The sequence below is a fragment of the Cucurbita maxima genome, unplaced genomic scaffold (genome assembly GCF_002738345.1).
Source record: "Cucurbita maxima cultivar Rimu unplaced genomic scaffold, Cmax_1.0 Cma_Scf00044, whole genome shotgun sequence".
Taxonomy (NCBI): domain Eukaryota; kingdom Viridiplantae; phylum Streptophyta; class Magnoliopsida; order Cucurbitales; family Cucurbitaceae; genus Cucurbita; species Cucurbita maxima.
Window position 1 is genome coordinate 1,104,861 of NW_019272060.1, and position 143,054 is coordinate 1,247,914.

At 38.8% G+C, this 143,054-nt stretch overlaps 13 protein-coding genes across 25 annotated transcripts in view; 6 read left to right on the plus strand and 7 right to left on the minus strand.

The window, feature by feature from the left end:
• Nucleotides 1-197: 197 nt before the first annotated feature.
• LOC111470382 (protein HGV2) lies at nt 198-5,262 on the plus strand. The gene is made up of 6 exons (XM_023115948.1): nt 198-598; nt 1,153-1,391; nt 3,510-3,713; nt 3,868-3,958; nt 4,349-4,628; nt 4,708-5,262. The coding sequence occupies exons 1-6, from the start codon at nt 300-302 to the stop codon at nt 5,047-5,049; spliced, it is 1,455 nt and encodes a 484-aa protein (XP_022971716.1). The 5' UTR covers nt 198-299; the 3' UTR covers nt 5,050-5,262.
• Nucleotides 5,263-5,925: 663 nt separating this feature from the next.
• LOC111470385 lies at nt 5,926-7,316 on the plus strand. Its single transcript, XM_023115950.1, has 4 exons — nt 5,926-6,305; nt 6,392-6,538; nt 6,623-6,693; nt 7,049-7,316. Exons 1-4 carry the CDS (start codon nt 5,981-5,983, stop codon nt 7,262-7,264), a joined length of 759 nt encoding a protein of 252 aa, XP_022971718.1. The 5' UTR covers nt 5,926-5,980; the 3' UTR covers nt 7,265-7,316.
• A 31,871-nt stretch (nt 7,317-39,187) lies between these two features.
• LOC111470356 (BEL1-like homeodomain protein 4) lies at nt 39,188-43,275 on the plus strand. The gene is made up of 5 exons (XM_023115915.1): nt 39,188-40,487; nt 40,600-40,985; nt 41,513-41,573; nt 42,597-42,784; nt 42,821-43,275. The coding sequence occupies exons 1-5, from the start codon at nt 39,435-39,437 to the stop codon at nt 43,221-43,223; spliced, it is 2,091 nt and encodes a 696-aa protein (XP_022971683.1). The 5' UTR covers nt 39,188-39,434; the 3' UTR covers nt 43,224-43,275.
• Nucleotides 43,276-47,077: 3,802 nt separating this feature from the next.
• On the minus strand, nt 47,078-47,794 carry LOC111470357 (STS14 protein-like). Its single transcript, XM_023115916.1, has one exon. The coding sequence runs from the start codon at nt 47,706-47,708 to the stop codon at nt 47,190-47,192; it is 519 nt and encodes a 172-aa protein (XP_022971684.1). The 5' UTR covers nt 47,709-47,794; the 3' UTR covers nt 47,078-47,189.
• Nucleotides 47,795-61,889: 14,095 nt separating this feature from the next.
• Nucleotides 61,890-65,870, plus strand: LOC111470351 (thioredoxin-like protein YLS8). 5 transcript variants are annotated; one of them, XM_023115912.1, is made up of 4 exons: nt 61,890-62,394; nt 63,544-63,688; nt 63,766-64,094; nt 65,842-65,870. In XM_023115912.1, the coding sequence occupies exons 2-3, from the start codon at nt 63,569-63,571 to the stop codon at nt 64,072-64,074; spliced, it is 429 nt and encodes a 142-aa protein (XP_022971680.1). In that variant the 5' UTR covers nt 61,890-62,394; nt 63,544-63,568; the 3' UTR covers nt 64,075-64,094; nt 65,842-65,870. The 5 variants fall into 5 exon arrangements, 2 of the variants coding, with proteins under 2 accessions (XP_022971680.1, XP_022971679.1); XR_002715028.1 differs by lacking the exon at nt 65,842-65,870 and adding an exon at nt 64,218-64,306 and having other exon boundaries at nt 61,892-62,380; nt 63,766-64,127; XR_002715027.1 differs by lacking the exon at nt 65,842-65,870 and adding an exon at nt 64,236-64,339 and having other exon boundaries at nt 61,893-62,394; nt 63,766-64,127.
• Nucleotides 65,871-66,041: 171 nt separating this feature from the next.
• LOC111470350 lies at nt 66,042-66,890 on the minus strand. Its single transcript, XM_023115910.1, has one exon. It carries the CDS (start codon nt 66,664-66,666, stop codon nt 66,199-66,201), a length of 468 nt encoding a protein of 155 aa, XP_022971678.1. The 5' UTR covers nt 66,667-66,890; the 3' UTR covers nt 66,042-66,198.
• Nucleotides 66,891-69,659: 2,769 nt separating this feature from the next.
• LOC111470348 (pentatricopeptide repeat-containing protein At2g22410, mitochondrial-like) lies at nt 69,660-72,393 on the minus strand. Its single transcript, XM_023115904.1, has one exon. The coding sequence runs from the start codon at nt 72,296-72,298 to the stop codon at nt 70,298-70,300; it is 2,001 nt and encodes a 666-aa protein (XP_022971672.1). The 5' UTR covers nt 72,299-72,393; the 3' UTR covers nt 69,660-70,297.
• A 1,636-nt stretch (nt 72,394-74,029) lies between these two features.
• LOC111470349 (protein DA1-related 1) lies at nt 74,030-78,769 on the minus strand. 5 transcript variants are annotated; one of them, XM_023115909.1, is made up of 14 exons: nt 78,407-78,769; nt 78,142-78,311; nt 77,202-77,341; nt 76,975-77,065; nt 76,582-76,737; nt 76,335-76,548; nt 76,043-76,163; nt 75,883-75,966; nt 75,566-75,685; nt 75,230-75,442; nt 75,072-75,134; nt 74,869-74,987; nt 74,709-74,767; nt 74,030-74,641 (listed from the first exon to the last, which is right to left on the minus strand). In XM_023115909.1, the coding sequence occupies exons 3-14, from the start codon at nt 77,295-77,297 to the stop codon at nt 74,286-74,288; spliced, it is 1,692 nt and encodes a 563-aa protein (XP_022971677.1). In that variant the 5' UTR covers nt 77,298-77,341; nt 78,142-78,311; nt 78,407-78,769; the 3' UTR covers nt 74,030-74,285. The 5 variants fall into 5 exon arrangements, with proteins under 5 accessions (XP_022971677.1, XP_022971676.1, XP_022971675.1 ...); XM_023115908.1 differs by having other exon boundaries at nt 76,335-76,737; nt 78,216-78,311; nt 78,531-78,767; XM_023115907.1 differs by having other exon boundaries at nt 76,335-76,737; nt 78,531-78,767.
• An 8,744-nt stretch (nt 78,770-87,513) lies between these two features.
• Nucleotides 87,514-87,903, minus strand: LOC111470335 (uncharacterized mitochondrial protein AtMg00860-like). The gene has a single exon (XM_023115884.1). It carries the CDS (start codon nt 87,901-87,903, stop codon nt 87,514-87,516), a length of 390 nt encoding a protein of 129 aa, XP_022971652.1.
• A 28,232-nt stretch (nt 87,904-116,135) lies between these two features.
• On the plus strand, nt 116,136-122,670 carry LOC111470368 (serine/threonine-protein kinase SRK2I-like). Its single transcript, XM_023115933.1, has 9 exons — nt 116,136-116,729; nt 117,755-117,829; nt 117,938-118,039; nt 118,123-118,176; nt 118,296-118,388; nt 118,802-118,894; nt 120,751-120,855; nt 120,934-121,032; nt 121,963-122,670. Exons 1-9 carry the CDS (start codon nt 116,553-116,555, stop codon nt 122,254-122,256), a joined length of 1,092 nt encoding a protein of 363 aa, XP_022971701.1. The 5' UTR covers nt 116,136-116,552; the 3' UTR covers nt 122,257-122,670.
• A 3,676-nt stretch (nt 122,671-126,346) lies between these two features.
• On the minus strand, nt 126,347-139,396 carry LOC111470346. 5 transcript variants are annotated; one of them, XM_023115898.1, is made up of 12 exons: nt 139,257-139,396; nt 139,077-139,139; nt 138,910-138,957; nt 138,688-138,786; nt 137,803-137,889; nt 137,107-137,715; nt 132,805-133,290; nt 128,869-128,930; nt 128,685-128,784; nt 128,472-128,551; nt 127,824-128,156; nt 126,347-126,830 (listed from the first exon to the last, which is right to left on the minus strand). In XM_023115898.1, the coding sequence occupies exons 1-12, from the start codon at nt 139,323-139,325 to the stop codon at nt 126,797-126,799; spliced, it is 2,070 nt and encodes a 689-aa protein (XP_022971666.1). In that variant the 5' UTR covers nt 139,326-139,396; the 3' UTR covers nt 126,347-126,796. The 5 variants fall into 5 exon arrangements, with proteins under 5 accessions (XP_022971666.1, XP_022971665.1, XP_022971668.1 ...); XM_023115897.1 differs by having other exon boundaries at nt 138,904-138,957; XM_023115900.1 differs by lacking the exon at nt 137,803-137,889 and having other exon boundaries at nt 138,904-138,957.
• Nucleotides 139,397-139,483: 87 nt separating this feature from the next.
• LOC111470345 (pentatricopeptide repeat-containing protein At3g50420) lies at nt 139,484-141,729 on the plus strand. Its single transcript, XM_023115896.1, has one exon. It carries the CDS (start codon nt 139,506-139,508, stop codon nt 141,600-141,602), a length of 2,097 nt encoding a protein of 698 aa, XP_022971664.1. The 5' UTR covers nt 139,484-139,505; the 3' UTR covers nt 141,603-141,729.
• Nucleotides 141,730-141,929: 200 nt separating this feature from the next.
• LOC111470347 (probable calcium-binding protein CML20) overlaps nt 141,930-143,054 on the minus strand; it is a 7,475-nt gene continuing 6,350 nt past the window's right edge. Inside the window, exon 7 of the mRNA XM_023115903.1 lies at nt 141,930-142,237. Within this exon, the coding sequence (XP_022971671.1) occupies nt 142,173-142,237 (65 nt within the window). The 3' untranslated portion in view covers nt 141,930-142,172. The remainder of the gene's footprint in view (nt 142,238-143,054) is intronic.

Here is a 143,054-nt window from a genome sequence, read left to right on the forward strand (position 1 = left end):
TAATACAGTCACACACCCAAATAAAATATATATCTAATATAAAATCTTAACAGATTACGTCTATATAAAATATATTGAAATAATAAAAATCTTAGCATTTAAATGGATTAGAATTTTATAGAAGGGATTAACCATTTTAAAATGGATTTGAATTTAAATGAATGTATAAATTGGATATTGTGCAATTTTTTTTAATACAATTTTTGTTGTCGCGTTTCCGCCCAAAAAGGATTTTAAAGCTTGAAGTGCGGACTCCTCTGCTTAAACCTCCATTTTCTCCAAGCTTCGAAACTATAGCCATGGCCGACGAAGATCCACCATCGGAGCTCTCAGTGACGTTGCAGAAACCGAAACTCGACGAAATCCTGAACGTCAGTAAGGCCACCACTGAGTCCGATGTTCTGGGAGGCCTCGAGTCGTCTTGCAATTGTTCCAATGAAACGAAGCCCGGTGCTGAATCCACTGCTCAAACCTCGGATGGAAGTGGTGAAAAATCGTTGGAGCTGGCGGAAGAGTTGCTGGAGAAGGGTTCCAAGGCTATTAAGGACAACGATTTCGTTGAGGCTGTCGATTGCTTCAGCCGTGCCCTTGAGATTAGGTTAGGGTTTGGTTATTTTTCACTTTCTCTTCAGTTTCTTTTTGATTATGAATTGAATTCTGGAACGAAGATGAAAGTCGAGCTTCTATTACCCTTGAAGTCTTAAAGTTGATTTGTTACAATTGCTTCACTCTGTTAGATCACATGTTTCCACTTATCATTTTGTCGGTTTTAAGATTTTCATCTTGGGTAAATTTTAATTCCATTTTCTTTAGCGGTGGGGGAGCTTTTCGTTGCTCCAGATTCATTTTCGGAACTTTATCTTTCTTTTATTGAAGATCAACCGCTCGTCAGGATCACCGAACAGTCTTGGTAGATATGAATTGAGTTTTAACGAGGTTTTGTAATGTTGTTAGGTTCCAACTTTATTTAACTTTTGCATATAAGAACTTGTTGCTCATTTTTTTTTCTTGTCTATATCATTGGATACCTGTTGCGAACATGTCTCTTTTACGATGTGAAAAGTGTATTCTTAAATCAAGCATTTGCATGCGTTTAGTTTCATCCTTTGATTTGTTTTTTCTAGCAATAATCTTGAAAATATTTCACTGCAGAGCTGCGCGATATGGTGAACTGGCTCCGGAATGTGTTAAATTGTACTACAAATATGGATGTGCTTTATTGTACAAAGCCCAGGAGGAGGCAGATCCACTGGGAGCTGTCCCAAAGAAAGAAGGTGAACCCCATCAACAATCTTACAAAGATGAATCTGTTAAGAGTGCTGAAAATGGCGAGTCATCAAAAGCTTCTGTTTCCAGCAATGCTGAACTGGTGGATGGAGTTGCAGATGATGGTTGGTATCTTCCTCATGATGTCTAACTTATCTAGTTCCTAACATACATTTCCTTTCTCTTTTCCTTGGATATTTTCTATTTTACATTATTTAAAATCTACATGAAACATGGCATGTTGCAGCGTAATGAATTCCCCTTTAATATTTGACTAACTTGAAGAGGATTCAACCTTGATTTACTTATTCTCTCGCCTTTCCCTTCCTTAAAGATAGAGAGGATCTTATATTATATACTTGAGCATTGAGAGCAACATGCTTCTGGTTTTATTTTATCTTTGTTTCATTGATGTATTTCTTGGTAACCTAAGCAATGAATTTGGTGCTACAGAAGCATACTGAGCATGAATAAATTGCTGCTGGTTTTATGGTGTCTAAGTTTCATTGAAGTAGTTCAACTGAATACGAAGAGATCAATTACTTTTTTTCAATGTATTGTTTTATTTCGGTATTGAGATGTTACAAGCTCTATAGCTTTTTTTTTTTAATTTAATTTTATTTTTTTATGGACATCAGAATGTGATGATTTTCATTGTTTCGTGAAAAGCAGGATTTTTTATATATTGCTAAGTTAGAATGCATACACGTTAATCATTGATGACTATCATCATTTCCTGTTTAGAACACACCTACATGTTCGCTAGGCTTCCAGCTCTAATTGGATAGGTATCTTGCCTTCTGTGGAAGTCATTTGACTTGAGTCTAGGTGACTGACATACCTTGGCGTGATGACTTATCGCAGTGGACATTCAAGTACCCTTCCTTATGTCTTGCATATAAGTGCCTTTACGGAAGCTTTGTCTTCCACTTTAGTTTCTTGTTTCCTCCTTTCACTTTGTCTCTATCGTTTCCTTTTATTCTCTCTTTTCAAAGTGCTTGCAGCAACATTTTATGAATTTTTATGTCCTGTAATATTTCAATATTTAGAATGAATTACTTTTCCATGTGATATCATGCACCTCACCTCATCTTGGCTTGCATCTTCTTTTTTTGCATCTCCAGTGTGGCTCTGTGCATCTTTTTTCATTTTTCAATCCACTTAGTGCTTTAGAAAATGCCGATCACTTTATACATTATTTTAGAATTTGATGAATTATAAATTTCTGAAGTTTTATTGTTTGAGTTGCAAATGGGAATATTAACTACAGGTCTTTAGGGATCTTTACAACTTGTGTTCAACAAATTATTGATGCCTTATTGCTTTACTTCTGGATGTGTCCCCACTGTCACACTCGTCAATATTTACCTTCTCATGTTGTACATATTATCTTAAGAAAAAAAAAAAAAAAAAAAAATTAGCTGCAGTGATACAGCCACCGTCCAGTTTTATTACAAAAAAAAGTTAATGCTATCATCATCCTATGTAGTCGTTTCAGAGCTTTGGGGCCCTAAATCCTAAGAAATAACTTGAATAAATTTTTGGTGATTAAGACGAGACATCTGCCTTGGAATTCTTTGCTAACTTGCTGATGTCTATCTGGCCATTTAATCTTAACTTCCCTTATGTGGTCAAAATACTTTTTTAAGAAAAGTTTTTGCATTGAATCATCGTGTTTGCAACAACAGATTTTTATTGTATTCAATTTCAATAATTTTATAAATTTCTATCTATGTAATCAAGCACTTTGAATAGAACAATTTTCTTGGGGCTTGTAGTTTACTGCTTTACTCATCATTTGAATGAATTTGCTGTTTCTTGTTTTTAAAAGTACAATTATGTAGATTTGATGGTACCTACTGATGCATCAAAAAGAAGTTGTATCTTATCTTCCTTTATAGGAGTTTTGTTTGATGTATAACGTACATGGAATCTCAACTTCTATCATGTATCATTTTTACATGCATTAACTGTGAATCACTTAAATTATGAACAGTTACTAGGATGACAGTCGTTTTCAACTGTGAAGAGGCATGTATAAATGCTCTTCAATTTTGAATGATGGACTATCATGCTTAACATTTTGTTCCGCTTGATTTTGACTGTGTTATTTTATTGCTGGTCTTCGTTTTAAGATTATCCCCATCTTTTATCTATAAAAAATGTACATTTTTAAAAAAGTTATCTCATTAGGAGATTTTTGACCTTCCATTTTCCCTTTTTTTTTTTTTTCTTTGAGACAGTTTCCAGTAAGAAAGATCAGGATGAAGAAGAGGGTGATGATAGTGGTACTGAGGACTTAGCAGATGCAGATGAAGACGAATCTGACCTTGATTTAGCATGGAAAATGCTAGACGTTGCCAGAGCAATAGTTGAAAAAGACTCGGGTGATACGATGGAGAAAGTAGACATATTGTCAGCCTTGGCAGAAGTTGCTCTGGAAAGAGGTATACATGCATTTTATTTGCTCTGTTGTGATACACATTCAGTTGGTTTGTGTTTCTTTGATATTATTCCCCTTTCTTTCTCGGGTTAGAGGGTTATAGGTTATCCTTTAATTTTAATTTTAAAGTTCATTTTTTTTCTCTCTCCTTCATGTAGAGGACATTGAAACTTCCCTCAGTGACTACCAGAAAGCATTATCAATTTTAGAAAGACTTGTCGAACCTGACAATCGACAGCTTGCTGAACTGTATCCTTCTTTCAGATTCTAAATCTCATATAAGTACGTAAATAGAATATAATATATACGTAAAAATCTGTTTTCAAAATATTCTAACCGAGAATTCAAGATAAAAAGAAGAAAAAACATCCTGTTTTCAAGGTAGCCGACTTCAATTCTGTTTATAATAGTAGCTTATAAATTCTGGGAGCTTGTTAGTCTATGTTTCTACCTCGTTTATAATAGTATCTTATAAATTCTAGGAGCTTGATGATAAAAGTTTAGTTTTTATTTTAATTATATATTGCTTTTTCTTAAGAAAAAGAAAACCGTATGAATTGCTATTATTGACATTTGAACCACATCACTTCCTTTCAAGTGAGGAAAGTGTCTTTTGCAACCTTAAACTGAAACTTCCAGAAACTTCCGTGTATGCTTGTGCCTGGAGTTTGGTTCTCAGCCGCAGGAAGCCATTTCATTTTGCCAGAAGGCAATATCAATTTGCAAGTCACGTGTGATGCGGCTTACTGATGAAGTAAAGGGTATCATTGTACCGACCACAGCTTCTTCTACTTCTGGGTCAGAACCAGAGGTCCCACTATCGTCCAATGACTCCCAGTCTGACCATGCCAATGCTGCAACAGAGAAACAATCTGAGATTGAAATTCTATCTGGGCTTTTGGTCGAGCTAGAAAAGAAGGCGAGTTTAGATTATAACTTCTGCAAGTAACTGTGACAGAGAAATGGAAAAATCTAACCACTGTTTTGTGTTTGTGCAGCTTGAAGATCTGCAACAGCTGGCCTCAAACCCAAAGTCAATCCTCTCGGAGATCCTCGGGATAGGAGCGGCGAAGGCAAAAGTCGAAAAGATCGCTCCTCCACTTCCAGCAGTGTTGAACTCCTCACAGATGGGTTCAGCTAACAGCAATGGAGGATTTGACTCTCCAACGGTCTCAACTGCACACACGAACGGCGCGGCTGGAGTGACGCACCTTGGCGTCGTTGGAAGGGGAGTCAAACGAGTATCAACAAATTCAGAGTCTGCTGACTCCTCCCACCCAACGAAGAAACGGGCAACAGATTCATCAACACAAGATAAAGGTGATGGCAGTTCCGCCTGAAGAGGTTGTGTTCTCGAACTCATTTTGAAATTAGATATATCACATAAGTGCATAGCAGTAAAAGTAGATTCAGAATCATCCTGCCTGTGGCTGTTATCATTTCATGTATGTTTGTACTATGTTCGACTAATATCTTACTCTGAATGATGTTTTTCCAGACCTCCTAAATCCAAGTTCTAGTAATCATCCAGCAGTTTTATGTTTGTCACTTCACTCTTTGGGGCAATTCATGATTATACTGATTTATTTTTGTAATTTGTAGAAGTCAACCTAATAATTTGTAATTTGTGTCATATTGTTACAATATTATATTGATACCCGTGGATATCTATTTAGACATGACTCAACCAAGAAATCAGAGGTCGAGATGAATTTAAAAATAAATTTTTGATGGGTCAGGCATATTGTTAAGATAGACCTAGTTTTATCATGTTGAAAAAATTCAATCCACCGTCGAAATGTGTTCCAACCTGTTTACCTGTCTTGACTCTTCAAAATTTTCTTTAGTTCATGTTATATTAGCATAAACCTTATAAACCTAAGTTTATGATTTTTTCTATCGGAGCTTACACTCCCTTTGTTTTGGGTGTATCAATGGAATCAAACACGATTTATTTGGGACCTATATATCGATCAAACCATCGATAGTTTTAATATAAAACATGGACTAGATCAAATTTGGGATTTAATGCGAACAAATTAAGAATAAAAAAGAACCAAATAATTATGAACAAAGAAGTAACAAAGAGTAGGAAATGAAATAGGGGTTTGGAAATAACTATATCTCTTATTTTGAATGAACAAAAAAAAAATGGCAAGTGGGGTATGATTGAAGTATAAAAAGAGTGAAATGCATGAAGTTGTATGCACTTGGAGAAGGAAAATAATCTGAAAGCATTGTTGTCCTTGCATATTGTGGCATAACACAGCGATGGTGATCTTGGAGCACGCCCTGTTCGGCACTTTCCCCCACGCAATTTCCATCATGCATAGAGCTGAACACACGGCCTTCTTCAAATGCTCTCCAACCCTCTTCTCCATAATGGTCCTCCAAATTCGCCCTTACGCCGTTTTTGTCTTGAAAATGACGCCTGAATTCTTCCCCCAATACGCCTGCGACCAACACCACTACGTTCAATTCAGCATCGACGATTTCTACATGACAATCGTGGAACAGCGAAGCAATCGCTTTTCTTCCCTCACCCTCTCTATTGCGGAGAACCAACGCCATTTTGCCATGGAATTTTCCCCTCCTAGTAATTCATTCATTCATTATATTCTTCCTTTCCATCAATCTTTGCTTTCTTGTTTCTTCTTGTTTCTTTACATGTCTTTCTTGCAGGCCTCGTACATCCGAGGACCAAACTGATACCCACGTCGCCTCCTGAACGGGATATCAACGAGGGTGCAATTGACTATGCATCCTTTGTGTCCTTTGATTTGTTTCACTTTCGACGCCTTGTGACGGGTTTAGAAAATAATGAACATGGTAATTTTATCATCATTTTCATATTTCTTGAAACCAAAATGTTTCAACTTCTCTAAAGCAATCATTATTTGTGATTTGTGATAGCTTATCTCACTATTACCAATTCACAAATCAAGTTGTGGGTGGAAGATTTGGAGGTGGTTCTTACAACTCAGGTATTTTCTTGTAACCATGTCATGTCCAACGTTTCTTTTAGTTAGGAGTGTATGATATTGTCCACTTTGAGTATAAGCTCTTGTAATTTTCCTTTTTGTTTCCCAAAAAGCCTCATACCAATGGAGATATCCTCCTCTCGATCAAAATATACCATAGAGCCTCTCCTTAGTCCTATAAAGCCCTCGAACAGCCTCGCCTTAAATGAGACTCGACCCCTTTCTCTAGAGCCCTTAAACAAAGTACACTCTTTATTCAACACTTTTTTACTACACTTTCAAGAGTCTCAACTTCTTTCATTGACATTAGAGTTTTTTATTAACATAATCATATGATATTATTGCGAATGTTTTGCAGAGAAATGAATGCATAATTGGAGGTTTTGCAGCGGGAGATGAGTTTGAATCCGCAATGTGTTTGTGTCCATGGGAATTCTTCTACAATTTCACGTCGGAAAGATTATGGTTGTTCAAGTCATATGATCCAAAGGGTATGACACTCATTGCTCCTATGGGATTGTACGTTCACATTTCATCATATTTCCCCGAAGATTTCTATATGCCAAATTTTTAATGTCAACTTACATTCTTTTTCTATGAATAATATGAAACGTGGATGAACAAAACTTTATGCTCGTGGATATCTTTTCATTTGATCAAACTTTTCAAATTTTAAAATATTTCATAAATTTTGAAATTTGTTCTTCACAAATTAAATCAATCTCTTAGAAAAATTATATATTAAATCTTCTAAAAACTAAATCCGGAGTAAATCAAGAAATAATTATGAATAACTTCAAAAGATATAGTTTTTTGTTCTTATTTCATTTAGATTCTCAAAAGATATTAACGTTAAGAGTGAATTTGATAAGATAAAAATGGGTACCTCAATTACTTGCAAAATCTGATGTTCATGCACGAAACATGTCTTCCAAAATTTTGTTTAAGCGTTTAGTTTGACCATCTATTTATTAGTAAAATATCGTATAAAATTCAAGTTATGTATTCAACATCCTTCGAAGATTCTATCTCATACTAATGACATGGGTATTTTGTTATCTATTAAATATGAATACTTTATTGCTTAAGAAGATAAAAATTAAATTACCAATGAACTAAAAAACTTTAAGTGAAGCAGCCGAAGAACTTCCAAATGCCCTTGTTGTTTGTCTTCTCCTTCTCATCGCTTAACGGGTAGCTTCTCAAATACCTTTGCCTCGAATGGTTAATTGTATCGTTACTCCTCTGTGTTTCAATCCCAGATGAAGAAGAAGAAGATGAAGATGCCATCTCTGTCATGTTCTTCTTTGTGCTTAGTGCTAGCAAAAATGTTGCATCTGCTTCTGCCCATTTCTGTTCCTTCGCAAGCTTTGCACTTTTCGACGCATTCGAATCCGTCATCGTGAAACGTTAATATCTTTGAAGATCAAATCTAAAAAGGGGAACAAAAACACTTTCGGAGATCGAGATTAGATTCAAAAATATTTTTCAACCACACCACTCAAAGACTCTAAAGTTAGGAATCACTTCACATATTGTCTACTTTGAGTTTCGTAGTTCCTTACTTACAAATTCGTGAATGTGGGACTATATTAAATTCACGACTTACAAAATTTTTGTTCAATACTTGATGATTCTATTAACACGATTAAACTAAGATAAGGATGTGACTTTGATACCGTCTGTCAAAAAAATAACAAAATTCTTTGCTTACCTTTTCTTTGTATAGCTTGGAGTTCTTGCGTCAGTAAGACTTTCCAGATTCTCTACTAATTTGGTTTGGGAAGCCTCCTTTTTATAAACCAAACAAGAAGATCAAATGCTTTTCCTAGTCGACCATGGATTTATTTCGTTAATAATAAAGTAATATCAGATAGATTCTTTATTGGATTCTATCTCATATTACGTGGGTTAGATATTATAATAATTTAATAATATTTGAAATTTTTAAAAACTTTTTGCTGAATCTATCTAAGATTTGTAAAGATTAAAGAGTAATTTGAAAACAATATACAATATTAAATAATTAACACTAATCTATTTATTAAACCGAATAAGACATCTCATTTATATATCCATTAAATAATAACCCATCATTTTTGTTGCAAAACAACAACCTTGACTTTACCCTTTTTGGGTTTGATAGAGAAAAGTTCATGTACGCTGTCGATTTGGTTCGGTTTAACCCTAGAAGGTGTCATTCATGCTTGGTTTTGTGACCGACCGACCAACGTTTAGTTCGTGAACCCTCCCTTTAGTCTTTTCAATGGTACTTGTCAGGTTAGTATGTGTGAAATCCCAATCGGTACGAAACATTTCTTGTAACGGTGTGAAAATCTCTCCTAAGATCTCATGTCGGTTGGAGAGGGGAACGAAACATTCTTGCTGATAACAGTGTGTAAACCTCTCCTAAGATCTTACTATCGGTTGGAGAGGGGAACGAAACATTGCTTATAAGAGCCTTATAAGAGGTTGGAGAGGGAAACAAAACATTGCTTATAACAGTGTGGAAACCTCTCCCAAGATCCCATATCCTAGTTTAACAGATTGAATAGGGGAACGAAAATTTTCTTATAACAGTGTGGAAACCTCTCCCAAGATGCCACATCAGTTGGAGAGAGCGAAACATTCTTTGTAACAGTGTGGAAATCTCTCTCAAGATCTCATATCGGTTGGAGTGGGGAACGAAACATTCCTTATAAGAGTGTGGAAGTCTCTCCTGAGATTTCACATCGGTTGGTTCCACCCTTTCCCAAGATGCCACATCAGTTGGAGAGAGCGAAACATTCTTTGTAACAGTGTGGAAATCTCTCTCAAGATCCCATATCGGTTGGAGTGGGAAACGAAACATTCCTTACAAGAGTATAATACGTAACGAAGTAATACAGACAATGATGATAACAAACACAAATAAATAATAACTACTAACAATGGGCTTGGGCTTGGACAGGTAGGGCTGGAGGAGGGAGAAAATGGGTGAGTGGGAAGGAGATAGGTGTGAAAGGATAATCCTATAAATTGGGCGAAGGAAAAGGTCAAAGAATAGTGTTAGGGGAGAAGGTTTGTTATTTAAGGTTGTTTTGTTTTAGGTTGGGGGTGGTGTTGGAGAATGGATGACAAGTCGGTTCCTTATAATCTCCGACTGCGGAAGGATCACAAGGCGTCGGCTGCAACGGAGGGTTCGAAAGGTCAAAAGCAAGCAGAAGAAGTGTTGTTATTATATGGATGTCAAAAATGTGGATGCTCTTTTGATGTTCAACCCTCTCTTCGTTCACACCATTGCAAAGTAATTATTGTTCTTTTCCTCTTTATATTTCTTTTATTCATTTACTTATTTTACGGAAACAATTCCTTTGTGCAGAACAATGATAAAAGCGAGAAAGAGGCAATGCAAAATGAGGTGGAGGAAGGGTTGGGGAAGGACAAGTCCCTCAGAAAACGAACCAGGAAGGGAATACCCACACGGGCTCCTTTCTTCTAGATTCTTTTTTTTTCTTTTCATAACATTGCAGTATACGTGTGTGTACTAATCATAATGAGAAAGTATCCCACATGAACATACACATCTATGACAGGAGCACATTTGTCCATATTTCCATCGAGCCCGGCTAGTATACAACCACGTTCTTATTAAACATATGCATGCATATATATGTTTAGATATTTGTATAAAAGGGCCGAAGCCCAAGTGAGTTGGGCTCTGAAAGTTGGTTGATCCAAGAAAAAAGGGCCGAAGCCCAGATGAAGTAGCAAACACAGGGGGCCCAATGAAGTTGATGATTTTAAGCTTTGATAAAATATATGTGGATTTAATTAATTAATTAATTAAATATAGGAAGGTTAGAATGGTAGCCCAAGTAGGCCCATACAAAAAGGCTTCTTCTCTAATCTGGGCCCACCCGCCACAACAACAACAACAACAACAACAAGGCTGCAAAACAAAAGAAAGCAATTCCCTCTCATCTCTGGTTGGTTGGTTTGTTTGTTTGTTTTGTTTTGTGAACAGGCTGTCATCCCTGTTCTCTCCTGAAAGCTAAATAATGTTTGGACCACAATTCCCATGTGGCTATCACCACCCCTTGCCCACTCTGCCACGTGGACCACCAAACACATAAAACATTATCCTTTTTCTTTTATGTCTCATATCCTTGCTTTTTAATTATTTCTATCTCCTCGTTTTCTTCTTGCTTTTCTTCCTCCTTTTATGTATCCCTCTCTATTCTCGACGTTTTCAATTCTCGTAGTTCTATGCCCATAACGTCTTCCACGACTCTCCTCGAGTTTCAACGCTCCATTTATAGAGACCTAGAGCTACCGCTAACCAAAAGCGTAAACGAGAGCATAAGAATGTTGGTCCCTAACAAATAGAGACAGGTGAGCCTTTGATTCCCATGTCCCAAGAAGAAACAATTAACAAGATCAGCTCTCAATTAGCCCTATATAATTAACCAACTCCTTCTTAACATGTCATATTAGTGGGGTTTTGGCATGTTCCATTAGGATATCTAAAGGAATGTGGTCCAAAAAGACACCAAATTTTGGACTTATTGTGGCTTCAAAGTGCCCTCTCTTGGTTCATTTCTGGTTTCAAAAAAAAAAAAAAAAAAAAGGGACAAGTGCATATGTATGGTTTGTGAGATCCAAGTTTCTCTTTTAATGCAATTCGTTCCTTTGCCTTTTGCTCGATTGTGGTCCATCCTAATACAAACATCATTCTAGGTTTCAAAGTTCGAAGACGTGTTTGATTGGTTGAAATTTTTCGATCAATGTGAAGCAAACTGTACCGATCCTAGATTTCTACTAATCTAAAGTCGTTACCGTCATTATAACCTATGTTTTTATGCGAACTTAAATCTTTAAAACTTCATCATAACGCATAGGGTATGATGACAGTAATGACTTTAGGTTGGTAGAAATTTAGGGTCGTTATAATTGGTATAAGAGACAAACACCAGGAGATGTGCCAAACGAGGAAGTTGAGCTCCAAAGGGTGTGGACAGGAAGCAGTGTGCCAGTAATGCGTTGGGCCTTAAAAGGGGTGTGAATTAGGGTTCCCACATTGATTGGAGAAGGGAACGAGAGAACTCTAGGCCACGAAGGGGATGGATTATGAGACCCCATATCGGTTTGGGAGGAGAACGAAACATATTTTGTAAGGTTGTGGAAACTTATCCCTAACAGAAAAAGACAATATCTTGTAGGGATGGACTTGAACGGTTGCATAAAAACTAGAATTTAGTGTTAGATAGGTTAATGATGAAAGGTTGAAGATTTTTGGTTGCTTTAAACATGGAGTAGTGTCGGTCATTGAAACAAAATGATTGGTAAAGCTTTAACATCTCATTAGGTAAAGAGAGAGTAATTGATTTCTTTGGATGAGTTCTTAAGCAATCATGAGGAGTTGAACTAAATTGTTTCTTTACTTATGATGTGTGTAAATTAGGTATCAAATTTCTCAAAATTCGATATTACTTTTCAAATGTTACCCATCAAAATTATTCGTTTTCCAAGCTTTGGATTCAATTGTTTAAGCCTCCAAATTAATCTTATACTTTCTAAAAAGTATTTTCAATATTAAGTTAAATTGTATTTTATTATAAAATAATGTTTGTTCATCAACAATTCCTCATTCATCCATTCATATAGGACTTAGGAGTGTTCATATGACTAGATAGTCGTTCAAAGAGAAAAATTTTAAATTGAAATAATGGTATATAAAGGGAATGAGAAGTAAAGAGAAGCTATCAAGTAGTTAGTGTTAACTTTGTGTACGAACCACGTGGCAAGCTTACCATGTGATAGTGAACCTTCAACAGACAGCCAACTACCAACTGTATTTGTGTCTTCAAAAATAAAAAGAATAAAAAATTAAAAAATTTTAAAAACTTTTTAGACTGTTTTATCGATCATAACATTAAAATTTCAATAAGAAAGAATTTGACATGGAGAGGGGTATTTAGTAATTTTACATGTTTAAATTAAAAAAAAAAAAAGTATTATTGCCATTTATATGTCATTTATCATATTATGATCCTAGATTTCTACTTCCCAAGAGTTATTACAGTCATCATAGTATAATCATTTCTATGCAACATAAATTTCATTTTAAAACATAGGACTTATATGTTCGAAAATATCTTTAAAACGACACAACAATACACTTAATGAAATAAATAAATATTCAAATTAAAAACATCTTAGTCTAACCGAAGTGTAAGAAAATAAATGCGACTATCCTATGCATGTACCATAGTCTCGAGTTGCGTTGTCGTCATTAGCCATACATGGTTATATCTTGCTTTACCTGAAATAGAAGTATCATGTGGTTGAGTATTTTTACCCAATTATTAGGGTTAGATGCAAACACACGAATGGAATCTATCATATCAGTTTATATTCTTTAGGCGGCTATCTTAAACGGGCTAATTGGATGTGTATTTACAGTTCTACACACAGCTCATATATGCGAGTATGGACTCACCAGCTGGTTCGCACACCTCTTTGACCTCTTTCTTGCTGTTGATGTCGGACACCCATTTAGGAATAGCGACCATCGCAGCATTATGATAAACATAATGATCACAACAACTCTACTCACATCTCTAAGATGTAACTCCCTGATTGCCTAAAAGTTCAAAGAGTATATTATTATATAATGAGAGAAACATAGTAAATAGAGTTAATCATAACATCTCTAAGATTCCCGTACACGAAGAGTCAAGCTTCATAGAATTGACAATGTGTGATGGTAAACGAAGAAGAACTTAGTTATAAGGGTTAAATAAAAAAGTATGTACCAAGATCAAGATAGGAGTAAACTAGAACCACGAATGATAATGTAGAGAAGTAAAATGTTATGACTCACTTACCGGCCAAGAGATGTTATGATGATAATCCAATGAAAGGTATGAGTAACAGCTAATGAGATAACACTACACTGTGACCGGTGGATGAGTGCTCATAGTTATTCTATGTGACATGACTGATAAGTTACGAGGAGAGGTGTGAAATGAGCTCCAAAATGGTTGTAAGAGGTTAGTAAGAGTTAACTATGATAACGGAAACTAAGGATATGAGCTACCTAAGAGCCTAATCAAAGGTGATTATAGAATGAAATTCATGTTATAAGTTTGTAGCGAGTTACTTATCAAGTATATTAAATTTTTAAACGAATAATGTTGTAATATTAAATTTTTAAACGAATTTTGAACTTGATTTAATAAAGTAATTAATCAAATTAAAGATGGGTAAATTTTGATATTCTAGAAGTTAATAATACAAATATTTTAGCCATTCTTTTTAATTAAAAATAATAAAGTAAATTATAAAAATTGCAATTTTTAGCGTGTGGTTGAAAGGAGGATAAAAAAAAGAAAATGATAATTTGATTTTTTTTCTTATAAAAAGGCGGTGGGGCCGTTCCAGTTGCCTTACACGTGCCGCATTTGGTAACACTGAAATGGGCAAAACAAAGAGGCAAATTTGGCGTTGACACTTCCTCGTACATCACTCACTTAATATGTATAAACATATTTATACACAAAACTGTCTTTCCTTTTCTCACCTTTTATTCTTTTTATTTATTTATTTATTTAGGGATTAGGGTTTAGAGAATATATATATATTATATTAATTCTAAAATAATCATTTTGACAACATGTATGTCGAATGTACTTTCTATATTCTCAAAACATATCACCTTCTTCCAATGACCTACGAGGTAAATGATATTGTCTTCTATTGTGTTTTGTCTTTGAATGATAGACTAGGTTTTTTAGTAACTGTATAACGTTTGTCTTGTCTCGGTCCTCACTTGGTATGTTGGACGCCATTTCTTATCATTGTCTTAGTATGGTTGCGTATATCTTGTCTCATACCCTAATTGCATGTAACGATCACAAACTTATTGTTTTCATAGATTGTGATATTTTCTCACTTAATCTCTGTATCATCTCGATGATGATCCAAACGTCAGATTGACTACTATTTGACTCGTTAGAAATAAACGTGTCTCTAAATGAATACGAAAATTGCGTACTACTACCCAATGACTATGGGTTATCCCACAAATGGACCTGCTTTGACTCACAACGTAAGTATGACAAACTACCCAATGGCTATGGGTTATCCCACTTGGGACCTACTTCGCCCTTCTCTTGGACCCGACTCAAGACTCACCAGATAAACCATGACACAACTAGCATAAACATATCCTTGCCTGAGTTAGGGGATGCACCCCAAGCGTGACCATTTTGGCCTCAACACAAGTATTCTTTGAGTCGAACAAATTAACTACAATATTTCATTGTCATGGTCACGTCCCTTACTAAAACAAAGTTCAGAAGCTTTTAACACATTTCCTTCCGCCAACTTTTTACTTAACCGCCTTCATCTGACGATTGTTGCTCTGACGCTCCTCTTGGTCTTGTGCATGTTCATTTTTTATATCTTTTACATCTAATCTAGTTCTCCTTCTTGAATGAATGTTGGTTTTTGACATTCCTTGAGAAATCACTCACCTTAAGCATGAGACGATGACTCAAAGAATACACGTGTGCTCACTTCTTGGAGCGCTTCTATGAGCTTGATTGCCTCTCTTGTGCTAACTCTACTTGAAGAACTTCCACATGCATCACACCTCTCTCTTGTTTACTCATTTTAGAGCAATTCCAACTTCTTGCTTCATTGATGGATAAGACTACTCCTAACTCAAGGAGTCTGACTTCAACTCCTAAAGCTATTTTGATTCTGACGCATTACTGTCCTGTCCAATTTAGCACTCGTGATGCACTTGTGAAGTCTTCAATTAACCTTCTAGTCTGTCTAGTTTACTGTTTTTCATACATATTCAATAGCGTCCATAACATATCCAAAATTGTCTTTTTTTTGAAGATCTTGAACGTCACGTTTCTAGATAGCAGCAATTGGATCAACCTTAGAGCCTACTGATCCTTGAGCTTCACTATGTTTCTAAACGACATCAACTAGATCAACTTTGAAGACTATTGATCCTTGAGTTCCACTAAATTTTTGGAAAGTGTCGACTAGATTAATCCTAGAGACAATCGATCCTTAAGCTTCCAGAACGTTTCCTTGCACGAGGATCCATCTTTTGGGAGGGCATTGATCATGCGGGTAACAAGTAGGAGCTGACATGTACCAAGGGTAGCCCCACCGAACCTTAGGTTACTTCATGACCTATGGGATGGGTGCACTTGCTATCCTCACATAGATAACGAGTAGACTAGCACTTACCATTTTGTCTCCCACCTGGTATATAGTTATTTGGGGTAATGCCTCATCTTTGGATAGCGGTTTGTGCTATATTGGCTAAGCTAGCCACCCAAAACCGTGCACAACAAGAATAATAAACCTAGAACCTAGAGTAAAATTCGTGGTCTCCTACTAGGTCAATGATGCGATGAGACTATAAGTAGTTTGCTTACTAGTTATATTTATATATTCACCATTTCCCCCCCTTTTTTTTTCTAGGTGTTCGCAAGGGGCCTGTCAAGATAAGAAATGTTTGAGAGCTACACAGTCACAGAGGGAGTGTTCTGGATTGTTAGTCCATTTTTGTATTTGAGTCTTTTCTTTTTCATTTTGTAATTGTATCTCAAACCCTTTTCCTAGTCGGTAATAAATTTGACCAACACGGTCTTATAATTGAATTTTATTTTATATTTAATGTTTGTGTTGTTGGTTGTCTTTATTTTCATTTAAATTTTATTGGATTTTCATATTTTATTATTATTATTATTATTATTATTTTGCTTTAGTATTTTTATTCACGGTACTAGATTCAAAGCCTAAAAAATTGAGTCGGGTATCATTCCAATTAAAATTGCACGCGCGAAACTGTTCTTTTTTTTATTATTATTTTTTTGTTGGATACAATTATTTTTTATATTCTACATCTATCTTATCTTATTGGTTACTTTTATTTTTATTTATTTTTTATTGTTTGTAAGAAGTTCCATAATTAAGTAAATTGAAAAAATTGATAAACTTTATTGCATGAGATATTGCGAAATTAGTAGTAAATAGTGTTATTGAAGTACAATATTATGCTTATTGTAAGGCTAAAATCAAAACTTATTTTTAATCATGGACTATTATTATTATTATTATTATTTTATTTTATTTATTATTATTATTATTTTGTGAAATGTGGTTAAAGATCCTTATATTCTCATTAAAAAGGTTAATGATAATGATGTGTCTAAATATGATGACCACAATGATGTGAAAAAGTGTGTTTTTAATGGTAAGAGCTGTTGTTTATCTCGATAATCCCCCTGACTGATTCAAGTATCGAGTAGCTAGGTCTGTGATGACTTTATTATTTTGACAATTATTAATAATTGGGAATATTTTTTATGCAATATACTCTTGTTATAAATATAATACGCAACAATATGTATCATAGAAAAATATCATGTTCAAGAAATATTTTATAGAATCTATAATGTATGGATAAAATTGGGTGATTCATTCTGATACCACTTTTAGGGTCTGGTGTGTACTTTCGCAGCATGGATACGTGAAACACGTTATGCCTATACTACTTTGTATACTCTGCTTAATTTTCTATATCACTGCGTTGGTGACCTGAACCAACTTTGGTCCTAGTAATTGCTATGTGAAATCCATGACACAGACTTGCAATATATTGCTTGGGATCTCATTCAATCTCTTAGTATGCCCATTAGTCAGTGGGTAGAAGGCCGTGCTAAATCTTAGCTACGTTTCCAGCAACTCCAGAAGACTATTCCCAAAACTATAAGGTGAACCTGGTGTCTCATATTGACAATAGAGACTGGCACCTTGTGCAGGTGTACTATCTCTCTGACCTATAAATAAGTCCACCGATCCACTCGATATGTGGTCTTGCTTTGAATGAAGTGAGCTATTTTAGTTATTCGGTTCACAACTATCCAGATTATGTGAAAACTCTGCTTGGTCTTGGACAAACTCGAGATAAAACCCATACACACTATTTTCCATTTAAGAGTTGTAGCAATCCTATTGGGCGTTGTCTTAGGTCCTTCACTTGTTGGCAGTTCAAGCATTGACTTATGAAATCTGCTTAGTTCTTTTTCATTCCTGGCCACCAATAACATCCTTTCAGATTCTGACATATCTTCGACTTCTTGGTTGGAACGGAACGTATAAGATGTATCATGAGCTTCAGTCGTAATCTCTTTTAGGATTTTATCATCCCAGGAAACACTCAGGCATTTTTGCCATAGCAGGCCTCTGTCTAAGAAGATCGAAAACCTTGCTGGTGTCTCTGTTTCTATCTAATTTCATACTTTGCTGGTGGTGCTAGTCAGACTTCTAGATGTCAATAACTCGTTTTCGTAGGGTGGGTTGCACGTCATCTATGTTATCTGAGCGATACCACTTTTGACTACAACCTCGATTCTAGCCCTCTTCATCTCATCTTGTAACTTCTCTTGCTTGGTGATCATTGTAGAAGTATGAGCGGTCTTTCTGCTCAAAGCATCAACTATAACGTTGTCTTTGCCTTGATGATACAGAATCTCAATGTCATATTCTTTTACCAATTCTAACCATTCTCATTGTCTCATATTTGGTTCCTTCTGGGTGATTAGGTACGTGAGGCTCTTATGGTCAGTGTATAATTGTATTTTTTTCTCCATGCAAGTAATGTCGCCACATCTTCAGGGAAAACACTACCGTTGCTAATTCAAGGTCATGAGTAGGGTTATTTCATTGGTGATTCTTTAGTTTCCTTGAAGCCTAAGCTATTACCTAACCCTTTTGCATAAGCACGCACCCTAAAGCCTTACCTGAGGCATCTCTCTACGCTACAATGTTGTCTGGCCCATTTGGTACTATGAGAACTGATGCAATCACCCACCTTTCCTTAAGTTTTTGGAAACTGTTTGTATGTTGGTGTCCAAACAAAGAGCTTGCCCTTCTTGGTTCCCTATGTAAGCGCTGCAGAGATATTGGAAAAATCCTGTATGAACCTTCTATAATACCCCCAGAAATTTTGAAACTCAGTGACTGTGGTCGGTCTTGGCCACCTCATAACTGCATCAATCTTAGCGGGGTCCACTGTGATCCCTCTGCTTGACACCACATGACCTAAAATGTCACCTCAAATAGCCAAAACTCGCATTTGGAGAACTTATCGTACGATTGATATGTTCATAACACCATCAAAACTCCCTTCGGGTGTTCCCTGTAAGCTAACTCCATCTTGGTGTATACTGATATATCATCCTAGATGACTATAAAAATGATATTGAGAAAGTCTAATGAACATTCGATTTGTCTAAAGCTAAGCCTCCACAGGGCATTGATCAAGCTGATGGACTTTACAATAAACTCTTCTTCCATATGATAGCTTCTAAAAGCAGTCCTCGACATGTCCTTCTCTTTGATCCTAATGGGAGATATCCTAACCTTGTCGAGACCCTTATGGTCCTTACATCTTCTCCAAAAATAGCCTCGTAGTTTCATCTTATATGGTCAACACAGGCCCTTCGAGAAAGACGCTCAGACACATAGCCTGCTTGACTACTAATACTCATTTGGGCTAAGTACAAGCTCTTTTAAAATTAAAGGATCCTTGCATAAGTCCTCAGCATTATGAATATTATAGTCACTCAGCGTTATGACTATTCTAGTCACGTCTCCTCTTGTAGTGATATCTCATCACTAGCTGTTTTGAGCACGTAAACCTCTCATGTTCTTATACATAATCCTAGGGAACTCTTCGAAAACTCTTGTTTGGTGGCTAGCCTTCCTCAAAATCTGAGGATGCTTCCTCTACAGGTAGATATAATATCCTATGTCAAGGGTTTTTTCTAAGACATATCATGCCTTCTGCTGGCGTTACCTATTTACAAGCCACCATCTCACTACTCGTCAAGTAGTTTCTAGAATCATGTCGTCTAGAAGCTTGAACTCTATTTGAGCATGCTTCACAAGTATAGAGTCTCATTTATGTGTTAAACTGGAGTTCTACTCTGTGTAATCCAAATAACCTATATGAGGGTGAAGGTGTGCCATAGCTTGACCATCTTGTCCTGCTATTCTCGACCCAAAGGTTCACTGGACTACCTTGACAGTTCCACGTTCTTCACTTTGTGAGCATGCTTGTACTAACCTAAGGATAGTTTAGAACGGGGTATATATGATCTTGATAACCACATATTGCTACTGGACTTGGTTCTCTCCACTAAAGTCCAAAACTACTTGTCATCTATTGGGTGATTCTTCAATAGGAATACCCTACACCTCAAAAATCATTAGTAGCGTAAAGCGCACATCACGCTTTTGGAAATTCATAATCTTGAACTTTAGCTCATGAAGACTCCATCCAAACTTTGAAGCTATGACCTCTATGGCTTCAATATCAAGATTGGTGAATCTTATTTCTTGAATTTTCAACTTAACCAAAACTTACTTGAAGTAATGGTTTGCTTGAGAGGTGCTTAATTCCTATAGTGGTTGCCTTTTCCTTAATGAATAGTATTGTCTGGTTCTACTATGTGATCTACACCAAGGCGTTTTCTATATTGTCTAGGCCTACTACGGGGTCTCCACTGAGGCATGCTTGACATCTAGAATTATTCTCACGGGTGACTGAGTCATAGGTGTATAATCTTGTACTGGGCCTTAAGAAGTCTCATGTCCATCTCTAAAGGTTGGACGTCACTCACTTTGCGACGTTACCTCTCTATCTTTCTAAGGCAAGTAAGCTATCACATGACCCCAAGCAGCCTCATCACCATATAAAAATACAATGAATCGAATCCAACATCAATATATAGAGTAAACGTTTACCATTTAATGTCTTAAGGCGTAATCATGGCTACAACCCAAAACAAACATCAACTATGGGCCTTACAACATATCATAGACTACTAAACAAAGTTAGATTGCATAACTGGCCTCGACGAGGCGTGTCGTCAAGTTGAGTCACAAAGGTGTACAACTCTTTATCCTAGAAAAAAAGTCTATAGAATCTAAGACCCAACTGCTCTGATACCAATATGCTACGACCTAATTTTTTAGGCTTCAAAACTAAGACCGTACTAAAAAGACGAAAGCTAAAATAAATAAAAAGAAAAGTAGAATTAAAAAAATCTAATAAAATTAAAATAAAAGGAAAAGAGGTATGTTGTTTCAAGTACTAAAAGTAAATACAAAGATAAAAGAAAGTTCGAGGGACTCCAAAATCTAAAAAATTGATTGGCACTCTAGAACGAATCCATCTGTGACCGCATAACTCTCCAACGCTCTTTCACCTCCACCAACGGTCTGCGAACACTTAAAAAAGAAAAGAAAACAGGAAAATTATAAAATTTATACTCAGGAAGCCACTTACTTGTAGACTTTCATCGTGTTCTAGGCTTAACAAATTCTCACGGGCTTCTTATTTGCTCTGGAATGTCTGGTTCTTGTCTTAACCCCTTGGGGCTATTCTAGCTCTCCGCCCTTTCATTTAATTACTATGAGTTCCTAATACCTCATGCATGGCTCTATGAGACAGTATTGTATCATACCTAGGAGGTGAGCTGAAACTTCCCAAGTTCATAGAGTTACCCTCATTAAGGGGCGTGACCCCTCCCTTATCTAATGCACCTAATAGGTTGTACAACGTGGTTCTCTCGTTTTCCATGCGAAACAGCTTGAGTAGTGGGTTTCGATCAGAATCCCCAGGTCCCCCATGAAGCTATTGACACCGTTCACATAACTTGCAACACAAGGGCAACTCAGTGGTTCTTAAGCTATGGTGGCTTGTTAGGCTCCAAGAGGAAAGATTAAGTATAAATTTAGTGACTAGTCACCATAACCACATATCCCTAGTCTTAACATAATACTTAATCGGGAAAATTAACTAAGTGTGCACACAACCATTAACTAGCATAATCATACATAATTCATGCAAAATAAACATAGACGCTCAACAGGACGATAATATCCATCAAGTTTCCGAAGTGAAAAATTCACAAATTCCTGTCCTCCTTTCAGCATGAATTAAACATATACATATATAGCAGAAGTTTAAAGCATAATTTCAATACTTAGAAAATTCTCACAATGCTTCACATATTACATCCATACTCTTGATAATCATATTACCTAAATTCATTCATGGAAAAGCTACCATATGAGGTAAGTATACTAGAATGCATGCATTCTAAGCGAATCATACAAGTATTTCTTCATAATTACCGTGTGGTTACTTACATGGTGGACGCGTGCAATTTCGCTTAGCGTTTCTACAATAATAGGGTGTCCAAATATATAAATTTTCCAGAATTAGGCCCTAATTCACATAAAAATATGCTTATAATTAAAATCGGGACGAAAATCAAGCAAACAGAAGTCAAACAGATCGAAAATTGATCATCACGCACCATCCACGCACTAGAGTGACTTTCAACACGCATTGCTACGTGCGAGTACATACGCGCCTTAGCAGATGATGAGTGCCTGGGTTCAAACCAGGAGGCGCACACACTCAAATTGGGACGAAAATCAAGCAAACAGAGGTCTCGCGTTCTATTGTTGCCACATGGCATGCTCGAGTTGGTCAGCCGATGACGAGTGCGTGGGTTCAAATCAGGAGGCGCACACTTGGAACTCAAATTTTCTTGCGTTGATGCATGGCACACGTGGATCGAGTCAGAGCGTCTTTTAGGTCGGATTGGGTCTGACGTGTGTGCAAGTCGGACCAAGTGCAGAAGCCACCGCTTGTCAGCCTCATAGGTTGGTATCGCCAAGATAAAGTACGAACCCAATTGTACTCTTCCAATCTTCATGTCTTCTAGCCCAATCACTATCGCTAAAACCAACTAACTCAAGTTTCAATTTGATGTGTCATACAATCCATGATCTAGTGTTCCCTTTATGTAATCGAGTATGTTCTTTGTTGCCTTCAAATGTGAGGTTTTCGGTGTCTCCATAAACCTACTTGTAAGTCCTACTCCATATAAAATGTTAGGGGAGTGTAAGTCATGTACCTCAAATAACTCATTAGACTTTTGAAATTATCTAGTTTACCAACTTCCCTTCACCTTTCTTTGTTAATCTAAGATCACAGTTAATTGTGTCTATTGGCAGGTAAACCAGAATTATCTCAAATATTTCTTTATCTTTTTGAATCTAAATCCCTCGAAAGTACTTCACCATTCATCATCATCTTGGACTTCTTCTCCATTGAGCGCTTGAATTCTTGGACATTAAGTTGTTGTTTCCCGTAAACATCAGGTCATTGATAGACAAAAAAAAATCATTATTTTCGGCCCGTTCGACTATTGTTTGCCTAATTTTTCAACCCGATTCCAATTCTAACCCAATTTTTATGTGATTTAGGACCTAGTTGGGCATGTATGCTAGAATATTTTTCTTAGATGTAGTTTTCTTTGAAAGTATTTGGATGAGTTCATTAATATGAGAATGGATGTAATATGCGAAACTTTGAACTGTCTGAGTGTGCGAATATGCTTTAAGCTTCCGCTATATATATGTATATATTAATTCATGCTGAGAGGAGGATGAGAATTTATGAACTCTATGCTCTGGGAGCTTGATGGATGTTATGGCCCTGTTGAGCATGTTTGTTTATTTTTTGCATAAATTATGTATGAAGATGTTAGATATAGTTGCATGCACACTCAATCAGCTTTCATGAACTAGTGTATCGATAAGTCTAAGGTCTTGTGGTTAGAGTGACAAGTCACTAAGTAAAGACCTAACCCATACCCTAGGAGCCTAACAAATCACCAGGACATACGAACCACCTCTAGACTACCCTTAGGCTACATGTGTGTGATTGGTGTCAAAGCTTTGTGGGGGACTGGGGTAGTTCCTGATCAGGACTCGACTACTCCTAGCCGTTTTAGCATGAGAAACGTGAAACCCATGTCGTATAGACTATTTAACTGGATGGGTTAAGGGGGCTAGCCCTACTCGATCAGGGGGGCAACTATGGACCTAGGGTGTTGCAGCTCACTTCATAGATAAGATATCAGGTAGCCTTAGAGCCATGCCGAGGTAGCTACTCGTAGGGCACTAGTCAAACATAGGTTGGCATAAGGGAACTCTTAAGGTTTAAATGGAAGGACAAAGAACCAATGAAGCCCCAAGGGGAAAGTTCCAACGGGCAAGCCCCAAGGTACTAAGAGAAGTCCGTTAGGACCTATTAAGTCTAGGATGTGATAAGAGCCTACAAGTAGGTGGCTTATTGAGTATAAATTTTATATTCATCCTTGCTATATCTTCCTTTTTCAGATGCATGAGGCGTCAGGTCAAGAGAGGGCACGCTGAGGGATGTTGATTGTCACAGAGGAAAACATGTCCTGGAGCGTCAGTTCGGTCTTACCTTTTTGTACACTTTGTCCTTCATGTTTTCTTCCATTGTCAAAATCTAGTCACAATGAGTTCTTTTTATTAAAATACTCTTATGATGAAATACATGATTTTCTTTGAAATGATGTTTTCTTTTGAATTTCATGCATACATACTACACGTCATTGCCATTTAGAGTCACGACTCGTTAAATATTGGGTCGTGACAAATTTGGTATCAAAGCACTAGGACATAGGTCCTATAGACACCTAGGCTAGAGAGTCGTATCCTCTGTGACCACGCCCATCAATCTCGTGCCGCTCGCGACCAGATAATTTCTGGGATTTGAATTGCGAAGTCAAAAGTTAATTTGTTGTTTAAAAGAATATACCATAACTTTTTTTTGTTTTATAATTTCACATTTATTGGAGGATGTGCTTTGAATGAATTATAACCGCTATTTTTTTGTTGTGGTAGCTAATGGCACCAAAGAGACGTGAACCCTATCTCAGGCCTGGACCCAAAAGGGGAAGAAGAAGAGTTGATCAGGACACTGCTATTCCATCACCTGAGGTGGAACAAGAGGCACCAAGAACTGGAAGGTTGGTGAGATGCCCCAAGTGAACCACAAGAGGAGGTTGGTGAGATGCCCCAAGTGAATGAGAATACTATGCCACAAGAACCAACAACTAGAAGGGTTGAAGAAAAGCAGTGACCCAAGACTTACCTAACACAGACTCTACTGCTCCTCTACTCGAGGCGGACCCACTGGCGCCAGCCACTAATATATAGGTCCCACCTAATCAGCAAACAACTAATCTCCCTCTATATGTACTACAAGCATTTATGCTCACCTTTATGGAAAATCAGAACCAGATGACCCAAATGATGTAGGCATTTGTGGCTAACTAGACAACAATGCAAGGGATCAGAGACTTAGGGACTTAGACTCTAGAGTCCCGTTATCTGAAAGATATGCAGAGGCATAACCCGCCTTCCTTTGAGAGCGGTAAAATAGATCCCATCGACGTGGAGACCTGGCTTGAGGCTATTGAAATTACCTAACTTTACATGAACTATCCGCTGGAATATTAAACCCATTACAAAACTTACATGTTGAAAGGAGAGGTGCATTTTTAATGGAAGGGCGCTCAAAGAACTATTACACCACATGGAGAGTCCATCACATGGTGCCAGTCAAAGAAGCCTACATCTACAAATACTATCGTGTCACTGCTAGAATGAAATTGCAGGCAGGGTTCCTTAAGTTTAAACAGGGTGACAAATCAATGGAGCAGTATGATTTGGAATTCAACAGGCTGGCATGGTTCTCTCTAGCTTATGTCAGCACTAAAGAGTTGAATGTCGAACTTTTTATCGCTGGTCTAAGGGAGGACCTTAAGGGGCACGTGGTAGCCCAGACATCCTCAGATTATGCAGAAGCCCTCAGAGTGGTGATCCACATTGATATGCCTCGTATTGACAAATTATAGTCAGAATCAGCTCCAACATCCTACACCGCAATTCAAGGAAAAAAGATAAACCAAAACCATCCCCAAACTGGCAGACTGCCCTACGGTGACATTGCTAATCAAGGAAGAGCCCCAGGCCAGAACAAGAATTATTGTCCTAAATGTTAGCACCCTCACCAGGGGAAGTGTCGAGTAGGAATTGATGCATGCTATAGTTGTGGTCGAATAGGGCACTTTGCAATAAACTGTCCTCAAATGAAAGATCAAACACTAACCAACCTGCAACATAGAATCAAAGGGGCTGGGTTGCCCAACAGTAGTAAAGACTAGCTATATCACAGGCAGCAACAACCAGGCAAGCCGACGCACCTGATGTAGTTGTTACAAGTACACTACCCGTATTTGGTCATTTTGTTTTAGTTTCATTTGATTCGGGTTCTACACAGTCGTTTGTGTTTGAGGAATTCATTGAGTTAGCACACCTAGAAATAGAACCCTTAGAGACTACCCTATCAGTGTCCACCCCTACTCATGAGCTGTTGATGGCTACTTATAAAGTTAATGGAGGTAGTGTAATAGTGTCAGAACGTGTCATAGAAGCCTAATAATAGTTATGGAAGTTTTCCATAGGATTTCTAGGTTTGCCCCAAGTTATGGAAGTTTACTATGGGATTGATCTAGAACTAGAGACTGTGCCGAACTCTAAGGCACCCTACATAATGGCACTTGCAGAACTCAGGGAATTGAAGGAACAGTTACTTGATTTGTTTGATAAGGATTCCATTCGACCCATAGTATTGCCCTAAAAGTCCCTACATCTGTGTATAGACTGTAGAGAGCTGAATAAGGTCACCATAAAGAATAAGTAGCACCTCCTGATAATTGACGTATTGTTTGATCAACTACAGGGAGCAACAATTTTCTCCAACATTGACTTGAGGTCAAGGTATCATCAGTTGAGGATAAGAGATGAGGATATACCCAAGATGGCCGTCAAAAGTCGTTATGGACATTACGAGTTTCTTGTCATGTCCTTTGGACTTACTAATGGGTCAACAGTCTTCATGGAGCTAATAAATAGGATGTTTCAGGAAATCGTAGACACTTTTGTTATAGTGTCTATTGATAACATTCTAGTGTACTCTAAGTTAGAGACAGAGCACGAAAAGAACTTAAGAAAAGTTCTGACATTATTGAGAGCTTAGCGACTGTACGCCAAGTTTTCCAAGTGCGATTTTCAGCTGTTTGAGGTAGCGTTCTTAGGTCATGTAGTGTCAAGCAGAGGGATCACAGTGGGCCCAGCTAAGATAGGGTAGTGATGAGGTGGCCAAGGTCGACAACAGCCACTAAAGTGCGGAGTTTTCTAGAACTAGCTGAATATTACAAAAAGTTTATCCAGGATTTCTTTAAAATATCTTCGATGTTAACACTGTTAACCAAGAAGGGAATGCCCTTTGTTTGGGCAACAACTTGTGAACAAAGTTTCCAGGAACTCAAGGAGACGGTGGTGACAACACTAGTTCCCATAGTTCCGATGAGTCAGAGAATCTATTGGTGTACAACGACTCATTAGGAAAAGGTCTAGGGTACGTGATCTCATGCAGAAAGGTAAGGTGATAGCATATGCTTCTAGACAACTGAAGGAATATGAATAAAACTGCCCAACTCATGACCTCAAGTTAGCAGCAGTGGTGTTCGCATTGAAAATATGGCGACACTATCTGTATAGGGAAAAAGTCCAAGTATTCACTAACCATAAGAGTCTCAAGTACCTATTTATCTCAAAGAAGCTCAATGTGAGACAAAAGAGATGATTGGAACCAGTAAAGGATTGTGAAATCGAGATCCTATACCATCTAGACAAAGCCAATATTGTAGTTGGCGCATTAAGCAGAAAGACTATTCATACTTTCACGATGATCACCAAGCAGGAAAGATTATAGGATGAGATGAAGAGGGATGATATCAATGTTACAATTATAGGTGGTACTACTCAGATAACACAGATGACCATGCAATCCACCCTATGAAAATGAGTTATTGACGCACAAAAGTCTAATGAACACCTCAATAAAGTGTGGAGTCAGACAATGACAGAGAGACCAACGAGGTATTTTATCTCCTCAGATAGGGGCCTACTCTGGCAAAACCACTTGTGTGTTCCCCGAGATGAGAAAGTTCTGAAAGATATCATGACTGAAGTCCATGATACTTCTTACACGTTCCACCCTAAAAGTACAAAGATGTATCAGAATCTGAAAGGATATTGTAGATGGCCAGGGATGAAGGACATAACAAATTTTGTAAGTCGATGCTTGACCTGCAGCAGGTGAAAGCCCCGAGACAGGTACCAGCAGGATTGCTACAACCCTTGAATATCCCTCCGTGGAAATGGAAAGCATTTTGTAGACAGACTTACCAAGAAGGCCCACTTCATCCTAGGAAAATCCACGTATCGAATGGATTAGTGAGCTCAATTGTATATCAGAGAGATAGTACGCCTACATGGGGTGCTGGTGTCAAAAAGCATTGAAAATAAACTAAGGTTTAGTACAACTTTTCATCCTAACACAACGGACGGATCGAAAGACTGAATTAAATCTTAGAAAATATGTTGCGAGCCTGTGTCATGGATTTCGGTGGGTGTTGGGATGAACATCTACCTCTGATGGAATTTGCCTACAATAACAGTTATCAAGCGACTATCCAGATGGCCCCCTTTGAGGCACTGTATGGGCGTAGGTGTCGAACACCAGTATTTTGGGAAGAAGTAGGCACGCGCAACTACTAGGACCAGAGTAGGTTTAGGTCACCAATGCAACGGTGCAGAAAATTAAGCAAAGAATTCACACTGCACAGAGCGAAGAAAGCCCCTATGAGGGGGTGATGAGGTTTGGAAAGAAGAAAAGTTAAGCCCAAGGTTTACAGGCCCTTTCAAGATTTAGAGAAAGTTGGGATCGTGACTTATAGAATTGCTCTACCACCAAATCTCGTCGTCGTACACAATGTGTTCCATGTTAGATAAATCCCAATTTTTTTCAGCTTAAAAGTCATTCCGAATTTTTAGTTAACTTTTAATGCGAATCACAGGGCTCGCCAACAGCATCACCACTCTCAGTGGGAGCATCAGCGAGATAAAAATCATGAAGAAGATGCTGCAGGTCACTCCCGATCACCTCGAGCAAGTCGCAATTTCGATCAAGACATTACTTGACCTGAATAACCTAACGGTGGAAGAGGAGACTTGAAGACTACGAGTCGACATGATGGCGGCACGAGTCGCAATTTTGATCAAGACATTACTTGATGTGAACGACCTAATGGTGGAAGAGGTGACCAGAAGACTGCAACAAGCGGTGGAAATCACGCGTGGGAAAAAGGAGATCAAAAGGAGTCAACATGATGGCGGCGTGGGCCAATCCAAATTTTAAACTGCGGGAAGAAGAACCACCTTGCTGGAGCAAGCTTAGGAACAAGGAGAAGACCCGTGTGACCCACACGCCATCGAGTCGGAGGAAGGAGAAACGATCAAGTATTTGGAGGATCCGTTGACGTCCGCTTCAAGGACGACGAATCTATCGATGATTTTTCACTGTGGATAACGGGGCTCGCCAACAGCATCACCACTCTTAGAGGGAGCATCAACGAGATAAAAATCATGAAGAAGAAGCTGCAGGTCACTCCCAATCACCTCGAGCAAGTCGGGATTTTGATCATGACATTACATGACATGAACGACCTAATAGTGGAAGAGGAGACCGGAAGACTACGCAACATTGAGTAGAGGAACAAGAATATTGCTTCAGCTGACAACAAGCAGGGTCGTTTTCTCCTCACTAAGGAGGAATGACTTGCACGCTTGAAGCTCCGCGACAACTTCGACGAGAGCAACGGGACCATTAGCAGCCATCCAAAGTAAAGGCGGCAAGAAGCAAAGGAAATCTCATGGAAGCACGCGTGGGAAAGAAGAGGATCAAAAGAAGGAGTTGACTGGATCGAGCCAATCCAATGCTCAAACTGTGGGAAGAATCGCCACCTGAGCAAGAATTGCTAGAGCAAGCTCAAGAACAAGGAGAAGACCCATGTGGCCCGATACGAGGAGGAAGACCCGTTTTTTTCAAGGTGAGCGCATCGGTCTTATCCGATGTCCCTAATTTTGATTCAAAATCCAGGAGGTAATCGATGACGGTGTAACTGCTCTGTTGGGCATCGAACCTGAGGAAGAGCTCCAGCTGGGCGTGACAAAGGCACTAGCTGGGGAGCCAATTCAGCTAAAGAAGGAGCGAGTGTTCACTCAATCGGTGACATAACCGAGCAGCAAGAGCACCAGTGATGGGTCCTCAACATAAAAGAAACAAACCATATGACCGGGGCCAGGTCTGCATTCTCCGAGCTCGACTCAAGGATTCGCAGGACGGTGAAGTTCGGCAACGGCAAGGGAGGTGAACACCGCAAGCTGACCGACATCTACTTCATCCTAACACTCATGGCTAACCTTGTGAGCCTGGGTCAACTCGATGAGGACAGATGTTTCATCTTCATCGAGCGTAGGCTACTCAAGATCTGCGATGATCAATGACGGTTGCTCAGGCAAGTTCGATGCACGGAACACCCCTTTACATCATGGAGTTGGAGATAGAGAAATCAATTAGCCTCTCGGCCAAGACCGAAGAAGTAACTTGCAGGTGGCGCACAAGGTACGGGCACCTAAGCTTTCCTGCTCTACAAAAACTACACAATTAGCTTGCAATTAAAGGCGTGAACAGGCTGTGCAACGGGTGTCTCATCTACAAGTAGAGGCACTCCCCCTTTCTATCTAAGGCATCCTACCGCGTCGGTTAGCCATTGGAACTCGTGCATAGTGATTTTTGCGGGCCCATCAAGCCAACAACCCTAGGCAGCAAGACCCTTTTCCTCTTGCTGGTTGATGCAAGAGTCGTTTCATGTGGCTGGTTCTGCTACAAGCGAAGAGTGAGTTGGTAGAGGCGATTAAAGCGCATTCAAGCGCAAACGAAGGCCGAATGCGGGAAGAAGATACGAGTGTTATGCACGGACCGAGGCAGAGAATTCCCCTCAACGAGTTTCAATAAGTACTACGACGAGTTCAAAATTTGACTATCGTCGGGACGGCAAGATCACTGCTAATGATGGCAGGGATGCTCGGGAGGTTCTGGGGGGAGGTAGTCTGAACGCCGTCTACCTCCTCAACCAGTCACCGCATACATGAAGGTCACGCGTCCCCACCTCGCCAAGCTCGATCCCAAGGGCTTGAAGGTTGTCTTCATTGGCTACAAACTCGAGAGCAAGGCGTAAAGCTCTATGATCCTGCGAGGGGCGAGCTCACGTGTAGCGCGACCTCGTCTTCGACGAGAACACCTTCTAGAGGTGGAACGACGTGATCGAAGCGAATCAAAACCCAAATCAGTTCATGGTGGAGTACCTCATCACCGAACTTGGAGAAGAAGGAGTACAGCATCATGCATTATCACCGCAGCTAGCAGCTGCACCGGGCACACCTACACAAACACCGACCGCAACTCCTACTAAGTTCCCTAAACTAGTGGAGTTCGCAACACCACGTACTACAGACTCGACGCTGGATGCTGATCACGATGATGATCTAGTGGCTAGGTTAGAGGATTGAAGACCTATTAGGAGGAGGTGAACCACCAGGACTGGCAGCGCGCAAGCTCAAACTACATGCCATCATTGCGGATGAACCAAACTCCTTCGCCGAAGCATAAAGGAACCCGTGCTGGCTGAAGACAATGCAAAAAAAAATGGCGCCCATCATTGAGAACAAGACGTGGAGTCTAGAGGACATGCCATCAGGACACCGAGCCATAGGGCTCAAATGAGTGTTCAAACTAAAGCGTAACAAAGAGAGAGAAGTGGTGAAGCACAAGGCCCATCTGGTGGCGTAGTGCTACGTCCAGATGCAAGAAGTGGACTTCAAAGAGATATTCACACCGGTGGCAAGGTTGGAATCTATTTGCCTGTTGCAGCGATTATGACACATTACTCTTGAGAGGTTCACCACATGGACATGAAGCCCGCTTTTCTCAATGGAGAACTGAAGGAGACTGTGTACGTCCGACAACCACTTGGCTTCCTGGACAATGAAAACTCCGACAAGGTACTACGCCTGCACAAGACACTCTATGGGCTTCGACAAACACCACGAGCCTAGATCGTGAAGCTCGATAGTACCCTACTGTCACTAAAGTTCAAGCATTGTGCCTCTAAGCATGGCATGTACACGCACAGCTATAATCATGGGAGTGTACGTAGATGACCTCATAATCATTGGAGGCGACATAGAAGTCCTTGAAAGATTCAAAAGGGAGATGTCAAAGAACTTCAAGATGAGCGATCTCAGTGTGCTCAGCTACTACCTCGGCATCAAAGTGCAATAAAGTACTGCCGACATCGCCATATGTCAAAATGCATACGTGAAGAAGCTGTTGGACACAACTAGGCTAGAAGACAATAACCCTATAAGGACGTTAATGGAGGCCCGACTCCAGCTAAGGAAGGTCAACACTACGACGACAGTCAATGCCACCAATTACCGCTGCATTGTCAAGAGCCTGCACTATCTAGTAAACACACACCCTGACCTTGCTTATTTCACTAGATACATGAGTAGGTTTATGGAAGCACCTAGGGAGGAGAATCTTGTGGCTGTCAAGCGCATCCTGCGCAATGTGGCTGGAACCAGAGGTTGGAGTGTGAGATACTATACAGCGAGAGGAAAAGAGAAGCTTGAGTTGGTCGGCTATAGTGATAGTGACATGGTCAGTGACGATGATCGTAAGAGCACCAGCAAAATGATTTACTTCCTCTCAGGCAGTGCGATATGCTGGCAATCAACACAACAAAAGGTAGTTGCTCTGTTCTATTGCGAAGCAGAGTACATCGTCGCTTCAACGGAGGCCACATAAGGAGGCTAGCTTGCGCGAGTGATGGAAGAGCTCATTGGAAGAGAAGGCGATCCACCAATGCTATACATGGACAACAAAGCTACGATCTCCCTGATCAAAAATCCAGTTTTGCATGACCAGAGCAAGCACATAGAAATCATATTCTACTATATCCAAGAATGTGCAGATCGAGGGCTCATCAAGATTGATTTCATCCGAAAAGAGGAACATCTTGAAGACATCTTCATCAAATCTCTGGCGCGGGTGAAATTTGAAGAACTTCGCTCGAAGATCGAAGTTCAAACAATAAGGTGATATATACTACAGAGGTTTAGAAGTAGATTGTTAGTTAAATTTAAATTTTACGTTCAAAGTCCTTCCTAATTTTTAGTTAGGGGTTTTTAGTTAACTATTTTTAGTTAAAAGCCACACCGTTAAAGTTAGTGGAATGTCCACATCAAGTGAAATGGCTTTAGTTGAGTTGCCACTCCTTTACATTTTATGATATAATTGTTATTTAAATAACCCAATAATTGTTATTTAAATAACCCAATTGAATGAGAAACATAATCTAAAATACTATCTCTTATCTTGTGTTTTTCTATTATTTTCTTCTTCCAACATTTTCCTTTGGCTTTTTTCCTCCGTTAACGATTTCCTCCGATTTGCACAGTAAAAAACAACATTCCACATGTCTATGCTGCGAAAGTACAACTCAGACCCTACTCATGTGATTAAACACGAAACGCTTCCTCTTTGGAAAGATTTGTCCTACGAGGATAGACCTAGCTGAATTTTGGCTCGAGACACTAGGCGACTGTGCAACAAAGTTATTCACTTGGTGAAGGTCTCATGAGGTAACCACTGAGACGAGGAGGCAACTTAGGAATAGGAAGATGATGTAAGGAGAGCCTATCTCGAACTCTTCCAAGAGATGCCAACTTTCAAGGACAAAATTTTCTAAGGAGGGGAGAGTTTGTAAGGCTTAATCAAAATCAGAGGGGCAAAAGGGGTGTTTTTCCACTCAACCCATTATAGGGCTCTTGAGGATTTCCATAGAGTACCTGCAAAAGAGAAAAGAGAAAGAAAGAAAGTTGAGAGAAAAACTTGAGAGGACAAAAGTAACCAGCCTGACTTCTCGTTGGAAAACCATCATCGAAGTTCATTCTCAACCTAGACTTACACTCAGGAACTTCTTCTTGAAGAAAAGGAGGACTCGTGTAGTCGAAGTTCCGTCTTCCGTCAAGATCCACGAGGAAGCGCATGGTAAGATATCGAATGTTCCTCTTCAGATTTGAGATCTTCCATTGTGAATAGAGTGTTCAGGTTTTGATATCTTCATCTAGGGAAGATCTGCTTGCTGATTTCATGAAGAAATTTGACTAGAAACGTTAAGATTTGAGAATTATTCCGAGAATCGTAAGGGAGCTAATGGAGCTCCTTCCAAGCCTCATAACTCTTCGTATGTTTAAACAAAAATCAAGAAAAAAAAAATACTAGCACATAGTTTGTAGTACTATCTAAACTTTGATGAAGAAATCATTTCGATTTGGATTAAAAGTCAGGAGATAAAAAAAATGAGAACGTCGGAAAACTAATAAAAAAATTCATCTTCTGTTAAGAGGAAAGAGAAGGCAACGATGTGCCACGTCAATCAGTGAGAGGCTCCATGTGTGCCAATAGCCACCAGACACACGTCGATCGCCGCTTGGAGCGACGTAGTTCCATTCGTCCAGTAACACGCGTCCACGGCAGCGCCAATCCGACCCGCGCGACGAATTGAACTGCAGCGACCCATGGTCCAACCGAACCACCTTACCCGAACTGAACTGGTAACCCACAACTACCAAAAAGCGTGCACGCGTGGCACTCGCACGTGAAACCTGTAAGTAGACTCATCCCGGCGCGTGGCTAGCGTGTGGCAGGTGAATGCCAGCGTATTTTTGGCCCGTTCGACTTCTGTTTTCCTGATTTTCAACTCGATTCCAATTTTAACCCAATTTTTATGTGATTTAGGACCTAGTTGGGCAAAATCCGTATTTTTGGACACCCTACTTGCGTAGGAACGCTAATGTAAGGGCACCGTCAACAAAAATAAGTAACCACACGAGATTTAGGAAGGGATACTTGTAGGATTCGCTTGGTTAGCATGCATGCTAGAATATTTTCCTTAGAAGTAGTTTTCTTTGAATGTATTTGGATGAGTTCATTAATATGAGAATGGATGTAATATGTGAAACATTATGCGAACTATCTTAGTGTGCAAATATGCTTTAAGCTTCTGCTATATATATGTATATATTAATTCATGTTGAAAGGAGGATGGGAATTTATGAACTCTACGCTCTGGGAGCTTGATGGATGTTATTGCCCCGTTGAGCATGTTGGTTTATTTTTGCATGAATTATGTATGATGATGCTAGATACAGTTGCATGCACACTATCGTTACACTAGTTCATGAAAGCTAACTAAGTAAAGACCTAACCCTTCTCTTAGGAGCCTAACAAACCACCATGACATACAAACCACCTCTAGAATACCTTTAAGCTACATGTGTGTGATTGGTGGATAGCTTCGTGGGGAACCAGGGGGTTCCTGATCAGGACTCAAGTGTTCCTAGCCGTTTTAGAATGGGGAACGTGAGATCCAAGTCGTACAAACCATTTAGCTGGATGGGTTAAGGGGGGTAGGCCTCCCCGATTAGGGGGACTATCATGGACCTAGGGGGTTGCAACTCACTTCCTAGGTAAGATGCCAGGTAGCTTCAGAGCCAACCGAGGTAGCTACTCGTAGGGCACCTGTCAAACACAGGTTAGCATAACAAAACTCTTCAAGTTTAAATGGAAGGACGAAGAACCAATGAAGCCCTAAGGGAAAAGTTCCAAGGAGGAAGCCCCAAGGAGCTAAGACTAGAATTAGACGTCCTAGAGCCAAAGAGAAGTCCACTGGGACCTGTTAAGTTTAAGATTCGATAAGAGGCTACAAGTAGGCGGCTTACTCAGTATAACTTTTACACTCATCTTTACTATATCTTCCTTTTTCAGGTACGTGAGACGTCAGGTCAAGAGAGCGTGCGTTGAAGGATGTGGATTGTCACAGAGGAAAACATGTCCCGAGGCGTTAGTTCGGTCTTAACTTTTTGTACACTTTTTCCTTCATGTTTTCTTCCCTTGTCAAAAACTAGTCACATATGGGTTCTTTGTATTGAAACAATCTTCTTATGAAATACATGATTTTCTTTGAAATGATGTTTTCTTTTGAATTTCATGCATACACACTACACGTCATTGTCATTTTAAGTCACGACTCGTAGTTAAATATTAATTTGTGACATATTATTACCCAGACTACGTCGTGGGGGACGCATGCAATCCCAAATGTAGGTATTATGATCAGGTTTATGCTGTTCACAAACCATATGACCCTGTGGGTCATCTAGAGGGAGTGTTTAAGGGTTAGGACGAGTATAATATATTGTGTATGGAGTCGAAGTGGATAGCCGGATGGGATCAATTTTAAATAAACCTACCCAAGGGCGAGGGTGGAAGTGGACAACTTGATAGGATCCACTCTCCTTAAATCTACCGAATGGGGTACTTAGAAAAGAACTATGCTTATAAACCCAAAACCCCACGATTAAGATCCTAAAAAAAAAAATATGCGGTACCTTAAAGTCCATCATGGACACAATTAAGAACACATTACTAGAACCGGCCTTTAGAACAAAAACTATGAAAAACTTATAGTGGGGCACCTTAAAGTCCATCATTGACACAATTAAGAGTCTACAAATACAATGTACATATGTTTTATGTTTTAAACATCATTATTTATGCTCTAGAAAACCTTAAAAATTGGGTTGTGATAAATGTATTAAAGAACTTCTAGGGTCGAGCTTGGTCGAGGTTGAATAGGATAGCACACTGATGCTATTTGAAGAGTTACTATTGTATGTAGAAGCAGGTCAAAGGTCGAGACTCTATAGCCTATTTTAGTTAGGGATATGAGACTTAATAGATTTAGTTGGACTGTCATGCACGTTGGATAAGGTCCGTCTTATGGGAGGGCATGGATCATACAAGTAATGAAGGGGTGTATGAGGTAATGAAGATGAAGAATTGATTAGAAGTATTAAAATGGAGTGATAAGGGGGAAAGTAAAGAAGAGAGACACATAGGGGTAGTTTGAATGGAGCAGCGTGTGTTGATGGATGGTCCCGGGGGAGGGGGCGGAGAGAGTTGATTGATATGTAGAATTGGGTAGTAAGTCGGGATTTGATGTCCAACAGACAACTTGTGGGCCGAACAGTCGCTATCCAAAATCTGCAATCTGCAATTTGCAATCACTATATAAAAACATCCATCACTGCCACACTAATAATAATAATAATAATAATAATAATAATAATTTAAAATAAAATAAAAAGACATGTCAGTTTTTGGCACTGAAAAGTAAAGAGATCTTTAAATATTCTCTTAAACTTCGATGATTGTGCTTCTTTTTCATTGATCTCCCCATTATCATTTTCATTTTCATTTTCATTTTCATTTCATCCATATATTACCTTTTCTTCTCCCAAATAATTTCCAAATATTTTTTGTTTTTAGTTGGGTTGTCAAGTTCTTACACCAAATTATATTTAAATCCAATCATTAGCATTGGTTACATCCGTTACGTTCTTTTAAGAGTACGGTGAATTATGTTGGGTATAAATCTAAAATTGAAGTGAAAAATAAAGACAATTTGATATAAGAAAATATCAGCCTTCTCCTCCATCTCTCATTCCAACCTGGTTGCCATTGCCAATAGTAATCATCTTCTAGTACCATCTATTGCCATCCATCGTCACTCTCAACCATCTTCTTGGAGATTCACAAAGATGATAGGTATATAAATAAGAGACCTTATCTCCATGGATAAAAAACAAAGTCACACCAGGCTTAACATAACAATTGTTTTGGAAAGCTAAAAATAGAGAATAATATCATAATACGATTGTGGTTCGTCCTTACTCTCTTTTTCACTATTCCTTATCGATTTTAAATGAAAAAAGAAAGTTATTTGTGAAGTGATTTTAGGAAAATTGGTAATAAGTATGAAGTATAGAGTGTGTTTATGTAGGAGAATTGTTGGTTGAAATGGTTGAAGTTTAGAGTGGTTGGTTTGGCTAGAAAGATTTAAGAGGGTGAGGAAGGTGCATGGTGGTTACTTGGATTTAAATCAAACTCCCTAACCCCTTCTTTTCCATTTTTTATTCTTTAGAATTAGGGTATTAATTAGTATCATATTCCCCAAAATAATCCCGAACGGAAAAGGGACACGTGTAGAGGATTGTTGGGAGGAGCATTCCCGCGTCCCCTAAGTGAGGGGGTGTTAGACGAACACGACTCTCCACAATGATATGATATTGAGGGGTGTTAGACGAACACGACTCTCCACAATGATATGATATTGAGGGGTGTTAGACGAACACGACTCTCCACAATGATATGATATTGTCCACTTTGAGCATAAGCTCTCATGGCTTTGCTTTGGGCTTCCCAAAAGGCCTCATACCAATGGAGAGTGTATTCTTAGATTATAAACCCATGATCATTCCCTAAATTAACCGATGTGGGACTTTTATCATCCAACAAGGGGAACATCATGGGTATATAAGTAAAAGACACTGATTAAATTATATTAATGAAATATTATTGTAGAAAAATAAATAGGAGAAATTGAGGAGCGGGTTGAAATGTCACAAATCAATCCGGTTTGCAGTTGGAAACTAAAGTAGTTTTGATTTTGTTCTTGATTTGGGTTTGGTAGCACAGCTTCAAATATTATTTATTTTTAATTTTCTTTTATCGATATGTTTTCTTTAATTTTAAGAAAACTCTTTTTTTTTTTTTTTTTTTTTTTTTTTTTTTTTTTTTTTTTTTTTTTTTTTTTTTTTTTTTTTTTTTCTTTTTTTGATTCCACTTATTTCCATTTTTTAGTTTAATAATACATAATTACAACACATTTCTGGAAAACTTTTATATAAACCACAAAATTCCAAAATATTCGTTGACTCATTATATGTATACTCTAAAATAGTATTCTTTTTAATTCTTTACTAATTTCTTTACTAATTTCTCTTAAACTCTCCAACTTTATTTAATTAATTCAAATTTTGAACATAAATATTCTCTTCTTCTCTAAAACAAAAATTTAAGGACGTTATTGACCCTTTCTGTTGTAGGGAGAGAATTTGGTGGATTAGGGTGTGGGAGCAGGGTAGATTGGTAATTTAGAGAATCCCAAACCATGAAACGGTTACGTGTGGCTTTCACTGCTACAATCCCTTTTTGAGTTTTGTCTCTTCGGGGTTGCTAATAATTCCCTCTTGAAATTACCTTTTTGCCCTCGCTCAACACAGCGGATTTAACGATCGGGGTATGGCATTACCGACATTTCAGAAGCCGGATGATTGAGGGGACTTTGTACTATCCTTATCCCTTTATTATCATATGTTATAATGATTTAACCTTTTGTTTACTGACGTGTCTGGTTCGGTCAATGAACTGGGAAGGAGGGTAGGGTAGGGTAGGGTGGGAGGGCATATTTGTAGAGAAATATAATAAAAATTAAAAAAAAATATGAACGGAAGGATGAATGAATACATCTTCATTGATACGAGTCGTCTTGGTAAAGCCAAAAGTAGAGTTACGAGAGCTTATGTTATGATACCATGGTTAATAGAAGGTGCTGTCTCTCCCTTTGCATAAGGCTAATGGTAGCCCCTTAAAAGAAAAGATAGGAAGGAAAGAGAAAGAGAGAAGGAGAGGGAGAGAGAGAGAGAGAGAGAGAAATGGGAAGAATTGAAGAACAACCTTTCAATTCCAGTGTAATGAAAATGATATCTCAAGTCCTTTGCCTCCTCCTCCTCCTCCTCCTATCAAGTTCTCTTTTTTTTGTGTGTTGAAAAATTTGGAGAAAGACGACGAGGACGAGGACAATGAAAGGGAATTATGAGGATTTTATGATATGGGAATTGTAGCCCACCCTCTTCAATTCTTGTTTTTCACCATTTTTCTACAACAATTTCAACAATTTCATTGTGATTCTATGTCACAACAAGACTACCAGCAGGCCGCGGCGGCGGCGGCGGCGGCGGCAGGCTTCTTCACGCCCTTCTCCAATGGCTTCGATAGATCCTCCACTGCCCACCAAGACCCTCAGCAACACTACCAACACATAGCCCACCAGATCCGTAAGGAGAAGCTTCGACTTCAAGGCTTCCACCCGCCGCCCCATCCGCCATCGTTAGTCGGAATTGACGACGACGAAGATGACCAATCCGCCGGTGCTGCGGGGCTCCACCACGTCTACGATTCGGCTGGAATTTTATCGGAAATGTTCAATTTTCCCCCGCCTCCACCCCCACCGCCGCCACAGACCGAGTTGTATGGGAATCGGGAAGCGATGAACGCAGCTGACTCAGCGGTTGCCATGCAGCTTTTTCTGATGAACCCTAACCCTCGCTCGCCGTCTCCACCGCCGCCACCGGCAGTCTCGTCCACGCTTCATATGCTTCTTCCAAACCCAGCTTCAGGAGGGTCTTTTGGACAATTCACGTGGGGTGTGGTTCCGGAGCAACAAACAGGAGACCATTCTTCTTCAAACCCTAATGAAGGCCGTCTTTCGCTGTCGTTATCATCCTCTTTGGAGGCTGCAAAAGCTGAGGAATTGAGAATGGGTGACAGCGCCAGTGGGTTACTTTATCAAACCCACCATCACCCCCAACATGTTCATGTCGGAATTGGGTCGTCTAATCCACTGGGAGTTGTCAACTTGTTGAGAAACTCAAAGTATGTTAAAGCTGCACAGGAATTATTGGAGGAGTTTTGTAGCGTTGGAAGAGGTCAGTTTAAGAGGAACAAATCAAATTTGCCCTCCAACTCCAATTCCCACGGCGGTGACGGCGCCGGAGTCTCTTCCTCCGCCGCAAAAGATCATCAGCTGCAACCAGCTTTGTCAGCAGCTGATAGAATCGAACACCAGAGGAGGAAGGTCAAACTGTTGTCTATGCTTGATGAGGCATGTAATCTTTGTCCATCTCTTTATTAATTTTTTTTCCCTCATTATTTGGGGAATTGTATAATTAAAGGATTGATTGAAGAAATTTGGTGTTGGGAAAATGCAAATGCAGGTGGATCGACGATACAACCATTACTGCGAGCAGATGCAATTGGTGGTGAATTCATTCGAGGAGGTGATGGGGTTGGGGGCGGCGGTGGCATACACGGCGTTGGCGCAGAAGGCGATGTCGAGGCATTTCAGGTGTCTGAAGGACGCAATAGTAGGGCAGCTGAAGCAAAGCTGCGAGATGTTAGGGGACAAAGATGGGGGAAGAGCCTCTGGAATAACAAAGGGAGAGACTCCAAGGCTTAAGCTGTTGGAGCAAAGGCTTAGGCAGCAACGAGCCTTCCACCAAATGGGCATCATGGATCAAGAAGCTTGGCGTCCTCAACGCGGCCTCCCCGAACGCTCCGTCAACATCTTGCGCGCCTGGCTCTTTGAGCATTTCCTTCATCCGTGCGTATCTTTCTTACTCTCTCTTGACATATATTTCACTTATTAAGTCCAAATTCAATCGATGGATTGTTGGGGAAGTCACACGTTAGCTAATCTAACGAATGATTATGGGTTTATAAGTAAGATGGAGAAGTCCAAAGTAAAGTCATGAGAATTTATGCTTAAATTGAACAATATCATACGATCGCGCATTAGTTAGCGAAGTTAAAGGGGTAAGTGAGAGTAAGTGAGTAGAAGAAAGCTGGAAATGAAAGGGGAATCAAACAGTGATACAGTGTCCTAGGATGTGAAAAATGGTCGGTCAGGTAAAAGGTGTCGGAAAAGGCAAGCTAGTGAGGGAGCAGCATTAAAACTCGCTCACTGGCCGGCCAAGATGATGATGATAATGATGGAGGGGAGGGTCGGGGAGGGGGAGAGCAACCAATTTAATCAATAATTGGGGAGCTACAAATCATATCTGACTTAGATTTTGACACTCCAAAAGCTACGTTTAAAGTAAAACAAGCTCAAATTTCTTGTTCTCTCAGGTACCCTAGTGATGCTGATAAGCATTTGCTGGCTAGGCAGACTGGTTTATCAAGAAACCAGGTGAGTACGTCTCTCTCTCTCTCTCTCTCTCTCATCAAACTCAGAATTTAAGACCAAAATATTAGATTCATTGTTTTGTTGTGTGTCTGGTCCTTGGATTCTTTGTTTCTTCACGTACTACAAACACAAAAATTCTGAACACTAATTAATGTTGAGCACTAAGTACAGTAGCTACAAACGCAGGGACACAGAAATAAAAAGAAAAAAATGAAATTAATTGTAACAAAAGAAAACAAAACAAACTTAACAAAGCTTCTATTTCAGTGTTAAGGTAGGCTTCGTTTTTACTAGGTTTTGCCATGTTGGGTTGTATTAGAACACAGTTTACATGTTAGGAGCTAGAAGCTTTCAAATATCCATTTAGTACGAATTGAAAAGGGAAAGCCAAAAGTAGAGTTGTGGGTTTGGATTGATGCATATGTAAAGGGAATAAAAAGGGTATTTCATTTTGTATTCAATCAATGGATACAGAAGTCGAGTGTGTTGATTCATTAATGGAGCCTCCTCCACCTTTTGATTCAAAACCCCTTTCAAAACTTTTCCTTCATTGTCAGACTGCCCATTGTCATCGGCATTCACCAGAACCCAGCGGCTGTTACTTCGCTGCCGCTGCCTGCCTGCCTGCCTGCCTGCCTTCCTGCATTCCTACCTGTCGCTCTCCTTACCCTCTTCTGCCATTATTATGTTCTAAAAGTTGGCTGATTAACTCCCCATTTTCCCACTTTTACCTCTCCCTCTTCTGCCATTATGTATTATATATTGATCAACCCCAATATCCATCAATTGAAAAAGAAAATAAGGGTTAGCGAGGAACACTGGCCTAGAGAAAAATTTTAAGAGAAGAACTCAACCTTCTTTATAAGGGTAAAAAGTTGAAAGAAAATAAACATCTTTAGCGTTGTTGAATAGTTTTATAGGAACTTTTAAAATAATAAAAAAAAAAAAAGAGGGTTTTAATATTTATTTATGGTAATTTGGTAGTAATAGAGAGATGAATGAAAAAAAAATGATATTTTTATGCAGGTATCAAACTGGTTCATTAATGCCAGGGTTCGGTTGTGGAAACCCATGGTGGAAGAGATGTACCAACAAGAGGCCAAAGAAGAAGAAGAAGATGATGATGATGATGATGAGGATAATACAGATGAGGACACAAAAACCAACCCCCATCAAATTACCTCTAATGCCCTTTCACAAACTCCAACGCCGCCTTCCTCCTCCGCCGCAGCTATACAGCCATTGCCGCAGTCCGACGCCACTCCACCACCACCACCCAAAGGACTCGATCACACCACCCTAAGCCATCCTCCACCCTTCTCACAAAGCCAACAATATTCCTCCGCCGCCGCCGCCGCCGCCGCAACCCAGGCGCCGCCAACTCCATCGATGGTGGCAAACTGCTTTCCCGCCACCCACTATGATTCAGAGCTGCAGGACACGTGTCAGCGAGTCAGCGTTCTCACTGCACCTGATCATCAATTCGGGACCACAAACACCTCTGCCACGTCTGACATCCAGGGGCCCACCACGCTTATAAGGTTCGGGACCACCACTGGTGACGTGTCGCTCACATTAGGTTTACGCCACGCCGGCAATATCCCCGATAAAAACCCTTCTTTCTCCCTGAGATCCGAGTTTGGCGAGTGTTAGATTAAATACAATTTCATATATATAATTTAATATAGACATAGTTTAAACACAATTTTTTTTTTCTTTTTTCTTTTTTTCATTTTCTATTCTCTTATATATTATTTAAGAAGAGGAAAAAGAAGTGAAAAATAATCATTTTTATTATTATTATTATTATTATTTGTTTATTTCCCCAATTAAACCATTTTATTAAGGAATTTTAGATGGTGGCATATATTAATTGAATATAATGCATCTGTGTCTAGTTTTGATTGTGTTGTACTTCCTAACTACTTTATATTAGAGAGATTAGTAATTACTTATTATCACTTATAGGGTTATCTATTTGAATTAATGAAGCTCACAAAATTAGTAAAACCAATTAATTACTTTCCTCTCACTCTAATCAAATCAATATCTAATCAACTCAATATTTAATTAGGTTGAGTTGTAAGCTCTATTCAGGATGCTTGGGTCACAAACTCAACCAACTTAGTATTTCGAGTTGATTCAAAAGATCTTTTTCAACACAACTCAATTCGTATACGCCCTTACTTCCAATCGTTTTGGGGAGATTTTTGTGTTTGTTGCTTGTCTCTCAAAACCAGTTTCCAAATGGAAATATGGTTGGAAAGTAGCAATGACATGCATGTTTAAGTTAGCTTAGAAACCAAAATAATAAAATTTGAAGCAACAAGAACCCTTCACCTATCTTTCTACAAACATTTGTCTGTTGATGCTTTCCCTTTCTCCCCTTTGAGAAAACACCTCTAATCCATATACTTTCCTTTCTTCTCCTTCAACCAACACCCAATTTCCACTTTCTCCCTCATTTTTACCCTTACTCTAAATATACCTTTCTCCTTTCTTTTCACACCACCCTAACCTAATGCATAAAAACACCCATAATTACCGTTTTACCGTTCTAAAGTTTGATAGGTTGAATGTGTCACATGCATAACTACAACATATTAATTGATTGAATAACAAACAACTTTTCTTCCCGTTGATCTATCTGTCTCACTTATTTAATTGACTAAGAGAGAAAGTTCGATGGAATTCTTTTAGAAATTATATCTGTCTCACTTATTTAATTGACTAAGAGAGAAAGTTCGATGGGATTCTTTTAGAAATTAGATGCAGTTACTAATACATGATCTCCGATCTCCGTTCGTATAAAAAAAAAAAAAAAAAAAATAAGGGCGGGAGGAATGAAATATTTCATTGAACATGGAGCTATTTATTGTACTTGGTTCTATACAAGTGTATACATGAAATTCACTCTATATTAATTGCACATTAATTAAAAAAAAAACATCCTATCTTCAATTACAGTGGGGAGACTAATGTGGTCCTGTTGGCCTTGTATGTTATTGGGGCATAATTAAATACAAAAATAATGAAGGGTTGGAGAAATTATTCAAAATTATTCCGTCAAATTACAATAAGTCCATTAAATGTAATGGGTCAATCCTGGAGTTCATAATATTATTGGACCATACATATGAGGAATTCATTAACTAACCAAAGGATCATAAATCTCCTTGCTTAGTAGTGCTTGGATTGATAGCTAATTCATCAACAACATGGCTCAGGCCTATGTGTTTGATATTACAAAAGTCCTGATAGGGATGAGGAGCGCCCAAGTTGGGTATCTATTTAATGCCCAAAATTGAATAGGGAAGATAATGTGAAATTAAATGTGGGTCTCTGGCGTGGAGGGGCCCTATGAGTGGGCTGTCTTTGTTGAGAGCATAAAATGTGGGCCGAGAATTAGGGTTCTTCAGGCCCATGATAATGATGACTCAATTTTGAAACCACCTCAATGCTTTATTTGTCCCTTGTGTGTCCATTAATGGCATACGTCCAAATTTTGTTATGTTTATCTTTCTTAATTAAGGAGGGCTGCCGTCCCTCCGGGTTGAGCTCACCTTATTTTGCTGCTTTTAAGGACATGGGCATGTGGCCTCATTTAAAACAATGCCCTCTTCCCACTTATAAGCAAAACTTTTGAGGCATTTAAATGGGTTGAACGTGCATGGTTTGTGAGCCCAATTAACTCACTTATGCTACATATTAGAACGGGGATGGGACTCCATTCCCCTAGGTGTTAATTTATAAACATAGGGTATGTGGGATTCCATCGAATATGGTGATAATGTTGAGGAGCCTAAAGAAATGATAGCTCTTACTGTCATCTACCATTCAGTGGATCAGGAGAAGAAGAAACTGAAAAATAGAGATGAGAAGAAACTAAAGGCTACTTCAGTTAGTGAGGAGACACTTTGTTACCTATGTATGTGAGCCGATTTGGGCTTTCGACCGGTGTCCTCAAGCTCATGAAAGGATCGACTCCCTCATCAAACATGAGTCTATTGTTGTTTTAGCTCATCCATTTGCCTTTTCCTATCACAAGATGGGTATCCCACTCACCAAAAGAGGTATGGTGCAAATATGGTGCTTAGTGCATGCCAATAAAATCAATGAAGTATAACCGAGAAAAAATGTTGGAGCTTCATCCGCCTGATCATCTCAACCAAGGAAACTTAGAAGAAGGTCCAAAGCATAAAAAAAAATGGGACATCGAACCTACCATGAGTTAGGCCTAAAGAAAGGCCTACAAAGAAACAACCAACCCAATGATAACAGATACCAACTTGTTCCAGCTCACTCTAGTTACGGTGTCCCCAAAAATTCTCAAAAACTTGTATTACTAGAAAGCAGGGTTGAATATACACTACAAGAAGTTTCGACATGCTAAGTATGGTGATTAAGTTCTTGCACATAATATAGGAGGATAAAAAAATGCATGTGGAATTGAGATTTCTTATAAAGAAAACGGAGTTGATTAGGGACCAAGTGAAATTGACATTGGAGAGCAACGAAAGAATATTCTCAATAAATGCTTTTTTTTTAGAGATTTAATTTGTCCAACAAATGGAACAAATTTAGGAGATGTAATTTGTGGAACAAGTTCATTAAATTTATGAGATAATATTATGTATAGCAAGTTTCAAATCTACGAGATAATGTCTATATATTTTAAAAATAGAAGATTTTAGAAGTGTAGTTCGTCTCTACCATAAATACCCCTCCACCCCACTAATCTCTTCTTGATCCGTCTTAATAATGAGTATGAATGTTTCCCATAAAGGGTTATTTTCAACAATCTACAAATTCTCTCTTCGTACTATTATTTTTGTTTCGATTATTCATTTCGATGTACATCGATCCAAGGTCAAAATCATCATGACTAAGGAAGATGTGAATGGTATCATCATAGTCTCCATCACCTTATCCACCCTAGCACCTCAATGGCATTATCAACGGCCTAGATTAAATGTAACAACGCTGCTCTACCAAGTGGAAGGTCCATAGGAGTAGTATTTTCGAGCTAGGTGTAGGCCAATTAGAATAGTACGTTAAGAAGACTGTGTCATTATCGTTTGTGGAAATGGCCAAAGGTCTCCTAGACAGGACCTTAGTATTGTAAACTCGTCTTGAGAGGGGTGAGGGACCACATGAGTAGATGTAGTAATTGGCAAGCACATGTGGGGTCGCTCTCCCCAGATTCTAACTCTATAGCCGTGTGGAAAGGTTGACAATTAATCTTTCACCGGTGATGTTCGGTCTACTAGATATCATAGATCCCATTATATTTCTTTATTCAATTAAAATATTTTTATGTAAAAATATTTTATGACATTTTTCCAACAAAAAAAAAAACAAAACAAAACATCAAATTAATCCCTCTCATTCCCACCCCCACCTTCCCAAGACAAAATTAATTAAATAAGATATTTATTTGGTAATTATTTATTACGAAAATAATTTTAAATTCAGCGATCTACAAAAGAAGGCATTAAAAAAGTAAGTAAGATGAAAATTGAAAGCAGCATTTATTGAAACGACGTCACATTACATCCCAACNACCTTATGTCCTCACCTTTCACTACGGGGGGGAAAATACAAAAGGTTGAGCCTTACCTAGTACGGACTTTCACCGACGACGTTCCCGGGGGGGTTATAGAAACATATGGTCAAATTAATCCCTTCCTTCCGGCAAGTGGCCTGAGCGCAACCAACCTCCGCCGACTTCCGCCACACCACCTGAGTGTAAACCCCACAGTGGTGGTCTCCCACGCAAGTGTTGCTCGCGTGATTGTAAAACGCCTTCTCTTTAACCCACTCCTCCACCGCCGCCTGCGGCGTCAGAGTCTGTCCACTTGCCCACATCTGGTTTCCGCCGTATTGGCTGCCGCTCAGATCCGCGAACGCGCACCCCTTTTGGTTGCGTTGGAATCGGACCAGTCGATCTGTGAGATTGGCTAGTTTTTCGCTCCACCGCAGTGGATCCACCCCCACCTCTGCTCTTGCGCGGTTGTGGGCTTCCAAGTACTCACTCGCCGCCGTCGGTGGCGCCGCGGCTGCTGAAATCTGGTGGTGTACGAGTAATTGGAATAGTAGCAAGGCTAGAAGCGGAAGAAAAGTTTGATTAATCGCCATTTCCCAAGGCGCGAGTCCCGTGAGGAGAGCGAGAGGTTGTGTTGGGATCTTATAGGAAAACAGGAATTTGGGGATTAGGGTTATTTTTGGAATGCATAAGTGGAACATTTATCATTTTGTTTTTATAAGCTTTAGTCTGACAAATACTTAAAAACGAAATGATGTTATATATGTAATGAACTGTATAAGATGTCTGATTTTGGTGCGAGAATCCAGCTGCGATGTCCACTAGCCTTCTAACGGATGAGCTGAGAGTATCAAACTCATACGTAAGGAAGATACTCATATTGCTACCCTAAACCATGTTCAAATTCAAAGGACAAGCTCACATATAAATGATTTGCATTAGAGTAGTTAGAATAGCATAATAACGCATACACTCAATCTGATGAACACAAAGAATAGGAGAGAGAAAATGTCATGTGAAATTTTGGTTAATGATTTATATTTATGACTTCAGATAATTACAACGAGAGTGATTACAGAGAATGCAGAAAGTACATCTTCAAAATTTGGCGGAAAGATATATATATGAAATTATAGTTTTACCATATATAACCATCTATTGTATATAAATATCTATCATATATATCTCTACCATCTTTTTATTATAAATAGTCGTTTACAACCATTTCCATATACAGTAACAAAGACTCCATATCCCAACCATTATTTCAATTTGAGAATGATCCAGTCAACTAAGAATTTTATTTTCAAACGACTATCAGAATTTTCACTGCATCATATCAATTGAGGTTTAGCACAATCTCAATGTTCCGACATAACACATTTTGTCAACATTTTTGCTGGATTATTTGCACCCTCTATCTTTACCAAATACATCACCATCTTCCACTAACCTGCGAGTGAAATGGTATCGCCTTCTGTGTTTTGTCTTTATATGATAAATTGTTCTTCACCAACTGTATGACACTCTGACTATCTGTCTAAAGAATTTTCTCGAAATACTTCTGGCCTAATTCTTCTAGATAGTCTGTCGTCTATATCTTCTTTCCATCTTCAACTATTGCCACGGACTCAGCCTCAGAAAGAACAACACAATTCTAAAGTCTAGCCATCCAATTAATCTCATTATCCATGACTTGCTCCCACTTGGTTGTATCCTCCAACTATAGGGCCTCATCAAGGGGCTCTGGTTCTGTCAACACAAATAGTGTAATGAAGGTATATACCTATCTAGTACTCTGATAGCTCTAGATGATCTTTTCAACACCTTCTCATGTGTCACTTGCTCCACCATTGGTTCCTCAACAACAGTCTCAAAAGTTTCTTGAGTATTTGCTACAACATCACTCTATGAATTGTTATGCAACTCAATCTCAATTCCCACTTGCTTCGTTGTCCCAAAACCTTTCTTATCATTGTCCTTATACAGGACATTTTTATCAAAAGTCACGTCATAATGTCTCAAGATTTTTTGGTTCTTGTCATTCTAAAATTTGTACCCGAACATGTCAGAATCATAGCCTATGAGATAACACTTTACAACTCAGCGTCAAGCTTGTCACTCTTCTCTGGATCAACAACAACATGCACAGTACAACCAAAAGTTCTCAAGTGAGAGTACTTGAGTTCTTTTCCTTTCCTTACTTCTTATGGCTATTTGAACTCCAAGAGTATTGACAACCCTCTATTGATCAAGTAGACTACTATATTTACAACATCGACCTAGAATGTCTTTGGTAATCTAGTATAAATCCTCATACTCATTGCCCGCTCATTCAATGTTCTGTTCATTCTTTCAACAATACCATTTTTGTTTGCTTTACCGGGAAATGTTCTCGTTAATCTAATTTCCTCAGCTGCACAAAATGTTTTGATTCTGACTAATCGTACTCTCCTCCATTGTAAGACCTCGGACATTTGATCTTCAACTTCAGCTTTCCACTTCTTGAAGGTGGCCAACATATCTTACTTGCATTTCAGGAAATAAATCCACACCTTCCTACTAGAATCATTGAAGAAGGTGACGTAAAACTTTGATCTATCGAGTGATGGGACTGAAGATGGCCTCCAACTTTCTGTATGGACCACTTCCAACTACACTTTCTTCAATTCTCTAGCTTTTGTGAAGAACTTGTTTCTGTTTGCTCATAACACAGCTCTCACAAGAACCCATATAAACATATTTTAGACCATTTAAAACTCCTTTCACAGCCAACATATTCTTACAACAGTCATGTTCATACACACTGTAGTGGTGTATAAGGTTCTAAATTTAGTTCCACGTGCTACCACCATAGCACGCTTTACAATCTTCCACGAACTCTTCTCAAAATCTTTTATAACCTGTGTTATCCAACTAACCAATAGATATCAGATTCTTCTTGAGACCAGAAATATATTTGACATTATTTAATGTCCACTGATTTCCTATGATAATTTTTATGCAGATATCCCCATTTCCTTCAATCACCAAAGCTTTGTTGTACACGCCTTCTCAAAATTGCAGATATGAAATTCTGAAATAGCTCCTTATTTGGAGACGAATGAAAAGATGCATCTGAATCTAAAATCCAAGATTCAATCGGGTTGTCTGCGTTGAGGATTAGAGAATCCCTAAAATCTTCTACTAAATTTATAGAATCATCGTCACTCTCTAGGATTCTGCTTCCTCTTTGGTCTTGCACAATTTGTTTAAAAGCGACCTTTTTGTTAAGTTATGGAGTCTGCTGCTTATTTATAGTTTAATGAACGATTATACATAATAAAGTTATATATGGTAAATGACGTATATGGTAAATGACATATAAAGTAAATTGTCATAAATAGTAAATAACTATGTATAGTAAAAAGTTATATCTGGTAAAACTATATATGGTTAATGATATATAAAGTAAATTGTCATAAATAGTAAATATCTATGTATAGTAAAAAGCTATATCCGGTAAAGCTATATAGGGTAGATAGTTATATATAGTAGATGGTTATATCTAGTAAACCTATATATAGTTAGCTGAACTATATATATATCCCCTTCGGTAGAGCTTTGAAAATGTACTTTTCTGTATTCTCTATATTCTCTGCTATTGTACATGTCTGAAGTCATTAATACAAACCTTTAGCCAATATTCTCCTTGCATTTTCTCTATCCTGTTCTTTGTGTTCATCTAGATTGAGTGTGTGCGTTGTTGTCCGATCCTAACAACTGGTATTAGAGAAAGACAAAATTCACCACGATTTGTGAAGATGAGAAGCTTAAAGATTGGAATTGAGAAGTTTGATGGATCCGATTTTGGTTTTTGAAAAATGCAGATTGAAGATTATCTATATCAGAAACGTCTTCACGAACCTCTGTTGGGAGTGATGTCGGATACCATGACAACGGAGCAGTGGAAGCTCAAGGATCGACAAGCCTTATGGTTGATCTGGTTGACACTATCCAGAAATGTGACGTTCAACATCATTAAGAAGAATACAACGTCAGATTAATTGAAGGCGCTGTCGAATATGTACGAAAAACTGTTGGCTATGAACAATGTGTGTTTGATGCAGAGATTGTTCAATATACAAATGTCTGAAGGTGAATCTGTTGTTGATCATATAATTGAATTCAATATGATCGTAAGTCAACTGAGTCGATGGAAATTAATTTCGAGGATGAAATTAAAGCTATGATTTTGATGTCATCTTTACCTGAGTCGTGGGATACTATTGTTGCCGCAATTAGCAGTTCCCGAGTATCTGATAAACTAAAGTTTGATGAAATTCGAGATGAAGTTCTCAGTGAAAGTATTCGCAAATGAGAAATTGGAAATTCATCTGGTAGTGCTCTCAGTGTTGACCAACGAGGAAGAAGTAAACTAAAGGGCCCAAACAAAGGGCGATCAAAATCAAAGAACCGAGAAAAATCTTCAAATAGACCAAATGTAACGTGTTAGAAGTGTGGAGAAAAATGTCACTTTCGGATAGATTGTACAAGACCAAAGAGGAAGCAGAATCACAAATGTGGAGATGATGATGATTCTATAAATTCAGTAGAAGACATTGGGGATGTTTTAAACCTCAGCGTGGACAGTTCAATTGAATCCTGGATTTTGGATTCAGGTGCATCTTTTCATTCGTCTCCAAATAAAGAGTTGTTCCAGAATTTCAAGTGTGAAAATTTCGAGAATGTGTATCTTGCCAACAACAAAGATTTGGAGATTAAAGAAAAAGGGGTTGTCTGTAAAAAAAACTCTGACAGGAAATTAGTGGACATTAAAGAATGTTAGATATATTTCTAGTCTTAAGAAGAACCTGATCTCTATTGGTTAGTTGGACAGCACAGGTTATGCAACAGAGTTAGGGAAGAGTTCGTGGAAGATTATGAAGGGTGCTATAGTGGTAACACGTGGCATAAAATCTGAAACTTTATACACCACTGCAGAGTGTATGAACATGGCTGCTGTTGCTGAGAGTGCTTCAAATTCAAGTCTATGACACAATAGGCTTGGACATATGATTGTGAAAGGAATGAAGATGCTGACTACGAAAGGAGTTTTAGAAGGTCTGAAATCTGTTGATGTGAGTCGTTGTGAGAACTACGTTATGAGCAAGCAGAAACGAGTTATCTTCACAAGGACTGCTAGAGAATTGAAGAAAGTGCGGTTGGAAATGATCATATAGATGTGGAGCAAGGTTCCAAAACCAAGAAGCAAGTGAGAGTTGAGCTTGAGTTGTAGGGAAACTCACCTAGTGGTGTTGTAGCAGATACTCATGAAACGCCTGAGACTACAGCTGAGAAACCATATGTGGAGCAAGGTTCCAAGACAACGAAGCAAGTGGGAGTTGAGCTTGAGTTGCAGGGAAACTCACCTAGTGATGTTGTAGCAGATACTCATGAAACTCCTTAGACTACTGTTAAGAAACCAGATGTGGAGCAAGTGACACCTGAACCGATATTGAGAAGATCATCCAGTACTCTCAGAGTACCAGATATGTATGTACCTTCATTACACTATCCCTTGTTGATGAAAGGGAACTAGAGCCCTTTGATTAGGCCCTACAGTTGGAGGATACAACCAAGTGGGAGCAAATCATGGATGATGGGATGTTTATGCTTTAAAAATGTGTTGTACTGAGGCTGAGTACATGGCAATAGCTGAAGCTGGAAATGAGAGGATATGGATGACTAATTATCTGGAAGAATTGGGCAAGAAGTAGTACAAAAAGATTATTTATAGAGATAGTTAGAGTGTCATACAGTTGGTGAGTAACCCGATTTATTATTTAAAGATAAAACACGGAAGGCGATACCATTTCAGTTCCAAGTTAGAGGAAGATGATGATGTGTTTTGAGAAGATAGATGGTACAAAGAATCCAGCAAACATGTTGACAAAATGTGTTGATGTTGGAATATTGAGGTTGTGTAAAGCCTCAATTGGTATGGTGCAGTGAAGATGTTCATCGTCGTTTGAGAATGAAATTCTTGGCTGACTAGATCAATCTCCAAGTGGGAGAGTTGTTAGGTTATGGAGTCTGTTGCTTATTTATAGTTTAGTCAACCGTTATACATGGTAAATGATATATAAAGTAAATTGTCATAAATAGTAAAAATCTATGTATAGTAAAAAACTATATTCGGTAAAGTTATATATATTTAGCTGAACTATATATATATATATATATCTGAGCTTTGAAAATGTACTTTCTATATTCTCTATTATTTTATATGCCTGAAGTCATCTATACAAACCTTCAGTCAATATTCTCCTTGCATTTTCTCTATCCTATTTTTTGTTCATCTAGATCGAGTGTGTGCATTGTTGTGCGATCCTAACACTTTTTCTCCACAAATCCAACATGTTACGTTTGGTCTATTTGGAAAAATTTTACGATTCTTAGATTATATTGACCTTTGTTTTGGCCCTTCGATTTACTTCTCATTTGGTCAACACTGAGAGCACTACCAGATAAATCTCCAGTTTCTCATTTGTGAATACATTCGCAGAGAACTACATCTCAGATTTAATCGAACTTCAGTTTCTCAGATACTCAGGAACTACTAATCGCGACATCAACAATATCCCAAGACTCGGGTTAAGATGACATCAAAATATATGCTTTAATTTCATCTTCAAAATTAATGTCCACCGAACTCAGTAGACTTACAATCATATTGAATTCATTTATATGATCCGCAACCGATCCACCTTTAGATATTTGTAGATTGAACAATCTCCACATCAAATACATCTTGTTGATAGCCGATGGTTTTTCGTACATATTCGACAACTCCTTCTACAGATCTAACGTTGTCTTCTCATTAGTTATGTTAAACGCCACATTTCTTGACAGTGTCAATCGGATCAACCTAAGACCTGTCGATCCTTGAGCTTCCACTGCTCCATGGTCATGGTATCCAGCTTCACCCCCAACAGGGGTTCATGAAGATCTTTCTATTGTAGATAATCTTTAATTTGCATCTTCAAAAAATCAAAACCGTTTCCATCGAACTTCTCAATTCCAATCTTTGAACTTTCTATCTTCACAGATAGTGGTGAATCTCGCCTAGCTCTGATACCAGTTGTTAGGATCGCACAATAACACACACTCGTTCTAGATTAACACAAAAAATAGGAAAGAGAAAAGGTAAGGAAAAATATTGGTTAGAGGTTTATATTCTTCCAGTATGAACAACGAGAGAGCATACAGAGAATGCATAAAAAGTACATCTTCAAAGAACTGCCTAAGCAGCATAAATATGGTTTCAACGAACAAAATGAAAATCAACATGTGGCGGTAGTAATGTGATGGATCTCTATCGCTTTGGGCTTTAACTATGCTTTACACTTTATCTACAATTCTTTCCGGTTTAAGTCGTTCTCTCATTTCCTTCAACTCAAATTAACCCAAACTTAGTCATTTTATATCTCTTTCACTTGTTTTGATTTGTTAATCAACCTAGATTGATTCTTTGCTTGTTGTTCATTTTTTGTTTACCTTTGGCTTATGCATCTTCTTCCATTGGTCTTTGGCTTGGAGATCTTCTTCGATCGACCATCAGTTTGTTATCTTCTTAGATCGTTGTTCAGTTTTGTGATCTTCCTAAATAAACTCTTGGTTTGTTGATCTTCTTGGATCAACCTTCTGCCTCATTGATTTTCTTGGATCGACCATCAACTTGTTGATCTTCTTGAATGACTAGTCGTAGACTTCTTCATCTTCTTAGATGATCAACCGTTAACTTTTCATCTCCCTGAACGGTAACAACAGTAAAAAAAAATTAATCTAAATAAAGAAAGAAATAAAGGTATAAACATTCTAATTCAAGACTCTAATCATGCAAAGTGTCTAATATTTGCATGAAAGCGTCTAACATCAACCTGAAGTCTAACTTATGAATTATTATAAAAGTTTTGAACTTCAAATTAATGTTAATATACTCAGAGATGCAGAATTGGATTTCAAATGACAAAATTGAACTCCATTCGGAATAACTTTTCATCTTCGGAAAAGAACAACCAATTAACTTCCCATCTCCTCCGAGAATCAATCAAATATATTAAATTTTTGTTTAAAATCTTCAAATCTCAAGATTTGCTATAAGCCCTCTTATTTATAAATTTTTTATGGGCTTTATTGTTTTGGGTTTATTTGAATTTAGACCCAAATATGATCGGCCTAAACTTATGTTATCAAATATTATAAAAAATAAAAAATAAAAAAAAGTTGTCAAATATTTGGATGGAATGTTCTAGTGCATCCTATTAATTAAACTCTAAATAATTTAGGAATTGGATTATAATAATAGAACTCGTTGGCCCAAAAATCCACTCTGTAATATTGTCCCGACGAATTAAAATTAAAAAATATATATATATATTGGAAAAATAAGGAAATTGAAATATTGGGGGAAGGGATATCCGCGTTGTTTAGTATGAGAATCCCAAAGCCTTTTAATAAACGCCTCTTACAAATCAATCCAATATGCCCTAAAATGGAACATACATAACAAAACGCCAAATCCAAACCATTTCACGGGTTGACTTGCAATTCGATCCACACTAACAACACCAACCAAGCTCCAATCGAAATCAGCGGCATGGCGAGACTACCTGAAGCAGGGAGATTGAAGCGTGGGAAGAGCAGAGGAGGCCTTAATGGCGAAATTGCAGAGATCGGGGAGGGAGAGAGGGGATTGCGCGAGGGAGAGCGGGAGGAGGAAGTAGATTTGGCCGAGTTGGAGGCTTTCGTCGGGGGAGAGGGAGGGGACGCGGCTGCCGATGAACATTTGGTCGGAGTTGCAGAGGAGGAAGTTAGGGTTGTGAGATGTGATTTTGGAGGCTTTGATTGGATCGGAAAACTCCTGGACGAAGCCGTCCATGTGAATCACCTTGATCGAATCCAGATTTGGTTGCTGCTGTTGATGCAGTCTCATTCCGCGTTTCGGATTCGCTGATAGCGTTGCTGTGTGCGTCGAAGCGCAAACCCCCATTCTCAGATCTTCACACGGAAAACAGATATGAAAATACTCTTCATTTCCTCATTCCGCTTTTATATACGCCCATTTTCTTGCCCTTTTCAACTCATATTCATACTCTCTATATTTTATTTTATTTTATTTTATTTTTTGTCCTAATCCAAATTTATTTATTTTTTAAATCAATATTTATTACCCTTCTCTTTATAAATATACATATATTATTATTATTATTATTAATCAACTATTTTCATTAAAAATTAATTTGGTACATGGAATGAAACCTACCCAAGTTATATTTTAACCCTTTAAATTCTAAATTATATTTTTGACTTCAAAATTTTTTAAATATTTATTTTATTTTTTATTTTGAATATTTTAATGACCAAACTTTCAAAAAGTTATTATTATTTTGCCTTACTTTTTCTTTTTATTTTTTAACAAATTGATGATTTAATATAAGCATAATTTCAAGTCAAATAAATTATTAAATTTTATTATAAAAATACATTAGACTTTAAAAGTGATTAAAAAATCCACTTAGATTTAAAAAAATTTCATAAGTGTCCTTTTGACTTTTTAACAAACTTTAAAATTACCCTTTCACATTTTTAAATAATTCAAAATAACATTATTATCCTTAAAAATATATATATATATCTATATATATATATAGAGATAAAACTCATTTATTTAAGCCCCATACATCATTTCCTTTTTTGATTTATTCTTTCTTATCTGTTATCTGTTTTAACTTGTAGCTTAACAATTTCTCAATTTTTTTTTTTTCAGTCTCTAAAACTTCTCTTCTTCTTAAATCATTTCCTTTATGAGCATTTTCAAATGGTATAAAATTCTAGTAGGATGGGGTTAAGGGACGAACTAAGACAAAAAATGATGGGCATGTGACACATCAGTAAAGAAGGGTAAGTGAATGAATCATAACCACATTTAAACGAGAGCAATCTTAAGATATGATGGCTAAAAAAACATAAAATTTACTACTTGTACCAATAAGATGCACCTTTATTTTTTATGGCTTAATCATAAGAACTTTAAAGATTAATCGTGTTCTACTTGGAGAAATTCTATGTTGAGTGACCTCTTGAGAATTTTCCTATGATGCATGTTAGGGGGAAGAAACACACATTAAAAAGATCTTTGTTGGTATGTGATAAGATAAGGAATCATATAAAGAAAGTAAGATTTGGATTACCTTGTTGATCGAATATATTGTTTGAGATTCGAATCACTCCACAAGCAAGATCGGTCATGTCTAGCTTGAATGATTTTTGTTCATCAAATATCTCAAGGCAAGAACACTCGTTTGAAATTCGAATCACTCCACAAGCAAGATTGATTATGTCGAGTTTGAATGATTCTACATACAATCTAAACTACATAGAATTGCAAAGAAACTTAGTCATTAGCTAAAGAAAACACAAATGCTCATTTTACTCTATTTTTCAAGTCTCTTACAAATACAACATACATCACCTTATATAGCTTCAAAATGAAATTATTAAAGACATTCAAACAGTTGTGACATTCATACTTAATGGTCATAATTAACCATTATGCAATTGTAACCTATAATAAATAAAAAGTCTTAAAATACATTAATGAAATACAATGACTCTAAATTACTTTAAATTGTAATCCACCCAAAATTTATAACATGAATCTTCATTCTTGTTCAATGTGGCATGAATTGAAATATCTTTTGATAATTTCAACAATATTTTCTTCACATCTTCATTGGAGCATATTGTATGATTGAAGTTCATATCAGTATGTGGTGATAGCCTTCACTCTTAGAAGCAAGAAGTAAGTAATGTGACCATGTAGTAGGAGAATGTCGATGTCGAATCTGAATTTTGAATCCTGATTCGAATCTTGGACATGAGGCGTTATGCATCCCCTTTCAAGGTTCAAAGATGAAAATGTCGGTGTTGACTCTAGATTCAAAATCCTGATCCAAATCTTGGGCATGAGGTGTTACGCATCCTCTTTCAAGGTTCAAAGATGAAAACGCTACTATACTTGTCTAAAAATGGAGCTATAACGTAAATGCGAAAAACTATCTAATGTGACTTTATTCTATGACCTCCTCATTAGGCACGGTCATCCATCCATATGGCCCTTGCCTTTAGTTGAAAAATAGATGGACACATGAAAATTTAAAAATACTCAAAGAACCTTATGGTTGAGGTTGAGAAATGCAACCACATGCAACATACTTCATGTCTAATAGGACCTACTTTTCAGGGACTGTTTCTTAGACTCTACTTTTTTTTCCAGGTACGTTTGGATGCATAGTACTTCTCTACACACAGATTATGTGCACTTGTATAAACCCACTAAACAAACTCGTATACTATTCCCTAGTCTTGACTATGGGTTAGCATACGCTCGCATTCTAAAATATCAACAGAAAAGGAAGGAGCGTATAATAATATCATGGTGTACGTGTTTGTACGTAATATACTAGCGAGTAATCCACACTTGTGTGACATATTATATGCATGAAGTCCCGCATTGAGAATCATGGTTGAATAAGATGAGACAAATAGTACTTACTTACTTATCATGACATAAATGTCTTATGAGATGTATATCGATATTTCTTTTTACTACTTATCTTAGAAATCTCATGTAAGGCACTTGTAACAACCCTATTTTTTTACTACTAAAATAAAGTTGTCATTACATGCATGACATGCCTAATATGTGCGGAAATATATTTAGAAATATTTACATGTAAATGATGCCATGAACTTAAACATTCACAACGTTCGTTTCAAATAAAAAGTAAACATCATTAGAAAAGTGAATTGGAATAACAACACTTCAAAAGAAGTGCATACGTCGTGATCTAGCCTAAGACTATAACTTAAATGAAAATGCAACTAGCCTGACTTTATTTCCATAGTTTTCACAACAATGTCGTCATCTATATATGAGTGTCTTATATTTATATGAAAAAGAAGTAGCACCTAATGTGAGTATTTGAAAATACTTAGTAAGTAGCCTCACTATTGTGGTCGAAAAATGTAATAACATGCAATTATGGTAGGACCTATCCTTTCATAAAACATCATGGCCTTAGTCTCTACTTTCCAATCTAGATGGAGTTGAATGTGTAGTACTTCTCTACACACGGCCCATGCATGCGCACACAAATCCATCAGGTGGGCTCATATACGTACCCTTGGGCCTACCCTTCGGCTAACATACACTCACGTTGTCGGAAGTCAGAGAGAAAGGAGCACGCATAATATCATGGTATGTAATATCTTAGTGTACACGTCCATACTAATCTTAACGGTAAAGTATCTTGATGCATGCGATACACAAAATGCATGAGGTTCGTAATATCAAATCATGACATATTCTTATGATGTAAGTTATACCTCCATTCTTTTAATAGTATAGCATTTCTATAAGACCTGCATACATATATTGAACATATCTTTTACGATTAACATACATGAACTTAAATCTTTTGTCTACTCTAAATCCTTCACATTCTTACCTCGACCATTACACGACCTCATTGGTGGCTTGGACTAACTTTGGTCCTAACAGTTCACGTTTTCCTACCTCGTCCTAGCACAGTGTGACCTTTATTGTTTCAATAATAACAACGTCACACCAATAGTCGTATGATATATGTGGTTGTAAGTGAATTCCATAAGATGTAACGTGAAACCCAAGAGTATTTAGTGACTTCGATATAAGCCAACCAAATAAGTGAACTTATTATTAGCACGCCTTTGGACTTGGTTGGATGACTTGAGTGATGTATGAATGACACGTGCCCTATGACCCATTTACAAGCCTAAAGGATATGTATACGAGCCCACTTAGTAAGTTCGTGTGAACGTGCGTTAATCGTGCAAAGAGAAGTACTACACATCCAACCTTACATAAAAAAGAAAGAAAGTAGAGACTAAAGAACCGTCACGAAAAAGAAACCTAATTAATAATTTGAAAAATCACTTTCCTTTCCACTGAAGCTGAAAATATTGGGGTCCATGTGGATTTCTACCAAATAACATAATAATGTTTTTTTTATAAATAAATAATAAAAAAAATATCCTAAGATTCCCTTTTTCCATCAAATCTAATTGCTGCACCCTACCATATGATTCGATATTAATTTGCTTACAATTGTTTCAAACATCTTAAATTATTAAATTATATGATTAAATACGAATCTATGGTTTGATCTCAAAAATAATTATTAACCATCATATCTATTTTATAATTATTTTTAGTCTAAAGTTTATTATAATGACAAAAACTTTAAGATGAATAAAATATGCCAACCTTGCAATTATAATCAATCAACCTCCAAAATTAAATGGAGATTACTATGATTATAGTCTTATCGGTACTATGTAAATTAAACGCTTTCACATATAAACAATTATCACGATCAAATTCGATAGGTGATTTCGTACTTTCAATTTTTCTTAAAATTATTTATTTTGTGATAGGATAGTACGAGGGTCGAACTAGCTAGTAAGCTATCAATTGTTCTATTAATTTAGAATTATCTGGTGGGGGAGAATAAAATAGTGAATTTAGTTTTAATATTGTCCCGACAAATAATTGAGGTGGGTAAATATATTTTAATTGGGTTTTGTAATAAATTTGAAGAAAAATAATAGTAAATTAAAGGTGAAATTGTAAAAATATGGGAAGTTTTTGAGGTTTTGGAGCAATTCATTGCATACCCACTAATGAAGCTTCCTATCATAGGCAAAGGTGGAAAAGGATAGTGTTTGAAATCAAATCAAGCATGAAACTCATTAGGGTTTGTCCCCTTTTGAATTAAAAAATATGCACAAAAAGTTGAGAATAATGGATTTGATTTTCACTTTTTTCAAGATCTTCATTTATGGGTCATCTTCATTCTTCAAATTTTAGAACTGTCTTGCCCCAAGTTTCCAAATGGAGATCAACTAAACATGTGAGGAGATATTGGCAATTTGAGATTTTTGTTTCGATTTTTCTTTAGACATGTGAAATCGCTTGTGTAATCGTTTACAATTCATAAGTTTTGTACCAAATAATCTAGGAGTGAAACTGGTTGGAAGTCGAAGATCTGATCGAGCCTCAAGAATGGTAAGAACTGTTATCTTTCACAAGTTACGTATGAAATCGAAAGAAATTAAAAAAAGTAGAAAAATCGTGTTGTTTCTGGAAATTAGAAAATTAAATGGGATTCTTGAAGTAGGTGACTCCCATGAGGTTTGAACTCACGTTGTGTATCACAATCATACTATGAAGAGAGTAAGTTGTGTCCTCACATGCAGATAAAACATGGTGGTGACATGGTAGTTGATAACTCTCCAAAATCGAATTACTTCAAGTTTTTTTTTTTTTAATCAATACTTATGTATAAATACTCACAATTTTCTCATTAGTCCTCGAATAGTAAGTGAAAATAGGTTCAAGATGCATAAATTTTAATCTGAATTAGCATTGAGCCTTAAATGGGAAGAGAGAAACAATATAGAAAGGAAAGGAACCCAAAAAGAAAGATTGAGGGAACAAAAGGAAAAGAAAAGATAGAATAGAAAAGGGCCAATCTGTACCAAATTTAGTGTCAATCGGAGATGCTCGACAACTTAGATTTATATTTATATATAAAAGTGGTGAGGTGGGGTGAGATTAGAGATGAGAAATGATCTGTGAAATCTGTACCAGCTTCTCATTTTTCAGCAATACGGGTGGTTCCCCGCATAAGTTTGGGCCTATGGGTTATGGGTTATGAACGTCTCTGGCTCCCACGTTTTCCAAGTTCTTAATCTTCTTTGATTTTAGGCACAATTGGGAGTGGTTAATGAGTGGGTCGAGGTGGGCTCAACCGATGTAGAACTGGCCCCATCATTTTCCCTCTCCTCTCTTCCTTGTTCAGCGCCACATCCCTCCTATGACCATCTTCGGCGACCACCTCGACGCGACGCTTGCATCTCTGATCGTCCTTTAGCAACGTTGACGAGCATTCGTTAAGTGGGGGTGTACCCAGGCTAGCGAGCGACGGGCTCTCTCCCTCTCGCCTCTGGTGCGAGCAGCAACACACGAACGTTCTGGCGATTGGAAATTTCCGACCAGCGGCGACCCGATCCACGGCACCCACGCTCTTCTGCGATCGATCTCCTCCCTCTCTTACGGTGGCGACAAAGCTGTTTAAACACCTTCGAAGACATTTCGTTAAGGATTGAAGCTGTTATTGTGAGAAACATTGGGTAACAATCACTCTAAGCCCCTTTCGGACTTTTTTAAGCTTTTCAGTTTATGTCCTCTGTTCGTTGTATGCTTTGTATGTTGCACGCACTGTTTGATAAATATGATTTCAATTGTATGCTATTACAAACTGCTATGTTTTCTAGTATGATGTTTACTTATGCCTTTCTTATGTTAAATATGCTTTTATGTTGAGATTTTCTGAAACTCCATGATAGTTTGATGTCTTTGTCAAAAGCATGTTCATGTGGTTACTTTGCTTGAAGCATGTTTTAGAAAGCTTGTTCTTGGATGTAGCATCTCAATCATATAATATGAACTTCAAGGAAGTTGTAAAGAAGGTTGTTCAAATTACTATAAGATAAAGTTAAATTACATTAGGTGAAGTCAAGTTGCAATTAATGTCACATTAAGAAGAATCAAGCTTCATTTGTGCAACAAGGGTTTCAAGATACTTCAAGTGAGGCTTCATTTGTTCTTAGATGGTTACAAGTTTAAGCTAGATGAATGAAATCTAGATTTACAATGTTTCATTAATGCATTTTAAGTTTTGAGACTTTTTATTTACTTTCTTGTTACATATGTTACATTTACATAGTGACTAATTATGGTCATAAAGTATGAAGGTTACCACTCTTGAAATGTCTATGGAAGGTCAAAGAGTTTTATTTTTTAGGCTACATGAAAACATGTATGCTACCTTTGTAAAGTAGACTTGGAAAAGGTAGTAAAAAGAGCATTTCTGCTTTCTTTTAGCAAGGGGTGAAGTTTCTTTGTCAACCTATGTAGTATAGGTTGCATGCTTAGAATCATTCAAGCCTAACATGACCGATCTTGCTTGTGAAATGATCTAAATCTAATCAAGTTTTCTTGCCTTGAGATATTTGATTAACAAAATGATTAGAATCTTATTTTCCCTTGATGTGATTCCTTATTGTCAAGTCTTCGAGGCTTTGGGTATAAATGGTTTGGGTTGCTCGCTCAAGGCCTAGGGAATAAATGATCAACGATTGAACATTGAGTTCTATATGGTAGTGTTGAGGCCCTATGTATAAATGTTTAAGCCATGGACATGCCTCAAAAGAATAAGTCTCAAAGAAACGTGCTGTGACGTTTGATGCATGTTGTATGTTGTTTGTGTGACTCCACAGGTGGAAGCTAACAATTGAGTGAGAGATGTCGTACTTGCTGCCGCATCTTCATTCAGGATGGGCTGTTGACCAGGCAATTCTGGCTGAAGAAGAGCGCCTTGTGGTCATTCGTTTTGGTCATGACTGGGACGAGACTTGTATGCAGGTGTTGATCTTTGAGTGTTGGTGTATGCATTAGGGGTTGTCCGTTCATGGTGTTTTTGGTTGGTGATTTTGATGCAGATGGATGAAGTGTTGGCATCAGTAGCAGAGACGATCAAGAACTTCGCAGTGATATACCTTGTGGATATCACAGAGGTTCCTGACTTCAACACAATGTACGAGCTGTATGATCCATCCACTGTGATGTTCTTCTTCAGGAACAAGCACATAATGATAGATCTTGGGACCGGAAACAACAATAAAATAAACTGGGCACTTAAGGATAAGCAGGAGTTCATAGATATCATTGAAACAGTGTATCGTGGAGCAAGGAAAGGACGCGGTTTGGTCATTGCACCAAAGGACTATTCAACCAAGTATCGCTACTAACATGTTTTGCTGCTGCTGCATCTGCTACTTCTTCTATGTTTTGGATAAATTTGGTGTGTTATTCTTAAGCTCTAATCGTTCATTGTTTGCAATCATTTCTACGATTATAACTAATTTTCATTTTATACATTTTGATTTTGTAGAGTATATATTGATAACAGTGGAAATAAAAGATTCAAATACTACACAGTCGGAATCCAAAGCTACCAATGGACATTTCTTACAGGTTTCATGTGTGTTTTATACTTCCAATGTCATTACGCAAAGACATGTCATGACTAACTTATGCCAGAAGTTATTTAAAAACTTTTTTTTATTTTTTATTTGTCACTTAAATATTCATTAACTTACTATTAAACCAAAATCAAAATCATGTTAAACAAGCGGTCTACAGAAAACATTATTATGCTATCCTAATCAATTATGAAAACATGATTAAAATGTGAAATAGACTGTCCATGTCTTCTGGATGCATAGCACTTTTCTCTTCTAGATCCAGATAAGGGTGGATGCAGCTTAATTATATGTTAGTGTATGCTCACGCCATGAAATATTTATCCGTGTATGAATCACAAATATTAAGATGAAATTATGCACAAATAAGCAACAACATGTATGTAATAATAGTCTTATTATAAAAGAAGTAGGGTCAGTATATCTTTACCCATGATAAAAGTTTTAGTCTAAAACCTCATATCGTGTCTAGTGGTTCATGATTATTGTGAATACCAATAATTAAACATATATGCAAATCGGGTAATTTCGTTAAGGAAAATAAAGGCGGCTATCGAGTTTGTAATTAGAGGTGGAAGCAATGATCCATTTATTTTGGTTCTTTTTCCCCACCATTTCAATCTATACTTCCAAAAACATACCCCATAACAAGTGTCATGTCGGTTCTCTTTTCCTGTTAATGTTCGTGAAAAAAAATGTTTACTAGGGACAAATTATTTGTCCCTTGCCATGTTTGGTAATATATATATATATATGATTTATTTTATAGATGAAGCTACACATGCATGTATCTATCTACATTCCCATTAATGCATCTTCCGATCATTGTATGTGCACTCTTTTTCTTTCTTTTTTCTCAAAATATTAATTTTTTTTTTGTATTTATTAAAAAAAACTTATATTAATATACTTTTTCATACAAAATATTATTATTATTTTAATTTGAAAATTGATCATTTGGCAATAGAATCTCAAGTTATAGAAATTATATATATTTTTTTTTTATTTTTTGTTGGCGTTGAAATTAAATTATCAACCGACATAATCCAACATTTCAATTTTTTTATTCAAATTATTGTTGTAAATATTTCTGCAAGTGTTCCAAATAAATCAAATTTCACACCAATTTAAATATGGTAGGATGTCGGGTGTTTAAAAATGTCCTTAGATTAGGGGTTACTTGGGTTTAATTTATTGTATTTTACAAATAAATTATTTCAATATTTATCTAAATCTAATTTGCATTCGTGCTTTACAATAATCTTTTATGTTATACGAATAAACTTATTAAAATAGTTTTTTTTTTTTTTAAATAGTTACCTTATAACTCTCATTTTTAAGAGCGAAAGACTAACCTGGGTCATTTCAATATTATTTGTTCATGAGAGAGACTTATTTGGAGTCTATATGATTAAACCAATAAATAGTAACCTTTCCATTCTTTTTTAATAGTTTTATCCTCCGAATGGTTATGGTCCAATGTAATCCTAAGTCATTCATGTACCCCTCTTTTACTCAGATGCCTGCCAGTGCATTTCTTGTAGATTTAATTTTTTGAGTGGTTAATTTTGTGTGAGAGAATGGGAAATAAAAGATTATAGTTATAAATTGTTTATTTAGAATTTAAATTTAGAGAAAAAATGGATATTTATTTATTCTATGTTCCAATTATAAATCGGGGAAGATCCGGTAGCATTAAATAAAATTGGCCTTAATGATTGGATATAGAAAAATAATTAATTGTGGATATTTGTAAAGATTTGAGGGGTAAATATGTAAAAGTGACAGCTAAGAATCTCATGCCATTGCCATGGGATGCGGAAGAAACGAAACATCCACAGAAAGCAACCTCTCCATCCTATTTACAAAATTAGCCCTACAGAAACTACATTATTCCGGAATTGCACTCAACTTCGCCCTAAATTTTCTACCCCTACCACTCCCCTTCTGCAAACCCCTTCTGGGAGGCTTCCTAAACTCCTCGTCGGAAAACGCGACAGGGGAGACCGCCGTGCGTCGAGATCCAGATTTTTCAGTCCCTCCGGCGCCGGCCTTGATAAGCGCGGAGCTGGCCTTGACGGCGAGTGCGGCCATCTCCTCCGGGTGCAGCGGCTGGTTGAGCCTGTCCAAGGGCAGGGCAAAGTAAAGGTGGCCGAGTTGGAGGTGGTCGTCGTCATGGACGGCGTAAACGGCGTCGTCGAAGTCCATGTCGTCGGAGTTGCAAATGAAAGTGGCGGGGTGTTTGTGTAGGAGAAAGGAGACCTTAACTGGGTAGGAGAACTCGAGCAGTGTGCCGTCGGTTAGAATCAGCTTGGCGGTGGCCACGTTGACGGAATCGGAGGAAATGCAAATACCCATTTTGGAATTTACTTGAGTTTTTTGGTTTGACGAAGTCAGTGAGCGGAGGAGAATGGGGAAAGGCGGATGGGTATATATAGGGAGGGAGATGCGGCGAGGTATGAGTCAGAGTGCCACGTAGGATTTGGTTTGTCGTGTAGTTGGGTGTTATGCCAGGCTGTATTATGAGTGGTGACAGGGTGGAAGATTTGGTGGGAATTCTATTAATAAAATGGGCCTCTGGTTTTTGAAATGATTTTAGGTTTACGTAGAATTAAGATTTGGTGAATTCCCTAAACTAACAACCCCTTTCCTTTTCAACATAATTCAAACCATAGGTCTAAATAATTAACACTAAACAAATATTTCCAATCTTCTTCTCAAACTTTTTGAAACGCATTTTCTGTCTTTATGACACTCCTGTTTCACCGTGTAGTTTATTGAAAAAAATAAAATGTTTATTAGGAAGATATAAAGTTTAAAAAAAAAAAAGTTTATATCGAAAGTGAAAGGAGAGATTGGTTATAAAGGGAGTGAAAGGGACATGAAGTGGGGAACGACATTGAGTTACCACCTAACACGTCTTATAATTGTTCCATCTCCATCTTCAAGCTTATGACATTTTAACGAGGATTTGAGTGAAAATATAATACATTCTTAAGTTATCTGTAACAGTCGTGAGGGAATATGATCCAAAACGTTGATTTTGGCTTTATTTATTTGTCTTTTCCATTATTTATTTATTTTCCCCCTCTTTTACTTTATGCCTGCCTTCCTCTCAAATCATCCATTTAATTTAATAAAATTAAGGATAATATCAATGATATCTCAATGATGGGAGGAATTTGTATAATGTGATACATTTATGAATGAATGAATGAATGATAACAACCCCAACAAAGAGATCCATGAGGGCAGAAATCCGACCACAGAAGATGGCGGTCTGAACAGTGTAGGGTGGATGCGAAGCCTGGGAGAGACGAAGGACACAGACACCCACTTGTCTATGTTTCACTATTCCTGTGTGTTGTGTCCAACAACATGTGCATTCCTTAACAACTAAACTTATCCCATGTCTTTTTCCTTTTCTTTAGCTCTCATGTCTCAAGCCCCACATGCACATCCGTATAATTCACCAATATAAAGTCCCCTTTCCTTCTACCTCAATTATTGTCCTTCTTCCTTTAAACAAATCTACACCTAATACGTCTTTCATTACCACATTATTTATAGATGGGTTTCTCATACCTCATTTCTTCTATGTTTTTGTATGCTCCACTATTTCACTGTTCACCTTCTTTTCTCTTCATTTATATGTCTACGTGTTTGATAATAATCTCCTTGTTTACTACTAATTTTCTTTTACATCCTTGTTTCATCAAGATATTAAGGGACTAAAGATGCAATAAGAAAATGTGTGGATCTTTTAGAAAAAGAGGCAACAATATAGCTAAATGATATAATATATATAATACCTCAATGCGTACTTCATGGAGAAGCATCCTTAACTTGGAAGTAATAACTTTAGCTTAATCAATTTCTTTTACACTTTTTACTGACATGGAGTAAGCCAAAATAGAGAAATATCATTTGATTAACATCGTCTTTCTAGCTCCATTTGCATTATCGGTTTTCCAATCGATCTAATAACAATCGATGACAAAAGGGTACGAACAAATTCTATGATACGTTCTCCATTTTGTTTTTTCATATATTTATTTAAACCAAACCCATCGTAAATACTTTAACAATAAAGCACGAAAAGGACGTGAAATTTAGATAAAATAAGGAAAAATGAAACAATGCTCTAATCTAACCTAAAGGCTACAATAACATGAACACATTTATCTTAGCTTTAGTTCCTTGTTTGTTACTACGATGTCTGCATCTGTCTAGAGGTTTCTTACATTTACCTAAAAAAATAAGAGTAACACATGACTTAGTATTTTAAGAAATACTCAATGAGCTACCTCACTATTAGGATCAGGAAATGCATACACAATAAATCATAGGGGAGTTATCCTTACATTCGTTAGCCTTGAACTCTACTTTCCAGTCCTAGCTAAAAATTGGATGTGTAATATTTTTATATACACGGCCCAAACACGCACACATGAACCTACAAGATGGGCATATATGTACCTTCTGGGCCTACTATTTAATTAGCACACACTCAAGCCGTCGGAGCCACGTAGGGAAAGGAGCCCGCATAATATTGTCATGTGTACAATACCGTATTATAACATTATGGCGTAAAGTAAGCGTTCATACTAATCATAATGGGAAAGTATCCATATGCACATGACATAAAAATATGCATGAGATCCCCATAGCTACATTCGTTCTTTCGTAAACACTTTCATGAATACTTTCTTGACATGTCAACATTTCACAATCTAGAATATAATCATGCTAACATGGAGTGAATGACATATCATAGCATAACATAAGTTATAGTAAATCATCACATAGTTATGACATAACATAACACAAGTCATAAAATACAACATGTGGAGGGGCCACGGAACACACATCGTTCATACATCATTCAATTCATCCAACCATGTGTATTAAATTATTGACTCATTCAACAATTTTTTAAATTAAATTAAAGTGGTGATGATTAAAATTGGGAATTAAGCATAAAATGAAGAGGTGTTGATTTGTAAGTAAACCAAACATAAGAACTCATAAGTTTGTTGGGAAAGGTTGAAGAGTATAACCTCAACAACCGGCAAACCCAAACAATGTGCTCTCTCACTCCCAAAATTTGTAGACATAAAAAAAGGCTACAAAAAGAATCTGATCAGAAAATCATATTAAAAAATAAAAAATGTTGAATAGACTTGTGGAGAAGGAAGAGAGAATAAAAGTTGCGTCTTGCAATTGGGTTACCCAAAGTGCCAAAGTCCAATATATCATTATTTCCAATCATCTTCCGTTTCAATCTACATTATTACTTTCTTTCTTTCTTTCTTTTTTTTTTTAAAAAAGTTAACCAGAAGTGAATTACTAAAGAACATGTGTCCTTCCAGAAACAAAATTCTTCGAGCTCACTAGTGCCCTATAACTTGTGTGATCTTCATGAACTAGGCCTTCAAATAGTTTTCTAAACTCGTTTGTAGGAATGCATATCTGATCATAGTAGTTGATCAAAGACTAAAGAAGTAATGAAATAAGCCCTTCACCCAAATTGGACTATCTAGCTCTAAGTATGAGTATTGGGTGAACAAAGGTGTTCCTCTCAGGCTTAGAATCTTCAGAAATGTGGCCTAGTAAATTCTTGGAGATCTGTACTATGTTAATCTGAAATGCCATCTTTTCCTCCCCTCGAGAAGCCTCCATTTTGCCGCTTTCTTGGCTGAAAAAATGTTTGGGAATCACACAACAGTGTGCGCAAGCTCCTAGCGCTACGATGCTTGGTGCCTACACTACAATGTAAACTTCCTTGGCGCCACACTACCAAGAACTTCGTGCTAATGAGTGGCTCCTTCGTCTCAGCATCATGTTCGGTACATCTTCGTTCGATGCGCAGCGCCTATGCTTCCTCTGCTCGACTTCTCTTTGCCTAGCCTTCGACCTCGGTTTGCACCGAGCGTGATTGAGCTCTGAAGACCCAACACTTGTGTCCAAAATGCAAGGCTGAATAACATTAGCCTTCGAAATCTGAAACGGGAATCGAGTTATTCGACAAGTGCCCAACTGACCTCAAATGATCGGTTAACTGATCCAGCAAGGGATATATACCGCTTGTTTCATGCCTCTTGTCATCAACCATGAACTCTGTAATACACTCATCAATCTCAATGAAGCTAACAGCTTTACACTTGATGATCCCATGGTCATTCATCAGTTTTCTTATATTCTTCACTTCTTTCCATCTATTTGCTTCAAAATATATGTTTGACAGAAGAACGTAGAGCCCAGAACTGTATGTCTCCAACTCCAGAACCTGTTTCAAGATTTGATTCCCGATGTCCACATTCCCGTAAGTCCTACAAGCACCAAGCATAGCGCCCCACACAACCACATCTGGCTTCATTGGCATTCCTCCAATGAGTTTTACTGCTTCCTGCAACAGCCCTCCTCTTCCTAGCAAGTCCACCATGCAAGCGTAATGCTCGATTTCAGGAAGAATCCCGTAAACGGAACTCATTCTCTCGAATAAATAGCGTCCCATGTCGACAAGTCCGCTATGGCTACAAGCAGATAGCAGTCCAGTGAATGTGATTTCGTCGGGCCAAATCCCCGAAGTATGCATCATATTGAATAGTTTGAGTGCATGCAGGCCATAGCCATGTAATGCAAGTGCCTGGATAATAACATTCCAGGACACTAAATTCTTATCTTTAGACTCAAAGAAAAAATCCATGGTGGTTTCGAGGGCACCACATTTTGCATACATGTCGATGAGGGAATTCGAAAGAGTGGCAGTGATCATGATATTGTTGCTGCAAATGTAACAATGTGCTTTCTTTCCCATGGCTAAATCACCAATTTGACTACAGGCTGAAAGAACACTCACTAGAGTAGCCTCATCAGGCATGATGGTTGTCTCACACATCTGTTGAAAAAGAAGCAATGCTTCCTTGCATCGACCTTCTTGGACATAACATGAGATCATTGAATTCCAAGAGATCACATTCTTCTCAGGAATTTGATCAAATACCTCACGAGCATAGCGAAAAAGGCCATGTTTTGAATATGCACTAATCATGGAAGTATGCGAAACAACATTTTTGTCGATCATTCTATCGAAGATTGTCCGAGCAGAAAGCAAATCCCCACACTTAGCATACATATCCAGCATTGCATTTCTTAAAATTTGATCAAACTCAGTCCCAGTAATCTCTACATACAGATGCACACATTTACCCATATCTAAGTTATAACTTCTTGTACAAATGGAAAATAGATGAACCAACGTGAACAGATCCGGCTGAAATCCCCACACTCTCATATCTCGAAACAGCAAAAAGGCTTCCTTACAGAACCCATTCCTAGAGTACCCACCAATGATCGAATTCCAGGACACCAGAGTTTTATGTGACATTTCATCGAACAGTTGGCGTGCGCATTGGACAAAACCACAAACGGCATAAACATTGATAAGAGCATTCTGTACGCAAACATGAGACAAAATCCCGAGTCGAATAGCATGGCAATGGACAAGAAGAACTTCCCAATACGCAAGCTGAGAAGCACAAGCTTTGAGCACAAATGGGAGAGTAAATTGATTGGGCAAAAACCCAGAACGCATCATTTTAAAGTAGAGAAAAATAGCATTGATTGGGTGTTGGGAAGTGGAGTATCCCCTTATCAAGCAATTGAACATAAACTTGTTGGGTTGGAGATGGTGATCAAAAACAAGCTGGGCGTAGGGGAGATCCCCAGCTTGAGAAACAGCGCAGAAAGAGACCAATTTTCCAAGAGTGAGAGTTTCAGAAACCAAACCTTGGAGGATGATTTGGGCATGGAGGACCTTGAGCTGTCTCATGGAGGAGCATCTTTCTAATGAAAGGTGAAGGGATTGATGAACAGGGGACTTGAAATCACGACTCTTTGAAGCAGGAATTGCAGGTAATGAGTGGAAACGAAATACAGAGCGGTTGAGGCGGGAAAAAAACATGGACGATAATAACTCCAACAACATTTCATTTGTGGAGTTTGAATGATAAAGCAAACATTTTGATTTCCCTTTAATATGAACTCTGAGGCGTAAGAGCACTTCAAAATCCCCACACCCCACCCTGCTCATACGCCTTTTATTAGTTTTCATTACCCATCACTTCAATTTTAATTTTTAAATTTCCATATTTATAAACCCATTCATCTATTTAAATATTATAAAATAGTCTTTGGTTACCAAATCTTCGATTTAAATAGTGATAATTTTATATGTGAACGAGATTTCTCCACCACGTTCAGGGTGGATCATGGCAAGGTAAATGAATATCTCTTCATTTTCCATCCCAAGTAGAGATTTCACATTTGACACAAGCGGTCATTGGTCTAAGTAGATTGTAGGAATATTGAATCAACGAAAATGAGAGTGCACCTTGATGATGGTATGAGTAGTAACTTTCAAATCCTTTTTAGTCATTCTATCTTCAAGATTGCTCTTATTCAAAGTATTCCGAGGAAAAATTATTAATAGTAAAACATTTCTGAGAGAAGTTATTAATCTTGAAACAGTTCTATGAGTTATGAGTTGTTAGTGCTTTTGTTTTTATAAATAGCCATCAATTCATTGTGGTTAAACTTATTTTGTTACAAATTTTGTTACAAAGTGGGTTTTGTGAGGGTTTCATTATGCTTTGATTATTTGTTTCACGGTTTCAATCCAGAGTCAAAACCAACAAACATCTTATATCCTTCCATCCATCATATCTCCGCTTTGTCATGTCAATTGAGAATAGACCCATGTGTCATTCATATTCTTAAGGCGCCTCCCAAACAATCATCCATTTAGGTTCTATTGAGGCATTGGACCTCTTGTGCTTATACCATATTATTTATAGATTTTGTACCAGATACTGGGTGCATATACCAACTTCTAACACATGGGCGGAAGCACAATGTAGGCATACCTGTGCCGTCTGACACTGACACTATCCTTGTAAAACTCATTTCAAAAGAAGTCATCTGAGACACTCATCTCGCAACACTTGCCCTCTTTATGACACACGTCTATGCCACAGGACGGCTCGCTCAGCCCATAGAATCCAAAGGTGGTGGAGAGTTGATATCATGTCTCGCCCTAAAGTACTTTTTGACGCATTTTTTGTCTGGTTGGAGTAAATATAAGTTTGGCAAATGGTCATAAAGTCTCGTAGAGTGTTCGTCTGGTGTCTAATTGATACCAAATTTGGTGAGAATTCATATTTCATATAAACCAACTTAACTCTAGAGCGGCATGCCCAAACTCCTTCCGAAACTCCAATTTTCGAGGTAAGGTTTGGGCCCCTACCCACCCTTTATCAAGCCTATCTTTATCCATCTTATCTACTTGTTGTCTCCATCTTGGCTTCAATATACATATTATATGGTGTGTTGGATGATCCATCCTCCTCCTCAGTCACATCATGACACTTATCTATCTCGGCTAACGTATAGTTAGATGGACGCCACACAAGGATCACTAACTTATCTATTTCGATGTGAGAGTCACAACCTACTCTCTTCTTAGTAGTCACAACCTACTCTCTTCTTAGTACGATTGTGACCTTCTCCCTCACTTAAACTAGTTATTGTCCGACTTTCTCAGGGAGCAAAATCACTGACTCCTTCAATAGAGCTCTGCCACCGAACAACTCCAACCACAAAATCAAACAAACAAAGAAAGCAATACAATAAAAAAAGCCAATTCTCACCCAAATAATCTCACCCACTCATAATAATTTTTATGAATTAATAACAACAAAACTTTGTATTCACCCTCATACGTTCTTTGTAAATGCCATACAAATAAGACAGTTACATTTATGCTACACTTTTCAAACACAACTTCACAATAATTACACACTTCTTTCAATGCTTATTCTTATTCTTATTTTTATTTTTTCTAATTATGTACTATAATGTGATTTTGTATGAACTCGGATTATATAACAAAGCTAAGAGTTTAATCGAATGTTACCCTATGGAAAGGTTCCAGTCAGCCGAATGTGATCGAGCGTCCTCTTTAGACCATACTTGGAAACGGCCTGGTTTCCTTCCCTGAATCCATCTCCATATGCCGATGATGTATCCGACTCGATCTGGTGTTTGAAAAAGTCCCCAAGTTTCTTCTCGAAGTCCGACCGTTTACCTTTCTTTGAAGACGTCGAAGACGAAGAAGATGATGATGAAGGTGATGACGATGAAGATGAGGACGAAGACGAAGATGTCGAGGCAACACCACTTCCCGGGATGGAATACATCTCGGAATCCAACCACATGTGAGCCAATACTTGGCATATGCCTTCTTCCACCTCGGGTTTCAAATTGGGATAGCCTGTTCGTGAGTCGTGTAAACAAGTTAAATCATGAAATCGAAAAAGGATTGTGAAGCAAAGAGCAACCTTTAAGCCTGAGCCATGCATGCATCATCTCGTGAGCTAGAATAGATCCTGTCAATAACCTGAAATCACGAAGTTACTCATAGATGTAAACGAGTTTACTTCGCCATCCTTTGGAAGAACACATAGTAATGTACATCAAGTGTGTCAGAGGAAATCGTACCGAGGAAGGCCATACAAAACGAGAATAGCAGTAACTTCGCAACGACGAACTAATCTATAAGGTTCGGTAAACATGTCTATTATGCGGTAACCTGCTCCAATCTTCGGCCTCTTGGAGATCTGCAGATTTTGTTGAGAATATAATATCGTATCACATTGATTAAATTAAATTCGAGTAATTGGAACTTGAGGAAAATGTCATACAGTAGCAACAGTCTGCTCTTCTGATAAGCATAGTCCTCTAGTTTCGGGCAAGTGATGATGACCCTGTTATCCAAAGACAAACAAAATTCAAATGAGTTCTTGACGAGGATGACAACGTTGGGCATTGCTCGACACAGACAAGGTCCATTAGTCCTTACATTCTTTTCTCCGACCATGGCCTCGTTTAGCGCTTGCCTCTCAACCAACAACATGGGAACTTGTTGTTCAACTTTCATATTCAGACCCTCATAGAATTCTTGAATTTCGAGGTATAGAGGTTGACACTCATGAGTATCCATGATTGCAGAGTCCAAACACTCTAAACAGAGCTTCCGACCATCATCAAGTAACAAGTAGCTAGTGTCCCTTGGCTGCATCAATTCAAAAGTTAAAACTGAGATAAAGAAAGCCGTTTTCTCCAGATATTGTTTCTTCATACTATACACTTGTGATCGATAAAAGGGGTTGGGGTAGAAAATAATTTTGAAGATCACCTCCATTCTTTCGCAGCTACAACATCTCGGAGTTCCATCCTTTTCGTGTGAAGGACAATATTGTTGTGACCAGAAAGGATGTTTTCTATACTCTATAAGACCAGAAGAATTAGTAGGAATCTGTGCAGAAGGAAATTAAGGAAAAGATCAGGATCAATATATTTCGAGGTTATAAAGTTGAATAATCGACAGATGTGAAAGAACGACAAGATATTCATATGTCATTGTCAAACGACAAGACGCTCTATAGAGGAAAAAATCGAAACAATGAATGAATCCATGCAAATAAATGATCAAACAGAAGAAGAGAGGCTTACAAAGTTGCAGCAAACGTCACATCTTGGATGATGTTGTTCCTTAAAGCAGGATTTGTGATAAGGTCGGTTTCCGGACATCGAGAACTGTCAAAATTTAGATTCATTTTAACGAGAAATCAATACCCACATGTTCGAAAGGAAACTTCAATTGTATATCCACCTCATGATCAGTTATGGGTTCATTGCAAGTATTGCAGCGAAAACATTCTGGATGCCAAACAGCTCCCATGCAACTTAGAAACCGCCCATGACCAATCTCAGTATGGCAACCAGCACAGACCCTACATGAAATACGAGTTTAGACCAGACCAAATGAAAAGTTACTGAGCTAGATTTCAGACATCGTTCCCATAAGACCAGACCAAAGAAATATGAGTTCACGATCAAAGCAGACTAAACATGGCTAAAGTAGTGTTTGAGGCAAAGGAATATGCATGATTGGCCATATGTACCTGTATCCTGATGGATAGAAGAAAGGATAATGATTGAAAATATTTCCAGTATCAAATCTAGGAGGTGGTGGCTCCATATTTAGACTTTCTTGGAGAGCTCTAGCTAACTGTTCATCTTCTTCAGCTTGATATGTGGAAACCTTCTCATCATCCTCCACTAGAGTGCTAGCAACCTGCTCGTCTTCCTCCAATTGAGCTTTGGCAGCTCTCTCATCTTCCTCCAATTGAGCTTTGGCAGCTCTCTCATCTTCCTCCATTTGAGCTTTAGCAAGTCGCTCGTTTTCCTCCAATTGAGACTTTGTAATTTGATCGTCATCGTCTGACTCGCCTTTGGTACTTTGTTCATCATCCTCTGATTCAGCTTTGGTACAGTGTTCATCTTCATCACTGTGAGCTTCTTCTTCTGCAATTGATAAATAACAAAAAAAACAATATGAATGAACCCTTGATATAATGTGGCAAGCTTGTAATTGTATCATTGTTGTTAATTTCTGAAGTGTCATGCATCATTTTATGATATATTATCTTCGTGCTGCCCCAGTCACACACCAAGCGACGAACACGCTTAATGCGTCCTCAAAACTTCCCGAAAGACAAGTCAATAACTCATAGAATGCAAAATGAGTGCAACCAAATTCACCTATCAACGCTTTCCCTTTATGATCTTCTTCCAAAAGTGATAGTGCAATTGCATAATCAATCTCCTCTCGTTCATGTTCTGTCAATTCATCCTGTCAAGTTTTCCACGAACACAAATCAGCACCGAGTATTGAGAAGTATCTTACTCTGTAGTGTATGCTATCCACCTATGACAGATCTGCAGAAACAGCGGAATAAAGATGAAGAGATGAAAAACCAGATTCCTACCACCGAGGTTCGAGATTCATCCCAAATTCTATCGTCTCCATATCTTTCCCTGTATGAGCTTTTGTGGCCTTTGAAAAGCTTAGTCCACCAACCCATACTAGAAACTTTACTATTGGATTGTTTAGCTACTATACTTTTTCCTGCACCAAGTTATTTGGTCAGGAACTAGAAATCATCCACTCGAAATTCTGAAAACGTATAAACTTCACATAAATTCTTTTCAATAGCTCTTTACGTTAATCTTTACGCGTTTAAAAGTTGAAACACATAAGTTTGCAGCAAGCAATACACCAATAAGAAACTGGTAGCAACTGAATCCATACAGCAGAGAAATCACAATTTCTGTCCCAAAGTTCCCTAATACGAACCAAAGCTAATACCACATTTGCAGGAGAAGTAAATCTTCAGCCAGTGAAGCTTTATACAACCGAATGGCATTCCTCAGAATTCAATGGAAATTTTCTATAACGGCGCAAGCCCACCACGAGCAGATATTGTCCTCTTTAGGCTTCCCCTCGAGGTTTTTAAAAGAAGTCTGATAGGGAGAGGTTTCCACACCCTTATAAAGGATATTTCGTTCTCCTCTCCAACGGACGTGGGATCACATTTTCACTGTCATTACACTCTAAACCCAGAACAGATAAAGAACAGATCTTCCCAATCAACAGAAGATTCTAAAATGATTAAATCAAGAAACTTCCAAAATTGCAGATACAGGAAGCAAGTCAATTCTTCTTGAAGGTAGTACAAGATAAAACCAATAGAATCTTGATAAACCCATCTCAAATTCACATGACCAACAGCCAATAATGGAAAGAAAAAGGCAAAGCGTTGGAAAAACAACTAAAATTTTGGTCAAAACTCGAGTATTGACAGGAAAGACAAGAGGGAAATGAAGGAAGAACAATATGAGGGAAAAGAGAAATCCATTCCATTCCACCTGAAAAAGGGAAAGAAGGTGCAGAGACTGTTGGATCGGAAAAATGTTAGATCAGATAGAATTTGGGAACCCACCAATGCATAATCACCAAAAGAGAGAAAAAATGACAAAAATATTCTCCTCAGCATATCCATACCCCAACTTTCCCCCTGAACATAGTTGAAACTTTCCTGGACAAGCAAAGTCAAAAGAAGAATTCAGCAGAGGAAAAGCAGAAAACAAAGGGGAATAGAAAAGTGAATTGAAAGCGTAGGAGAAAGGATACTTGAATTCCACTCAATTCCAGGCTGAAGGGGGGGGGATAAATTGATTCAAAAGCAGTTGTTGATCATAAAAGAGGAGGAGGAGGAGGAGAAGAGGAAGAGAAAGTGAAGGGAAAAGGATCAAACCCAGAAGGGGGAAGCGTGTGATGAGTTCAACAAATTTGTTTTGATCCTCCTCTGCAAATGGGTCCTCTGCAAAATTTCGACCACATCCCACAAAACGTCAAGGATCCCATGGGCCTTCTTTTATATTAATTTCTGGTTTGACAAAACGTCACCAAGGGAAAGGGAAGAAGGGGAAGGGAGGAAGGGGAAGGAAAGTGATTTTTGATCTTCGGTGGGTACTCCATCCGCCACTCGCTAATAAACAAATAGGTAAGAAGTTATGAGTCAAAAATGTTGAATTGGGGCGACTCAGTGGGTTTTGTGTTAGCTACTACCAAACTTCTCGAGGGGCGGGGCAGGGCAGGGCAACCCACACCAACTCATAATTATTATTCATACTTGTTTCATTGGTTCTTCAAACTGTGGTTTTTAAATTCACTCGTCGATACATGAGATGCGATGGAGATGTATAAGAAAAAAATTCTAAAGTCCTACCTAATTCAATCTCTTCTTCCTACTATAAACTTTTCTTTGCTAATATTTGTGGTTGGTCTTGAATTTACCTGTCCAAGAATAAATTGAAGCAGTGACCATACTACTAAGTTTTTCAGGTAAAAGATGGAGAAGTACTTAATATAAAGCTTAGAAAGCTCACAGAATAAAATAGGGGAATGAGACTATGCTCGTTTTTCGACCCGAGAATTAAATTTGAAAAATGTCAATAAAATAGTTTATATTATTTTGAATTCAAATATTTATTTAGTTGGTAAATACTTATATGATTTTGATTTTATTTTTTATTCTTTTGAAAATGAATTGAATTTCTCCCTTAAATTTTTACAATTTTCAATTAAATAATTTTTATTTGTAAACAGGAAACTAGTGAGATAGAGGGAAAGCAGTTTAGAAATAAAAAAATAAGTTAGAATTTTTATTTCAACTGAAAAATTAAGGAGAAAATGGAGAGATTATTAGATAAATAGATTATATTTAATTTAAAAACAATCTACATTACTTATGTAGGGATCAATTAAAATTGTCGATGTAACTTGACATTGAAATGTATGCACCAGATTTTCCTTGTGTGGCATCTTACTCCATGATCTACACTCCATTGAATATGAGAGAAGAAAGTTGTATGATGCTCGACGGAGATAAGTTGCCTTTGAGACAAAGATGTTCGGGTGTGGTTCATTGTTTGCGGGTTTTGAGTTAATACCTTCTTAGAACCAAAATTGTAGTCGGGATAGACAATAGTTTGATATGTCACTTCTTCAACAAGCTCCAGTTTTCTTCTAAATAGGCTCGTTGACTAGAATATGTTACAAAATTGCTCGATCGAGTGAACTAAACAATAGATGCCCTTAGTTGAAAATGCAAACTTGTGACTGTGTGTATACTATTTCATTTGCAAGCTGCTAAGTTAAATGGTACGGTATGAGATGTCATAAAAAAAACATTCCTTCAAAGATTAGGGTAGAGATATATTTGGAAGTTATTTCGTAATGATCTGGTAGTAGAGATATATTTGGAAAATAGGGATATATATGGTAGATATTTGCTAAATATTTGAGAGAGATATATTTGTTATATTATTTTAAATCTTTGGAAGCTATATTTAGTAAATTGAAATCATATATATACTCATGCAATGCTCTACTTTTCTTCCTTCTCTGTATTCTATCAACATACCTTAAGTCATCAATAATAAAACCGTTAGCCAATATTCCTCTTTGTATTTTCTATCTTCTGTTCTTTGTGTTCATCTTGATCAAGTGTTTGCATTGTTGAGCGATCCTAACGATTGGTATCAAAGCTAACACCTGGTATCATTCCTAACAACTGGTATCAGAGCGAGACGAAATTCACCACGATCTGTGAAGATGGAAATTTCAAAGATTGGAATTGAAAAGTTTGATGGATCCGATTTTAGTTTCTAGAAGATGTAAATTAAATATTGTCTGTACCAGAAAGATCTTCACGAACCCCTGCTGGGGGTGAAGCCGGGTACCATGACCACAGAGTAGTAGAAGCTCAAGAATCATCAGGCCTTACGGTTGATCCGGTTGACACTGTAAAAAAACGTGACGTTCAATATTATCAAGGAGAAGACAACGTCAGATCTGTTGAAGGCGTTGTCAAATATGTATGAGAAATCGTCGGCTACGAACAAGGTGTATTTGATGCGAAGGCTGTTTAATCAATGTCTGAAGGTGAATCTTTGATGTGAAAGTTGTTTAATCTACAAATGTCTTAAGGTGAATTTGTTGCTGGTCATATAAACGAATTCAATATGATTGTAAGTCAATTGAGTTCGGTGGAAATTAATTTCGAGGATGAAATTAAAACATTGATTTTGATGTTATCTTTACCCAAGTCGTGGGATATTATTGTTGCCGCAATCAGCAGTTCACGAGGATCTAATAAACTGAAGTTCGATGAAATTCGAGTGTAGTTCTTAGCGAAAGTATTCGCAAACGGGAAATCAGAGATTCATTAGGCAATGCTCTTAGTGTTGATCGAAGGGGAAGAAGTAAATCAAGGAGCCCAAACGATAGGCGATCTAAATCAAGAAACCGAGAAAAATCTCCAAACAAACCAAATGCAAAGTGTTGGAGATATATTTGGAAGAAGTAAATCAAGGAGCCCAAACTTTCGGGTAGATTCTACAAAGAGGAAGCAGAATCACAAATCAGAAGATGTCGATGATTCGATAAATTCAGCAGAAGACATTGGGGATGCTTTAATCCTCAGCGTTGACAGTCCGATTGAATCCTAGATTTTGGATTCAGGTGCATCTTTTCATTCGTCTCCATATAAAGAGTTGTTTCGAAATTTCAAATCGGAAAGTTTCGAGAAGGTGTATCTTGCAGACCACAAAGATTTGAAGATTGAAGAAAAAGGGGATGTCTGCATAAAAACTCCAAGGAAATTAGTGGACATTAAAGAATGTCAGATATATTTCTAGTCTCAAGGAGAACCTGATCTCTATTGGTGAGTTTGATAGCACAGGTTATGCAACAGAGTTTGGGAAGAGTTCGTGGAAGATTGTGAAGGGTGCTATGGTGGTAGCACGTGGCACAAAAATCTGGAACTTTGTACACCACTGCATGGTGTATGAACAGAGCTGCTGTTACTAAGCGTGCTTCAAATTCAAGTATATGGTAGAATAGACTTGGACATATGAGCGTTAAAGGAATGAAGATGTTGGCTGCCGAAGGAGTTTTGGAAGGTCTGAAATTTGTTGATATGAGTCATTGTGAGAACTGCGTTATGAGCAAACAGAAAGGAGTTAGCTTCACAAAGACTGCAGAGAATTGAAGAAAGATATCGGGACAACGAAGCAAGTGGAAGTTAAGGTTGAGTTGCTGAAAGATTCACCTAGTGATGTTGTAGCGGATACTCAAGAAACTCCTGAGATTGTTGTTGAGGAACCAGAAGTGAAGCAAGTGGGAGTTGAGGTTGAGTTGCTGAAAGATTCACCTAGTGATGTTGTAGCTGATACTCAAGAAACTCTTGAGGCTGTTGTTGAAGAACCAAAAATAGAGCAAGTGACACCTAAGCAGGTGTTGAAAAGATCATCCAGAGTCATCAGAGTACTAGATAGGTATGTACCTTCTTTGCACTATCGGTTGGTGACTGATGAAGAGGAACGAAAGCCCCTTGATCAAGCCCTACAATTGGAGGATACAACTAAGTGGGAGCAAGCTATGGATGATGGGATGTCTACGCTTTAGAAATGTGTTGCTCTTTCATCTGTTGAGGCTGAGTACGTGGCAATGGCTGAAGCTGGAAAGGAGATAATATGGATGACAGACTATCTAAAAGAATTAGGCAAGAAGCAGCACGAGAAGATTCTTCAGGTAGATAATTAGAGTGTCATGCAGTTGGCGAGGAACCCGATCTATCATTCAAAACACAGAAGGCGATATCATTTCACTCGGAGGTTATTGGAAGATGGTGATGTGTTTGGAGATGATAGAGGGGGCAAGGGATCCAGCAAACACTTTGTGTTGATGTTGGAACATTGAGGTTGTGCAAAGCCTCAAATGGTATGGTACAGATTGAGAATGAAATTCTTGGTTGATTGGATTAGTCAAGTGGGAGATTGTTGGGGTTGACTAGACCAGTCGCTAATTGGGAGATTGTTGGGATATGAAGCCTGATGCCTAGATCTGATAGAGATATATTTGGAAGATATTTCGTAAAGATTTGATAGATATATGTACCGTAGATATTTGCTAAAGATTTGATAGAGATATATTTTTTAGATTATATCTAGGTTTAAATGTTTGGAAGTAAATTGAAACCATATACGTACCCCATTAGGCAGTGCTCTCAAAATGTACTTTTCTTCATCCTCTGTATTCTATCTTGTTGTACATACCTTTAGCTAATATTCATTCTTGTATTTTCTCTCTCTTGTTCTTTGTGTTCATCTTGATCGAGTGTGTGCGTTGTTGAGCGATCCTAACAATTGGTATCAGAGCTTACAACTGGTATCGATTCTAACATTAGGCTACCCAAACATTATCTAGTTGACTAAAGAGGGAAAACCTCACAAATCTTGAGTCGAAAATGACTTACTTCTCACCAAAGTCAACCTATATTCTTCGATCGGGTAACCTAAGGAGACTTTTGATGGGTGAAAGTCTGAGAAATAGAAGACACTGATCGAGCCTTATAGCTCGTACATACCCTCACCTTGATCGCCCCATCTTGTCTTCATTTAAAAAGATTAAAGTAGCATGGATGAATATAAAAATACTCAATAAGTAACTTAATTGTGGTTCTTAGTTCATTCATAAGTCTTCTGTCATTGGTTTGTTCATTCGTTCCTTTAGTGTCTTATTGATATTCAGAACTTCGTTCCTAAGTTACTGACTTTTATTAGTCTATACCTTAGGCTTACTTTGTTCACCTAAACTCGTCTTAGGGTCATGGTTGAAAATTATAAGGTTCTCTTTCCTTTGGTACGTTCTTAAGATTCTAAGATATCTTGTTTAGATGATCTACTAGTCCATTTCATCGTCATCATTAAGTTTCTCATAAGGTGTTTATGCATTTTAAGACTCAACCCTAGCTCTACTCGTGCATAAACATAATAAAATGTTTTACGGAGTCTCAATAGTCAAGATTCACAATTAAGAATTAGTTGGTGAGCCCTTAATTATCTCCATACAACCACATAATCATACTGCATGAAAATTATTAGGATTTAGTAATGAATCATAGTATTGTGATCTCAAAATTATATCTAATCTATGTTTTTAGTTTTGTATGCTTCTTATAACATGCTTTCTGACATATTCAGAAAATACCGGATCTCCACCTACACAAGAAAATTGTTGATAAAACTCCAAAATGGCATTTTCTTTTGATCCAATTTTTTTTTTCTCCTTATCATTCAGGAAAGACAAAAAAATTTCAGGGTAGCAAACATTCTCGAGAATTTCTCTTAGATTCGAACCCATAGCTGATGATAGAACTAGAATAGATATTTTTTGTTTCCTACTCACACGAGCCCATATCCTTGCTTTTCGATCAATCTCTAATTCTAATCTTCAAGCTCATTTTAATGTGAAATGTCAAGTTGTTACTTACTTGGTTCAGACCTTACTTTTTTCTTTAAAATAAGACCGTTACTATAGGCATGTCATGACTTGAATATTCATAATTTTAGTTCAAACATGATAAGTGCATCATGAAAAGAAGCTAGCTGAAATCATGAAAAATAATATTTACTATCAAAGTTTAGAAACAAAAATGTCATTGACCTATTCCAACCTAAACATAGAACAAAAAAAATCTTATGATCCATAAATTTTGACTCGATTTCTGGTAACTTAAGTAAAAGTTTAGTAAAATAGAGGCAGATCGAGATTGGGGCTGAGCAATTGCTGGATGCTGATCGAGTTGGAAATTTAAGTGTAAATACAAGAATGGAAATTGAAACTGAGATGAAATTAAAAATGATTGAAGTGTTTATTTGAATAGGTGGAGGGGCAGATTAACCAAAATAAACGAAAAGTGAATAAAGAAATTGAAGAGGAGTAGGTGGAATAGAGTGGAGGGGAAACCCCAGCAGCTCTCAGCCGACCATTAATTTGTTTGCATTTGGTACGCATATGTATATTGGCGACCCCACCATGACATCGCCACCCTCCTCGCTTTCCACGATTTAGTGCTTCACTTTCACTCTCACCATTCTAATCCACAACTAATCCATAATCAAATTAGGCCAACAACATTTGACATCATCTTCTTAATTAATATTTGGTTCAAAAAGTTTGAATATCTCTCAGAAACACTTCTATAACCCCATTTTTAATTTATTTTTATAATATACATTCTTTTAAGCACTTCTTAATTTACTAAAATTGAAAATATTAAATCATATTTAATTTTGTCATAGATACTTAATATGTCATAGATAAATGGAGGTTTGTCTTTTATCATACATTATGTCATAATTAAAAACTATGAGAATCTCATGCATATTTGTGTGTCATGTGCATCAAAATACTTCTTCATTATGATGAGTACAAACGTGTACATTACAATGATTTATTACATTTATGTTCACCATGATGTCATGCAAGCCCTTTCCCTCCGTGGTGTTCGATGTCACAATCGCAGTTTCTAGACAACGAAATTGGCGATTGTGCGGCACTCACTCTCAACACTGAGTGAATCAAGCCTACTTTAAGTCACGTTGCCTACGGTCGGGCAACGTGAATACAAACCTCGGGTCTCGATTTCAAGAGAAGATTTTAGAAAGCGGGGGAGAGAGATTTTGGAAAAAGAGTTTTGAAAGCAAGAGAGAGAGACTGTGTGTGTGTTATAAAGCATGCAAGCAAAAAAGCAACAATAAGGGCTTAAACAGTATCTAACTTTTCTGGGCAGGGAGAATTTAACAACTAGTCGCATCTCCCTATAGTATATTTTGAGACATTTCATGTCTACTAGGAGTAGCTATGAGTTTGTCAAAACATCATACTCTTAAAGAAAACAAGAAAGAAATAATACAACATAAAAGCAGCAAAAGAAAGCAATAAAGTAGTACAAGGCAGGGTTTCGGCATGTCACGGCCATGCGGCCATGGGCGACATGCCTTGGACAAGCATGACCATGACATCCTCCCCCACTTAATTGGTTGACGTCCCTATCAACCGTCTCATTTCTTCGAACTCTACAATTTGAGGTGCGGCTGTCTTCATGTCGTCGGCACGTACCTAGTTGATTTCTTCTTCTGGAAGTCCTTTCCACTTGACTAAAAAATCCTGTAAGTTGCACTTTGGTTTGCCAATGCGACGGGTTCGCTCGGCCAAAATCTCTTATACTTCCTTCTTACTCGAGTCCTTCATCGTCACTGGTGGTCGTGTCACTTGGTTGCGTTGATGGTCATCATCGTCTGGATGGTATGGTTTGAGGTTACTCACATGGATGGCGAGATGAATTCTCATCCATTTAGGTAGTTGGAGACGATATGAAGTCCTTCTGACTTTCTCAATGACTTCAATTGGTCTCTCATATTTTCACACTAGTCGCTGATCCCGATTCTGACGGAATCTAAATTGTTCTGATCTCAGCTTGATCATAACTTGGTCACCAGCTTGAAACTCTAATGATCTTCTTTTTTGGTCTGCCCACTTCTTCATTCTTTGGGAGGCTTTTTCCAAGTACACTCGTGCTATTTTAGAAGTTTGCTTCCACTCTTTGGTGAAGTTGTACGCTTGAGGGCTTCTCCCAGCATAGGGGTGGTTAATAACATGGGGCATGAGTGGTTGTCTACCACATACTATTTCAAAAGGGGTTTTACTTGTCGACGAGATTTGTTGGCAATGAAACTAAACTGAGCAACATCGAGCATCTGTACCCAATTCTTCTGTCGCTCATCAATGAAATGATGTAAGAACTCCTCAAACATATTGTTGAACCTTTTAGTTTGTCCGTCAATTTGGGGGTGATAACTTGAAGAGACGTTTAGGCTTGACCCCAATAACTTGAACAATTTAGTCCAGAAGGTCTGGTGTGAATGCCCCACAACTTGACTACATGTCGATAAAATAGTTGTGCGGTCGCTTCAGCCGAGAATGACTTGCGAGTTGGGATGAATGTGGCATATTTGGAGAATCTGTCAATGATGACCAAGATGGACTCCTTTTCTCTTACCTTGGGGAGGTGTGTGATAAAATCTAGAGAAACACTTTTCCACGGTCGAGACGGGATCGGTAGAGGTTCCAGCAGTCCCATAATTTTGTTTCGTTCAACCTTGTCTTGTTGGCAGATAAGACAGGTCTTCGTGAACTGTGTCGCATCGTCGTGGAGGTTCGACCAATAGTATCCCCTTGCTAGGAGGACATAGGTTCTCTGCCACCCATTGTGGTCCGCTCACAGTGTGTCGTGACATTCTTTTAGTCGGAGTCTCCTCAAGTTCCCGAATGGGGGACGTAAAGGTGATTTTCTTTAGTGAAGAGTAAATTGTCTTTGACCCAAAACTGGCGAGTCTTCCCCTCTCTAGCCAGTTGCATGATGGCCTGAGCGGTCGGGCCTTTGGCTAGGTGTTCCTCGATACTTTCTCGTATCATTCCACTCGGCTTACTTGCTTGTAGATGGGATTACATGCACAGGGTCGCATGTTCGCTCTTTCGACTTAGAGCATCTGCAGCTTGGTTTGCTTTACCTGGCCTGTGTTCGAACTGGAAGTCGAATTCGGCCACACATTCTTGCCAGCATGCTTGTTTTCGACAATAACTTGGGTTGGTCAAAGAAGTGGCATATGAAACTGTTGTCTGTCTTGACTACAAACTTGGCTTCGAGGAGGTACTGTCTCCAAGATCGCAAACATTGGACAACTGCCAACATTTCTTTCTCAGATGCTGCATACTTTCTTTCTGTCAAGTTTAGCTTTCGACTCTCGTATGGTATGGAGTGTCCCTCTTGCAGTAGGACGCCCCCAGGGCGAAGTCTGAGGCATCCGTCTCGACTTCAAAGGGTTTTGTCACGCGGCAATCCCTAAAACTGGCTCTTCCATCATGTCGTTCTTAAGGTTGTCAAAAGCTTCTTGACACCGTGAAGTCCAACTCCACTTGTTTCCCTCCTTTAATAGTTCGGTCAAGAGCTCTGCGCGCTTTGAGAATCCTTCAACGAATCTTCGATAGTAATTTGTCAACCCAAGGAAGGAGCGCACTTCTGTCACTGAGGAGGTGATCTTCCCCTCCTTGGTGGCTTTGACTTTCTCCTCTTCCATACCTACCTTGCCTGCTTCTATTACGTGTCCGAGGAATTTGATTCGTTGTTGCACGAACGCGCATTTTTCCCTCTTCACGTATAGTTGGTGTTCTCTCAGCTTTTCAAAAACTAACCGCAGGTGGTGTTCATGCTCTTCCATGGTAGAGCTGTAGACCACTATGTTGTCCAAATAGACTACCATGAACTTATCGAGATACTCGTGGAAAACTTAGTTCATCAAGGTGCAATGTGGCGGGGGCATTAGTCAACCCAAAAGGCATGACTAGGAATTAAAAGGCCCCATATCTAGTGACACAAGTCGTTTTGGCGTCATCTCCCTCGGCAATCCGCACTTGATAGTATCTCGACGTTGGGTTGAGTTTCGAGAAGTACTTCGCGCCATGTAGTCGATCGAACAAGTCAGTAATGATGGGTAGAGGGTACTTATTCCCTGACAGTGATTTTGTTCAGGGCATGTTCGATAAAACCTGAGTTTTACCGTTTTTCTTATTCACACGATTTCAGAAAATCATCAGTTTGACCATTTGACAAATCACGTGAAATGGATCACCAGAGTTTTAGACTGAAATTTTGTAGGGAGTGGCACAGATTTAGTTGGCCACTCTCCAACCATTTTTAGAATGATTTTTACTTTAAATAAGAGATTTGTTCAGAAAATAAAACAATCCGAACGCAGTCAGACACCGAAATTCTGTGAAAAACAACAAGTGGTATCAGAGTCAGGTTGAAGATCGGTGTATATCATTGCAGAGGAGCCAACCTATCAACAAACAAGTTGAATAGCTCAAGTGGTTAGAGCTTTGACCTAACATCATAAAGATCTCAGGTTTGAGTAGAAGAAAATGCGAAGTGTAAAAACACACACATCACCACACTCGGTGGCAGCATCAGCGAGACAGAAATCGTGAAGAAGATGCTACAGGTTGTCCCTGAGGTGCATGCGCGGGAAAGATGGGAATCAAAAGAAGGAGTCCGAGCTCGAACTATGGGAAGAAAGGACACCTAAGTAGGGATTGCTGGAGCAAGCTTAGGAACAAGGAGAAGGCCGAAAAGGCCCATGTGGCTCAATCCGAGGAGGACGAGCTAGCTCTTTTCATGGTAAGTGCATGTGTCCCCATTGTCGATTCCAAATCCACGGAAATGGAGGTAATCAACAACGATGTTGAACTCGAGAAAGAGCTCCAGCTGGGCGTAGCAAAGGTGGCACCAGCTAGGGAGCCAATTCAACTGGAGGAGGAGCGAGTGTTCGCTCAGATCAGCGAGTGAGACGAGAGCAACACAAGGACCGTCGTCGAGATCGAAGGACGCGGCACCATCCTATTCGCCAGCAAGGGAGGCGAGCATCGCAAGCGGACCGACGTCTACTTCATTCCGAGGCTCAAGGCTAACCTTGTGAGCCTGGGTCAACTCGATGAGACAGGCTGTTTCATCTCCATCGAGCGCGGACTACTCAAAATTTGCGATAATCAACGACGGTTGCTCACACAGGCAAGGCACACGACAAACCGTATATACATCCTGGAGTTAGAGATAGAGCAACCTGTCAGTCTCTCGGCCAAGACCAAAGAGGTATCTTGGAGGTGGCACGCAAGGTACGGGCATTTAAACTTTCCTGCTCTAGAAAAACTACAGAAGGAGGAGTTAGTGCACTGTTTGCCAGCAATCAAAGGCGTGAACAAGCTGTGCGACGGGTGCCTCATCGGCAAACAGAGGCGCACACCCTTTCCGTCTCGAACATCCTATCGAGCCGATGAGCCGTTGGAGCTTGTACACGGCGATATCTGCGGGCCCATCAAGCCGGCGACCCCAGGCAGTAAGAGTTTCTTCCTCCTGTTAGTCGATGACAAAAGCCGCTTCATGTGGCTGACCCTGTTGCAAGCGAAAAGTGAGGCGGCAGAGGCGGTTAAGTGCATTAAAGCGCGAGCGGAGGCCGAATGTGAGAAGAAGATGCTGAGTGCTGCGCACAGATCGAGGCAGAGAGGTAAGTATTGTGACGAAATCAGCATACAACGGCACCTAACGACGCCCTACTCCCCCCAACAGAACAGAGTGGTGGAGCAATCAGACCATCGTCGGGACAGCAAGATCATTGTTGGTGACGGCCGGGATGCCTGGGAGATTCTAGGGAGAGGCAGTAATGACCGGCCATCTATCTCCTCAATCGTTCACCAACCCGAAGCCTTGACGGGAAGACACCATATGAGGCCTGGTACAACAAAAAACCAGCGGTACATCATTTTCGCGTGTTCGGCTGCGTCGCATACATGAAGGTAACACGTCCCCACCTCGCCAAGCTCGATCCTAGGGGGCTGAAGGTCGTTTTTATCGGCTATGAACCCGGGAGCAAGGCGTACAGACTATATGATCCTGTAGGGGGGCGAGCTCACGTGTCTCGCGACGTCGTCTTCGACGAAAGCACCTTCTGGCAGTGGAATGACGTGATCGAGGCAGACCATAATCCAAATCAATTTACGGTGAAGTACCTCGTCATCGAGCCAGAAGAAGGAGGAGCCCAGCATCAGCAGCCGTCACCGCCGCCAGCAGGTGCAACCCCTGATCCAGTGGAATTCGCAACACCACGGACTGCGGATTCGACGCTGGATGCCGATCACGATACTGATCTGGAGGCCAGGTACCGGAGGATGGACGACCTAGTAGGAGGAGGTGAACCACCTGGACTGGCAGTGCGCGAGCTCGAAGAAGTGGCCGGACTACATGCCATCAGTGCAGATGAACCGAACACCTTCACCGAAGCAAAAAAGAATTCGTGCTGGCTGAAGGCAATGCAGGAGGAGATGACATCCATCACCGAAAATCAGACGTGGAGACTGGAGGATATGCCGCCGGGACACCAAGCAATAGGGCTCAAATGGGTCTTCAAACTGAAGCGCAACGAAAAAGGAGAAGTTGTGAAGCACAAGGCCCGTCTGGTGGCGAAGGGCTACGTCCAGAAGCAAGGAGTGGACTTCGAAGAGGTATTTGCGCCAGTGGCAAGGTTAGAATCCGTTCGTTTCTTACTTGCAATTGCAGCACATTACTCTTGGGAGGTTCACCATATGGACTTAAAGTCTGCTTTCCTTAACGGAGAGCTAAAGGAGACTGTTTATGTCCGACAACCACCTGGCTTCCTGGATAACAACAACCCCAATAAAGTATTGCGCCCGCACAAGGCACTCTACGGGCTTCGACAAGCTCCACGAGCCTGGAACGCGAAGCTCGACAGTACCTTACTGTCACTGAAATTCAAACGTTGCGCCTCTGAGCATGGCATGTACACGCACGACCATGACAAGAAGCGACTAATCGTGGGAGTGCACGTCGACGACCTCATAATCACTGGAGGTGACATGGAAGTCCTCGGAAGGTTCAAGAAGGAGATGTCGAAAAACTTCGAGATGAGCGATCTCGGCGTGCTCAGCTACTATCTCGGCATCGAAGTGCAACAGAATTCTACCGACATCTCCATCTGCCAAAGTGCATACGCAAAGAAGCTGCTGGACACAACTGGACTTGTGAACAGTAATCCTACAAGGACGCCAATGGAGGCCCGACTCCAACTAAGAAAGGCTGGCACTACGACGACAGTCGACTCCACCAATTACTGCAGCATTGTCGGGAGTCTGCGCTATCTGGTAAACTCTCGTCCTGATCTTGCTTATTCTGTTGGATATGTGAGCCGGTTTATGGAAGCACCTAGGGAGGAGCATTTAGTGGCTGTCAAGCGCATCCTGCGCTATGTAGTCGGAACCAGAGGCTGGGGTGTAAGATACTGCGCAGGGAGCGGAAAGGAGAAACTCAAGCTAGTTGGCTACAGTGATAGTGACATGGCCGATGACGTTGATGATCGTAAGAGCACTAGCGGAATGATCTACTTTCTCTCAGGCGGCGCAATCTGCTGGCAATCAACAAAACAGAAGGTAGTTGCTTTGTCTTCCTGTGAAGCAGAATACATCGCCGCTTCGATGGCAGCAACACAAGGGATCTGGCTTGCGCGACTAATGGAAGAACTCATCGGGAGAGAAAGTGATCCACCAATGCTATACGTAGACAACAAAGCTACGATCTCCCTGATCAAAAATCCAGTTTTGCATGAACGAAGCAAGCACATAGAAATCAGATTCCACTACATTCGAGAATGTGCAGATCGAGGGCTCATCAAAATTGATTACATCCGAACAGAGGAACAACTTGGAGACATCTTCACCAAGTCCCTGGCGCGGGTGAAATTTGAAGAACTACGCTCAAAGATCGGAGTTCAAATAGTAAGGTAGATATACTACAGGTTTTATGAGAAGATTGTTAGATAAAACCTGAGTTTTACCGTTTTTCTTATTCACACGATTTCAGAAAATCGTCAGTTTGACCATTTTACAAATCACGTCGAATGGATCACCAGAGTTTTAGACTGAAATTTTGTAGGGAGTGGCACAAATTTAGTTGGCCACTCTCCAGCCATTTTTAGAATGATTTTTACTTTAAATAGAAGATTTGTTCAGAAAATAAAACAATCTGAACGCAGTCAGAATTCAGTTAATTTTTCTCTCTCCTTTTTTACGCATTTTCTTCCAACAACCAATTTCCTCTCACCGAAATTCTGTGAAAAACAACAGGGCACAGTAGTCTATGCATAGGCGATGACTCCTATCCTTCTTCTTCTGAAATAACATTGGGGCTCCAAAGGGGGCTTTTGCAGGTCTGATGAACTCAGCAGTAAGTTGTTCATCGAGCTACTTTCATAGCTCCACTAACGCAGGTGGAGCCATTCTATAAGCATTCTTTACCGGGGGTTTCGACCCCCGTTTCAGTTCAACCTCGTGGTCTATGCCTCAATGAGGTGGTAAGGTTTTGGTGGACTCTCTGGCATTACTTCACGACACTCTTCTAGTACACGCTGTATTTCTATGGGAACAAGTTCAATTGTTCCTTCAATTTCCACCACAGGAATGGCCATGAACATTGGCTCATTATGTGCAAGACCACGTTTAAGTTGGAGTGGCGAAATCATCCTAATTCCATCGAGTTGTTTGATGCTTGTCTAGAAAACAGTTGGGGTTGACCCTGTTATGACTAGTCATTTAGCCAAGGGCATGGGATCACCTTATGCTCCAATAGGAATTCCATCCCGAGTACCACATCAAAGCCATCCATTTTGACGATTACAAAGTCCACCAAGCTACTCCATGTTCCCAACTTAAGTATAGTCTTTCTTGCTATTTCGAGAATGGGTAAGGCCATAGAGTTGACGACCTTCATCTTCCTCGAGTCTCGATGTCAGATGTTCAACCGATTCACTTCAGTCTCGGTCATGAAGTTGTGGGTGGCTCTTGAATCGACCATCGTACTCTTGGCCAACTTGTGATTCACCCACGCTTCCACATACATGAGACCTTTTTCAACCGGCTCTCTTTGTTCCCAGGTCTTCTTTTGAAGTGCGGATAGGAACTTTAGGGCTCCCATCTGATGTGTTTCTATGTTCAACATTTTTTCGGCTTCTTCACCCTCAAATTTTGCATCTACGTCTGCATCTAATGCGGCTTGAATTTCCTATAGTGACAACCTCTTTGAACATTCATACACCCTATGGTTCTCTTTACAAAGGAAACAAGAGAGAGGTGGTCGATTGAAGTGGTTCTGATGGTGAGGTCCCTTGCCTTAGACACCAGTCCCCTATTGGGGTTGCTTGTCTCTCCTCCTCCGATCCTCAATTTGTCTCCTCCTCCCACTCTAGAGGGATTAGAGATGTGGTTGTGATTACCTCCACTCAAAGAGGCTTGGTTTCGTCTTGTCTCTTGGGACTGTTCGTTGTTCAAATCAAACAGTCGTTTGGCCATAACATTGGCCTTAGAGAGGTCTTCTATGTCGTGTTCATATAGATTAGACTTCGACCATGGGTACAGTCCTTCTGTGAACTGGAAGATCTTATCTAGTTTAGACATCTGTTGGATGCCCAACATGAGTAACGAGAACTATTTGATATATTCTCGAATGCTACTCGTGTGTTTAAGGTCATGTAATTTCCTTCTGGCCATGATCTCAACATTCCTTGGGAAGAATTGAGACTGAAGCTCCTGTTTTAAATTCTCCCAAGTGTCTATTGTGCATCAACCCTCTTGGATGTCCGCATACTTTGAACGTCACCACAATTTCGCATCTTCGGCTAGATGCATGGTGGCCACAATGTTCTTTTCTTCCCCTGTCTTAGTGTTAGTCACCTTAAAGTATTGCTCAAGGTCAAAGATGCAGTTCTCTAAGGCCTTGGCATCGCGAGCCCTGGAGAAGGGCTTGGGTTCAGGAAGTTTGACCTTGTTGGGTCGCGTTGTCCTCCAGGTAGGGATTTGATGCTCCACCACCCTTACAGCAACGTTTACTCTGGCGCTTATGTCCGCCAAATTTTTTAAAATATGGGACAACAAAAGATTGACTGTTAAGCCGTATGAGGTAGGAAACTCTCAAGTAAGATCGCAAGCCCACTTGAGTGAGAGCTCGCAATCCCACTTGAGCTCATGCTCTCACACGTGGTCTATGTATAGAGAAGTACTACACATCCAACATCCAACCTTGCCCTCCATGTTGCATGTGTTTGTATTTTCCTACTCATACATTTTAGGTAAAGGTAAGACTGGTGTCACGGTCCTACATTTTTTTACCGTGCTGCATCGTGATCTTGACACGCTCACGACTAGCCTTAAGTGGAATTAAGCCCCATATATATTTTTTGCCCTGACTTTGTGGCTTCATCAGACCTTAGGCGAGGTTTGTCTTCGCCAATCGAACATCGCTTGTGCGGAATCCAAGCTTGTTCAACCACACACGCCGCCTGTGCGTGCATGTTCAATCGTCTGCAGCACATCCGACTTGCCTCTACGCTAGGCCAAGTCATTTGACTTGACCTTGCCTCTACTCGGGCACAAGTCTCTTAATGCAACGTCGCATCTCATCTTGTCATCTCAATCCCCATCGACAGGGTCCATATATCTTGATGCCATCCCGAGCCTCAGGATGTCGATCATCATAACTCGCTCGGTCATGCCATCGAGAATGGGCCCGCGTGTCATTCATCTCATCGGGACTTCGTGAACACCCATCCATCCAAGTTCTCTCAAGGCATAGGCCCTCTCATGTCCATGCTGAGTCATTTACGGATACCGTACCAGATAGGGGGTGTATGTAGCAACCTCTAACACGCGGGCTAGGGCACAATACCGACACACCTGTGTCATCCGATATTGTCCTTCAAAAACTCATTTCAAAGAAAGTCGCCTGAGACACTCGTCTCAGCATGCTCGCCCACACTGTGAGATGATGGTACCCCCTATAAAGGGTGGTGGTGGAGAGCTAACACCATGGTACCCCTTATAGTACATTTTGAGTCATTTTCATTCTTCGAGGCATGGACATGATTTTGGTGAATGGTCATACGGTGTCGTGCATTGTCCGTCCGGTGTCCGATTGACACCAAATTTAGCGAGCATTCATATTTCATATGGACAGACTTAACTCCTGAACCGCATGCCTAAATTCCTTCTGAAACCCCAACCTTTGAGCTTAAGGCTAGGGCCCTACCCGGCCCTTCAATAAGCCTATCTTTGTCCTTCATGTCTATTCTGATTTCTCTGTCTTGCTTATGTCTCAACTTGTCTTCAATGCTCACTTTGCGTAGTCATGTGTTGGATGATGCATAATCCTTCTCGATCGCATCATGACACTCTTCTATATTGGTCCGCATGTGGCCGGATGGACGTCTCTTGAGGGACGCCACTTTGCTTGACATGGCGTGAGGGTCATAACCTACTCTCTTCATAGTATGGTTGTGATATTCTCCCCCACTAAACTTAGTCATCGTCCTCAATGACTTACTCGGGGCACAATCATACTGCAGATTGTGATATTCTCCCCCATTTAATTTAGTCATCGTCCTCGATGACTTTCATGAGGCGCATTCGCCCCACTGATTGTGAAATTCTCCCCCATTCAATCTCGACATCGTCCCGATGACGATCCAAACTCTCTGACTGTTGCCGACTCAACTCGCTGAAATTGGTTGTGTTTCAGAAAAGTATAAAATTATTGAGTACCTGACTATCTTTTGTCATAATGCTCATCTTGTTGACGTCTTCCGTCAGCTTGGGGACATGTTTGAGTGGATGCATCTGACTTCTCTTTCGTCATATGGCACCACATTCTTATTCTTGAATTGGTCAGTTTTTGGGTGAACTTGCCTCAACTTTGGCTTGGTACTACTATCTATAGCTATCCCCCTTCGGACCTATTTCTATTGTTCGCCCATCTTGGACTCGGCCACTGAGACTCGTAACGTAGACATGGCTATTCAGTGTTTGCCATAGTTGTGGGTGAAGCTGACTCTCTCTACAAACACTCACCAGACGACTATGGACTTTAAAGGGGCACTTTGCCCTATTGTGGCCAACTTGGCCTCAATGTGTGTATCCTCAGAATAACAAAAGCTGGTGCACCCCTCGAGGTAGGGCTCTCAACCCCACCTACAACACTCTCTCGTTGCGACCAATTATTCTATTGAGTAAATTCGAAAACTTTTTGACACAGCCTCTTCAGTTGTTGGCGCTATCTTTCGGCCAACTCTTTGTTCTTTGCCACCTTCTTGTAGCTTTTGCTGTACTTGAACTTCTCACGATCTTATCGCAGTTTCACTTCTCTATGTCCACTGCCAGCTTGATGCACACTTCTCGAGTGGATACTAGTCTTGACATCTCTTGTGGAGTCATCCACCTTAGGCACAAGGTGGTGGCTCAAGGAATACATGTGTGCTCGTATGTTAAAGCACCTTTATGGGGTGAGAGACATTGATTCGGCTCTCCCCCACTCGAACTCGGCTGCCTCTTTGCAGTAAGGTCGTCCCCTCATAAGGACTTACATTGTACTCAACTTTTGCACTTGGCTGATGCTTGTCTTATCGCGACTCTCGGCTTCTCTGCTTGCAACCATTGACACTATTCCTCAAATATGAATGATTCTTTGGAAGGCACCGTCGGGGTGCGCTTTCTGTTTCATCTGTCTTGTCCACTTCAGAACTACAAGCTCTTGCCAAATGAACTTAGTTTTGCTTGACGGGTAGATCTCCCCATGTTGAGGTGTCAACACACGACACTAATGAACTTCGGGTAGTCTTGGCTTCAACCCCCGACTGATTCTAATTATGATCGGCAACTGTCCTTCCCATTCTAGCACTCTTGACACACTTGCAAAGTCTTCGATCAACTCTTGGGTTCATTTCTTTTGACTATCTTGCTCAACTAGACACACAAAGTGTGGCTCTGATACCAACTGTCACGGTCCTACATTTTTTTACCGCGCGACATCGTACTTGACACGCTCACAACTAGCCTTAAGGGGAATTAAGCCCCATATATATTTTTCGCCCCGATTTTGTGGCTTCATCGGACCGTAGCCGAGGTTTGTTTTCACCAATCGAACATCGCTTGTGCGGAATTCAAACTTGTTCAACCACACACGCCGTCTACGCATGCATGTTCAATCGTCTGCGACACATCTGACTTGCCTCTACGCTAGGCCAAGTCATTCGGCTCGACCTTGCCTCTACTCGGGCACATGTCTCTCAATTCAACGTCGCATTTGAACTTGTCATCTCGATCTCCATCGACAGGGTCCATATGTCTTGATACCATTCCGAGCCTCAGGATGAAGTAGGCCATCATAACTCGCTCGATCATGCCATCGAGACTGGGCCCGTGTGTCGTTCATCTCATTAGGACTTCCCGAGCACCCATCCATCCGGGTTCTCTTGAGGCATAGGCCCTCCCGTGTCCATGCCGAGTCATTTATAGATACCATACCGGATAGCAGGTGTATGTAGCAACCTCCAACACGTGGGCTAGGGCGCAATACCGGCACACCCGTGCCGTCCGGTATTGTCCTTAAAAAACTCATTTCAAAGGAAGTCGTCCGAGACATTCGTATCGGCACGCTCACCCACACTGTGATACAATGGTACCCCCTATAAAGGGTGGTGGTGGAGAGTTAACACCATGGTACCCCTATAGTACATTTTGAGTCCCTATAAAGGGTGGTGGTGAATAGCTAACACCATGGTAATTTTGGGGTACAGCGTCGTGCATTGTCCGTCCGGTGTCCAATTGACACAAAACTTGGCAAGCATTCATATTTCATATGGACGAGGACTTACTCCAACTTTTGAGGTTAAGGATCGGGCCCTACCCAACCCTTCAACAAGCCTATCTTTGTCCTTCATGTCTATTATGATGTCTCTGTCTTGCTATGTCTCAACTTGTCTTCAATGCCCACTTGTCTCGATCGCATCATAGGTGTATCCCGTGAGGGACGCCACTTTGCTTATCATGGCGTATGAAGGTCACAACCTACTCTCTTCATAGTATGGTTGTGATTGACAACTGGCACACTTGAGGCAGCAAGTGTGCTCATTTCCCGCGGGAGCGTGAGTGGGACCTTCTTTTCGAGCATGAGGAGCGTGTGTGGCACGTGCAAAGAGTATTTTAGGTCTGTTCAATTTTTTTCATCTCAATTTCGACTATATGATTTGTATGCAACTATACAAACATACGAAGAGAAATAACCTATGCTCGATGTACATACAACATGTATAAGATCTCATATAAAAATAATGATTTCGCAAGATGATACATACAATAGTTCCATGTTATCATGACATACATTTTTTACAAGGCTAACATACATAATCATAGCATTTCTTACATACTTTTTGAAGTCATACACAAGATCATATCATTATATTCATCAAATAAAGAATATATTATCATAACAATATCATACAACATATAATAAATAGCCACATAGGTGTGAATTGATTTCATGACCTCCGCTACATGGGGCCTGAATTTACCTAGAAAAATCTTAAATATGGTTTGAGTATTTAAAATTACTCTGTAAGTGACCCCATTTTTGGAGTCAAAAAATAGAATCACATGCAATATAGTTTATGGCGAGACCTACTTTTTGTGACTATTCCTTAGACTCTACATTCTTTTTCAGGTAGAGTTGGATGCATAATACTTTTCTACATACAATTCACGTATGCATGCATGAGCCCACTAGATGAGGTTCTATACGTACCCTCTAGGCTTGTCTGTGGGGTAGCGTACGCTCAGTTGCTGGAAACCAATAAAAAGAAAGGAGCACATATCATATCATTGTGTATGCATTCGTACAAAATATAATTAGGGAAGTATCCTTTGCTTGTAACATAGAACTCGTTAAAATTTTGAAATAAATTTACGTGTAACTTTAAGAGTAAGAGAAATTATTGAGGGTAGAATGGATATTTGGTGCTTTCAAAATTTTATTGGGAAAATAGAAGTATGAAAAGGACTATATATAAATTTGATTTAAGGGATAGGGTTAGGGTGTGCTGGGTTGTGACGAAAGAGTACCCTTTTATGGCCACATTTCTGAGCTGGATCCACGCCCTCGCTTACCTCCATAACTTTTTCTTACCAATTCGTAGGAAAAATAAACAAACCAAAACCAATTTAGATAAATATTAAGTGCTCATTTGGGATCTTGTAACTCTTTCAAATTTTCCATTTTAGCAGCTCGTGAACAAACGAAAATTTATAAGATAGGTCTAAAAAGCCACCTTGCTCTCTCATGCGATTATCCACAATTGGTACCTCGAGTTCCATCTATAACAAAGATAGAGTAGCACAAAGAAGTATATTAATATATTCAATCGTTTATAGTTCATTAAGAAAAATAGATTAAGATAAAGTTTGTACATATATTATAAGACTAACTGTGAGCCATCCAAGATGTTAACCAAGTTTTCCTATTCTTATTTCATATTACAAGTAAAACTCTTTGGTGAGTGGCAAGGACAGCATTCGACACGAAACTTCATCACTTAAATAGCTTGCTCACTTCCTTGGTGATGATGAGTGGTTGATTAAAGGGTGTGATGTGTAGGTCTTGGGTTTGAACATTAATATCACAACCAGCCAAGAAATGAACCTCCAATTCTTTCATGTGAGTACAGCATACCATTTTTATGAGATATAGGTGTTGCATTTGGTCCTTAGCACACCCAAGAGGCCGCATACCCCAACTCTATCATAGTCTTGAACAAAACGTTGAACAAAATGAACTCTTGCTTTCGACTAATTTTGTTTCCATCGACACCAATTTAAAGAGCCACATTCCTAGTCCCTTGCAGCTTTGGAAGCCTCATAATGCAAGCAAAGTGGCACATAACGCAGACTACAAATACATCATTAATTAATTAATTAGGGTGCATTTCCCTTTTACATCCTTTTCCCCAAAATCTCCTTAAGTTGCTGCCTTTCTTTCATTGCAAACATATGCACCTTTCCTCTACCACCAAAGGCACATAAAGTCATCCAACAAGTTATGCCTCAATATAAACAAGTTATTTGTGGAACAATTTATTAGCCATCATGCAGTAAGTTTAGGAAAATAGTTAGGTTAAGAATTCCGTTAAAGCCACAAGTGGAATATCCATGTCGAGAGTAAGGGCTTTGATTGAATCGCCACTTATTTTCAATTATTAGAATATAATAATTATTTAAATATGCCAATGGAATGAAAATAAAATCATGGTTTTTCCGCTTAGAATCTCAAATAATATCTCTCTCTTTGTTTTTCCATTATTTTCTTCCTCTAAGATTTTCCTTCAATTTATTTTTTCCTCGTTAACGATTTCCTCCGGTCAAAAACAACATAGTCTTCAGCTGAGGGCACCGGTTGGGGAGCCAATTCAGCTGAAGAAGGAGCAAGTGTTCGATCAAATCGGTGAAATAGGCAAGCAGCAAAGCACCGATGATGGGTCCTCAACACAGGGGAACCAAACCATATGACTCGGATCAGGTTTGCATTCTTCGAGCTCGACTCAGGGATTCGCAGGACGGTAAAGTTCAGCGATGGCTCTGTCATCGAGATCGTAGGGCGCGGTACCATCCTGTTCGTCGGAAAGGGAGGCGAGCACCACAAGCTGACCGACGTCTACTTCATCCCGAGGCTCAAGGCTAACCTTGTGAGCCTGGGTCAACTCGATGAAGCCGGTTGTTTCACCTCCATCGAGCACGAGCTACTCAAGATCTGCAATGATAGATGACGGCTACTCACGCAAGTTCGGCACACAACCGCCTTTACATCTTAGAGTTGGAGTTAGAGCACCGGTCAGCCTCTCGGCAAGGACCAAAGCAGTAGCTTGGAGGTGGCACTCAAGGTTCGGGCACCTGAACTTTCCTACTCTACAAAAACTACACAAGGAGGAGATGGTGCATGGTTTGCCGGCAATCGAAGGGGTGAACAGGCTGTACGACGGGTCGGCAAGCAGAGGCACATCTCTTTTCCGTCTCAGGTATCCTACCGCACTGATGAGCTATTGGAGCTTGTACACGGTGATATCTGCGGGCCCATCAAGCCAGCAACCCCAGGCGGCAAGACCCTCTTCCTCCTGTTGGTCGATGACAAAAGCCGCTTCATGTGGCTGACCCTGCTGTAAGCGAAAAGTGAGGCGGTAGAGGTGATTAAGCGCATTCAAGCACGAGCGGAAGTCGAATGCGGAAAGAAGATGTGAGTGCTGCACACGGATCGAGTTAGAGAATTCACCTCAGTGAGTTTTGATAAGTACTGCGATGAGCTTGGCATGTAGCGACACCTAACGGCGCCCTACTCCCCCCAGCAGAACGGGGTGGTGGAGTGCCAAAATCAGACCATCATCAGGACAACAAGGTCATTGCTGATAATGACCGGGATGCCCGAGAGGTTTTGGGGAGAGGTGGTAATGACGACCGTCTACCTCCTCAATCGATCGCCAATCTGAAGCCTCGACGAGAAGACACCACACGAGGCCTGGTACAATAAGAAGCCAGCGGTAATCATCTCTAAATGTTCGGTTGCATCGCGTACATGAAGGTTGCACGTCCCCACCTCGCCAAGCTCGATCCCAAGGGGCTGAAGGTCGTCTTCATCGGCTACGAACTTGGGAGCAAGGCGTACAGGCTCTATGATTCTGCGGGAGGGCGAGCTCACGTGTCGCGCGACGTCATCTTCGACGAGAGCACCTTCTGGCAGTGGAACAAAGTGACCGAGACGGACCAAAACCCAAATCAATTTACGGTGGAGTACCTCGTCATCGAGCTGGGAGAAGGAGGAGCGCAGCATCGGGAACCATCATCGTCGCTAGTAGCTGCACCGAGCACGCCTACACCAACCCCAACCACAACTCCGGCTGCACCTCCTGAACCAGTGGAGTTTGCAACACCACGTACTGTGGATTCAACGCTAGATGTCGATCACAATGATGGTTTGGTGGCCAAGTATTGGAGGATGGAAGATGTAACGAACCAAAATTTTCTACTTAATTTAAGGTCGCTACTGTATACATACCATAAATATTGAATGCGGAAGACTTTATTAAAGTTCCATAAAACATAACCTTTATCTTAAAACACAGTCATGAACTTACGTGTTTCGAAAACATCTTTAAAACGACACAACAAACACTAAATAAAACGAATAAGAGATTAAGTTTAAAACATTCTATTCTAGCCTAAGTCTAAGAAAATAAATACCACTATCCTATGCATGTGTCATGGTCTCGAGTTGCAATGCCATCATCATCCGTACAGGAATGCACTGCCTTAACCTGAAAAATGTAGTAGCACATGGCTTGAGTATTTAAAGAAATACTCAGTAAGTGACCCCACTATTGGAGTTAAATGCAACATTCACATGCAATGAGATGATGGGACCTATCTTTCATTCCGTTTTCCCTACGGTGGTGTCCTAACGGGTAATTTTGGATGTGTACCATATACTCTACACACAGCTCATATGTGCGAGTATGGGCTCACCAGCTAGTTCGCACACTGCGGGGCCATTTTCCTTATCCGGTGGGCATACTCTGGGAGCCTCTTAGGCCGAACACTCGCTAGAACTAGTAACCGTCATGGCAGCGCTATGCAAAGCATAAAGATCGTTGTCCTGCCATTGGATGTACGCGTTCGTACCCTCGTGATGGGATAGGGGTACCCCCCAAAATGCATGAGCACACATAATGCATGAGGTCCCAAAACTTTTCCATTTTCATTATCCTTTAATACAACCCCGCTAGCATTATATACATATCATATCATTTTTCATATCGTTTCAGACATCGTTCATCATTCATATCATATCGTTTCTCATTCTTCAGTTCTCAAATTATACATAATTCTAACGGGGCTATATTTCATGTCATTTATCGTAATTGCATGTCATTCATATCATGCTGTATACACACAATTTAAGAGACCTAACATAACGTTTTATGCTTTTAACATAACATTTCATCATATACACATCATACCATGACATATTGCACCACAATGTAATATATCATAAACAAGTCATAACTTAAACACTTCGTAGTCATATCGTTCTCTAACTTATCATAGCCTTAACGTTCTTATACCTATCACAGACATATCATTACGTGAACGTATCTTAGTCATATCATCATAGGAACTTAACCTAACACTATCGTTCTTTCAATCGTAACGCTATCGTTCTATCAATCTATCACAAACCTATCCCTTTCTACCCGTAGCCTAACCGTATTCTTCCATCAATTTCTCTTATCCATATCACTCTGGTATGTAACCTAACCTTACGTTTCATGAACGTATTTTATTCCTATCGTTACATTTCGTTTTGTGCATCCTTCTCGTATCCTATCTCAAACATATCATTAAACACATCGTATCATAATTATTATCAAACAATTCACATATTATAACATTTACATAACAAATAAGAAGCATATGGATCCACAGACAATTCACACATCAATATATATGACACGTGCAGAACTACGGGACACGTGTCACAGCAAATATAATCATGCCAATAGTAAGGTCACTTACCTAGCTAGCTTAAGTCGTTGTCACAAATATATTTTTAATAAAAGTTTGATTCCGTCCTTTGAAATTCGAGTCAACCTATCTGAGCCCATGACATCAGTTTCAGGTTTGAACTCTACAACATCATTTTTTTAATTTACATTGGTCCATTGTTAAAAGTCTTGAAATATTATATATCTATAATTATATTTTTATTAATAATCTTATTTTTCATGGTTACTATTGTATAAGAGAGTAGATACAACTATTTCAATTTATTTTGGGATTTACTACTGTCTGCCCTGTATTTACCTTTATCTCCATATTTAGTTTGTGGTTTTTAATTCTTTAATCTTTTCTTTTCTTCTTTGTTGCCTTTTAATTTTGTTCTCATGTATTACAAATTTCTGGATGTTTGTTTCCTATTCAAAAGTTTTATTGGCTATTATATTTTTAATCTATTCATTTGGCTACTGATAAAAATTTAATCTAATATTTCTAATCTGAGATGATTTGCTAGAATTCATATAAATGATTAACATTTAGTTTCTATAATAATTCAATGAATATCTAACTATAAGTGGATGTGATTTCTAAAAAAAAATAGGATAAAAGAAAATGAAGATTTAATATATATCTTATTGATAGAACAAGACCATTCTCATTTTTTTTTTCTCTCCTCGAGTAAATTTGACCATTACTGTTTTGTCTGTTTCTTTTTGCAACACTACTTTCTAGCTTAAGGATGGGTTGAGGGGAGATAATTGTGGGAAGGGACGAGAGGTTAGTGGAGAGAAGTGAGGAATTTTTATTTATTTATTTATTTATTTTTATTATTATTACTTTAACTATTTTGTTTTACAATTATTTTTATTTCTTTATTTCTTTATTTATTTTTTGGGCTATTATATTATGCAGGTGGGCTGGGCTAGGCGTGTTGGCGTTGGACTGGGCTTGCGGGTCTCGGGTCGAGGCTATCGGGTTGGGCCATAACTAGGCTTACGCGTTTTGGGCTGAAGCGACTGGGCCGCAGGAACCGTCGGGTACTGGGCTGACCTAAGGTGATTGGGTTCGGTTCGGGTTGCGGGATCCGGCCCTCAGGTCGGACTTCGTCTTCTTCACCTGGTTGCTTGCGCATTTTTTCGGCGACTTTTCTCTCTCCTCATTAACGTCGTTTCGACATCCTTTTTCCCTCATTTTTCCTCCGTTCCCGAGTCTCTTCTTCCCCCTAACCCTATTTTTGGTATAGATCTGGTTTGTAAAGGCCTCACACTCTCGGATCTGGAGAAGTTCGGAAATCTGACATTTCGTCTCCCTTGTTGACGGTGTTTAACGTATATGATTCATTTAAATCTACCCCTGATGTGTGTAAAAGATTCTGGGATTACTTTTGTTGCGTAAAATGAAGGTTTTGACATCGATTTCGTATGGTTTGGCCTCGCCGGAGTTTCGTCGAATTTTTCTATTCCTCTTCGTTTTTCTCTATATTTTGTTCTTTGCAGGTTGTTTTGGTGTGGCTGAATGTCGGGGTCGATTTCTGTTGCCTCCTAGCCTTCGGTCTCCCTTTCCCTTTGTGGGTCGTATGCGAGCGAAAACTCCGGCGTTCGTTGGAGTTTTGAGTTTTGCCTACGACCCCTTTTTTGTTTTTTGTTCATTTTTTTTTATCCAATTCGTTACATTACCTACCCCGAAAACGTACTTTCATCCTCAAAAGTCTCAAACTCATGGATCAACTCCGGATATTTTTCCTTTATTTCCTCCTCTCGTTCCCACGTAGCTTCCTCGATTTGGTGGTTATGCCACAATACCTTAATAAAACCTATATTTTTATTACATAAGGCTTTCACTTCTCGGGCTAGGATTTTAATTGGTTTCTCTTGATAACTTAAATCTTCCTCGATTTCGAGAGGTTTGTAGTCTATTACGTGTGTAGGGTCTGCAATATATTTCCTTAACATGGAACATGAAATACATCGTGTACGCTTGAGAGTGAAGGCGGTAAAGCTAGTTTGTAAGCTACCGAACCTACTCTTTCTAAAATTTCGAACGGTCCAATAAATCGAGGGCTTAACTTTTCCTTTCGTCCAAATCTTAGAATGCCTTTTATAGGAGCTACTTTTAGGAACACTAGTCCCCTTCTTCAAACTCTAAATTCCTACTCCTAACGTCGGCGTAGCTCTTTTGTCTTCTCTGCGCGATACGCATTCTTACTATAATTTTCTGTACTGCCTCGTTGGTGATGCGGACCAGCTCGGGTCCTACAAGTTTTTGTTCTCCTACTTCGTCCCAGCACAATGGGGATCTACATCGTTTTCCATACAACGCTTCAAAGGGTGCCATCCCGATGGTTGCTTGGAACCTGTTGTTGTAAGAGAATTCCATTAAGTGCAGTTTAGTGTCCCAGCTCCCTGTGAAATCCATAACGCATGCCCGAAGCATGTCCTCCAGGATTTAGTTTAATCATTTCATTTGGCCATCCGATTGTGGGTGAAAGGCGGTGCTAAAGTCGAGGCGGGTACCCATCGCCTTTTGGAGTCTGCCAAAAGGTCGACGTAAAATGCGAGTTCTGATCTGACACAATTGACACCGGTACTCCATGCAACCTCACAATTTTTTTCACATACAGTTGAGCCCAATTGTCTACTGTATATGTTGCCTTACCCGGTAAGAAGTGAGCCGACTTTATCAGACGATGGACGACCACCCAGATTACCGTATAGCCCTTTAATGTTTTTGGTAGGCCTACTATGAAATCCATGACAATGTTTTCCCATTTCCATTCTAGTATGCTTAGAGGTTGTAGTAGCCCGACGGTTTTCTGCCTAGGGACTTTTACTTGTTGGCACACCAGACACTTACTCACGTACTCCGCGATATCATTTTTCATACTTCGCCACCAGAAGTGTTGTTTCAAGTCTTGATACATTTTTATTCCACTTGGATGTATCAAGAAGGGTGAGTTGTGTGCCTCAGTTAGGATTTCATTCTTTATTTCGCTCATGGGTGGCACACATAAACGTCCTTGACATAATAATCCGTCATCTATTGACTTAGAAAATCCGTCCACTAGGCCTACTTTCAATTGGTCTAGGATTTTATTTAGGCTTGGATCCCCACGTTGTGAGTCTATGATCCTTTGTTTGAGCATGGGACGCACTGTTAGTCGGGCTATTTAGGCTGCCACTTCTTCGGTTACTACCGCTATGTCAGCTCGTTCGAAATCAATTCGCACTTGTGGCTCCCTTTGTGATCAGGGCCGACGAGTGTACTACTTTTTGACTCAGTGCATCAGCGACTATGTTTGCTTTTCTAGGGTGGTACTGGATATCTATGTCGTAATTTTTTACCAGCTCTAACCATCTACGTTGTTTCATGTTCAATTCTTTTTGTGTGAACAAGTATTTTAGACTTTTATGGTCCGTATAAATTTGGGTCTTTTCGCCATACAGGTAGTGTCACCAAATTTTTAACGCGAATACCACCGCTGCCAGCTCCAAATCATGTGTCGGATAGTTTTTCTTGTAATCCTTTAGTTGGCGTGACGCATACACAACAACCTTGCCATGTTGCATCAGTACACAACCTAACCCCTTTTTGGATGCATCACTGTAAATCACGTATCCCACAGAACTCTCTGGAACTGTGAGCACTGGGGTGGATACTAGTCTTTGTTTTAGCTCTTGAAAGCTGGCCTCACAAGTATTGTCCCAAACAAAAGGTACACCTTTTTTTGTCAATTGGGTGAGAGGCGTGGCTATTCTAGTGAAGTCTTGGACAAACCTTCGATAGTAACCCGCCAATCCCAAGAACCTTTGTATCTCAGTGACCGTTGTTGGGCGTTTCCACTTCATGATAGCTTCTATCTTATTGGGGTCTACGAAGATTTCGTCTTTAGACACTAAGTGCCCTAGAAACGAAACCTGTCGTAGCAAAAATTCGCACTTGGAGAATTTGGCATACAACTTGTTCTCCCTTAGGATAGTTAAGGCTTTGCGAAGGTGCTCTTGCTGTTCTAGGTCCGTTTTCGAGTATAACAAGATGTCGTCTATGAACACGATCACAAACAAGTCTAAGCACTCCTTAATTACTCAGTTCATTAATTCCATAAATACCGTTGGGGCATTGGTGAGACCAAAAGACATCACCACAAACTCGTAGTAGCCATATCTGGTTCGAAAGGCTGTTTTCGGTATGTCTTCCTTTCTAATCTTAATTTGATGATATCCTGATCGAAGATCTATTTTAGAAAACACTGTCGCCCCTCGCAGTTGGTCAAATAGGTCCTTGATACGGGGTAACGGGTATTTGTTCTTTACCGTCCTCTTGTTTAATTCCCTATAATCAATGCATAAAAGCATTGAGTTGTCTTTCTTTTTGACAAACAACACTGGCACACCCCAAGGGGACACGCTAGGTCGAATGAAACCTTTATCTAATAGGTCTTGCAGTTGTGATTTAAGTTCGTTTACTTCTGTTGGTGCCATGTGGTACGAGGCCTTAGAGATGGGTCCCGTTCCTCGTTCTAGTTCTATTCTAAAGTCTACCTCTCACGATGGAGGGATTCCCGGGAGGTCCTCTGGAAAGACATCCATAAATTCATTTACTATGGATACTGTATCTATTGGTTTTTCCTTTCCTTTTGTGTTTCCATTTTAATTATTTTTTAATACAACCCCGCTAGCATTATGTACATATCATATTATTTTTCATATCGTTTCAAATATCGTTCATCATTCATATCATATCGTTTCTCATTCTTCAGTTCTCAAATCATACATAATTCTAATGGGGTTATATTTCATGTCATTTATCGTAATTTCATGTCATTCATATTATGCTGTATACACACAATTTAAGAGACCTAACATAACGTTCTATGCTTTTAATATAATATTTCATCATATACATGTCATACCATGACATATTGCAATCACAATGTATCATATCATAAACAAGTCATAACGTAAATCATAGTCATATCGTTTTCTAACTTATAATAGCCTTAACGTTCTTATACCTATCACAGACATATCATTACGTGAACGTACCTCAGTCATATCATCACAAGAACGTAACCTAACGCTATCGTTCTATCAATCCTAACGCTATCGTTTGATCAATCTATCACAAACCTCTCCCTTTCTACCCGTAGCCTAACTGTATTCTTCCATCAATCTTTCTTATCCATATCACTCTAGTATGTAATCTAACCTTAACTATTCATGAACGTATTTTACTTCTATCGTTACATTTCGTTTTGTGCATCCTTCTCATATCCTATGTCAAACATATCATTGAACAAATCGTACCGTAATTATTATCAAGCAATTCACATATTATAACATATACATAACATATAGGAAGCATATCGATCCACAGACAATTCACACACATCAAATAAGGGTGTGGAAACCTTTAGCCCGAAAGGGAAAGCCGAAATATATTTTCCATTTATAAGGGTGTGGATTGTGATGTCCCACATTGGTTGGGGAGGAGAACAAATCACCCTTTATAAGGGTGTGGAAACCTTTCTTTAGTAGACGCGTTTTAAAGCCTTGAGGGGAAGCTCGAAAGGGAAAGCCCAAAGAGGACAATATCTGCTAGCGGTGGATCTGGGTCGTTACAGAAGATCTACTGGGAGGAGGTGAACCACCTGGACTGGCAGCGCGCGAGCTTGAAGAATAGGTGGTCGAACTGCATGCCATCAGCGCGGATGAACCGAACACCTTCGCCGAATCAAAAAGAAACCCGTGCTGGCTAAAGGCAATGCAAGAAGAGATGGCATCCATCACTGAGAACAAGACTTGAAGGCTAGAGGACATGCCGCCGGGACACCGAGCCATGGCTCAAATGGGTCTTCAAACTGAAGCGTAAGGAAGAGGGAGAAGTTATGAAGCACAAATACTGTCTATCGGCATCACCATCTATCAAGGTGCGTACGTAAAGAAGTTGTTGGACACAGTTGGGCTAGTGGACAGTAAACCTACAAGGACGGCAATGCAAGAAGAGATGGCATCCATCACTGAGAACAGGACTTGGAGGCTAGAGGACATGTCGCCGGGACACCGAGCCATAGCTCAAATGGGTCTTCAAACTGAAGCGTAACGAAGAGGGAGAAGTTATGAAGCACAAATACTGTCTATCGGCATCACCATCTATCAAGGTGCGTACGTAAAGAAGTTGTTGGACACAGTTGGGCTAGTGGACAGTAAACCTACAAGGACGGCAATGCAAGAAGAGATGGCATCCATCACTGAGAACAGGACTTGGAGGCTAGAGGANCATCTATCAAGGTGCGTACGTAAAGAAGTTGTTGGACACAGTTGGGCTAGTGGACAGTAAACCTACAAGGACGACAATGCAAGAAGAGATGACATCCATCACTGAGAACAAGACTTGGAGGCTAGAGGACATGCCACCGGGACACCGAGCCATGGCTCAAATGGGTCTTCAAACTGAAGCGTAACGAAGAGGGAGAAGTTATGAAGCACAAATACTGTCTATCGGCATCATCATCTATCAAGGTGCGTACGTAAAGAAGTTGTTGGACACAGTTGGGCTAGTGGACAGTAAACCTACAAGGACGGCAATGCAAGAAGAGATGGCATCCATCACTGAGAACAAGACTTGGAGGCTAGAGGACATGCCGCCGGGACACCGAGCCATGGCTCAAATGGGTCTTCAAACTGAAGCGTAACGAAGAGGGAGAAATTATGAAGCACAAATACTGTCTATCGGCATCACCATCTATCAAGGTGCGTACGTAAAGAAGTTGTTGGACACAGTTGGGCTAGTGGACAGTAAACCTACAAGGACGGCAATGCAAGAAGAGATGGCATCCATCACTGAGAACAAGACTTGGAGGCTAGAGGACATGCCGCCGGAACACCGAGCCATGGCTCAAATGGGTCTTCAAACTGAAGCGTAACGAAGAGGGAGAAATTATGAAGCACAAATACTGTCTATCGGCATCACCATCTATCAAGGTGCATACGTAAAGAAGCTGTTGGACACAGTTGGGCTAGTGGACAGTAAACCTACAAGGACGCCAATGGAGGCCCGACTCCAGCTAAGGAAGGTCAGAACTACGACGACAGTTGACTCCACCAATTACTCCACCAATTACCACAACATTGTTGGGAGCCTGCACTATCTGGTAAACACACGCCTTGACCTTGCTTATTATGTGGATACGTGAGTAGGTTTATGGAACTACGACGACAGTTGACTCCACCAATTACCACAACATTGTTGGGAGCCTGTGCTATTTGGTAAACACACGCCTTGACCTTGCTTATTATGTGGATACGTGAGTAGGTTCATGGAAGCACCTAGGGAGGAGCATCTAGTGCCTATCAAGCGCATCCTGCGCTATGCCCCTGGAACTAGAGGCTGGGGTGTGAGATACTATGCAAGGAGAGGAAAGAAGAAGCTTGAGCTGGTCGGCTACAGTGATAGAGACATGGCTGGTGACGTTGATGATTGTAAGAGCATCAATGGGATGATTTACTTCCTCTCAGGCGGTGTGATCTGCTGGCAATCAATTAAACAAAAGGTAGTTGCTTTGTCTTCTTGCGAAGCAAAATACATTCCCGCTTAAACGACGACAACACAAGGGGTCTAGCTTGCGCGATTGGTGGAATAACTCATCATAAGAGAAGGCGATCCACCAATACTATACGTGGACAATAAAGCTACAATCTTCCTGATTAAAAATTCAGTTTTGCACGACCGAAGCAAGCACATAGAAATCAGATTCCACTACATCCAGGAATGTGCAGATCGGGGGATCATCAAGATTGATTTCATCCTAATAGAGGAACAACTTGGAAACATCTTCACCAAATCTCTGGCGCGAGTGAAATTTGAAGAACTTCGCTCGAAGATTGGAGTTCAAACAACAAGGTAGATATATACCACAAGATTTAGGAGGAGATTGTTAGATAAATCCTTATTTTTAGGTTAAGAATTTCTATTTTCATGTTAAAGCCACATAATTAAATGGGTGGAAGAGTCGAATAGAAGGCTTCAATTGAGTTGCCATTCCTTTCGTTGTAGGATATAATGATTATTTAAATATGTCAATTGAATGAGAATAAAATCATCGGGTCTTCAACGCAAAATCTGAAATACTGTCTCTCTCTTTGTTTTTCCGTTATTTTCTTCTTCCAAGATTTTCCTCCGATTTTTGTCCTCGTCAACGATTTCCTCCGATAAAAAACAATGGTCTTCATTGAGGAGAATAGTTACTGTGTATTAAATTGATAAGAAAGTTTATGAAATTTGTTAGCGTTTTCTCCCTATAAATACTCTTCACATATACCCTTTATTCATAACAACAACAACAAAAAATTGAAAAGTATAATATTTAAGATTTCTCAGTACAAAAAAAAAAAAAAAAAAAAAAAAAAAAAAAAAAAAAAAAAAAAAAAAAAAAAAAAAAAAAAAAAAAAAAAGTACAAAGAAGTTCTCCCCTCAAGTTGTTCTTACTCCTTCAATTATTTGTTTGGTTGTACTTCGAGCAAGGGTCAAAACTAACATATGGTATCAGAGCTAGGATGCCGAAACAAATGTTGTCACTACATAAAGTCGCTCGAAGAGATGTGAAAATGATATAAAGAAAAATAAGGGGAGTGTAATGCTCCAATACCCATTACTCACGAAAAGTAACTACACACATGGTCGATAAAGTTGTGTTTTAATCTACAGGCACAAGGTGTGTGGGACACCATCGAGAATGGTGACAACGTTAGGGAATGTAAGGACAAGATAAATTTTGTTGCATCTACCAAATAATCTTAGAGGACGTCCTTCTCATGTTGGCATAGAAGGGCTCGACAAAAGTAACATGGGAAATGATGCAAATAATGCATATGGGTGTTGAATAGGTCAAGGAAACAAAGGTACAGACGTTGAAGAGTGAGTTTGAGGCTATCTGCACGAAGGATGGTGAATCAATAGACGAATTTTCCATGAAGTTGATGATGAGCGTCATCGGTATCCGTTCGTTAGGCGACAAGGTGGAGAGATCTCCACCGTCAAGAAGTTCCTTCAAGCTGTCCCCCAAAATTCATGCAGAATGTTACTTTCATTAAATAGTTTGACTACCTCAAGAACATGTCGGTTGAGAAAGTCGTTGGCTGTCTTAACCTTGATGAGGAGAGACTTTGTGGCTACAACGACAGAGAGGAGGAGAAACATTTCTTACTCATACACGAAGAGTGGCTCACATAGACGAAAAAGAAAGATGCGACTGATTCTTCTTTTTTTAGGTACAGAGGGAAGCGACAACCAGAACAAGAAAAATAGAGGTCAATGGTAGAAGAAAGACACAACAGATTCTTATTTTTCAGCTATAAAGATGAAGAGTTCATTCTCTTCCTTAAAGAATGAATTCATTCCCTTCAAATACATAAGTGCACTTAACAAAGCTTTACATACATTGTGTTGGTGTGATTGGGTCTCCAACTACTTCTTAACCATGATTTTTCTAGAGTAGCGCAAGAGACTACATAGAATTAGCAGACACAAGGGTTGTTCCCTCATGTGTCTGTTGTAAATTGTCATAATTTTTTATTTGATTTGGTTATTTGGATTAGATTTGATTGGTTATTTGGATTAAATTTAATGAAACCAATAATTTTGGTGTTTGGTGAGGCGAAGTTAGCGATTTGCTGGTCATGCAAGAGCTTGATGCTTCTCTCCAGGAGGTGATGCTTGAAGACATGACAAAAGCAGAATGAACGAAATTAAATCGGCAAGCTTGCGGAATTATTCGATCTTGTCTTGGCCAGGATTAGAAATATCCATTTATGAAGGTGACCATGGCGAAATAACTATGGGACAAACTTGAGGCGAAATATATGCAGAAAATATTGGAAAATAAACTCTACTTGAAGAAGAAACTCCTCCGTTTTGACTACAAGAAAGGTATCCAATGACTGAGCATTTGGATGATTTTAACAAAATCATCACTAATTTGCTCAATCTTGATATTAAGATTGATGACAAAGAAAAGGCGTTGTTGTTATTAAATTCTTTGTCGGAGTCCTACGAGTTTTTAGTAACCACTCTGCTGCATGGAGCCTATGATATTGATTTTGAAGATGTTTCAAATGCCTTGATGAATAATGAGGTGTGAGCGAAGGAAAAGGAGGCATATCAAGATTCTAGCTCAAATGTTCTCACTGCTCGTGGAAGAACTTCTACTTGGAAAAAGAGCGAACGTGGAAAGTCTCGATCAAAGTCGAGAGGTAGATCTGATAGTTGGAGAAAACTTGATAAAAATGAGTGTGCATATTGTCGACAGAAAGGCCATTGGAAGAAAGATTGCCCGATCTTAAAAGAGAAGGGGTCGAAGTCCAATGTGGTTAGAGCCGACGACACTGATACAGATCATGCCTTGACGATCTCCTTATCAATCAGCCTAACTAGTGAATGAATTCTTGATTCTGGGTGCTCCTATCATATGTGTTCCAATAGAGAGATGTTTTTGGACTTCAAAGAGTTCAATGGTGGAGTTGTCTATATGGGCAATGATAGTACTTGCAAGATTACGGGAATCGACTCAGTACAAATCAAGATGTTTGACGGGGTTATACGAAAACTCAATGATGTGAGGTATGTCCCTGACTTGAAGAAAAATTTGATTTCCCTCGGCATTTGGATGCGAGTGGTTATTATATCATTTTGGAATGGGGGAATTTGAAAGTAGCTCGTGGAGCTTTGGTGGCAATTGAAGGAACTAGAAGAGGTAGCATATACTACCTCAATGGAACCACAATAATTGGGCATGTTGTTGTGGCAAGTTCGAAAGAACAAGACATATCGAAATTATGGCACATGAGACTTGGGCATGCTGGTGAGAAGGCGCTTCAGACATTGGTGAACCAAGGAGTCCTTAAAGGTGCCACAACTGGTAACATTGATTTCTGTGAACATTGTATATTTGGTAAACAAAAAGATGTGAAGTTTGGTACAACTATACACCAAACAAGGGCATTTTGGATTTTGTTGACACTAATGTATGGGGTCCCACGAAGAATGTCTCATTGGGAGGAAAGAGGTGGTTTGTCACCTTTATTGATGACTACTTAAGGAGAGTTTGGATGTATCTCATGAGGCACAAAAACGAGGTTCTCTAAATCTTCCTAGAGTGAAAGAAAATGGTAGAGAATCAGACGGACAGAAAAATAAAAAAGCTGAGATCAGACAATGGTGGAGAATATAATTATGATCCATTCCTTAAAGTATGCTGAGATGAAGGAATTGTTGGACACTTCACTGTTCCTAGTAAGCCACAACAAAATGGAGTTGCTGAGAGAATGAACCAGACATTAATAGAGAAGGTTCGATGCATGTTATCTTAAGCAGGATTGAGTAAGGCTTTTTGGGCTAAGACTCTCAGTTATGCAGTTCACTTGGTGAATCGTTTACTTGTTTCTAGAAATGGTGGGAAAACTCCACTTGAGGTATGGTCAGGTACTCTCCTGTTAGTGATTATGATTGCATGTGTTTAGGTGTCCTGCTTATTACCATGTGATAGACTCAAAGCTGGATCCTAAAGAAAAAAAAAGTCAAGTTTATGGGCTTTAGCAAAGGCGTGAAGGGCTATAGGTTATGGTGTCCAGAAACAAGTAAGGTTGTTAATAGTCGAGATGTGACATTTGATGAGTCTGGAATGTTTTTGCAGAAAATTGAAAATAATGATGAGACATTGAAGCAGGTGGAGAAGGTGGTGTTCTCTCCTGATATGGTTGCTTCTACTGAAGAACCTACTGATCAGGTAGATAATAATTCAGATGTCTTAGAACAGGTGAGCAAAGCATTGTAAATGAAAGAGTGAAAGAAACTGAGTCTATCGCCCTTAGGCCAAGAGAAGCTCTGACTTTGACCCAACGAAAAATTGTGTAAACACGTGGCTGCAACCGTCCACTAATCCAAGAGGCGAATTCTGTAATTTGGCATTTTGGGCAAAATGGGAAAAAGCGGGAGCCGTTTCTTTGCTGCGAAGATTTCTTCGCGTTGAGTGGGTGGAGGAAAGTGTATTGATGGGAGTTTACCATTCTGTCCCTCTCATCGCCTCATTTTATATTAATACTATATTCATATTTATTTTATATTAATTATAACCTTCAAAATAAGAAAATAAGAAAATAAGAAATTAAGAAATTAAGAAATTAAACCTAGGGTAGATACTTTTATATATTTCTTTTTGTTTTAGAGGGAAGATTATCCATTGCTTTGAAAATGTGGAGGGCTGCTTGAAAAAGGCAAAAAAAAAAAAAATAATAAAAAAAAGAAAAAGAAAAAGGAAAAAGTGAAGGAAATTACAACGTGGGCGCAGCCGCACAGGATTACAGCTTTCAACTGTTTTGCACTTTGGATTCACGTGACTCGACCAGAATTATCCAATTTAGGGATATTTTAGGAATTTAAGGCCAAAAGGTGAGGAAAGGTCAATTTCATTGGACAAACACCGACGGAGAAGCATGAAGCAACTTCACTACCTACAACGACACGAATCCCACTGCTCCAAAACGCCGTCGTAACATTCTCCATTCCCCACTAAACCACTCACCTTCGTCTTCCATCCCCCTTTCTTACGTACGGCCTAAAATATCCCCTCTGCACAAAAAAAGAACCCATTTCTCCCTTCACTGTTCCACAGATATTAATCCCTCGCCGGTCAACTCCCTTTCTCTCCGATCCCTCAATCTCCACAGTTCACTCACAACCCCTTCATACTTCATTGGAGAATTCATCCCACCGGTGGACCTCCGACACCAGCTGCGGGGATCCCACAATCCGATCCACTCAACCCTTTCTTCTATTTCGGCAGAATCCTTCCATTTCTCTTTATGTGATCGGACTGCATCGGAGACTCTCAAGGATGGATCGGTCGACGATTACTGTGGGGCCGGCCATGGATATGCCGATTATGCACGACAGTGACCGCTACGATTTTGTTCGGGATATCGGCTCCGGGAACTTTGGGGTCGCCAGGCTGATGAGGGATAAGCATACCAAAGAGCTCGTCGCTGTCAAGTATATCGAGCGAGGCGATAAGGTCAATGCTGTATTGCTAATTTACTCTTATTTTTTACTGCTTTATGTGAGCTTCTCGAGCTTAATCTTTCACTTTCTTTCTTTTTTGTTTGGTGATGGTTGTTCCCCTTGGGTGTTTTTAGCTTCCATTGCTACTGTGACTTACGGTTGTTTGTTCTGTTCTACTTTTAATCATTGGGTGCTTTCACGACTCTTTTTTCTTTTAAACTCAACACAAATATCTTGTGATTGGTGCTTTTCTTTTTTATCTGTTATTTGGGAATTTGAAATATCTCAATTTGGATTTTGGGATTTGCCTTCCCATTACTCAGCTTTCCTTTTCCTTCTTTTAACTCTAATGTATTTTTGGAAATTTCTTTTCCAACTTGAGAACTACCTGTAGTAACTGATGCGTATAAGCATGAAATTCATCGCTGATGATTTTATATTTGTTCCTTTTCTCGTAAACTGCGGGCGAGGAAGATGAGCTATGTTTTTGTCAAGTTCTTTTTTTTCGTTCCGAATCTGTATATATACATATATATATTATTTTAAATTCTGAAAATTTATATGAACAAGCATGTTATTTAATGCTCCTAGCTCTTTCGACCTTTCTTTAGCTATCCGAGCTCCCGTATTTCAGGCATGAACTTGCTCTATTTCGGGTAGTTGAGTAATGGTTTGTTTGAGGATTGGCATGTTCTTATATGTTAATAATTGAACTATTCAGTTACAAAAGAACAGAACCCACCAAGGATCTTTTGATAAGATAAATCCACCGGAGAAAATCTTCAATGACAATTTCACTTGGGATTTTTTTTTTTTGGCTCTTAATTAGATGGTGTTCTCATTCCAATGCTTTATTGGCTTTTCTCTTTATGATATTAATTTGAATTCGTCACCTTTTTTTTTTTCCAATGAAAAGTGTTGTTTCTTGTTAAAATAATAATAATGGTAATAACAATTATAATTAGTGGGGTAGTTCTCATTCAAAGGCTATGTGGATTATGTTTCTCTTCTTAATTCTTATGAAGCTATGTCTTGTAGATAGATGAAAATGTTCAGCGAGAAATCATCAATCACAGGTCACTGAGGCACCCTAACATAGTCAGGTTCAAAGAGGTAGTCTTAAGTTTAAGCTTTTTTTTTTTTTTTTTTTTTTTTTTAAATTATTATTATTATTATTTTTTAAACATTTTCTACCTCTGGATACTGCTGTGATGTGTGAAGGTCATCTTGACCACTACCCATCTTGCAATTATAATGGAATATGCATCCGGAGGAGAGCTCTTTGAGCGTATAAGCAATGCAGGACGCTTTAGTGAGGATGAGGTCTTGATTCTTGAATTTACCTTTTATTTTTTTCTATTATTTCTCTCTTTTCAGGCATTTGATCTATTACTGTCTTGGTGTAGGCTCGCTTCTTCTTTCAACAACTTATATCCGGAGTCAGCTACTGCCATGCAATGGTACTTCAACTGTTATATGCATCTTCAATCCTTATCATCTTCTTTTGTAAAGTCCTATCCTTTAAGGTAAGTGGATTTTTTTTTTCTCAACTTTTTTTTATTTGCTTTTATTGGTGAAGCAAGTGTGTCACCGGGATTTGAAGTTGGAGAACACTTTACTGGATGGAAGCCCAGCCCCTCGTTTGAAAATATGCGACTTTGGCTACTCAAAGGTATTGATTACATGAACTTTAGCTGATACTTAAATCTTTACTCCTGTATAATTGTTCAGTTGTATGGAATGCCTTTCTGTTTTGTCCCCTTTTATAACTTAGTTTTGATGATATTTTCTTGTTTAGATGTCAGCTAACCTTTTATGTTTCTCTTGAAGGTTGATGTGCTCTTTTAAACTTGTTTTATGTTCATTTGCTAGATAAGATTTGAATCTATATTTAGTTCTATCTATCAGATTCTAAGCTTCATGGCTGCGGAAGGACTTTGGTTGGGTAGTCTGATTTGATCTTATTCATTGACTTTATTTTCTAATTAGTCTCGATGTAAAGATTGTCATGTTGAATCAATTCTTTCAAATTATCGCTATGTGGCTTCATCACGATGGAATGCTGATATTCATTATGTTCTCCAGTCATCTGTGCTCCATTCACAACCAAAGTCAACTGTGGGAACACCTGCATACATTGCTCCAGAAGTGCTCTTAAGGCAAGAATATGATGGAAAGGTAAGATTCTTCTATATTACTTCTGGATATCTTCAATGTGGTGTCTGATGTCTACATTTTACGGATGCATGAATTCTTAACTACCGATTTCTGAACAACAGTTTGGAATATTCCTCATCCGTCTCTATCCAGAAGATCTACGGCCCCACGTGGGTAAACTTTATGGATCATGAATGGGACCAACTCTTTTGATCAATGAAAAATTTTCGCTTACAAATGTTTAAATCATGCTACTTTGATTCTTTCTTTCGATATTTTGGCATTGTTATAGGCATATAGCCTCATCTCTTCTAGCTCGTTCAACTTCAGTTTGCGTGCTTCACCTGCCACATGGATACCTAAATTCAGCTTTTTCATTGCGCAATCAGCTTTGTATTCTGAAATCTGAGACATGTCTTCCTATATGCTGTTGTCAACCTATCCAACTAGAGCCCTTGCTTAAGTTGGACACAGTTTAGGTTAGTGGCAGTGCAAAATTACTAGTCTTTTTCGGCTGTACTTCTGGTGCTCAAATCATCAAAATCAATTCCTAGCTCCTTCATATTAAATTGGATGATGATGCGACTTGTATGGTCAAAAGCTTTGGTCAACTTCACTGATGAAAGATGAATAACCTATAAGCTTGCATCTCAGAAATAGATTCAATTACGAGATTTTGCAAATGCTTATAAGTACTTCTCCTAAAGCTGTACTAATTTTCCAGATTCTAGTTGCTTGCTGTTTGTTTCCTACCAACTTTGGCCATCCTTTTGTCATTTGATGGGTGGCCTTCTTCTTTCTTCCTTTTTTCTTCTCCCCTTTAATTAGCTATGAATTGGGAAATGGTGGTCTTCAACCCTCATATCCCCTTGACTCGAACCATTTCAGTTCTGATTATCTTGTGAACTGTAGGTCAAACCTGTATCTGACTGCTTTGTGTTTTTCTTTTTCTTTTGTTTTCTTTTTTGGTTCAAGAATGAAAGATACACAACTGGGCAAATACAGAGACTAGCCCAAGGCAAAAGGATCCTGGACAAAAAGCCAAAAGCCTCTACAAAAGAGGCTCCAATTACTTAAAATAAGATGAAAAGGATAACTATAAACCAAGGGGGAGGTTTTGAACCTAATCTAAGACATAACATTTCCGCATGACATGACATGTGTCAGCTTTGTTGTTGTTATTGAAACAGTAACATTGAATAAGAGCTTTGGTGACGAGGTTTTTTTTTTTTTTTTTTTTTGTAATTATCCTTTAGGGTCCTATTTTTCCTCGATTGGAGTCTCCTTTCTTTAGTTTAACTCTCTTTTTTTTTGTGGATTTTTGTTATTATTTTCTTTTTTTGTATGCTATCCTATTCTTTCATTGTTTCTAGATAAAAGTTTGGTAATTCATTAAAAAAAAAACATGGAACTCTGTTCCAAACTTGAAATTAATCTCAATTCTCATCCTTGTCAATACCGGTTCAATCTTTCCCGATAAATTAACATGTTACACGAATTTTTATTCCAAGGTTAAATTTATATTATATTCTTAGTTGAAAGAACATATAAATTATGTAATAGACTTAACGGTGTTACAAACTTATCATGCCTTGAAATTACACATTATGGTAGCTGTATCGAGTCTATAGACAGTTTTGTTCTTCATTGTGGATTCCATCTTGATTGTCAAATAAACTTGTAAGTACTTACTGAACTTCATGCACCACACTACATCTTAGCTAGATTGTAGTTGGACTTCGAAAAACATTGTAGTTAGACTTTGAAAAACATTGTATTGTAAGTACTTACTGAACTTCATGCAACACACTACATCTTAGCTAGATTGTAGTTAGACTTTGAAAAACATTGTATTTTGATTCTGTACGCAACATCAGATTGCAGATGTATGGTCATGTGGAGTGACCCTTTACGTAATGCTTGTTGGAGCCTATCCTTTCGAGGATCCTGATGAACCAAAGGATTTCCGAAAGACCATACAAGTATGAAATATTGTCCTATTATTTGTTCTCTGATTTGAAAATACATGAACTCAAGATTCTTCTACTGGTTCGTCGCAGCGAATCCTAGGTGTCCAGTATTCGATTCCCGATTGTGTTCAAATATCTACTGAGTGTCGCCATCTGATATCAAGGATTTTTGAGGCAGATCCTGCAACGGTACGACTACCAAAATAACTTGTTTGTTTGTGCTTTTGTATGAAGAGTATTTATTATTCTTATTTATATATCCCGGTTCTGCTGTTTCCTCAAAATATCTCAAATCGGTCATATTTTTGCAACAACACTTTGAAATCTCCAGGCCAGGGATTTCTATCTCATGCTTTTAGTGGGAGGTCTTAAATTCTATCACAAACTGATCTTATCTTTTTCTTTGAGCCGTCCTATTTTGCCTGGGATGTGTTGAATTAGTTGCTTTTCCTTGGTCTGAAACATTGGACTCATCATGCCCAAGTTTTCATAGCTTATTTGAACAACCTTTCTGACTTCATTTTGCCAAATTACTTCCGTTACTTGAGTAATTATAAAGGTTTCTTTTTTTTGAAACTTGATATTACATTGCACTGAGCACTAAGATTTTTTGACGAGTTATTTTCATTTTTTTTTTTTACTTTTTTGTTTTACCAACTGTTTTTAGGATTAAGATTGGATGACTTGGATTGAGATTATTATCAACAAAAGCATGATTTTGAGAGGAGATTAGCTTCGTTTACTCTAAAAATCAATCAGAAGCAATCACCTAAACATATTTTCACTGCATTTGTGTTGTAATAATAAGAAATCAGATAGCTTTTTCAAAATGGAGTCTAGATAAGTCCTAAACATCTGCAAATTCTAATATAGTAATTTAATTCTCGGAATCATTTTTCTACAGAAGAATATAGACATTTTCACATAAAATTAGTCACTGACTGAATCAGCAACTCAACCTTTTGTCGATTTGGATTGCAACTTCAACCCAAGCAGAACAATTAGTTTTTTGAAATTTGTATCTCTGTAGTTTTATATTGTTTAAGTTTCAGCATCGAGAAACTCCATCTCATCCAACGACGGCTCATATTTACTCTCTTTCGTGCGTTTACACGACAGAGAATCACTATTCCTGAGATTAAGAACCATTCCTGGTTTTTGAAGAATCTCCCATCGGACTTGATGGATGAAAACACAATGGGAAATCAATTTGAAGAGCCTGATCAACCGATGCAGAGCCTCGATACAATAATGCAGATAATTGCTGAAGCCACAATACCGGCAGTTGGTTCACATGGCCTTATATGCATGACAGATGACCTTGAAATGGATTACGACGACGACATGGATGATCTGGATGACGAATCTGAGCTCGATATAGAAAGCAGCGGTGAAATAGTGTATGCACTTTGACAATTGATATCAAAGTGCAGAAATGAAAAATTATGGGACTTTTCTTTTGGGACTGGTTTTGACTTTGAAAGAATTTGTTAAGAGGAAGACTACATTAGCTAGCTTGTTCTCATCAGTTTGTAGATTATATTTACAAGTACTCCAGGTTTGCCTCCTCCTTTGGATTATGCCACGTCAATAAAACGCTGCTATTAATCCGCGTTGTTGGAAAAGATTTAAAGGCTGAGTTATGAAGAAGACAGGTTGGGATGAAAGTAGAATGCTGTTAAAAGGTCAGCCAGTTGAATTTGGTGTTGCTATTGCTTTTGACATTGCCTTTGTATTTGTTTGTGGCTGTTATTTGGCATGAATTTATGTACAAAAGTTATGGAGTTTCTGTGTAATGATTTATCCCTTTCAGGCGTTGCTTCTTAAGTTATGGACTATCTTTCTAGTTGCACCACAAACAAAATTTCTACTTCATTTCAAATAGATAGAGGTATTAGAAGGAATAGGGTATGTAGATTCATCTCCAGTTTTGGTTGATCAAATAAAGCCCCTTTATATTTCTGTAGCTACTTTTCGTGCAAAACTGCTACTTTCCCCAACCAACTGCTATTCTCTGAAGTGTCTAATTTGTTGCTCTTGCGGTAGTGAGTTGAGTTCCTTGAATTTGTGAGCCCTTCAACACCCACAATGCTCCTCCACTTTGTTTTCCTTTCAAGAGTTTGTTAGGTTTGTCCAGGAAACTAGTTCTTTATTTTTTGTGGTTTTTGAGTTAACTCCAAAATAAAGTTATATGAAAAGAAATATAACCAAAATCATGCTTGTGCAAGACTTGTTACCTATAGTCGTGGGCCGAATGTCATGACCATGCTTGTCTAGGGTATCTATTCCAAATCCATTTTACTTGTTTCCATGTTAGCTATGTCTTTATTATTTTTGTTACGTCAATTTAGGGGGGTTAGAACCCAAAATCACGTCAAAACTTATCAGGGCTAAAATGCCTCAAAATGTACTCTAGGAGTATGCGACTAGTTGTCAGTTTTTCCTACTTAGGGTATACGCTATCAAAGTTGTATTTGCGCCTTATTTGCTTGCTAGACTAACATTGCTTTCTTAAATCGATTTTTAAACATTTTCTCAAGAACGGGGCCAAAGACTTGAGCATACGTCACTCATGCCAATAACAACTCAAACTCTAGAGGCTGACTTACTTGAGAGTGAGAGTATGTTCTGCACAATCGTGTTGTGAGTCATGACAGAGTGCAATTGTGACAATTAGTATCAGAGTCTAATCGATTTCTTAAATCTGATTTAAGAAACATTTCCACTACAAAACAACTGGGCAAGTCCCAAGTTCATCGATTAGTAGAGATCAAAGAGCAGATGTTCTACCTAAGTGAAGTCCCTGATGGTTTGAGATTTTTGAAATCTTGCGTGAATGAGATTGCTACTAAAGTCAATAGAATCAATGAAGTGGCAGGCCGCCTTGAGGAAATGCCCATCCATGAATTGATATCAAGAGTTGAAAAAGGAGGAGACAAAGCTCTTGAGCTGGTGACTTCGAGCATGGGGATAGCTCGATAGCCTTTCTTGCCCAAATGGAGGAACGTATATAGGGCTTAGACAATGCCCAAAAAACGACTGTTCAGATAGTCTCGTAAATGTTTGAAGACATAAGAGTAGCCCTTGATGTGGTCAGGCTGAAATGCCTAAGCCCCAAGCTAAACCTCACCATGAGAGCCGATGGGAACCAAACCCCAGATAAAGGTGTAGTCTAATATAACAAGGTAAAGGTCCCAAAGCCTAAGCACTTCTTTGTGGTTTGAGATTTCAAGACTCTAGAGAACTTTATCATTGACCTCGAATAGTACTTTTCGAGATATAAGTATCATGGTAGAGGAAAACGAATGTCACATTGGCAACAATATATCTACCTGATGATGCAAAGTTGTGGTGAAGATTTAAGTACATGGACATTCAAGATGGTTGATGAATTGTGGACACTAGGAGAGCTCAAAACAAGAATTCTGCTTGCATTTCTTCTAAGAGAATTTTGAGAAAATAAACGGAAGAAAGTTGAGGGAATTAAGGCATACCAAAAAAATTTGTCGAGAATACATCAACATTTTTTTTGGATTGATATTGGATATTCGGTACATGTCCAAGAAAGATGAGAACTTCAGTTTTGTTGAGGGACAGGAGTCTTGGGCGAACACCAAACTCTACTAACAAAGAGTTTAAGACCTTTCTACAATGTATATAAAATCAAATGACTATTTCACCTTAGCAACGATCAATCTCAAGATATGAGGCAAAATTAGACTTCCGTAACTTGAGGTAATATAAATTACATATTTAACTTCCCCAAAGATGGAGACGGTGACCTGGAGGAGAGGAGTGTGAGTCCTTCTCTGGTAAAAATTCATAACAAAAGAACCGTTACATTCAAGGACTCTGTCTTGCTTCATATGCAAGGGACTCATGGAGAATCTGAATGTCCATAAAGGTCGACACTTCATATCTTCTAAGCCAAATTTAGAACGAATTTAAAAATTAAGTATAAGACGATGAAAACTGAAACACCACTAGTCGAAAACATTGAAAATTCCTCGCATGGGGCCCTAAAGTATTTATCAAATCTCTATAAGAAAGTGGGAGAGACAAAATTGCGAGTGGAGCGGAGTTTTATATATATTGAGGCTTAGGTTAACCACAGATCGGCCAAGAGCACTAGGGTCGACTTTGGAGACACCCACAACTTCATGTAGGAGACTGAAACAAAATGCTTGAACATAAAGTCATTTTCACGACCGTAGCACAATGTTTAGTGGTTATAGGGTTCAACCCCACCATCATTCAAACTACTACCCAACCATCAAAAGGGATAAAGAGAAGAGCTCGAGTAAGCCGATTCCAACAGAAACCTCATTGTTGCTAGCAGAACACCACAATGTATGACTAGGGATTTATCCTCACCTAGGGAGATAGATCAAGAAATTGGTTCTGCATCAGGGACGAGATTGCTTGCCACATATATGTGTCGTACAACTCAACTCAAGCTAGCTAGATTTCACAAGCGGCTAAACAACTTGTTGAATGTCAAGTTTATTAAACCCGCAAGGGCTATGTCAATGATCACTTGAATGTTGGGGAGAGACCTAAACCAACATCTTTACCACAGGGTGGACACAACTCATGTTTACTCACAATCATGCTTGTCTAAGGCGTGTTGTCTAAGACTATATACTCGTTCCAAATCCTTTTTACTTCCTTTCATGTTCGCTAAATCTTTGTTATTTCTTTTATGTCAATCTAAGGGTATATAACCAATTGCCAAAATCATGTCTGCACTTGTCAGGACTAAAATACTTCAAAATATACTACGGGAGTATGTGACTAATTATCAATTATTCCTACTCAAGCTATACACTATCACAATTGTGGTTGTTGCTTCTTTGCTTGCTAGCCTATAACATTGTTTTTTTAGATCGATTTTCAAACATTTTCTAGAACTTTATCTAGGATTGGAGACTTGAGCATATATCATCTATGTTAACAGTGACCCAAATTTAAGTCAGCTAACTTATTAGAAGATGAGAGTAGGCGTCACACAATCGTTCGTAGCAGCACAGCCATGTGTCGCGGACATATCCATTAGCCAATGGCTTTGTTTAGAATGATTGCATTACCAAATTGCTAAGGCACTTTTTCATCTCTATCCACCATATATATTTTGGATCGCAGGTAAAGTTTATTTATAAGAATAATGTGGATAAAAAATACTTTCTTGGTCCTTGAATCTTTAGGTCCATTTTCCATTTAGTTCTCAAGTTCCAAAATCCACTATAGCTTCCAATTTTGATTTTGATTTTATTTATTTATTAAATTTTAAGATGTTACATTTTGTTTGATTTTTTTTATTTTTTTATTTGTAGCGTTCAATATCCAATTTTTCACTAAATAACCAATTTTTGTTTGTGATGTTAGTACCTATTAATTAATTTAAACATGAATATGCAAGTCCATGACCTTTTATTTATTATGAGAACATGTGTTTTAAAGCATTCATTTAGTGACATCACTAATTTAGGAGAAGAAAATGAAGGGCATTAAAAGAATCAATGAATCATTATACAATCATTTTTTTCTTAATCGACTACGTCTTAAATTAATACATACAAAATGGGTGGTGCCTACTCTTAACTTCTGCATCAGTAAGAATGTGCTTCTTTCTATAAGCTACAGGAGACAACTTCACGTGTTTTCTCGTCTGCTATCAATGGAGCAGAAGCGTTTCTGAATGAAAAAATACACTACATTTGCATTACCTCAATTGATGATATGACTTCGAATGGCTCCAGGTCTGAAGGCCTTCAATATTCCACACATACAAAGAATAACTGAGAAAGGAAGATATTTGAAGGGCTCGAAGATGACGCTTTTGGACTAACAGAATCGTCCAAGCTTGAAGGAAAGTTGGAGCTAAATCAAAATTGGAACTCCATGCTTCAACAAGAGGACCTCTGGATGGGGCTGATGCCTCCCAATTACTTTATTATTCCATGGGAAGCTCCAGAAATTTCGTCAAACTGCGTGTAAAAAGAAGACAAACTTATACAACTCCAGTAAAAAGAAAACTTGATTTCAGTTGAAACTAAACCAACCATACCACCAGTCAAATGGTCAATTTCATTTCTTTGGTTTCCAAGTGAGATCAATAGGTCGGTTTCAGTTTGTACCCACAAATAATGGACTCCAACGGACTGATATTCGACCTAAATTTCAAGATAAACCTTTTGTGAGATCTCACATCAATTGGAGAGGAGAACGAAGCATTCCTTCTAAAGGTGTGGATACCTCTTCCTAGTAGATGCGTTTTAAAACCGTGAGGCTGACAGCAATACGTAACGGGCCAAAATGGACAATATCTGTTTGTAGTGAACTTGGACTGTTACACCTTTCTTTTTTCCATCGCCCAAATTCCTCCTTCCAGACAAATGAGACCTTTCTTTTCTTAAATTTCAGAAAAGGTTCTTTCACTCCATTACAGATTCAAGTTTCTTATGTAAGAGTACTCTTCCAAGTTCCAACCCAATTCTGAAGAAAACTCGACATACCTTACAAATATGTTTGAAGGTAGAATTAGAACTCCACATATTTTTGGATTCAATAGCGCTTAGACCAACTTGAGGCCAGAAGAATCAATAATGGTTGGGCACATTCTTTCCAAAACCTCAAGTCTAATTAGGAAAAGATCTTTTAATTGACAAGAAACAACTATCCAACCAGTATAAACAAAATTCTTTCTTGATGCCAAGAAACCTCACACAGCCTGAATCAGATGCCCCATGACAAAATTTCTTATAACCGGAATCCTTCATAATTTTAGTGATGGGCAAGAGTGCCTTATTTAGCTAAATGGGTTTGATAACATACCCTGTAGAAAAACTATTCACAGATTTCCAGGATACATCAAAAGAGATGATATAAATTACTCAACACGAACAGAAAATTTCTGATAAAATATTAAAACCAGAGTGCAAATCTTATTACTCAGTGAAACAATGTGCAGATAAGCGTACCGTTTTATGAGCACTTCGGGATTGTATGGAAAGAGATTCTCTCTATGAAGATTTTCCAAGGATCTTTTCAGCGACTGCAGACAATTTTTAGATTTCTTGAGGGCTTTTACCCAAAATCTTTGAGGCTTGTAGCTATAATCGCAATTTTTAGCGTCCACAGAAGATAGAAGAGTTTCATTTCTTTGATTGGGTGAACTAGACAATAGCTCGTCTGGAATAGTTGAGCTATCCAGCAAAACTTTTCTTCTCTTGCATGAAGAGTGAGTTGTAACATCCCACTCCGTTGATAAATCCTCTGGTGCATGCCTGGAGTCGTTTATTATATGCAAACATCTACAAAAAGGAAAATTTGAGGCAAGTATCAGGAAGGGAAGGTACGATGCCCAGTAACATCAGGTGCATAAAACCAGCACTGTGAAAGAGCCATGTTCTGAGGCACCAATTACCATTCACTACCACATAATAAAAACTTACTGATAGATCAGAAAATAAAAGCTTAGACGGTAATATTGCAGACAAAGAGCAAGAAAGTTATCGGACTCCATGTTAATTAGATGTCAACGTGCTTCTGATGTAAATTTTAATAAGTTAACAAAGCAGTAAGGCACACCCAAGGAAATTATTATATTATTTTAAAACAACGCATACCTCAGGAGATATTCCAAACAATACGTTCCTGAATCTTTTGACATGAGGTAATCTAAGAGCATTTCATGATCATAGTTTAACTGCAAATAGAGACATAAGTCAAACAATGTCTGCAGTTCAAGGAAGGAAATAGAAGCAATCAAAACGAATAGGGCATTGAGGGAATTGAAACATGGGTGGAGGGCATGTCCTATCTGAAGTAATGTTTCTTGCCTCCTTAAGAAAAATGTGGAACATGTGCTGAGGATAAAAGAAGTTGGAAACATGAAAAAGTATATCTTCCTCCACATCCTGGGACAGTCCTTCACAAGACCTAAATACAAGCAATGACCATCTTAAATATGTTGCAAGTAGTAGTTAGCAAAATATAAAATAAACCAAACGGATTATTACTAACCATGGCCCTGAACGAGAAGGCAGAGGAAGAAGTTGCAACAACACTTTGAATAGTAAATCATCCTAGAGTTCAAGAGAATAAAATTATTAGACATAAGTTCTTTGAATATGTTTTATTTCCAATAAAAGGTTTAATTATAAGAAAGAAACACCAGTTACAACTTAGACGGTATCACAAGTAACACGGTCATGTTGTTCTCATAATTGTCCTTTTCAAACAATCTTCTCGTAAATTTAACTATATCACTACTAAAATGAAAAGCACATTCAAATTTTCTCAATTAAATACATCAAAATTGCAAATTATTTTTTTCTGTTAATTACTCAAAAGGTTTCACCTTGTGATCACCACCTTCCCATAAACTAATATGTTAACCAATCACCCAGGAAGCATCAACTTTTCCAGAGTGATATCTCGCAAATTACTTTTAGAAGATTCATTTAAAAAGAAAACATTAGTATGCAACCCACTGCGTGCATAAACTAACATATTTGTGAAATCTAGAACAGATTAAAAAACGAATACTGTCTAAAAATCAAGTGGTCAAGACAAGTATTATGCCTATTCAAAAGATTCCAAATGTGATATAATTCCCTGTTCAAGTTCATATCTACTTGTATGCCAGAACAAGCTGGCTAAGAAAGCAAACCAATACAACTCCATTATATACATTCTCTCAGTTGGGCATTTTGGCTTTGGGTCTGAGACAACCCTTACTTGATCTGTTCTGAAACGGAACCTAAACTAATAATATGAGAAAGCAGTGAACAACTTGGGACGACAGATGAGTCTGTCAGATTCATATATGAAGTCGTATGATCCCGACACTTGGCATGCTTTTGTGTATCCATGATGTGTCTCCGAACTCACATTCGTTTCTAGTGCATGAATATTCAAATGAAACATCTTCGTGATTGCATAATTAACACATTGCCCAACACTGCCCAGCCCTCCCATATATTCTCTCAAGCCCACGACCTCTAATGACAGAACCCGCCCTAGGTTACCCTACCCAACCTAGAACATGGAACCTATTGTCAAACTTAGAAAAACTAAACATCTTTTTTAATACAATTGGTGGCTAACAAAACTTTGCTGAAATAAATCCATAAAAATTTTGACAGTGCCGTTTGAAAATGGATAAAACACATCCGCAAGGAAACTGTATAAACACTACCAAAACAATCCAATTTCAATACTACAACCGTGTGCGCCTCACCAACATCAGTAAAACTTTGCTTCAGAAATTTAAAATCACAAAGCCCAGATTTTAATCAGGAAAAACATTTAGGCCCGAATCCTATAATCAATCATCAATCTAAAGGAACTATATACAAGATCATCAAAATATGTTAGCCACTCTAGTTGTATAAACAAGATATCAATAATACAAGAATGAGCTAAAAGCCCAGCAGAGTGGTCAGGATTCATGAAAAAAAATTCAAGACAATTACCATCATTCTAAATTGAAATTCAACACTCTGTAAGACAAGGTAAATCATGAACAATTCTAGAACTCGAGATAAATAAAACATAGAGAAATCTAGTAATATATTGAAAAATGTAAGCACAAAGTTGTAAAACCATCACCAAATATGTGTCCAAATCTCCAGTCATATTGGCATTGAAAAACTCAACACACACCTGTCAAAATTCATGATGTGGTTGTGCCCCCAAGAAAGTCATTGAGAATGATGACTAATCTAAGTGGGGTGAATGTTACAATTGTATTAAGAAGAGAGTAGGTTATGTCCCCTATGTGCAGTCAATCAGAAGGTGACACATGAAGGGCACCCATCAGACCACGTGAGCCAAAATAGGCAAGTGTCATGATATCACCGAAGAGCACAGTGCATCGCCCAATACACCAAGAAGAGTGTGCATGAAAGCCAAGCCGAGACATAAGCAAGATTAGAGACAATGTCGTTGTCATGAGTGTCAGAGACAGGCTTGACAAGGGTCTAGAAGGGCCCTAGACCATAACCTTAGAAGTCAGAGCTCTGGCGTGAGTTTTGACATGTAACTCTCGAGTTCAGAATTTCTCAATTTCTCAAACAATGATACATTTCTAAATTCTCAAGTATTCAAAGAATATCTCAAACATGTCAAAAACGACAATTCCAACTAAAATCATACAATCACATAGAAACTTCTTAAAAAATACCAAGTCATAAATTCTTCGAAATTTCATGGCATTAAATCAAAATTTCAATTTAGCAAACAGAAATCATGCTCTTCGTAATTAAAAATATTGATTGCTTTCAATAGATAAATAATTTACAAAACAAACATTAATTTCTCGAAGTTACTATAGTTCTCAATAATTAAATCATTTGAATCAACATAATCGTAGATGTTTTCAGCACTCAAAATAACCACTCACAACTACCACGTGTGAGGTATGTTCGGGGCATAATAGCTCCAATCTCTGCTTGACCTAAAACAATAATTTTTCCATAGTATTAAAAACTATTTAATCCCAAATTAGAGCACAACCTCACTAAATAACAGAAAACGTTAATTTCTCATTATCACTTAGGTTAACTGTACTTTCCATGAGTTTAAACTCTAAAATATCAAGTAATTAATGACTAATGTTTCCAATAACTCGTTAGTACTTCTCCTTCATCCCACCTTAAAAACTCTGGTGGCTTAGATGGTTAGGGCAATAAATTTCATGAATCTTATATTTCTAGAGGAACAAAAGGCATACAAAAGGCATTTTGTGTTTTGCTTGAATGAAGTGTGAAAACCGAACAATATGATTAAGTATTTTTTTAGAAAGTGAAATATACAATAACAAAACATAAATTACTGAGATGATAATCCATTTCTTTTAACTATATAAACTTGAAGGAAAGGAAAAGATGCTGCAGTTGAGTGCAATGAAAAATATACAATCAACATATGTATATCACATATCTGCATACGTGCTGGCATGCCCTTTTCTTTGTTAAATTATTATTTTCTCTATAAAAAACTAATGAACTAGAAACGAATATTTTAGCCATATTTAGGAAAATATGAAAGTTTCTTCATCACTTGAGTGTGAAAGGCAACCAAAAGGTGAACAAAATTCAACAGAAAGATAAAAAGAAGAGTAGCCATGGTTGGTTTCCAGAGATAAGGCATGCTCCATGGGAAGTGTTTAGTACAAGTGACTCCACCCACGTTGATCATCATAGATGGTTGCCTCTAACTAAAAGAGCAACCAAACAAACAGCTAATAATTATTCTATGAGATTCTCCTTTAGCCATCTCAGATACATTCTTCTTTAAAGTAGAAGATAGAAACATTGTGTGTTTTTCCTCGTACAAGAGTTTCCATGTAGGAATACTTCTAATGATCTTCTAGATTGGATAGGTTCAATTCTAACAGTTTGAGGTACATAGTTAAATAATAATCTAGTTTCCAAGTTGCATCTACTTTTTGTGTCCATTACAAATCAAATCAATCTTCAATTGACAATATTACATAGAAGTATCAAGTATACAGTAAATGAAAAACAATTAAAAATTAAAACACAAATATCTTAAACATTGATCTAAACATCACCCTGCTTCAAATATGGAAAACCAGCATTTCCAACACGACTTTTCATATTGAATAGAATACTATTAAAGGTAAAGGACCTAGCACCCCATTTATTAGAGAAATATTCATGAGGTGAATCCATGGGAAAAATATAAACATTACTGTAGATCTAGTTTAATAGAGCTTATAACATACTAGCATCTTATCTCTACTTTGTTTTCTTTTACAAGAAACATCAAGAGAAAAATGTACAAATCACTTGCACCATAAAGCCCAAGCCCTATCGATTGGAACAATGCAAAGAAAAATGTACATCTATAAAATAGAAGATAAAGCACAAAATAGTTATTGTGTAAAGCTTTATATGACATAGTGAAGAACAGAGAAGAAAATGTACAAACCTCATGCATATATAGCTGGAGAAATGATGACACGAACTTGATGCAGTTTGTTGCATATATTTTAGTATCCAAAAAATTATTTGTTGGAAGGTTCCCCTGAAGCCACTTATAGAGCTCCAGTATAGCTTTCTTGCTACAATTGCAGCCATCACATTTACTTTCCAAATTTGTAGTGCACATCAACTGAGATTTTAGAGCTATAGATGTATCATACTTTTCAGTAGGTTGTTTACATATGAAGCTTAAGGAACACCTGAGGAAAAGAAAAATAGCCAGTCTTCGTAGATGCATGGAACATGGACTACGTTCTTCACCAAAATAACTCAAGGTCAATGGAGAATCTTCAAGGGAAGTGTCGGAGGAAGATTCCAGCTCAAGCTTTGGAAGCAGCAAGAGATTTTGGAAACGATTTCTGCAAAGTTGCAACCATAGAACAAGAGTGGAACATTGAAGATGGCAACCGAAACTAAGCCTGATCATTAATATCTGAAAAGTGAAGAATTACTTAACTTAGTGAACCACTCAGAATTAAACCTTGTGTCACTCACGAGCAGCACAACATCAGCAATTTGTAAAAATTAAGATTTTCAGCTCCTTATATTTTGGTGGGGTTTCATATGATCCGGCAGATATATTCAAATTAACAAGATGCAATTAGCAACAAGAAATAAATTATTAAGTACAAGTATGCATATAAATATATATATATATATATATGAAGAAGAGTTGGGGTGGGGGAGGAGAGACAAAAAGAGATCATTATTGAAAAAGCTACGAATAACTTTCCAAGAGGGGATGAATAATAGAAGAAACAAATCCTTTCCACATCTAAATACAACCCATTCTCCTCATGGAGAACTAAAGTTACCAACCGAATATTAGGGAATCTCACTTGGTGTTTCGTTGGAGAAAGCCTAAGCAATGGGATCTCACGTTGGCTCAACCAGAACTTGCTTACAGCCATATGAAGAACCGGTCCATAGGAAAGCCACCATTTGAGATTGTATATACCAAACTAACTCCCTAGACTTATGGTTGATCTAGCTGCTAACGTTCCTTCAACTGTTGATTTCAGTCAAGGAGCTGAAACTATGACCGAGAGTGTGGCTGAACTACATAAATAAGTTGTTGAGTGTCACGGTCATGCTTGTCCATGGAGTGTTGCCCGTGGCTGCATGCCCGCTACATGCCAAACCCCTCATATGTACTACTTTTTGCTTTCATTTACCGCTTTCTTGATGTATAGTTTCATTATTGTATTTTCTAGGAGTATAACATTTCGGCAAAATCATATCTTCGCTTAGTAGACTTGAAATGCCACATAATGTACTACAGGGAGATGTGACTAGTCGTCAATTTTTCCTACCAAGAGTTGTATGCTATCTAAGCCGTTGTGTTGCCTTTCTTGTTTACTAGCCTATAACATTACTTTCACCATTGCTTTCATCATTACTTTCAAACTCTCTTCTGAAAATCTCTCTACCCCATTTTCTAAAACCCTCTTCTCAAAGCGGGGCCAAAGGCTTGGGTATACATCTTCCAGCCAACAATGACTCGAATTCGAATTGGCTAACTCACTCAGTAGCAAGGGCAAGTGTCACACAATCGCTTGCAAATGTCAAAAGAAAGTGTGATTGTGACCGTTGGTATCAGAGCCAAATTGGCTCCAAGAAACAGTTCAGTAAACATGTCCACGACAAAGCAATTTAACAAGTCTCACGCCAATCGACTGGTCGACATCGAAGAGCAAATGCTCTATCTACAAGAAGTCCTCGACAATCTTCGTTATGAGGATGAGCATGTGAAGGAGCTGGTTGTCTTGATGGAAGATTGGATTGATATAGTAGCTAGTTGTCTTGATGGGATGCCTATTCAGGAACTGATGTTCAAGGTTGACACCCTAGAAGAGATAGCCACGAGAGTTGGTGGCTTTGAGCGAAGGGATAGCTTAACGGGCTCTGTTGCCCAAATAAAAGAGTGTCGATGGTTTGGACAGCTCCCAGAAAGCGGTCATTCAGATGCTCAACGGACTCTCTAAAGATGTGAAAGCGGCCCTCAACATGGTCAGGGAAAAAGTGCCAAACCTATGCGCCAAACTAAATCTTACCATAAGAGAGGTGGGGAACCAAACTCCTACAGAGGTAGTACAATTCAACAAAGTTAAAGTTCCAGAGCCCAAACCCTTCTGTGGGGTTTGGGATGCCAAGGCCCTAGAAAACTTCATCTTCGACCTTGAGCAATACTCGCAAAATTATTCCCACAAAAATGGCGAAATTGAGTAAAGAAAGATCCCGTGCCAGGAACACTGTGACAGAGGAAGCAAAAGTCACATTGGTGATGATGCATCTAACTGAAGATGCAAAACTATGGTGGTGGTCAAAGTATATGGATATCCAAGACGGTCGATGCACGGTAGATACATGGGAAAGATTGAAGCAAGAACTCCGCTCACAATTCTTTACAGAGAAAGTTGAAATATTGGTTAGGAGAAAGTTGACACACATAGGGAATGTCCGAGAATACGTCAAGCAATTTCTTGTGCTGATGTTGGATATTTGCGATATGTCTGAGAAAGACAAAGTCTTCTATTTTCTTGAGGGATTGAAGTCGTGGGAAAAATCAAAGGTATGTGAACAACGAGTGCAAGACCTCTCCTCAGCCTATGCTGCAGCAGAACGGTTATTTGAACGGAGCAATGAACAATCATAAGATGTGAGACAGAACCAACCTTCCTCAATTGGAGGCAACAAGAACAACAAGCCGATCTCACCCCAAAGTGGGGAAGGCAATAGAACGGGATGAGAAGATCATAGACCCCCACAATAAAAGAGTGGAAATTTTGGGTGAGGACTCTACCACCCAAATCACTCAGTCGACCCCAACCCTACTTCATTTGCAAGGGGATCCATAGGGTGTATGAGTGCCCCAAGTGGGCAGCCCTCCAGGCCTTCCAAGCCACAGGAATGGAGCCAGAAGCCAGACTCGAGATAGAGGAGACAGAAAGATCTTCATCTAAAAACATTGACAACCCATGTATGGGGCTCTAAAGTTTCTATCTGCTATTCAAAAGAAAGTAGGGGAGTCAAAGGAGCCGATCGAAAGGGGCATGATGTACGTGGAAGCATGGGTTAACCACAGAGTGACCAAGAGCACTATAGTCAACTCTGTGACCACCCACAACTTTATGACAAAGACTGAAGCTGAACGCTTGAATATTAAGTGGCACTGAGACTCAGGAAAATAAAAGACGTCAACTCGGCAGCCCTACCAATTTTGGGAGAGGCAAAGAAGATCCTCATCAAAATAGGAACTTGGAGTGGACAAATGGACTCTGAGATCGTTTAGATGAATGACTTCAATGTCGTATTAGGGATGAAGTTCCTATTTGAACACAAAGTCGTCCCCATGCCCTTTGCCAAATGCTTGGTCATCACGGGTGGCCCCACAATTGTCCAAATGAACATCAAGCAACCAGAAAGGGTGAAGATGATATCAACCCTCCAGAAAAAGCGAGGCCTCACTTATAATGAACCCACCTTCATGGCCATTCCTATGGTCGAAGTTGCGAACTCGACTGAATTGATCCCTATAGAAATACAGAAGGTGATAGATCGGTATCAAGACATGTTGACTTGAACATGATAACTCAGACACTTGAACTGCCCTTCCACAAAACCCAAAGTTGTGGAAGCAGAAACAAAATAGTTATACAAAACTGTAAATGGCACAACATACACAGCAGAATATCTTACATTGAAATTGAAACCAATCGTAAAATCCTCAGTCCAATTAAGATTCATTTAGCACAAACATTGAGAATACTAAACCAAGTACGAAAGTTAATTTAAGTGTGTAGATTTAACTAGATTAAGGATTAAAAATCAAAAAGAAGAAAAGAAGATTAGAAATATAAGTTTGCTATTATTGGCAAACTCAGGCAGTAGTAACTTTAAGAAAGTAAAATAAAAAGCTAAAAAATTAAAAAATGAATCAGAACTATAATAAAAATGTATGGTTCTTTAACTTCCAATAAAACACACGTTCCAGGCAAGTATTACCTTAAATAGAATCTTAACTTTCACTAACAAGACATGTTCCTTGTATGTTAAAATTAGATGCCTTCGCCACCGATGAGAATCAAACTTATTAAAAAGATTCGACCAAATAAATAATTGACAACAATAAGAACCATATTTGAATAATCTAGCTAGCCAACAGGTATTCTAACTGTATTGACCTTATATGAAAAAAACTAGTCCAATGTATATTCTGGGGAGGGCAAGTACAAGGACAGATTTATACCAACAACTTGTGACTGAAATATCGGGACAAGCACCCATCAAAGTGATCTACTTGGTAGTTGAGGCACCAATCGAAAAGGTTAGGAATCAGGTTGATAATTGTACCAAGTAGGGGGTGAGTCGTAAGCGAACCACCTGAAGATTCCTCAAAGCCACTTGGCTCAGCCAAGGAACATAGAAATTGAACAAAATTTCCTAGGAACAGAAATTTTAATCCTTGCTTCCGATGCAAATTACTGTAACATGAGTCATCATTGCTCTGGACTTCTACAATGTTAAAACTTTCCTCAGTGAGGATCTTACCCAATAAATTCCAAGGAATCTTTGAAAGACAAGAATTAACAGAATCAAAGAACACTGCAACAAGATCACTCTGCTCTTGCTTTAAGAATTTCAAGGTATTTCGCAAAACTTGAATAATGCCAGCAACTGTGGACAAATTGGAACTTTTCAGCTTAGGTAATAAGATATTACTTAAGGTCGATAAATAACAGTCTAAATTTTCAGACCCAGTGATTGAGGGTGCAGGAGAAGATATGAATCTGGCAAGCACCAACTCCATGCAAAAACATAATGAGTGAACCAATTCATACCAGTGTCTTGTGCTTCCCTGCATAATTAAACAGGTTGAAATATTAGCATAAAACCTATGTGATAGTGATACACTAAAATTTCAGACACAAGTAGAGTAACATACAGTTAGAAACACAAATTTCGTAATGGCTGTAAGAACATTGCCCACAAGATGTTTGACATACTGATTCTCAAAAGCTAGTAAAAGTACCTGCAGATAAGGAGAAATGTAAATTTCCTACAGGTGAAGTAGAGAAGAAGTTTGGAAGGATTGTTGACTTAGATTAACAATACAATTAAGAGATAGAATACCAGACTATCCAGAGGATTACTTTTCGGGGAAGCGAAATAAATTTCATTGATAAATGAAACAAGGGAGGAAAATCTCCCTAATAGAAAGAGAATCACAAGAAAGATTTCCAATTGAAGAGTACAGAAGCAAGACTATAGCCTCTAAAGGGGTGTACATTTACACCTACAGAAAGGTGTCAACAAAATTGAGCCCATAAAACCAGTAAAAGTCAAAGAAACATCCCTGAAAATTCTGCTATTACAATGCGTTCTTTGTGCAAATAAGAACGTTACATACCCTGTATTTAACTTCACAGCAGCATCAGAAACAAGGTACAAACAAAAATACACTCTTTTTGACTACAAGAAGAGAAACTCCCATTTTTATGCATTAAACAAGTATGTACATAAAAAACTAAATACTTTACTGAACTTAAAATATGCTAGTCAATTCCATCATTGGCTTGGCTCTTTAGAGCTTCGTTTTCTACAGAGGTTACGAACAAGAGCAGAGAAATACACCCAAGTTTATGCATGTCACAACTGTTCACAACAAATCAATGTTTATGCATGATGACTTTGCATCTGAGCATAAGCACTGCTTTTCTCGTGAGAAATCAACATTTAGTTAATTGACTGCAAAAGCATTATTGAGAACAAAGAACTCGAAAACTATGTCCTGGTCCTCCCTAAGTCCATATTTATTGTAAGAAATTACCAATTCAGAGATAATCTTTGCCATACAATGATGCCTCTCAAAAGATTGGTCACACTCATCACTGCTTTTCTCGTGAGAAATCAACATTTGAATCCCTTCCTGATCGACAATACATCAATGAAGTTACTGAAAAGTGCAAGTGTCTGAGAGAGAGAGAGAGAGAGAGACAGACAGACAGACAGAGACAGAGACAGAGACAGAGACAGAGAGACCAACATTATCAGAGTCACCATCAATTTCTTGAACCCGGCGCTGAATTTCAGTTACGACCTAATGAATGAACAGACAACAAAATGAGGCAACAAACTTGTAAGGAAAACTGAGAAGTTCCAAATCAAAGAGCAACAACAGAGTCACAGAAACAAAGCGAAAAGAAAAGCGAAGCAAACATGAGAGAGCGCAATAAGCAGCTCCTTTTCCTTCTCTTTTCTCTCCAAGACCACTCCATCTTCCTATTCACCAAAAAATGAAAAGTATAACTCCTCTTCAACGATAATCACAGAAAACTTGAGGCGAATGATGTAAACGAGAAAAAGAAATGGCAACAATTGAGAACAGCGAAACCTAACTGCAAAAGGACGAAGACAATGATCGACAAGCCGGCAAAGCCACAAGCACTTCTCACCACCGAGCGACATTAGCAGGCACCGCCGATGAGTTCATCTACGGGGCTTCGAAATATTCGGTTTCCATGGCGATTTGCGAGACGAAATGAATTTGGCGCAAAGGATATGTTTGAGGGGTGAAAATGATATTTCCTATAAATTAAAATACCCTTCGCTCATTTTGAAGCCCAGAATAAAAGAGCTCGTCTTCCCATGACGGAAGCGCTTTCTTTAGCAGCGCTTGTCCAAAAATGCACTTCCGTAGCCTCACAGAAGGCGGCGCGTCAGCTCCACGCTCTGATCCTCACCTCCGCACCTACCGCCTCGTCTCTATCTCCTTACATTTGCAACAATATCGTATCCATGTACGCGCGATGTGGCACAATTTGGGAGTCACAGAAAGTGTTCGACACAATGCCGCAGAGAAATCTCGTTTCGTTTAATGCCCTAATGGCGGCCTATTCTCGGTCTCATGATCATGCTCCATTGGCTTTCAATCTGCTTTCGCAAATGGAGCTTGAATTTCTCCGACCCAATGCCTCCACTCTAACGAGCTTGTTGCAGGCAGCTTCTTCCATGGAAGATCGATTTTGGGGCCCTTTGGTTCAAACGCAAGTAGTGAAACGTGGGTTCGTTAATGATGTTCCTGTGCAAACCGCGCTAATTGGGACTTACTCACATTGCTTGGATTTGGAATCTGCTGGAAAAGTTTTCCGGTGGACGATCAATAAGGATATTGTGGCTTGGAATTCCATGATCTTTGGAAATTTGAAGAACGATAAATTGAACGAGGCGCTTCGTCTGTTCAATGAAATGCTGGGAATTGGTCTGGTTCCTACTCAATTCACGTATTCAATGGTTTTGAATATATGTTGTAGAAATGGAGACTGGCAATTTGGTCGACTCGTCCATGGCCGTATCATCACCTCAAATGCCATAATTGACAGAACTCTGCAAAATGTTCTGTTGGATTTGTACTGCAACTGTGGGGATACCCATACGGCGTTTTGGATCTTCAACAGAATTGAAAACCCAGATTTAGTTACTTGGAACACAATCATCTCAGGGTGTTCCGAGAATGAAGAAGAAGAGATGGCCATGAAGCTATTTTTACAATTGCGGAAATCATCACTTCCCAAACTAGACGGTTATACTTATGCAGCTGTAATCTCCACCATTGACAGCCCTCGGAGTGGAATGTCGTTTGTCGCTCAAGTTATAAAGGATGGATTTGAAAGCAGTGTGTTTGTAAGCAGTGTCATCGTGTCCATGTTATTTAGAAGCGGCGAATCTCAAGCTGCTGAGAGGGTTTTTGGGTGTATTGCGATGAAGGATGTTGTTCTGTGGACTGAAATGATCAGTGGGTATTCAAGAATGGGCGAAGGGGAAAAGGGTATCAAATGCTTTCATCAAATGCATCAGGCTGGGCATGAAATTGACAGTTTTTCACTCAGTTTGGCTTTGAGTTTGTGTGCTGATCTTGCCACTCTGAAACAGGGGGAGACGTTTCATTCTCAGGCCATAAAAACAGGGTGTGAAGCTGAAACCTATGTCCTTGGGAGTCTAATCGACATGTATGCCAAAAATGGTGACTTGAGTTCTGCTAAGTTTGTATTTTCTCAAATCCCATATCCGGATTTGAAGTGTTGGAACTCCATTCTTGGAGGGTACAGCCACCGTGGGAATATGGAAGAGGCATTGAATCTGTTCTTTGAGCTTCGAGACCATGGTGTGGAGCCAGATCAAGTAACATTTCTTTCCTTACTTTCGGCTTGCAACCACAGCAGCTCAGTTGAAATAGGGAAGTTTTTATGGAGCTATATGAAGGAAAGTAATATTATGCCAAATTGTAAGCACTATTCTTGCATGGTTAGCTTGTTAAGCCGAGCTGGGTTCATGGACGAAGCAGAGGAAATGATTATCAAATCACCATTTGCAGATGGTGATCCAGAGCTATGGAGAACTCTGCTAAGTTCGTGTGTTGCTAAGAAAAATCTGAGAGTGGGAGTTCGTGCTGCAAAACGAGTGTTGGGATTAGATTCAGAAGACAGTGCAGCTCATATCTTGCTGTCGAATCTGTATGCAGCAGCAGGGAAATGGGATGGTGTTGCAGAGATGAGGAGAAGAATAAGAGAGTCAAGGGTGGGAAAGGAGCCTGGTCTAAGTTGGATTGAGAGTAAGAGGCATATCCAAGCGTTTTCTTGTGGTTTGCAGTCACATCCAGAGGTTGATGAAGCTCGAGTTACGCTGCTTAGGCTGAGAGGAAACATGGGTGCAGAAATGGATGAATCAAGTGGGATAGGAGTTTAATCAAGCGAGAGCATTTCAGACACTGAAATTTATTAGTGTTCTTATACCAACTGGTAAAAGTTAGGGGCTAAGTTTTGAAATGTAGAGGTTGGGGAGAATCATATAATGCCACCATTCAATTTTGGTCTTTATGGCTTTGGGTGGGATTTTTGTGGCCCAGTAATTAGGAGACACTTAACGACTCATAGTGAGTTCAGAAAATAGGTAGTTCCCTCGAAATGATTTTACCCCGCCATACAAAACTTCTATCACACCAGCCTCTTCCAGTGCGTGTTCCTCAAAATGGCTGTTGAACATATTTACCAGCTCCCTCTTTACTTCACTGCATTTCTCAATAATACGGTGCTTCCACTATGCCAATCACTAGCATTTACACAAAATTCAAGATAGTAATAACAAAATATATTCAAATTAACTCCGCAATTTAAATGATATATCTTACATACAAAAAAACAACGAGCTACACTAAGCAAACATCCTAACCATACTATTTTGGCATGTCTCATATTCTCACAACTGTACTTGCCATAGTCATGCATTGCGTGGATGCTACACATTCTGCTTTGAACTCTAGAATCCATATGTCGTCCTCCTCATCATTCTGAAGAACTCGTCAACATTCACTTCACCATCATCTGCAGATACAAATCCAAGTTAACTACTTTTCTTCCATCTACAACCAGCTACATATCTAGAAATCTAAAAAAAAAACGAGAATAAAATTGGAAACTTGTGATTAAACTAACATAAGTTGCCATCAAGTACAAAATAGAGAGGCCTACAGACATGTGGCTAGGTATCAAATGAACAGGTCCATTGCAGGTAGTAAATAAAGCGAGGTAAAAAAGACAGGACGTATGTTTCAGATATTAGTTGCTTTTAACCCAACAACAACCTTCATAGAATAATACACATCTAACTTATCTGGTCCAAAAGCAAATACTACAAGAGTGATAAATTGAAGTATTAATACAAGCCTATGGCCAGACTTTAGTACAAACAAAATTCAAATTTCGCTGCTACTGCGTATTTTAAGGATTTAAATGGAAGGTAAACAAAGAAAAAAAGAAAAGAAAAGGAACGGAAAACAAAACTAATGTGAATCTTTTTTAAAAATTTAAAAGACACAATAATGTAGTCTCCAAAGGAAAAAGAAAAGCTCATAAATCTGTGTACACTATAGATTCGAAGAAAACCACCCCCAATTAAAACGGTGCCCAAATGTTAATATCCACCGTCCTTATTCTACATAAACTTATCAAAAAGCCATTGAATTAGAATTGATAACAGAATGAGTACCACTGGAAAAATGATTCGAAGGTGAACATCCTAAAGAGCAATGAACATAGTAAACTCAAAGACCTCCTGCCATTTTATTCATTTCAATTGAAAATTTGACAGTTTCTACCCATCTAAATTTTCCAAGCAGAAATCTTTTTGAGACATTGTTTG

Excerpts from the sequence above, each read along its gene's own strand:
- LOC111470382 (XM_023115948.1), top strand. The coding sequence starts at position 300 with ATGGCCGACGAAGATCCACCATCGGAGCTCTCAGTGACGTTGCAGAAA. Across the intron at positions 599-1,152 it reads AGCCGTGCCCTTGAGATTAG|AGCTGCGCGATATGGTGAAC; the intron begins GTTAGGGTTTGG and ends ATTTCACTGCAG. Across the intron at positions 4,629-4,707 it reads TGGTCGAGCTAGAAAAGAAG|CTTGAAGATCTGCAACAGCT; the intron begins GCGAGTTTAGAT and ends GTGTTTGTGCAG.
- LOC111470385 (XM_023115950.1), top strand. The coding sequence starts at position 5,981 with ATGGTGATCTTGGAGCACGCCCTGTTCGGCACTTTCCCCCACGCAATT. Across the intron at positions 6,306-6,391 it reads CATGGAATTTTCCCCTCCTA|GCCTCGTACATCCGAGGACC; the intron begins GTAATTCATTCA and ends TCTTTCTTGCAG. Across the intron at positions 6,694-7,048 it reads AGGTGGTTCTTACAACTCAG|AGAAATGAATGCATAATTGG; the intron begins GTATTTTCTTGT and ends AATGTTTTGCAG.
- LOC111470356 (XM_023115915.1), top strand. The coding sequence starts at position 39,435 with ATGGGAATTGTAGCCCACCCTCTTCAATTCTTGTTTTTCACCATTTTT. Across the intron at positions 40,986-41,512 it reads TTTGAGCATTTCCTTCATCC|GTACCCTAGTGATGCTGATA; the intron begins GTGCGTATCTTT and ends TTGTTCTCTCAG. Across the intron at positions 41,574-42,596 it reads CTGGTTTATCAAGAAACCAG|GTATCAAACTGGTTCATTAA; the intron begins GTGAGTACGTCT and ends ATTTTTATGCAG.
- LOC111470357 (XM_023115916.1), bottom strand. The coding sequence starts at position 47,708 with ATGGCGATTAATCAAACTTTTCTTCCGCTTCTAGCCTTGCTACTATTC.
- LOC111470351 (XM_023115912.1), top strand. The coding sequence starts at position 63,569 with ATGTCGTACTTGCTGCCGCATCTTCATTCAGGATGGGCTGTTGACCAG. Across the intron at positions 63,689-63,765 it reads GGGACGAGACTTGTATGCAG|ATGGATGAAGTGTTGGCATC; the intron begins GTGTTGATCTTT and ends ATTTTGATGCAG.
- LOC111470350 (XM_023115910.1), bottom strand. The coding sequence starts at position 66,666 with ATGGGTATTTGCATTTCCTCCGATTCCGTCAACGTGGCCACCGCCAAG.
- LOC111470348 (XM_023115904.1), bottom strand. The coding sequence starts at position 72,298 with ATGTTGTTGGAGTTATTATCGTCCATGTTTTTTTCCCGCCTCAACCGC.
- LOC111470349 (XM_023115908.1), bottom strand. The coding sequence starts at position 77,297 with ATGGGTTGGTGGACTAAGCTTTTCAAAGGCCACAAAAGCTCATACAGG. Across the intron at positions 75,135-75,229 it reads CCATGGTCGGAGAAAAGAAT|GGTCATCATCACTTGCCCGA; the intron begins GTAAGGACTAAT and ends TTTGGATAACAG. Across the intron at positions 74,768-74,868 it reads GTTTTGTATGGCCTTCCTCG|GTTATTGACAGGATCTATTC; the intron begins GTACGATTTCCT and ends TCGTGATTTCAG.
- LOC111470335 (XM_023115884.1), bottom strand. The coding sequence starts at position 87,903 with ATGGAAGAGCATGAACACCACCTGCGGTTAGTTTTTGAAAAGCTGAGA.
- LOC111470368 (XM_023115933.1), top strand. The coding sequence starts at position 116,553 with ATGGATCGGTCGACGATTACTGTGGGGCCGGCCATGGATATGCCGATT. Across the intron at positions 118,040-118,122 it reads GACGCTTTAGTGAGGATGAG|GCTCGCTTCTTCTTTCAACA; the intron begins GTCTTGATTCTT and ends GTCTTGGTGTAG. Across the intron at positions 118,895-120,750 it reads GGCAAGAATATGATGGAAAG|ATTGCAGATGTATGGTCATG; the intron begins GTAAGATTCTTC and ends ACGCAACATCAG.
- LOC111470346 (XM_023115897.1), bottom strand. The coding sequence starts at position 139,325 with ATGTCGCTCGGTGGTGAGAAGTGCTTGTGGCTTTGCCGGCTTGTCGAT. Across the intron at positions 138,958-139,076 it reads TGCTTATTGCGCTCTCTCAT|GTCGTAACTGAAATTCAGCG; the intron begins GTTTGCTTCGCT and ends TTCATTCATTAG. Across the intron at positions 128,785-128,868 it reads CCTTCTCGTTCAGGGCCATG|GTCTTGTGAAGGACTGTCCC; the intron begins GTTAGTAATAAT and ends GCTTGTATTTAG.
- LOC111470345 (XM_023115896.1), top strand. The coding sequence starts at position 139,506 with ATGACGGAAGCGCTTTCTTTAGCAGCGCTTGTCCAAAAATGCACTTCC.